Genomic DNA, 124,319 nt, shown 5'->3' on the forward strand with positions numbered 1-124,319 from the left:
TGAACTGGCTCAAGCAGCTCTCCTGACAATTGATGAGGATTTTTAGGCTGCTTAATTTTTTTTTTTTATTAATGTTATGATAGATTACAACCTTGTGAGATTTCAGTTGTACATTTTTGTTAGTCATGTTGTGGGTACACCACTTCCCCCTCCGTACCCTCCCCCCACCCCCCCTTTTCCCTGGTAACCACCGATCAGATCTCCTTCTCAATATACTAATTTCCACCTATGAGTGGAGTCATATAGAGTTCGTCTTTCTCTGACTGACTTATTTCGCTTAACATAATGCCCTCGAGGTCCATCCACGTTGTTGTGAATGGGCCAATTTCGTCTTTTTTTTTGGCTGAGTAGTATTCCATTGTGTATATATACCACATCTTCTTTATCCAATCATCAGTTTCTGGGCATGTAGGCTGGTTCTATGTCTTGGCTATTGTAAATAATGCTGCGATGAACATAGGGGTGCAACGGACTCTTGAGATATCTGATATCAGGTTCTTAGGATAGATACCCAGTAATGGGATGGCTGGGTCATAGGGTACTTATATTTTTAACTTTTTGAGAAATCTCCATACTGTTTTCCATAGTGGCTGTACCAGTTTGCATTCCCACCAACAGTGTATGAGGGTTCCTCTTTCTCCACAACCTCTCCAACATTTGTCGTTCTTGGTTTTGGATGTTTTTGCCAATCTAACGGGGGTAAGGTGATATCTTAGTGTAGTTTTGATTTGCATTTCCCTGATGATTAGCGATGATGAACATCTTTTCATGTGTCTATTGGCCATATTCATATCTTCTTTTGAGAAATGTCTGTTCATGTCCTCTGCCCATTTTTTGATCGGGTTGTTTGTTTTTTTGTTGTTAAGCAGTGTGAGTTCTTTGTATATTATGGAGATTAACCCTTTGTCGGATAAGTGGCTTGTAAATATTTTTTCCCAATTAGTGAGCTGTTTTTTTGTTTCAATTCTGTTTTCCCTTGCCTTGAAGAAGCTCTTTAGTCTGATGAAGTCCCATTTGTTTATTCTTTCTATTGTTTCCCTCAACTGAGGAGTTACAGTGTCCGAAAAGATTCTTTTGAAACTGATGTCAAAGAGTGTACTGCCTATATTCTCTTCCAAAAGACTTATTGTCTCAGGCCTAATCTTTAGGTCTTTGATCCATTTTGAGTTTATTTTGGTGTGTGGTGAAAAAGAATGGTCAATTTTCAATCTTTTGCATGTGGCTGTCCAGTTTTCCCAGCACCATTTGTTGAAGAGACTTTCTTTTCTCCATTGTAGGCCCTCTGCTCCTTTGTCGAAGATTAGCTGTCCATAGATGTGTGGTTTTATCTCTGGGCTTTCAATTCTGTTCCATTGATCTGTGGACCTGTTTTTGTACCAGTACCATGCTGTTTTGATCACTGTAGCTTTGTAGTATGTTTTGAAATCGGGGATTGTGATTCCGCCGGCTTTGTTTTTCTTGCTCAGGATTGCTTTAGCAATTCGCGGTCTTTTGTTCCCCCATATGAATTTTAGGATTGTTTGTTCAATTTCTGTGAAGAATGTTCTTGGGATTCTGATTGGGATAGCATTGAATCTGTATATTGCTTTAGGTAGTATGGACATTTTAACTATGTTTATTCTTCCAATCCATGTGCAAGGAATGTTTTTCCATCTCTTTATGTCATCGCCTATTTCTTTCAAGAAAGTCTTGTAGTTTTCATTGTATAGATCCTTCACTTCCTTGGTTAAGTTTATCCCAAGGTATTTTATTCTTTTCGTTGCGATTGTGAATGGGATAGAGTTCTTGAGTTCTTTTTCTGTTAGTTTATTGTTAGTGTATAGAAATGCTACTGATTTATGCACGTTAATTTTATACCCTGCTACTTTGCTGTAGTTGTTGATTATTTCTAATAGTTTTTCTGTGGATTCTTTGGGGTTTTCTATGTATAGGATCATGTCGTCTGCAAACAACGAGAGTTTTACTTCTTCGTTACCTATTTGGATTCCTTTTATTTCTTTTTCCTGCCGAATTGCTCTGGCCAGCACCTCCAGTACTATGTTGAATAGGAGTGGTGAAAGTGGGCACCCTTGTCTTGTTCCTGTCCTCAGAGGGATGGCTTTCAGCTTTTGTCCATTGAGTATGATGTTGGCTGTGGGTCTATCATATATGGCCTTTATTATGTTGAGGTACTTTCCTTCTATACCCATTTTACTGAGGGTTTTTATCATAAATGGGTGTTGGATCTTGTCGAATGCTTTCTCTGCGTCTATTGAGATGATCATGTGGTTTTTGTTTTTCATTTTGTTGATGTAGTGTATCACGTTGATTGACTTGTGGATGTTGAACCATCCCTGTGTCCCTGGTATAAATCCCACTTGATCATGGAGTATAATCTTTTTGATGTATTGCTGTAATCGGTTTGCCAAAATTTTGTTGAGGATTTTTGCATCTATGTTCATCAGTGATATCGGCCTGTAGTTCTCCTTCTTTGTGTTGTCCTTGTCAGGTTTGGGGATCAGAGTGATGTTGGCTTCATAGAATGTGTTAGGGAGTTCTCCATCTTTCTCAATTTTCTGGAACAGTTTGAGGAGAATAGGTATTAAGTCTTCTTTGAATGTTTGGTAGAATTCTCCAGAGAAGCCATCTGGTCCTGGACTCTTGTTTTTGGGGAGGTTTTTGATTACCGTTTCTATTTCCTTACTTGTGATTGGTCTATTCAGATTCTCCATTTCTTCCTGATTCAGTTTGGGGAGATTGTAGGAGTCTAGGAATTTGTCCATTTCTTCCAGGTTGTTCAATTTGTTGGCATATAGGTTTTCATAGTATTCTCTTATGATCTCTTGTATTTCATTGGTATCTGTTGTGATTTCTCCTCTGTCATTCCTGATTTTATTAATTTGCGATTTCTCTCTTCTTTTCTTGGTGAGTCTGGCTAGGGGTTTGTCAATTTTGTTAATTCTTTCGAAGAACCAACTCTTTGTTTCATTGATCCTTTCTATTGTCTTTTTTGTTTCAATATCGTTTATTTCTGCTCTTATTTTTAGTATTTCCCTCCTTCTACTGACTCTGGGCTTTGTTTGTTCTTCTTTTTCTAGTTCTGTTAGGTGTCGTTTGAGGTTGCTTACGTGAGCTTTTTCTTGTTTAGTGAGGTGAGCCTGTATTGCAATGAATTTCCCTCTTAGGACTGCTTTTGCTGCATCCCAAATGATTTGGTATGTCGTGTTCTCATTTTCATTTGTCTCCAGATAATATTTGATTTCTTCTTTAATTTCTTCAATGATCCATTGTTTGTTGAGAAGCGTGTTGTTTAGTCTCCACATTTTTGCACCTTTCTCTGCTTTTTTCTTGTAGTTGATTTCTAGTTTAATAGCGTTATGATCAGAAAAGATGCTTGATATTATTTCAGCTCTCTTGTATTTATTGATGTTTGCTTTGGTTCCCAAAATATGGTCAATCCTTGAGAATGTTCCATGTGCACTTGAGAAGAATGTGTAACCTGCTGTTTTTGGATGAAGTGTTCTATATATATCTATTAAGTCCATCTGGTCTAATTTTTCATTTAATTCTATTATTTCCTTGTTGATTTTCTGTCTGGATGTTCTGTCCATTGGTGTTAATGGTGTGTTGAGGTCCCCTACTATTATTGTATTGTTGTTGATGTCTTCTTTTAGTTCTATTAAGAGTTGCTTTACAAATTTTGGTGCTCCTGTGTTGGGTGCGTATATATTTATAAGTGTTATGTCTTCTTGGTGGAGAGTCCCTTTTATCATTATATACTGTCCCTCTTTATCTTTCTTTATCTGTTTTGCTTTGAAATCTACCTTGTCTGATATTAGTATAGCGACACCTGCTTTCTTTTGTTCATTATTAGCTTGGAGTATTGTTCTCCATCCCTTGACTCTGAGTCTGTGTTTGTCTTTGGGGCTGAGGTGTGTTTCCTGGAGGCAGCATATTGTTGGATCTTGTTCTTTGATCCATCCTGCCACTCTGTGTCTTTTGATTGGGGAGTTCAATCCATTTACATTTAGAGTGATTATTGAGACGTGGGGGCCTACCTCTCCCATTTTGTGTCTTGTTTTCCGGTTTTCTTCAGTTTCCTTTGTTTCTCGTCCCATGGTTTAATCTGTTCTGATGTAGAGCTGCTACTCTCTGTTGTTGTCCTTCTACTTATCTCCTCTGCTCTTGGTTTTGTAGCCCCTTTCCTTTTTTGGATTTTTCAGGAATGAGGGTTTTCCTGAGGATTTCCTGAAGAGGAGGTTTTGTGGCAATGAACTCCCTTAATTTTTGTTTATCTGGTAAAGTTTTTATTTCTCCATTGTATTTGAAGGATATTTTTGCTGGGTAGAGAATTCTCGGCTGTAGATTTTTGTCCTTCAGATTTTTGAATATATCATTCCACTCTCTTCTAGCCTGTAAAGTTTCTGCTGAGAAATCTGCTGATAGCCTGATGGGGGTTCCTTTGTAGGTTAGTTTCTTTTGCCTGGCTGTCCTTAATATTTTCTCCTTGTCGTTGACTTTTGCTAGCTTCACTACTATATGCCGTGGAGTTGGTCTTCTTGCATTGATAAAGTTTGGAGATCTATTGGCTTCTGTCACCTGAAGATCCATCTCCCTCACCAGATTTGGGAAGTTCTCAGCCATTATTTCTTTGAATAGGTTTTCTGCCCCTTTCTCCTTCTCTTCTCCCTCTGGTATACCTATAATCCTTACATTGCATCTCCTAATTGTGTCTGATAATTCTCGGAGAGTTTCTTCATTTCTTTTAAGTCTTGCTTCTCTCTCCTCCTCTGCCTGCAACAATTCTATATTGCCATCTTCCAAATTGCTAATTCTTTCCTCCATATTATCGGCCCTACTGTTCAGAGCATCTAGATTTTTCTTAATCTCCTCTATTGTGTTCTTCATTTCCAATATTTCTGTTTGGTTCTTCTTTATCGTATCAAACTCTTTTGTGACATAGCTCCTGAACTCGTTGAGTTGTCGGTCAGAGTTCTCTCTTAACTCATTGAGAATCTTAATGATGGCTGTTTTGAAGTCATCATCATTTAGGTTATATATCTCATTTTCTTTGGGATTGTTTTCTGTGTATTTGTTACTTTCTTTCTGTTCTGGAGATTTAATGTATTTTTTCATATTGCTTGATGTTGTTGATTTGTGCCTCCGCATGGAGATAGAGTTTAGTTGCTCCTTTCACTTGTTTCAGCTGCTGCGGTGGGGGGAGCAGCTGTTTATACTTCACCAACCAGGAACCCTGTCCGTAGTTGCTAACTGGGCCTGGGCCCCTCTTCGTAGCCACAGTGGCCCTTTGGATTCCCTCCTCTGCTGTGGGGGCCGTCACAGGGGGGCTTCAGGCTGCAGGTGCCTACTGTTGCAGCCCACCTAGATGTGCTCTCTCCTTGGGGTCTGCAACGGTGTTATGGGCTTTTCCAGCGGCCAGGGGTGGGATCACTTATATTTGTCGCTCCGTTGCTGTCGGCACCCACCAAATCTCACTTGTCCTCTATGGGTCGCAGGAGAGCTATTGGCATCTTCTACAGTCTGTGGTTAGTACACCTAGCTATGCTGCTTTTGCCCTGGGGTCTTCCAGCCTTGTGGCTGGCGGCTGGGTGCCTTCTACTGGTGCTGTGCAGAGGCTTTCCCTAAGGCTGCTGTGAGCCTGTAGGGTTTCCCCCTAGGCTACTAAGCTGGGTCTCTGGAACTCTCTCCAGCCCCAGTCCTCTCCGAGATCTCCGGCAATCCCTAGTCCCACGGGGCGGGCAACGGCAGCTGGGGGTCGCCCCACCCTCAGGGCTTCTCTCCGGGCCTCTGCCTGGAGCCCTGAATGCTGGGCGTGGCCCCTCTGCTAATGGCAGACAGAGAGTTTTGTCTGCTGCCTGGCGGAACTCCGGCTCTTCCCCTCTGGGTCGCAGAACCGGCCTTTGAAAGTTCCCCCCGCCCCGGTCCTCTCCGAGATCTCTGGCAATCCCTAGCCCCACGGGGCGGGCAACGGCAGCTGGGGGTCACCCCGCCCTCTGGGATTCTCTCCGGGCCTCTCCCGGAGCCGTGAATGCTCAGCGTGGCCCCTCTGCTAACGGCAGACAGAGTTTTGTCTGCTGCCCGGGCGGAGCTCCGGCGCTTCCCCTCTGGGTCGCAGAACCAGCCTTTGAAAGTTCCCCCAGCCCCGGTCCTCTCCGAGATCTCCGGCAATCCCTAGTCCCACGGGGCAGGCAACGGCAGCAGGGAGACCTCCGTGCCCTCTGTGTCTCTCTCTGGGACCCTCCGGGCGCCCCGAGCACCAGGCTGGGTCTCCCCGCCAATGGCGGGGAGAGACTCTCCCCGCGGGCTCAGGTGTGCAACTCCAAAGTTTCCCTCTGCGTTTAGGAGTAATTGCGGGGGGTTTAGGTAGGGTTCTGGTCACCTGTTTCCACCGTCGCTCCTCTGTTGTGTTCTCGCTCCTGCCCTAGATGTGTGTAGATCCTCTGGGGGCGTCTGTTGGAAGAAAGCCGCTTGCGGGTACTAGGCTGCCCGTCGGGGTCGGAGAGTTTTCACCTATTTCCACATCCTCCCGGAGGAAAGTCCATCCGCCTTCCGATGTATAGTCGCGTGGGTGTCTCAGACGTCCTGAGATGCTGTCTGGATATCCTTTGTCAAGCGATAAGTGTCCAAATAATTGTAGACTCGAAGGGCGAGAGACAAAGAGGACTACTCACGCCGCCATCTTGGATCTTCTTCTAAATGCTAGGCTGCTTAATTTTAAAATGGCTTATGATGAGGATTTTTAGGCTGGTTAGTTTTAAAACTACAGATGAGATTCAGGCTCCAAGGAGTGGAATTTGTTTGCCCCTTTGTTGGGAAACATTTACATTTCTAAGGGAAACCTCTATCTGTGAAGATGCCTCCCTCTCTGTGCCAGGAAGAAGGGGGAATGGTCTTATCTCTAGAAGCTCTTAATGGGGAAGGCAAGAACTTAAGTTGGTTGCTGTCTGGCAATCTCATGTAACTGGTTTAGGGTAGTGGCGTCTAACCTTTCTAACCTTTACTTAATCCGATTTGATTCTTGTCTAAAAGTCATGGGATCACCCAATGACCAGACCCCACCCGCACTGATACCATTTTAACTTTTTTCATGTTCTTTCCTTTGTCTTGCAAAGAGATGAATCATATACCTATGCCTTATAAAATTAGCCCTAACCCTCAACTCGGGGCAGCAGCAGGAGCTCTGACTGCCCATGGGTCCTGTCCCCACGCACCAGCTCTGCCTGCCCATGGGTCCTGTCCCCATGCCAGGGGGGGCAGCAGCAGCGGCTCTGTCTGCCCATGGGCTCTGTCCCCATGCCAGCGGGGGCAGCAGAAGTGGCGGCAGCAGAAACTCTGACTGCCCATGGGTCCTGTCCCCATGCTATTCTACTCTCTAAATAAAAGAGCACTACTGCCAGATCTTGAGAGTCTAAGAAATCTTTCTTTCGACTCCTCAGCTCACCGACCCCGCATCAACAATAGCACGTGTACAGGCTCCTTTTGGGGCCTAGACCAGCTTGATTGGGGGAGCACGAGGCTCCGTCCTACGTGCCTTTGCCTGGAGCCCTAAGAGCCGGCTTCGGTTCTGCTTTCTTTTGCTCCGTCAGGCAAATGAACCTGTTGTGCAAGTGTGCTGGGAGGGGGAAAGCCAAGTGTGTGTGGGGGCCTGGAATTGGCCACCCCAAGATATATCTCTTTGGCTAGATGATTATTTGAGGCTGGTTCCTTTGCAGACAGGAAAGCAACTGAAAAGTAGAATTTACTTACCCTTTTGTAAGAGACATTTACATTGTAAAGGAACTCTCCATCTGTAAAGATATCTCCCTCTCTACCAGGAAGAAGGGCAGATGACCTTATCTCTAGAAACTCTTAATCAATGGGGAAGGCAAGGACTTAAATCTGCATTTGTTTATTGTGCTTGTCTGGTAACTTCCTGTAACTGACTCCCCCACCCCCAATATCCTCCTTTGTCTTTTAGCTGGATATGATGTTTGTGGTGGTGGTTTCGGCTATTTTGGCAAATTGCTTGGCTTGCCTGAGCCTCTCCCATCTATATATTGACAAATAAAAATGGCAAGCAATGGGATGTGTTGGAGGACATGAGGAAGCCATTTCGTGTAAAACTAATTCGGCCTGAGTTTGCTTTTTTCCAAAAGGGCCTGACCGAGGCCATTCAGCACACATTGTATATCTGCTTTAAAACATTTACTATGGCAAGAACAAAGGCCCTTGAGATAAAGGTGCAACTTCCCTCCTCCTCCCAACGTTGGCATTTCCTTAAGGGTTAAGCATCTTTCCTTAGGCTAGGAACCGATTGCTGTGCTCACCTGTGACCACTCAGCTTGAGACAATAGACTTGCCTCCTGCTACGCCCTCTGAGATAGCAGACCCACTACGTGCTGTGTCCATCAAGCAATCTTGTGACTATTGTGGGAGGGACATTTCAATCATATGTGAAACATCCTGTTTGGGGGGATATAACCACTTGTGCACCCCACTTCTTTTGTGCCCTTTCTTCCTTTGGGAAGAAAGGCCCCAGGCCATGGTCCTCATAAAGCTTTGTTTAAGTTTCTCCTGCTATTCTGTCTCATGTGAATTTAATTCATTCTCCAGCCAGACGAACCCAGAAAAGGTAGAGGAAATGTCTTCCTCCCCTACATGTGCTTCACAGGAAAGAAGTTCTTGGTTTTGAGACACGTGTTACCTGTCAGCCTGTAGAGAAGATTTCGGCGACAGAGGAGAAGGTTAGGGGCTCTCTGGATCTCAAGGTAGGCTGAAGTCAGCCTAGTCCTGCACCCCCCTTGGACTCACTGACTGTGTTGCGGTCTCCATTGTGACTGAGAGCAGACCAACGAGGCCTGTTTCCTAGGGCTGAGTAACTCAAGTTGTGCCACATTTCTCGTGAATGGAAAATTGGCTGCGGCCGCACCTCCACGCCCGGTCCCCTCCTCTGTTTGATTTGGCGACATGAAGGTAAGTTTGAGGAAAAAGAGGTTGTTTCCGCCCGGTTTCCAACCGGGGACCTTTCGCGTGTGAGGTGAACGTGATAACCACTACACTACAGAACCGAGGGGTGTTGGAGAACGTAACAACATATCCATGAAAACCTTAGGTCTTGCCACAATCATTCTAGACGCCCACTGTTTTGAACTGGAAAGTACCAGCGACCCCTCAGGCAAGGAGACTGTGGCTCCGGAGAGGCCCTGGCTCAGGGTTCCGCGCCTACCCCCGAAGCCAGGGCCCTGGGACCCCACAGTGTGACTTCGGGGTCCCGCATCACACGCAGGATTTCCACTCCCAGGACTAGGTGCCCCTGTGCAGGAGTCGCCCCCGCTGATCGCAGCTCCCGGAAGCTGCAGGAGCCGGCGGGTGGGGCGCGTCTGAGCCCCGGGCGCCTGCCGCCGCCCAGGAGTCCGGACTTCGCTCCTCGGAGGCTGTGGACTCGCGCTTCCGAGACGTTTTTCACGGCCCGGTGGTCAGCGTTTTTGGCTCGTGACAAATGACCAGTGCTTCGAATTCACCTGGGAACCCTAGGACCCGCCCTCCCCTCTGCTCCGATGCGCCGGACCTGCGCGCTCTTTCCTCGCAAGCCCTTTCGCCTTAGCGCTTCTCTGGTGTCCTCTCGGCAAAAGAGGGTCTCCTTGGTATCCTCTGGGCAAAAGGGGTCCCTCCGGTTCCTGCTGCTGTCGCTTATTATATTCGACTCATTTTAAATCCAATACTTTAATGATGCCTGTAGTTTTAGCCAGTGCCGCAGCAAAGAGGGCTACGTGGAACATTTGGCTGTTTTAAAATATCGAACATCCAACACAGGCTGAGCCACCTTTCCCGGCCTGTATCAAATTCGTTTGAATACCAGGCCGAGTATAAATCCGTGGAGGACCACGCAGATTTCACGATTCTTCAATTTCTCCCTCATCGGTCTTTAGATTCTTTTTGGAGGACAGTTTTGTTTTACCTTATACAATACCTGAAATTCCTTTTATTTGCCTTTTGTAATTTTCCTGTTCAACAGGTCATGAGTGTCAATTTTAACCTAGGACAAAGAGGTAAAGGTGGTTTGCACAGAAAGCCAGTGTAGGTGTTTTTACATTTACCTCACAGCAAATGGCCAAGAGGCAGAAAGAGTTTCTTCTTGCTGAAAGACTTTAATGTTGTTTCTTTCTCTCTCTCTTGCTTCTGTTAGAAGTAAAGCTTTAAAAGTCTGGGGAAGAACGTGCCATTTTCTCCAGCAGTCGCTTTTCTTAGTGCAGTGGTTACCACGTTTCCTTTACACTGGAAATTCCAGTGTTCCCACCCTGAGGAAGGCACAGGCAGCATGCTCGGTGGACACCAAGCCCTCCTGCAGTGCTCTGCCTTTTTCTGCTTTGGCTCAAAATGCAGTCAAGGATGCAACTGGACTGCATCATCCTCACCAGCATTCGAGGGCTGAGTTCCAAAAAGAGACGGACTTCAACGTAGCTTTAGATCTGGAAATTTAATGAGATTCCCTCTCCCCCCACCTTCATTCCCTCTATATCTATTTTTCTCCTTCCACACCCAGCCAGAGGAGAGGATTCACCATCTTTCTGTTGCATCCAGACCCTTTTCGGTCTCACCTCGACAGGACAAAGAGGCAGGAGCTAGAAGGGCAGTTGGCACCGGAGAACCACAAACACACACCCGAGCCATGCTGGGTTACTGCAAACCAAATAAAGCACTCCCTGGAGCTTCTCTGCAGGCTGAGAGTGAAGGGGTCCACGTTCCAGACCAGGCCAGAGGAGCTGGGCTGAGGGCGGGCCCTGCCCCTGGCCCTAGAGGACATACTCAGAAGAGAGATAGAGCCCAACAAAAAGCTCAAGGGCGGCCCAACCCCTTGATCCCAAGACTAAGGGCAGGGAACCAAGGTTGGAGCGTTAAAGTAATCTCCCCACCTTTATCAAGGGAGTCCTTTGCCCAAATTCAGAGTCACGAAATGGAGGGATTGTGTAGGCAAAAGTCCACATTTGACAGAGAAGAAAAGACGAATTCCTAACTAATTGAATGTGAAGTTGGAGAAAACACCATTTCAGAGAAAATTCTTGGCCTCAGCTTACGCAAGGATGGAGTTGCCCATCAACTAAGGTGGAAAAACTCCAGGTGCAGCAGGTTGTAGGTGGAAGATCCAGAATCCAGTTCAGGACAGTCTTGAAAGAGTTTTCCACCTACACTCGTCTCTGTTCCTGCACCCGCTTGAGTCCTTTACGATGTTGGAGATTCCGGGGTCTCCCCCTGGGCACCTCCCCTCTCAACTCCTCCGGGCAGCCTCGTCCACTCTCAGGCCCGGCAACCTTCTCTCTACATGGTGCCAGCTCGCAAAGGCGCATCTCCAGGGCAGTTCCGAGGTGCCGCTGGGATGAGGCAACGCGCTCCTGGACTGGCGGACCTGGGGCCCTCGCAGCCTCGTCACTGTCCCGCAGAGCATTCGGCCTTCTGTGTGGGGCTCCTCTTTTGGAGAAAGGGAAAGAACGGTCTTCAGGTGCGATTCCTTGCAGGAGTGTGCAGCACCCAGAACAACACGCAGTTGTGAGATACCAACAGCTCAGTGCAAGGGGTGCTACTGTCCCTTAAAAACCTGACACTTATGCTTCCCTGCTGGTCTAGTGGCTAGAATTCGGAGCTTTCACCATTGCGACCCAGGTTCGAATTCTGGTCAGGGAAACTCTTTTCCGCTTTGCAGGAATCTCAGGAATCTTCCTCTTTGTCCCCCAAGGTCCAGATTAAGAAGAGTCTGCACGGAATTCCTACACGTCAGTGAAACCTGGCCTTTAGGGTCCAAGGCATCTCCCAGGCTGGGAGAGGTGAGGTGTGACCAGCAGCCTGGGCAGTGACTTGCCTGCACTTCTTCTGCCTTCATCTCAGAAACCTAACATCTCACTTTCAGAGTTGAACTGAAGAGAACCTGAAACTTGAGTACCAATTATTTCTTAAAAAAAAAAACTTTGAAAGGTACAAAATAGTTGTGAGAATAGTAACATCGTATTTCTTCACCTAAACGCACTAGTTAACAATTTCCCACATTTGCTTTCTCACTCTCTCTCCATATATATGATTTGCGACATCCTTTGAGAGTAATTGCAGACATCTCAAGATCATTAGTGCACCTCTGTTGCCCCTTTCCTTTGGCAATGTCCCTTAAAACCAGCTGGAGGACTTTTCCTCCAAGGACAGGGGAGGCCTTTGTCCTCTGGAGGAGACTCCTCTTGCCCTTTCAGGAACTTGGAACCTGTTTCCTTCAGGCTGTAGAGAAGCTTCAGGCATAGTTTTTTTCGCTCTCCCCTTCTCCACCACAGTGCAGGCCAGGCCCGCCCTCTGCTTGTAGGAACAGATAAGTTGTCATCGCCCCCCCACCTCCCCGCGCCCGCTGCCCTCTGGACTCCTCCTGTTTGCTTTGTCAAGTAGTGGGGTCTTGGGTGAATCTGAGCTCTAGAACTGCCCACCTCCTCAAGAAGACCCTTCAGGGATACACAGATGCCCCCTTCCCTCCTGCCTGGCTCTCTGTGACTAGCAGGGGTCTTAAAGCGTTCCGATTTGATAAAAAGGTGAAGAATCCTTGCCTGTGGTGGGAGGATAAGAGGAGCAGGTGGGAAAGGCTTCAAAGGGAAGAGGAAATTTCTTAAGCGCTTTCCAGAATTGTCTGCATCTGGCTGTCAGGTAGGTGGCTACCCTGTGATAAGGCCACCCTCTGCTAGTCTTGTCTTGTCCTGACCTTGACCTGGTCCTGGGTCCAGTCTGAGTTCAAGAAGACAGAGGCATCCTGATTTGTGGTACACATTCAATTTGCCTCCCCCCAAATTGAGCTTCTATTTCCAGGATCCTAGAGGAGTCCAAGGATGCTATGATGGTTTTTTTCTTGCACTTCCACAAAACCCCTTGAGAAAAAGGATACATGAAGGTCTTTCATAAAAGCAGTTTCTGCCTGCTGAAGGGGTTCAGAACAGGCCTCCCCAAGATATGCCGCTTTGGCATGTGGAATATTTTGAGCTGAAGGCAATCAAGACTCTGCAGGTTCAAGAGAAATTTTTACTTTTCCCTTGAAGAATTTAAATTGAGGGTCTTGCCCACTATGAGTTATTATCAGAAATAAGTTTTTATGACCTATCTCTATGGCAGGACAAACCTTGAGTTAGTGGACATTTGCTCTTCTTATTGTCACATGTCCTGAATCCTCCTCCTCCACTCTGAAGCTTCAGGCCCCTCTCCCATTCCTTAACTCAACACGACATATTTACCTCATTTTACCTTTTTGTCTCTAAACCTCTTATGTATGTGGCATCTCTAACCCTTTCATGTATGTGGTTCCTGCACATATGCAATTAAATTTGACTTTCTCTTATTAATCTGTCTCATGTCAATTTAATTCATAGACCAGCCAGAAGAAACTAGAAGGGTAGAGAAAAATTTCTTCCTCCCCCACAGTTGGCATAGCTGGGAGGAGGTACTTCCTCAGCTGGACTCTGCTCTCTCTGAGGCTGCTGCAACTGAGAGATCCTGGGACATCTGACAAGCACCGGCAGAAGGTAAGAGTTCTTGCCCTATCAGTCTCCCAGATCTCTGGCTACTGCAGGGCTTATTGGAAACCAGAGTGGTTTGAGAGTCTTTTTTTCTCTTTCTTAGATTTAGATTAACACAAGAAAATATGTTAAACTAGTCTCTTGGGCAAAAAGCAACTCTGGTAAAGATTTAGGACAAGTACTCTTGTTTTCTGATGATCTCCTTCCTCCCAGAGATGGTCATTGTTTTCCTTTGTCTCTACCAGCTGGAGGATGCATATGCCAAGTAGGTTGTGGATCCCAGCTTAGGGAATCTCACCCTCTTCTGTTCAAAAGTGGGGGAAGCACATGATTCCCTGTGTTTTGGAATGGCTGTTTAAAAACAGGGCCCCTCATTTACCTTTACTTTCTTAGGCCAACTCTAGGAGTGAACTTTTTGGATCTTGGGAGGGCTGCATCCTTTGCATTCTCCTTTGGGGACAACTTTTGCATCCATGGTTAAGTCATAAAAAGGCTTATTGGTTTGAGTTGCTATTAAGATCCTAACTTGTCAATGGACAGAATCCTTTGAGCTGGACAAACTTCTAAATTGGAAAGAAATTTTAGGGAGCTCTCACATTGGTATAACAGTTGACCATTAAGGCAAAAATTAGAACAAAAATCAAAGTCCACTCAGACGCCTTCCTATTTGCCTTCAGACATTTGCAGATATTGTAAAAAATCAGGACATTGGAAATACAATTGTCTGGCACTTAAGAACAAAAGGAAAAAAAGATACATATATAACAGTTAGACTCAAGGACTCCGTAGCATAATAGAAAATCAGACTTAAAACAAAAATCTAACGTAAAATCCTCTTCTTAAAATCTGGCCCCATCTGCCTGCTTTAGTTTCGCTTTTCCCACAAGATTTGCAGAGAGCACTGCAACCTAATCTCTAAGAGTATACAGGTTACTCTCGTAAATGCAGAAAGCCAGAAAATGAATTCAACAGTGGCACTAGGACAGGCAATAAAGCTTACTTTGCTGGGCTCTATAATCAGGCTCTGCCAACTTCAAGCCTTCCTGTGCGATATCCTTTGCAGATTTATCCTAGAACCCCGTCCAGGGAATTTATGTTCCCTGGACAACAGCCCTTTTGCTTCCCCTCAATGGTCATCTGTAACGCCTGGTCAAGAGAAAAAAAGTTCATGTTTTCCTTTCCTTGTCAAAGCCAGACCCATTTGTTATTGATTGTTTCTCTCCCAGGGATAGCTATTGCCTTCTTGCTTGTCTCAATTTGTGTCCTAAGGTCTTGGCTTGGCTTTCTGCCTGCCTGGGACATGCAGGCTGTCAGTTATTTCTTTTGGCTATCTTTGGGAGTGACTGTGGATCTTGGGAAGGTAGTAACATTTGAGGATGCTCTTGAATCCGTGGAGTTGTTTAATACTGCCAGAAATATTTACTGTTTGTCCCTGCTGAAAACTGGCGAGATTTTTAGAAGAAGTATTTTAGTAGCTCTGTGCTCAAAAATTGGCCCAGTTGGAAGCTGATATTCAGAGCCTGATAGGAATTTTTTATAGGGCTTCTTACCTAAGTTAAAATAAAACTATGTACTTAGAGGGAAAGAAGCAAATTAGGAATAATAGAGTTGGACAGGTAGACCAACCTCTGATGTCATTTAAGTTACAACCCAATTTCTATGGAATTGAGAGCAACTGTTCTTATTTTACAAGTCTTTGCAAAACTGGAAATTCAGCTCTAGAAGCAGTTCAGATTCCACCCATTCCCTTTCATCAATCCCCAAAATCCCCCCTATTTATCTCAAAAGACTTATAACCTCTCAGGGCTAGACCATCCCCAATTCCTAAGACTGAAGGGAGGAAAAAAAAGGAAAAAAGAGTCAAACAGCTATAGAAGCACCCTTGCCCAAAATCCGGCATCTTAAGTATCTTCTCCACAAAAATTAGTAGAAAAACGTTTTAGCCATCTAAGCAGGTCAACTTAATTTATTCCATCTGCCAGAAACAAAATTTGGATCCAACTGTTCTTTCATAACATGTGAGCTTTGTGTTACTGTACCTGACTCATGGCAGTAATTTTTAAATAATAGCTATGAGGTCTCTATGTATGTGTGTCTGTATATATGTATGTTATAAATGTGTGATATTTTTCTACCTCCAGATGATATTATCAAATCTAGTTTATAGAGAGCTCTGTTTAATTACCTTAAAAACAAACAAGCCCTATATAAATTTAGTATACTCTCAAAAATATAACTGAAATGAACTCAAATGAATTTCAGGATCATGTGATCTAGAAAAATATTCAGTATTAAAGCTAATTTAAGCTTGTTGGTTTAATTAAAATAGTTATGTCTTCAGAGTTATCAGCATTCGATGTAATGCAGACATGCAACTTTTATTCTACTTGAGTTATTAGTCAAATAAGTTTATGTTATCTCTGCTTCAAAATTTGTCAGCAATAATAATAATAATAATAACTTAAAATGATAGCTAACTGCCTTAATGTCTGATAAAATTTTCATGAATAATCTAAGTATGATTATTAAGAACAAGTGAATTATATAGATGTTGAAGAAATAAGAATTTTTAGGTGCAATTATTATATTTTATGGTGTGGGTACTTAAAAATTAGCTTCTAAAATCTTTTTGGTAACTTGAAACCTTAGAATTTTGCTAACTTAAGTTAAATGATGAGAATTCATTGCATGTCTAGATCATTTCCAAATAAGATAAAATACTGAAACATTAATTGCTAAATAAGTTTGTTTACTTACTTTTGACATCTTATTACAGCAAGACTGAAAGATAAATTTGTGTCTGTTAGTAAACACATCTTGTGATTTATTGAAAAATTGTACCATAAAGAAGCATATGTTTCTAGAAATCATGAAATGAATTCACAAATTGCTGATCTGAAAAATGCTGGTATGGCAGACAGTTCACAATTGCTTACTTCTTAGTTTTTAATGGAAATTAAAGTTTGTGAGGGTCAAAAATTCTAATTAATATATGTAATTAAAACTACTAAAATAACAAGGGAAAAATCTTAGTACAAAATATCTGTTTTCAATTAAAAAAATAGAAAGAGAGCATAGGACAAAATCTGAGTGTAAAAAAACATAAGTTACAGAAGGTTTATGGAAAAGAACCCTGAGGAAAGAGTTGTATGCATAGTCAAGCTGGCCATGATTGGAATGAATTTAATGAAATAACTGAGTTTTAATATCAAAGGTAAGCTGGTTCAAAATTAGAATTTGTTTGTCTCTCTATTAAAAGAACAATGTTTCCTTGGGCTTTTAGTCTACTCTTGATAAAGAGATTATGAAACATTTTTTTCTTTACCTTCAAGTAGTCTACCTAAAAGCCAGGGATTTTACATTTTATCAAAATGATTTCCTGTATTGTTTTTATCAGGTCCTTAATTGCAAGAGGTAAGGTTGTTCTTACAACTATTTAAATTTCTGTATTTACCTGAAAGTCTTTGTTATCATGGCTAAATGAGTAACTGCGTATTGTTGCGCAATGACCCTATGATCCTGTTAGACCAAGTATTTTAAAACCTTTTTTATATTTCTGACAAAATTCCCAAAGTCAGATTCTAAATGAAGTCTTTTTGGCCCAGAAATAACTTTGAGGTTTTCCAGAGGGCCCTTGGAACACTTCAAAAGGTTTGTTTTCTTTCCTTATAAAAAGAGAGATGTTAAACTAATCAGGCTTATTTGGTATGTTAAATCACATGTGAAGCATTGTCAAATAAATGATGATAAACCTTCTTAGGTTATATTGTATGGGTGAATATTATTAATAAAGTATTCTATAAATTATGTGAAATTCCTAGAAATCTGATATGTCCTGGTATAATGTTATCAGTCATAATTCTCGTTATCATCTTAAAATGTTGTATGTCATGGAGATAACCAAGTTTCTTTGTCAATTGCATTATAATGTTAAGTTTTTTGTAATGTATAGACAGTTATTGTCTTACTCTGATACTTTTGCAGAAATGCTTCTTCAAGACAGGGCTTTTTTGACATGTATAGGTTTCTGATAACTTTCAGATCATACCACTGAACTGGGTAAGAAATTACAGAACTCTAATGGAAAAACAGCTTCATAAAACTGCTAACAAAAGATTAAGATCAACAAGAATTTATTACATAGGACTGAATGAACTAATAAATATGATTATAATTTTATGACTTTTTGTCTGAACTCTTACTGTTTTTTTACCCTTTGTTTTCCAGAAATAAGGAATTTTTTTTCTCCTAAACTAACTATGACTATGATAGTTGGTAAACTATACCTTTGTAAGAAGAACTGAAACATTTATCTTTTTCTCCCTACCTGATCTCTCCAGAATTCAGAAATTTAGTGAGTATTCTTATTTTCATGGCAATATAGTTATTTTCATAAGTTCGATAAGAATCTGTTCTCTTTGTAGCAGGACACAATTGGAAACTGGTTCCATTACCAAGGCTTTGACTGGAATGTCATATTTGAGAGAGAATGTACATAGACACAGGTGTGACCAGACAGCTTTAAGGAACCAAAGTTGACTTTATGGAGCCAATAAAGCCTCTTGAAAATATCTTGCTTATAGTGTTCCCAGCAGCCTTACCAGGTGAGTAACGAAGGTTGCTTCCTGGCAGGTAGGTGCAGGAACCTTAGGATACCTTGGAACCTTGAGAAGAGAAGAAGTCACCCAAATCTATAGATATTGCAGATGAGTCTGATGGCAAGTCCTTGGCTTGGTTTCCTGGCCTTGAGAGATTTTTAAAAGTTCAGTCTGGAGATTCCTTATGAAAGTTTCCAGTAAAGCAGATTTAAATGAGCCTATATGATTAATCACTAGTCTTGTTGCACTTATGAAAATAACAGGCCAAGTTTCTTAAAACTAGATTTATTTTACAAACAAATTAGCTTTACTGCAATTATCTTTGATAGAAATGAAAGTGATTTTAGAGAGAAAAATTATGTTTCAATAGAAACTATAATACGGCTTTGTGGATATTAGATCCTAGTTCTGTTCATTGTCTTTGAGGTTTTGTTTTCCATCTGCAAACTGGACTGGATCCTGAATTCTTCTAGTTTCCTCCAATACTTGGCTATAACCCTCCAAACTAATATATCCATTTTTCTCCCACCTTTTGACTTGGAATCATTGAAAACTAAAACTGCCCTTTTCCCTGAAGCCCTGAAAACTGAAGCTGAACAACTTGATATAAATTTCAGTGAAATTGCTACAGTGGCTTATATATGGATAATCTTTATACCTTTTGCTGTATGGGCCACTCAGGAAGATCATCAGGGACATTCAAACTGCAACCTAGGAAAATCTGTCAGATTGCTACTACCTGCCCTCACTCCATCTGAAAATGCTTCAAGCCAGATATCTAGAAATCTCTTCAACTGACTGCCTTCAGACTCAGAAACTGGGATTACAGTCTGCTCCAGTCATTAACCATTGTCTTTCTTTTGTTTCCATAGAAATGCCTCTTATTAAATACCTGATTGGTTGCACCATAGGTTTAACTCTTGGAACCCACCTGCATCATTCCTCCTGAAGTTGAACACTACTGTTTAATTGGATTAACCTATTCTCTAAACTGAGAGACTGGTTCAATGAGATGGAGAAATCTCCCAACCCAACTTCTGGAATGTGAAACTTCACATGAAGTTTCAAAGGCAGAACTGAAGAGATTCAAAACAGGATACCCCAAGATGGGCCACTTTGACATGTGCTTAACCTTGCATATGCACATAAACAAACAACCTGATACCTTTTTCAGGAAACATGCCTCTTAACTAGATTTTCCTTTCAATTTAAAGAGAAAGGAGAGGGATCAAAGAAGAGCCCTAGAATGTAAAACTAGTGACCCTTCAAAGATCAAATAAGTCCAGGTCCATCTTTCACAGATTAGTGTTTCTAGACAGCTGAGAGAATAGCCAAGGACAAGCAACCATTTGATGAGAAAGCAGAGTTTGGTGGAAGAGAGAGGAATGGCTCCAATCTGGAAAGAGCCAACAGTCATTAGAGTCTTATAGGTCACCTTTGTGAGGACAAGGAAGAAGGCTTCACAGAAGTCTGGCATTCTTCTGAAGAGGTTCAGGAGAGAAGGGAATCATCAGTGAAAGCAAAGGAATTAGAGAGCTGCATGACTCTACCAATTTTAACCCTGGGATCCGTATTCTCTAAAGGGATTTTATGTCTCACTACGCTGTAGGAACATTCTAAGAATATTGTGAAAAACCTCAGCTATTATATTTTAAGCCATTTCTTTCATCTATCACCCTTTGAATTACTCATCAGAGGATGATTTTCCTTAGTTTCTTATGGCAGGATAAAAGACAACCTGCAAACAGATAAAAATGTTCATATATGTTTCCATTCCTATTTAGAGAATTGTTGTGGCCAGTAAGGCATAACACTTCTTTATTGAAATATGCCTAAAGAAAACACTTTAATTCCATATTTTTCAAGGTATGTCCTCAATTTGTGGGTGGCTTAGAAAATAGATTTAGTATGGATATTATGAAAGTGCATTGCATATAGTAAGGGTAAGTATAATTTTGCAAAACTTTTAACTATATATATGTATCTATGAACTGCACCACAATGTGATATGTGTTTATTATTGTGAGTTGTGGTCAAGAAAGTTTAAGCAACATGACTCTAGAGGGAGGTTATCTGTGTGAGAAATACAATTGACGTGACACTTCCATCTGCTGCTTTTCCATTGATCCTTGTTCCAGGCTCCATAAACAACACAGACAGGAGGAGAATGCAAATTGCATCAATGGCCTGATTTAGGGACAGTTTGTAGCTGGTTTAGCTGCAGTGCTAGGCAATTCACATTCCTGGCTGTTTATTAAAATCCCTTGTGGAGAATTTTAAAATCTCTTTGCCAAGCCTCATCTCAGATAAAATAAATCAGAATTTCTTTTTTTTTTTTTTGAGGAAGATTAGCCCTGAGCTAACATCCATCACCAATCCTCCTGTTTTTGCTGAGGAAGATTGGCCCTGAGCTAACATCCATGCTCACCTTCCTCTACTTTATATGTAGGACACCTCCCACAGCATGGCTTCTAAGCGGTCCTGGATGTGCCCCCAGGATCCGAACCTGTGACCCTCGGGCTGCTGAAATGGATCACATGAGCTTAACTGCTACACCACCAGGCCAGCACCCAGAATTTCTAATGATAAGTTTTGGTATCCATTTTTAAAGCTCATCAGGTGAATTGTAAGGTCTGCCAAAATTGAGAATCGCTGTCTGAAATTCCCTAAACTCACCTTTTCCTTGGCTTCGCCCTCTGTTGTTCCCACTACAGCACAAAGATGATGCTCTCTCTTCTGAAAGCAAATCATTCTGTCCCTCCGGGCCATGGCTGTCTTAATAATGATTGTTTTACTTTCCTGCATCTCTATACATTTTTATAAAACTGGCCCATGGACTCCCTTTATCCAAAGCTAAATCACAGCTAGTTCCCTGATTTTTCATGCCCTTAAGTTCAAGTGAGTTGCATTTTGCCATATTCAAAACTTGACATAACAAAGGAAAAGTAAAATAGATGACAATGGAAGGATGAGCAGAGCAGTGAGGAGAGAATGAGGGGAGACTGATGGAGGTGGAGATGGAAAGTGGAAAGATATAAATAGGAATATGAGTAAATTGTGGTGTGTTCATATAATGAAACAGTACTCAACAATAAAAAGGAATTAATGACTGATGCATGCAACAACATGGATGAATCTCAAAAGTGTTATGAAGAGCTAAAGAAGCCAGACACAAAGCAGTAGATACTTTATGGCTCCGTGTATATATATGTGGTGGGTATGGAGTAGGCTCTGTAATGCTGGCTGGTAGACTGGTCTTAAATAGCATGTGACCTGGTCACTGTAATGGTAAAACTAACTAGAATTGCAGTCTGTTCCCAAATTGGACATGGTACGTGTTTTCCAAAGCAATTTTTTCTCATTCATTCTTTTGTTGTTTTTTGTTGCCTCTGTTTCTCTTCTCTCCCTGCATACACAATTACCCATTTCACAGGCAGTTCAGATACACACGAGACAGCTTTCTCCCTGTCATTGCACCCTCTGACCTCAAGGTCACTAAACCTCTAGTAGCCCAGGCGGAGTGTTGGAAGCCCACTTCTTCCTTTTTCCATTCTCTTGGCACTCACATTGGTTGATAATGAACCTCTTGAGGCTATCCTCTTGCATGCTGGTCTTCAGTTGTCCATGGTTCTTTGAGGGGACTCTCCTGTGTCTAAACTTTTCCCTGAAGCCTTAGACTTAAGGTCTTTGTTAACTCTCCCTGAAGAAGGGGGTCGGGCTCTCTTTCAGGGGTAAGGAGACCTAAGGTACCAGATGCCGTATGTCTTAAAACTCTGCCCTCTGCATCTGTTTCTGTACTGACTTCCCTCCAGCGCACCCTCTACAGTCCTCCAAGTAAAAACAGCTTCTGATGAGGCCATCAGATGCAGCTACTGAGCCCCTGGAAGACCCATGATGATTTGTACAGGTCTACAAATCTGGTGCTGAGAAGAAATCTAACTCTAGGTCAGGACTGACATTCTTTTCTTTTTTTGAAGAAGAAGATTAGCCCTGAGCTAACTACTGTCAATCCTTCTCTAGGAATGACATTCTTAACTCTGACCAATGGTTCTCATTTAGGCCTAGATACTGGGGCTCTTGCTTTCTGCTATAGCACTTTTGAATCAGATGTACATGTTGGGGATTGCGGTTGTCCCAGGTCCAGTTTACTAGAAGCAGACCCTGACACAAGGATTTACAAGCAAATGATTTATTAAGACACTACTTCCATGAGAAACTGAGTAGAGTGAGAGAAGCAGGAGAGTGAAGGGGAAGAAACCAAGAAAGGATATGTTCAAGAAGAGTCTTATTGATAGTAGGTTGGTGAGATGCTCTGGAATTTGTTGTGCCTCAGAGTTGTCCCAGTCCCAGGCCAGGCGACTGTCTCTCACTTCCTCCCACCCTGCTCCTTTAAGCTTTCCATTGACTGCACAAAGTTCTCAAGTCCAAGGTCCTTATATTTTGGAAGGGTTCCCCCTTTGCACTTCAACAAGTTGTACCTTGTGCTTCAACCATGCTAAATAAATTATAGTGCTAATGTGGAATATATTTGCCCACCTAGAGAACTCTGCAGCTTTCACACTCAGCCCCTTGTTTCTGAAATATTTCCAGTTTTTCCTGAGAAGAAATGACCACATCTGCCTTTGTGCCCTCACTCTACCCTAGACAATTTTTATCACTATGCCTATAGTACTTCCTTGGTTTGTTTTGTTTTTTTAAAGATTGGCACCTAGGCTAACAACTGTTACCAATCTGTTTTTTTTTTAAGGATTGACATCTGGGCTAACAACTGTTGCCAATCTTTTTTTTTTTTCTGCTTTATCTCCCCAACGCACCCCCCCCCCCCCCCCGTACACAGTTGTATATCTTAGTTGCAGGTCCTTCTAGTTGTGGGATGTGGGACGCCACCTCAACGTGGCCTGACGAGTGGTGCCATGTCCGCACCCAGGATCTGAACCCTGGGCCGCCGCAGTGGAGTGCGCGAACTTAACCACTCGGCCATGGAGCCAGCCCCAGTACTTCCTTGTTTTTTAAATTCATGTGTTTCCACTGCTGTGGGAACTCCTTGAAGGCAGAGGCCATCCCTTACTCATCCATAAAACTTCAGTAGCTCACCCAGTCCAGCACTAAGGGCCTGATCTCACTCATCCCTGACGTCGTTTAAGATTGTTCAGGGTATTGGTGACTGCCTTCCTTATCCCACCTAGGTTTAGAAATTGCATGGCTGCCAAACCTCTAAAAATTCCCATATATGTGATTCATAAGGATGAAATGCCTTCATTTCTTTCTAATTTAATGTTTTGCTCTTCTCTCTGAAGGTCCCTTGCTCATGAGTGTGTGCCAGGTGACTATAAGCAAATAAAGTGTGATCAACACAGTGCATTGTATGCTTATGGACTTAATAAATATGCTACTAATGGTAACAGTGCACAGACTCCCCTGCGGCCATGAGGCAGGGTGAAGAGAGAGGACAACTATCAGGACAGTTACATCTGGAACAAAGCAGAGGTCAAAATGCACACAGCAAATAGAGATGGAAGATGCTGGCAGAATGACAGCTATGTTGTTCTGGATTCTCCAAGAAGCAAATGCTGAGTAGGATTAAATGTGAAAGGACTTTATTAGGGGAAATATTTGTGTGAAAGGAAATCGAAGGGTACTTAAGAAGGATGGAAAAGCCTTCAGGCCATGAAGTAATCTGATCTTGAGTAAAGAAGAGAGGGAGAGAAGGTTGGTGGAAGCGTCCAAGACTGCCTGCCATGAAGTCTAAATTCATCAAAACCATCATGCAGTCAGAGAGCCAAAGTCAGCCGACAAGGAGTCTTGTATCTCCCAGGAATGGGTCTGCCTCACCAGCCCCATTGTGCTCAGCTATTGGCAGGGAGCAGTCCATGGGGGGTGTGGCCTCAGAGATGGATTTTAAAGCATAGCAGCTGGGGCTGTCAGTCAATTAGGCTTCATGTACAGGAAGGTCTGCAAGGCAAATTTTCATGCCCAGCAAAGCAGCCAAATCCAGAATAGATGTAAGTACACACAAAAGTATTAGCAAATGGCAAGTATGCAGAATAGAGAAAAGAACAATAGTAGAATGGTTGCTTCTCCTTTCAGTTCTGTGAAAGTTACTGTACCTCCAAATTCGTTTACTGTACCTTCAATTTGAGCTATAAGTGGTAATAAAAAATAAATGGACCCAAGAGCCACAGATGTGATTACCTTTGTGCCCTGGTCTGATCTCATGAGAAAAGCCATCTAGCATCTTGATTAAAACTATCCTTTTTCTGATAAGTATGACATAGTTTCTTCCTCAAGCCTTCATGGTAGGTGAGCATGCACAACAGTGACACAGACAGACCGCTGGCTCATATTGTGAACGGCAAGGAAAGAAGAAAGACTGGATAGAGGGAAGACGTAACCAAACACTACTATATTAGAAAAACTGAAGCTAAACATATAAGGAGATTGGGTTGCTGAAGGCAGTATCCACATTCCTTTTGAAGACAGGAGAGATTAGATAGAGAAGGAATGCTGAGAGAATAAGAGACCGGCTAAGAATGCCCTCCCTAGAAAGCAAGGAAGATTGAGTCCAGAGGGATTGGAGAATGCAAAAAAACTGATGCATATCAAATGGATAATAATGCTTGTGAAAACACTTTGTACATTTTAAAGCACCCCAAAACACATGAGGTAGATCTTAAGTATAATAAATAGGCACTGCCCTTACTAATTGGGTGCTTTTTATGTTGCTTGGCACTTCGTAAACTATCTCAATGCTTTAAACAACCATATGAGGTAGATTCTATTATTACAGTGTTAGAGATAAGGAATTTGAGACTAGCTTAAATACCTGAGAGCCTACATTGTTTGCCTAAAGCAAAAAACAAAAAAGTAGTGGCAAAGCAGAACCTATTGCAGATGGTGGGGACAAGCAGCGGTAAGAAATACAGTAAAGACCCATGATACCTTATTGGAATCTTTGGGGCCAGATGTTTTTAAGATGTCAGAATTTCTTATTCTTTTAGGAAAGCAATATAGAGCACAACCTTTATTCACATAACCCATCCAGTGAGGACTGGGATTGCGTCCCATAATTAAATACATTGGGGTCTATAAATGTAGGCACCACTTGTCTTGCACTAGTCGCTTCCAGCTCATGAAATGGGGGCCATTTCGTTTGTAGTCTTTATCTAGAACAGATATTTCTCTGGAAATACAAGTTCTCCTGTTGCTTCTTCTTCCAGTTCTGTGAAAGTTACTGTCATTCTTTTCTCTACCTTCAGTTTGAGCTCTTGAAGTTGGGATTAAGAGAATAGCAGAAACTCCTCAGGAATTCCATCCCTTGGAGCGTTCTGATGAGCCCAGGTTAAGAAGGGGATAAAGGAGGGGGGAATTTGGCTTCTCAACTTTGGAGCTGTCAGCTGGAAGGTGAGCCCAGTCACATTCACAACGACAATGATTACTTGTGGTATCTGAGGTGGAGCAGTCCACTAGGGCCATATAATGGCCCCTGGGGTGACCTGCACTTGTGTGGGTTCAGTAAAATAAGAATGGTACCTGAATTCCAGGGAATTGAGCTGAGTAACCAGACATCAGGGGATGTGCCAGGTGTATTTGTGAGAGGTTGGAGGGGGTTGCAGGGAACTGTTTAGGTGGTGTGGGCACCTTTGTGGTAACCTACTGATAAAGGTACCATCCAGTGAAGACAAGCACATAAAAACTATGCAATGAAACTATTTAAAAGATCAAGCCATGAATATCAATCAGAGAGTCTTAGAACCCCACACTTAGATTGTGCCTAAGGTACCTAGTTCAGCAAGTTCTCCTTTCAGGGATTCCTTCTAAGACATTCCTCACAAGGAAACATTTGCTCTGGTTTTGAACACTTCCAAGGACAGACAGCCCTTTCCAAAATGAGGCATGCTACTTTTGTCATTGGACAGTTCCAGTTGGTAGAAATCGCTCTCTTCATTAAGTCCACTTAGGCCTTCATGTCACTTTCACCCATTGGTGTTCAATCTGCCCTCTCAATCCATATACAAAGTTTAATTTCAATTCCACATGTCAGCCATTCCAATATTTGGTGATATTGTATTAATATATAGTCTTTTCTTCTCAGGTAACTTTTTTTCATAAAATATTCCTTCTTTATCCTCTGAAAACTCTAGTATGTCTCTTAGGAAAAAAGTTGGCATTTTTGGGGATCAGAATTAGCCCCCCCCCCCAAAATGTGCCTCTTTGGCTTGATTATTTTTAAGAACAAAAGACTCTGAAAGAAACATTGACCTCCCCCACAATTGTCTGAAATAACTTAAAATAGAAGGGCCTGTTCCAGGAAGGAACTAATACCATAAGATAACTGTAATGCAACGTAAAATGTGTCTCTCAGGTCACAATGTCTATAGTTGGCCCATTTGCTTTTCCATTTCTATGTGAATTGCTTTTTTTCCCTTTTGAAGCCCCAAACCACTACTCCCAACATCCTCCTTTGTCTAGCTGAAGATGATATTTACGGTGGCAGCTTTGGCCATTCTGGTGAGTTGTCCAGTTTTCCTGGGTTTCTCCCATGTATACATTTTATAAAGCTTTGTTTGATTTTTCTCCTGTTACTCTGTCTCATGTCATTTTAATTCTTACGCCAGCCAGAAGGACCTAGAGAGGGTAGAGGATTTGTCTTCCTCCTCACAGCATCCAGAAGTTCTCTTAAAACCAAGTTATGGCATGACCAATGCAGGTCACATAGGACTAATTTTTATCCTTGGCTCAGCTCTCTGGGCAATTCCTCTGACCTGCTAATTTGTTAATGTGGCTTAACTTGCTCTTGGTGAACCCATTCTGGTTATCAGTTCCCATCTTGTCTATGTGCTCACATAACATCTAATACCAACCCATTCTTATTAGCAAAAGATCAAAATAAAATGTATTCTTCTATAGGTATGAAAATATGTTATTTTAATCATTTTGAAAATTTGACAGTTGCTGTTTTCCAGGCTTGAGGCAACTCTGTGATCTGCACGAATTTGAGAAGCAGATTCTGTCATTCTCTTGGATGGAGTTCACCTGGATCTGGCAAATGGTCTTCACTTAAAACATTCAGATTTTATCCTACTATCTTTTCGCACATGATAGTTTTTCTTTTCTTTCCAAGCATGTAATGGGGGTCAAGGATTACCACTGCCCCACTCTCAATACCTCTAATCTTCCACCAGTGGTGGTCTTTCTAGTCTAGTCTTCGGTAGCTAATAGAGAAAACTCATTTTTCCTTTAACCTTTTCTACGAATTTCAGGTCATTCTGGGTTTTATTCTTTCTTGCACAAATTTTACTCTTTATAGGCGTTCAATAAATATATGTAAACAATAATTTTTAAATAGTAATTTATTAAATTGATCCACTTAATTAAAGGTAATGTCTGATGCCTCCAAGTTTATACCCAAGAATGCTGTTGAATAGGGCTGGAAAAGTTCTGGAGAACATTCCTCTTGACTCTCCAGGCATCATGTCACAAGATGTTCTGACCAGAGCCAGAAGAGTGACTCTGAGTGTATGAATGAGGAGTTGCAAGGGAGACATCCGGAGCTGACTGCACAGTGCCTAGGGAGGGAAAGAAAAAGCTGCAATGAAGTCTGGAGGGACTTAGGGAACTCTCTTCACTGATTGCTCCAAATAGAAACTGACATTCCCTCTCTTCCTTATTCACACTCAGCTGGAAGTAGGAAAGGCATGGAGAAAGACACCCAGCTAGTATCCAGTTATAGCCAGTGACTCTCTGGCTATCTGTAAAAATGGGGCGAGGGACTTATACAGGAAATGTGGATTTTCCAGAGCTATTTACTCCAGAGCTTAGAGCGATTTACTCTTAGAGTCTAGGGATGTGTAGGTGGAACCTCTTAAGAAACAGCCTTATCTAGATTGAGAATAACCATTATAATTTTGGGCCATCTGGGTTTGGGAAATTTTGTACTCTCCACTCTCTTCTTTTTGCTTCTGCAACTGGGTATTGCTGTGAAAAGGAGGGATATGGCAGTGATCAAGTTTGGGTTTTGCCCTCTGTGAGACTGAAATTCAAGTTTGCTTCCCTGAAGGCCCTTCTCTTGTTGTAGAGCTTAGGTATGGTCTCTCATTCTCACAGAAGCCAGAGGTGGATACTGTCACAGGAAATAAAAACAACCTAGACAAGTCACACCTTTGGGTAACAGATGCTTTCAAAGATATACTTTCCTGCATCCACCAAAGTTTCAGCCCCAGCCAAGCAGAAAACCTGGGGGTCTCCTGCACTAGGACCACAGTATGATGTAGCTGAGTCACACCACGATGGGCCACACACTCATGTGCAATGGCTGCAGTTGTGGAACAGGGTCCTTCCCACTAATTGGCTGCTGCTGTGATGTTGTGGGGCCCTGGTTGCCATTCTTCTGAGCTTGACAAGGGTGAAGGGATGTGGAAGTGCTGGTCTCCAAGTCAGAGCATCCAGGTGAAAAGTGTGGGAATATGGGCCATTCACATAGAGGACATGGCAGGTGGTATCCAGGGCATGTAGTAGTGGCATGCAGGCAGGATGTGGTCCTCTCTCTGCTGAAATGGGCACCATGGAAGTCCTGGTTCTATCACTTGCCAGTCAGGCCACAAGCCCAGGGGCAGCACCAGGTAGTATAGAGAGTTACAAGAATAGGCAACATGTCAGACAGCCCTGAGAATGAGACCTAGCCCTGCCTGGAGCAAGTCACTCAGTGTCTTCATTTATAAAGTGGGAAAATTAGTGCCTGCCCTGCTTCCCCATCTGGGATGATTGTGAGGAAGCGTGGAGTAGTTAACATCAATGTGCTTTATAGCTGTGAAACTATGTGCCTTTTTGAGACTGTCCAGATGTGGACAGAACCATGAGGTTTTGGCCTTTCCTACTTTTTCCTTGGTCAGCATTGCTGAGCACATGTTCTAGCCTCTCCCGCAGGCGGTCATTGATGCAGACAGACTCCTCCAGGCGCTGGCGCAGGTTGTGGATCTCAACAAGATTCTTCTCCAGCAGGTCGGCCCCTGTTGCGTTCCACCAAGACATGAGAGAGGTGGGAGATGGGGAAGGCTGATCACTCATAGGCAGGTGTGGGGCCTGCCCAGGGCCTCTCTGCTAGATCCCTGCCCACCTCTATACTTCTGTCAACTTCCTCCTCTTACCTGGGCACCCAGGAAGCACCAGGCAACTTTAAGAGCTCCTGGGCTTTCAATTACAAGACTGCCTTCAACAAGGAAACTCCACAGGGCTTCCTCTCAGATAGAGGCCAAGTACATCTGGCAGAGATGGACACTGGGCTGAAGAGCAACAGTGAGAAACTGCTAAAGGCCTCTAGGTAGGACTGGAGTAACAGTGAGAAAGTTTGTCTGTCTCCTTTGGTAGCAATCCAGAGGCCCTCCTTCTCTACCTCACGCCTCTCCTACCTGACGATCTATGGCTGAACAACCTTTAACATCCATCCACTAACAGAAAGGCTAAGGTAAATGCATATGAAATTAGATCAGGCTGTGAATAATGAGTGAAACTGAATGTTTTCCTTTAACTACTTTTGGTGAAGAGTGACAAGGAAGAGCCTGGGGAGGTGTCAGGATCTGAAGGAGGAATAGGAGAGAAGAGAACATCTCCAAGGAAAAAAAAGATGTGCAAAAGGAAGTTGAAAGGGACCAAGAATAGGCTTCATCCACCAGGACACCCTGCTAGGTTTTTCTCTGAGAATTTCAAATGTCTTATTGTTACACTATCTGGGCCCTAGAAACTGAGCTGCTTCAAGCCATTCCTCTACATGACTGCATCCCTAGCCACTGGGTGCCAGGATGCCTGGCTCCGCACCCAATAGCAAAGTTTGAGAGGCAGGATTGGCTTAGAGTTGTATACAAATGGTGTGTGTGTGTGTGTGTGTATGTGTGTGTGTGTAGGAATAGTCTTCTATCTTGAAATAGCTCTTGACCTAAGGAAGACCTTCCCATGAAGTCTGAGCTTGGAATTCTACAACAGTCTAAATCTACGCATAAGAAGGTCGTAGCACAGAGAAAAGGGAGCACATGAATGTGAGGCAACTTACGCTCCCTGTAGGGTGCTTCTAAATGTCCCTGACTTCCTTTATTCTCCTTCCCAGAGTGAGTCCCTAGGTAGGAGGATGGGAGAGACACTTAGAAAGGACCAGCACTGAGCTGGAATCTCCTTCTCTGGCTGATATATGAGATACTGCCCCTTCATCTCCTCACCCACTTCTGTGAGCCAGGATCTAACAGAGGAATGAAAAATCCTCTGGCCGGGAAAAGAATGTGCCATTCCTGTCAGTGGGCTCTATTTCACCAACTGCTCCATTGTGTTTTACCAGAGGGCTTGGAGTTGGGCCGGTACAAAGAAGAGAAGGAGGATAGGTTCCCTGATGCATTCATTTTCTGAGGCCTCATCTCGTCCCATGAGCTGCTGCTACCATGGTGCCCACAGTCTGGTGTCCTGCTCGGCTGTGTGGTGCCACTCAGAGGAGGATAGAAGGGCTGGGCACATCTGGCTTCTGAATGGTTGCTGGGCAATGAAGCTGAATCAGCAGGAGTGGCTGGGCTGACATCTGTCCAGAAAGGAACGTGAATGAGAAACAATTGAGGAAGTCAGAAATGAAGTGTTTTAAAGATAATTATACTGGGCTGAATAGTGTCCTCCTGTGGAGCTTCAGAACGTGACCTTATTTGAAAATAGGGTCTCTGCAGATGTAATTAGTTAAGATGAGATGATATTGGACTAAGGTAGGCCTAAATCCAATATGATTGATGCCCTTATAAGAAGAGGAGAGGAGACACAGAGATAAAGAAACACACAGGGGAGAAGACCATGTGACAACAGAGGCAGAGACTGGAGTGATGCATCTACAAGCCAAGGAATGCTCCTAGCAACCCCAAGAAGCTAGGAAGAGGCAAGGGAAAGAGACCATGGCCCTGCTGACACCTTGCTTTCAGACGTCTAGCTGCTAGAACTGTGGGAGAATAAATTTCTGTTGTTTTAAAACACACAGTTTGTGATAATTTGTTATAGAAGCCTTAGAAAACTAATAATGTAATCCATGGGATGAAGACTAAGGCAGATGTCAGCAACTCTAAGCCTATTGTTGAATATCATTTAGATTAAAACTCATTTCCCCAGTACTATAAATTTCTCCCCAAGTTTACTGGCATTCCCTGGCCTGTGACATTAAGAAGTTGTGGTTAAATGTAGTATCTGAGGGTCACAGTGTACACACAGGAAAAGCACAGGGCCCCTCATCCTAGCTCCCTCTATCATTCCCAATGCTGTAATGATCCCAGGGAGGTACTTCACAAATGTCTCCTCCAATAGCAGGACTCATTGCCAATCTTGGAAGTCACGAGAGTAAGGAACTGAAGCACTTTGCTGGTATGTGAACAGGTGATCTACTCATCTGTTAATTATCACTATTATCGACAGCCTTGGAACCCCCTATGGCCTTGGTTGAAAGGAAGCTGATTTTTTGGGGTGGGAATAAAGGAGGTTTAAAAGGGGAGGGGAATCTCATTTTGATTGAGTTCGTACTTTAAGTCAGGTGTTGTGCTAAAGCCTGAACGGTCTATGCCCTTGCTAGTAACATAGCAGCTAATGCTTCAAGAGATTGTTCTACATTGGGGTTGTTGGAAGAGGAAGCGAAAATGGCCTCCACTTCTGGCCAACGTGCAGAGAACCTAGACAGGGTGGCTCACTTCTGGTGGCTCCTGCTCCTGCCTGAGCTCACTCTGCATGCCTACCGAGGCTGAGGGAGTCTCTGAGGAGGGAAAACATGATTTGGATCAAACACAGAATGTCTCACAAGACTGTAAAAGTAATAAATATGTATAGCTCAGATTGTCTGGCTCCAGTACAAAGAATGACTCGGGAATTTCTGCATGGGGAATTACAGAACCAAAAAATTACATGCTATCTTGTAGCTCAATGATGCTCTGAGAACACGGCTGTGTCTTTTGCTGTCTCCCTTTGAGAGAAAAACCCCGCTGGGTGGCAGGGCCATAATTCAAAGAAAAGTTTAAGAGTCTGCTCCGTTTCAGGGATTATTATCAAGGGCCACAGAGTAGACAAGTTTCTCCCCTGAGCAGATAAAAGTAAGGTCCTTGTTTCCCTTCAACCAAGCCAAGTTCCTCTGGGGAATTGTACACTTAGGGGGCCGACCCCGTGGCCAAGTGATTAAGTTTGCGTGCTCTGTTTTGGCGGCCCAGGGTTTCGCTGGTTCAGATCCTGGGCGTGGACATGGCACTGCTCATCAGGCCATGCTGAGGCGGCATCCCACATGCCACAACTAGAAGGACCCACAACTAAAATATACAACTATATACTGGGGGGATTTGGGAAGAAAAAGCAGAAAAAAAAAAAAGGATTGGCAACAGTTGTTAGCTCAGGTGCCAATCTTTAAAAAAAAAAAAAGGAATTGTACGCTTAAATCACTACCCAGTAGGTCTCTCCTTCCCCAGTTTACATAATATCAGATGCAATTAGCATCACTGTGAAATAAAAAGACAAATTATATTAAGCCTTTAGTATAACAGCTGACAAAGTAGGAACTCAGTCAAAATGTGATTCCCCTTTCAAGCCTCCTTTATCCACGTCCCAGAAAATCAGCTTAGTCTCAACCAAGGCCATAGGAGGTTCCAAGTTTGTCAGTAACAGTGATCATCATTTTCATGTCCCAGTCTCCCCCTACACAACACAGGAAACATGCCCTACACCGCACATGGGAAGCAACAGAGAACAGCCTCCTGTGAGGGGAATGTAGCCCCACAGTGAAGCTGCCACACCAGCCACACTATTTGTTAACTGCCCTAGAAACTTTGGCCTATAAAGCAAAGAAGGAGCAGTGATAAGTCATTGCCCCCTGAGAGGATAATGATTTTAGATGGGAAAAAGAAGGGCTCAGCCGCCTTCAGAAAAAACAGAGGTGGCCAAAAATAAGGCTGATTCTTTCTGGGAGTGTCACTGCAGAAGCCACGTCTCAAGTGTGGCCATTCCTACAAGTGAAGGCAGGAAGTACAGGTGAGGAGAAGGTGTCTTTGCCCTTCTCCTGCTGTCTCTCAGGGCAGCGCTGAGGTGGAACCAAGTGCCTCTGGGCAACTGAGAGCAAGGATGTACATAAAACTCCCACTGGCCCCTTGGAAGAGGTCATGGATGTATCAAGGGCAGCTCATCCATTTATAAATTCTTAGGTGGAAATGCAGCGTGTGTAGGGTCTTGTCTTATTTGCAGAGGCTACTCCTTTGGGCTGGGCGTAGAGGCAGAAAGAGTGGAATGGGGAAAACACTGGTTCCAGAAGCCTAGCAAGAAAGGTATGCAAAGGGGTGACTCCCCTGCTTGGTCCCTGACTACTCAGGCTGCAGTGTGGTGGACACTCTAAGCTTTAGAGTCAGGCAGGCTGGCAGTGAATGTTACCCTAAGCTGGGCTGTCTTCAGTAAGTTCCCTGACTTTGCTGAGCCTCGGTGTCCTCGGGTAAAATCGGGACACCACCACCTATTTGAGAGGATTGCTGTGTTGATTAAATGAAGCAACATATGTATAGTAGCCAATAATGTGAGCATAACATGTACTCAATAAGAGTGAATTTCCTGTTGTTCCTTGGCTACTATAATCCTGGAGGAAACATTATGCTGCTTTGCTCCAATGGCTCATTCATTGCCTAAAATAGTCAATTCAGAAAAAAAAATTCAGCTATAGCCAGAGACTAAGGATAGTTTCTTGGTGTTGTCCACACCAGGATTTGACTCATACAGTTACCTAGAAATTCAAATGCTTTTCTCAGGAGGGAAATTAAAGAGAAAGCCGAGCAAGAGAAAATGAGAGTTTCATTTCAAACTTACTCTCCTCCTACTATCTCCATCAAGGCTACCCAAGGGCCCTTCTTGGGGAATTCTGGGGACGGGCATGCTGGTGATGGATTCAGCCTGAACTGAGACATGTCCCAATTACTGATGGTTTAGAGGATATTACAGCCAAATTATTAGAATGATGGATGGGATCTATAAATCCCCAAATGATAAATAATATTTAGTGGTGAATAGGAAATTGGAACCGTGGCTGTTTACCCCAAAGATTACAAGATCAGAGGCCCAATGTTAGTGAAGCTCATGTCCATGGTCTGAAAGATGACAGGGTTGTGTTGCAGTGATAAGCGGGCATTTGCTCCCTCCCCTTCCTAACGCATGACTTCCTCCTCTCAAGTCCAACACCATGGTCTGGTGGCTGATGGTGTGTGGGACTAGGAATGGAGAAAAGCTACCTGACAGACACCTTTGGGACCTGTGCTTGGCACAGAGTCCTAGACCTGTGCTTAACCAAGTACATCACAGTGGATCTGCAGGATCCAGCTGCAAAGATGCCTCCTCTTGATCTAGACAGAAGAGCAAGCACCTAGAAACTATAGGCTATCTGGGTACTCACTGGCCACATCCACCTCAGGGCGCACTTCCTGCTTAGCAAGCAGAGCGGAGGTACTGCTGCTGGAGCCATGGACGGCCGTCTCAGCGAGGCTGCTGGAGCGGATCTGGGACCGAGTCTGAGGCTGGGCATCCTGCTTGGTCTCTTGGACTTTCGTCACTTTACCCATCTTATGCATCTCTCTTAAGATACTGGTGGGGTAAGAAAGACAGAAGGAAAAATAAAGGTCACCTAAATGCCACAGCTGTATTGATCCAGGAGCTCACAAGAGAGGCCTCAGAAGTCAAGGAGAGCATTCCTTCAGAGAAGAAGCCAAACAATTCATTTCTGTTAGTGGGTACAGAGTCGGTGGCAAGGGAGAACAACAGTTGTCCAGTGCCTTGGCCACAAACATCCTGAGGAACAAACAAGACCCATTGGGCCCTTTAAATAACGCTCACGGCTCCTTCATAAGATACCCAGAGGCCCATAAGAGTTCAACATGCTCTCTGAACATAATCTATTAAATAGTATTTGCAGTGGCCCATTTAAAACTTCTTCCTGAGGCAATGTAGGCTCCCAGGTGTCTTGTAGTTTCTGGACCTCCTTCCCTAAGTATAGTCATACAGTATAAATATTTTATTTTTGCAAGGAAAATTTGTAGCTATTTAACATCTGCCAGCACCTCTTGGGTCATCCTTGAGGAAACCAGATACAATCTCACTCTGATCATTAAAGATCTAGAGGAAATCAAAGTGATCTCTGAGGGCACAGGAGACTCCTAAAGCCAGATATTTAGGTTAGAGCAGCTCTGTATTACTAAACTCACGAGTTAATATAAGAATGGGAACCAAAAGAATAACAAATTAAAAAAAAATAGGAAACAAGACCACTTTTTCACTAAGGATATATAATGGTTTGATGGTACAATCATTTTTTTTTTTATGGGGTGTGAGAACTCCTGTTCCTTTGATCTTCTGGCCCTTGCTTCTGGATCCTTCACCAGATTATATTTTTCTGAAAAGTTGAGGTTACCTGAGGGTCCGCAGCGTCTGTCCTGATTGATTCTTCTTACTTATACAGTCATCTGAAAACCAAATTCAAAAAAGGGCTAGTCATGGGGCCAGTCCAGTGGCACAGCAGTTGAGTTTGGGTGCCCACTTCAGCAGCCAGGTTCGCCGGTTGGATCCTGGGCCTGGAAATGCACAATGCTTATCAAGCCATGTGGTGGCAGGTGTCCCACTTACAAAGTAGAGGAAGACGGGCATGAATGTTAGCTAAGGACCAGTCTTCCTCAGCAAAAAGAGGAGGATTGGCAGCAGATATTGGCTCAGGGTTAATTTTGCTCCAAAAAAAAAGGACCAGTCAAAATTTAAGCAGGTCTCATTTCCCAAATTACAAGCAAACATTGAGTTCTCTCTGGGATCAGAGACATGAACACTTGATGCTCAAGTCCAGGATACTCTGAATTTTCTCAAGAGACCTGGGGTTGAGTCTTTAGAGAACTTGCCTGGCAGGCTTTCCTGAGCCACCATGAAGATCATCCCTACTTGCTCTGCCCTGAGTTGGAGTAAAAAAGCTAAAAATGTCTTTTTCCGCAGATCACGGGACACTTCTCCAGCTGCCCTCTGGACCACTCTAGCCACAGTCTCCAAGTCTCTCCACGAGGCTGGTCCCCAGTCCTACATCTGTGTGTCCCATCACAACTTTTATGCAGAACCTACTCTTGTCTCTGTAGATGTGACAGACATCCCTGTCCCACCTTTTCATCTTCCATCAGGAGCCTGCACAGTGGCCTTAAGCTTGCTCTTACTGTGTCCCCTGAGGTGCTCTAGGAATGTTCTCTGTAAAAGGCTCCTGAAATAACTAATGTTCCCACCATTAGGTACTAGTAAGGATAGTGCCTAAACCCTGCTTAAATCAGCATGATTCTTTTATCCTTTTTCTTTTTTTCAGAGGAAGATTTGCCCTGAGCTAACATCTGTTGGCAATATTCCTCTTTTTGCTTGAGGAAGATTCACTCTGAGCTAACATCTGTGCCAATCTTCCTCTATTTTGTATGTGGGTCACCACCAGAGCATGGCAGATGAGTGGTGTAGGTCAGCACCCAGGAACGCAACCCACGAACCATAGCTGCCAAAGCGGAGTGTGCCAAACTTAATGACAGGTCACGGAGCCAGTCACCACTTTTCTCATTTTTTTGAAGTGCACTGATTAATATTACTTATCTGATCGTTAGAACAATCATGCAACCTTCAGGGGTTGGTTTTATTTGACCTACATTTTTAAGTGAGGAAACAGAAATCAAAAGAAATGTGAACCTGTCCAGAGCTAGTAATGAACACATACAGGCTAGAGTAAAAGTCTTCGGATTCCTAGTTTAGAGCTCTTTTCACAACAACCAGCTGCCCCTATTCCACTTCTCTTTCTGCCAATTAGTTTCAGATAAATGCTGTCGCCCCCAGCGATGCTTCCTACCCAAGCAGCCATATTCCATGAGAGATGGAGGAGCTGATGATCATCACGCATCCCCAACCCTGTGTGCTTCTCCTTGTTGCTCCTCATCTTCCAGTCCTGTCTCTGCCATGGCCCCAAGATGGTGATTACAAAGAAGGACACCAGATTGAAAAGTCACTTATGACTAGCTGTGGGCTTGTGTGAGCCTAGGTTCTTGGGAGGGACTGAAGGTCTTCCTGAGCCCTGGGGCCAGCTTACCCACGCTGAATTTGCTGGCGAGGCTCTCTGCCAGCTGGCTTCCCTTGGCCAGCTGCTCACGGAAGTGCTGCTCCATGTAGTGGTCAATTTTATTGCTGCTGAGGAGCTCCTCAAAGGTCTTCACTGTGTTCTTGACATGCTGGATGAGACCGGAAGAGACAGCTCTCCCAATCTTCATCTGCTCCCGCAGATGGGTCAACTCTCGAGCCTGATCCTGGATCAAGGAATAATATCTCCTAAAGTGGGGAAGAAACAGTAAGGGTGGAAAGGCAGGACTGGTAGCTATAGTGCTTCAGCAGAAGGTACTTTGAGGATTTCACCAAAGAGCCCCCACACTGTGTTCTAGCATGTGTTTAATGACCTGAATGTGGTAAAGGGAATGAAGGAGGAAAAAGCCTTCCTCTGTGTGGAAGATCGCTTCGAAGACTGTCTTTCCCCCTAACCCATAATTCTGAAAACAGAACCAGGCTTTCTTCTCTAGTGCTGCTTTAAAATCTGCTCATGGTCCCTCTCTTAAGCTTATAATCCATTTCAATACAGTAAACAAAACCAGCTGTTAATTGGAAAGTTGAAAGAGAAATCATCATGTGAGAGAAGAGACCACTTGTTCTAGGCAACAGGATTTTTCTCTCACAAGGATGGACCTATCCATCTCTTTTCTATAGATAGCCAAGGCTCACTTGGCAAATCATCTTCAAGCTCCTTTAATTTAACCACTGTATACTATTACTTCTGTATCCTCTAGTGTAACTAACCAGCACAGTGTTTGCCTATAGGGGCTCAAAAGAATGATCTGAAAAATCTGAACTAATTTAGAATCCCATGATATCCTAGCCAACATAACTACCATTTGTTATAGAGAACAGTGGAAGAGAAGGTTTTAGTTCATCTTGTAGGAAGAAGGAGAGAGGCAAAGCAGTTAGGCCTATGTAGCAGGAATCAGCTGGCCTGGATTTTAGCCCCAGTGCACTCTACCCTCCCATTGCAAACTTGAGAAGTCACTTTATTACTTTGTGCCTCAGTTTCTTCATCTACCAAATAAAAGTAAAATACGTACTTTCCCTTTTTAGAAATGTGGTCATGATTGAAATTTATTTTAAATGTTGGGATGAGTATAGCAAAGCCTGTAAAGCTTTTAATTTATCAGAAAGAAGACAGATTATCATTCGTTACTTTGATAATGGTGAACTTATAAGACCAACTCGACATCCTCTGTGTTTCTGCAAGTGTACCTGAGCAATGGCTCCTGCTTCCACCAGTTTCTCTTGGAGACCATGGCAGTGTTGTCGGTATTGTGCCAGCAGGGGGCACAGGTGTCAGTTGTTTTCTGAAAAGCTGAAATTTGCCTGAGACCCAGAGTCATCTGTCTGGAACAGGTAATCCAGGCGTAGGAAGGAGCCAGAATGGGGATGCGGGCAGGCCATCTCTCAGGTAGTATAAAATCCCTTATGAACATTTTAAACCACCTTGTGCTTTATTCACATTTCTGTCCAACATTTCTCATGTCATTAGACAGCTACTGGTAACTTGACTAAGAGCTCTTTCAGAGCTGGGAATGTTTTATTCTTCTTATGTACACAGCCAAACACAGAGGAGGCTCTCAGTAAACATTTCTTCAATAATGGAAAAGAGAAGGGCTTACAAACCTCTACTCATCTCTCACTGTGTTCCTCTCCTGTGTCCTGTCCTCTGTCTTCTCAGGGATCCTATGCATTTTCTTTTTTTTCTTTTGAGGAAGATTAGCCCTGAGCTAACATCTGCTGCCAATCCTCCTCTTTTTGTTGAGGAAGACTGGTCCTGAGCTAACATCCATGCCCATCTTCCTCTGCTTTATATGTGGGATGCCTACCGCAGCATGGCTTGACAAGTGGTGCCATGTCCACACCCAGGATCTGAACCGGCGAACCCCGGGCTGCCGGGGCAGAACGTGGGAACTTAACCGCTGCGCCACTGGGCTGCCCCCTATGCATTCTCCATTGACACAGAAAACCCTTTCCCCTAAGAAGGCCCCTGGATTCACTTGTGGGGAGCTCCATGAAATGGGAATGTCCCCAGAAATTGATCTCAATGAGTGACTCCTTCTTAAGAAGAAATGGCCTTGCCCTACACTCTTTTCATCTGGGCTTCCAAAACACCCAGAAGTTAGACCATTCTGTTGCAGCTGTCTATTCATATACTTTCCTTCTCTACCAGTTTGAGTTCGTCCACGGAAAAGATCAGATCATATTGAGTCCAGGTGCCTAACATACTATCTAGAAAATGATACATTCAATAAATATTTATATTAAGTATAAAAGCCTTTCTCAAATGTAATATAAGTACAGAAAAGTGTTATTATTACTGTTGCTTCAGATGCATCAGGATTTAAGCACACTGCAATATCCCAGAAATTCTACTTTGATTCAATATTTAGATGATTTACTTCACTGTCCTCATCTAGAGAGAACGCAAAGTTTGATTCAAAATATCCATTAGGCCTCTCAAGATAAACTTCAGTTTTCACAAGAAAAAGTACATTACCTATGTCACAGTTTACCTGCAAAAAGAATCTTTCTGTCCCCAGAAACAATTAGTACCACCCCAAATTACCCCAACCTACAACTAAGACACAACTTAGAGGCTTCCTCAGACTTGCATGATATTGCTGACCCTGGGTCCCTAATTTTTTCTTATCAGCTTCTCCACCCTATGAACTGACTAAAGATAAGACTCAAGAACCTCCTCTTTGGGAAACTAAATATATGGAAGACTTTACCAAAATTAAACGGGCTTTACAAAATCCTCCTGCATTAGGACTCCCTGACTATACTAAACCTTTTACATTATTTGTTCAGGAATGTAATACTCAGGTTTTGGGAGTGTAATCAAGCCTATTATAGCTTTCAATTGGATCCAGTCACCAGGGCATACCTAAATTGTTTAAAGGTAGTAGCTGCAGCCACTAAAATTGTAATATCCTCCTTGAAACTTGTTCAGGGAAAAGAATTAAATTTACAGGTTCCTCATGCTATGGAAAATTTGCTGAACACTGAGCATATACACTATTTCTCAGCTAGTAGGCTAACCTCTTATAAGACTACTCCTGTCTCCTAATCTGAGCATTCTTCACCTCAACTCTTTAAACCCTGCTACCCTCCCCACCCTTACCTGATGAAAGAGAGATTCATAACTGTGTTGAATTGGTCTTCCAAAATCTAACTCCTAGATTAGATTTACAAGAAACCCTCTCAGCCAATTCAGTTTAGTACTCTATGTTGATGACTCCTATGCCAAAAATTCTGAAGGAAGATATCAAGCCGGAGATGCTGTCACTACTCAACGTGAATTATTAGAAAGAGGAGTCATTCTTCAATTTAATTCAGCCTAACCTGCAGTGTTTTCCCTCATTTGAACCTGTGAATTGGCAAAAGAAAAAACTACAAATATTTACACCAATAGCAGGTATGGCTTCAGAGTCGTCCACGACTTTGGCATGCTCTGGAAACAGAAATTTTCAACATCAAGTGGTACACCTATAAAAATGGACCTCAGGTTGCTGACCTCCTCTCTGCACCATTATTACACTCCCAAATTGCTACCATAAAAACTGAGGCTCATATCCACCGATCAGACAGACCCTGTATAGAAAGGAAATGTGATGACTTACTTTCCTGCTAAGGTTACTACTCAAGAAATTCCTAACGTACAAAACTTTGTAATTTAAATGAACTCCATAAAAAAGCCAAGGGATGGATACCCAACCTTTTTGTAAAGCCCCATTTTCCTGAATTCCCAAACCTACAGTTCACCATAGATCCAAATCAGATTACTTAATGCAGTTTGTGCAACAGACAAAAAGATGTATCTGATGCTGAAAAACAAAAGTGGCACCAAGAAGGATGCAAATTTAACATAAAAAGAGGACTTTGGGAGGGCCCAAACAGCTACCTGGTGCTTCCTGATTCCCTCAAATTATCACTTTTGTAAGCACTTCATGTGACTACCCAGCGTGGAATTGACAAAATAACTCCAATTATGAAAAAAATATTAGTGAGGTGATTGTTCTAAATTAGCACAACAGGCTTATGATCAATGTTTAACCTGTCAATCACATAACCTGGGTAAAGTAACTCGAGGGGCTGCTCACCCACCAACACCAGAACATTTTCAGATGAACATTTACAATTTGACTTTTTCAACTGTCTCCTTCTATGGGCTATCAATATGTACTGGTAATGATACATCTATTTTCTAGACGGGTAGAAGCTTCACCATGTTGAAAAGCTGATGCCACCACTGTAGCAAAGACATTATTAGAAAATGTTTGTCCATTGTGGAGAATCACAAATGAAATTTCAAGTGATAGAAGGACTCACTTTACTGGACAGGTTATAAAACAACTAAACAAGGTTATTCAAACATTATGGCACTATCATTGTCCCTATCATCCTCAGTCCTCATACCAATGGTATTCTAAAATTAAAATTGGCAGAATTAATGGAAACCACAGGAATACTCTGGCCTAAAGTACTAGGCCTGATGACAATAAGGTCAATATCTTCTGGGAAACATAAATTAACACCTTATGAAACCATCACTGGGCAACTCATACCCTTGATGATACAATCCCATGTACATCCTGCCTTTGTAAATTCTAATATGACCCAATACTGTAAAGCACTAATGTAATATTCAAAAGCTTATATTCAGTTGGTCAAGGAGACTTTCAGAGACTGTACACCCAAAGGAAACTTTGTACCCCATTCACTGGCACCTGGAGCGGGTGTTCTAGAAGAGACATCAACAAAAAACAGCACTTGAGCCTTGATGGAAAGGGCTCAATTATGTCCTTTTAATTTCTCACACAGCAGTTAAATTATAGGATACTGAACCTTGGGTCCATGTCTGTCAATAAAGAGAGACCCCTCTATCTTCCAGGAAAGACATTTTAAGGAAAAAAACTACAGACCAATATCATAAACACAGAAGCAAAAATCTTCAGCAATATATCAGCAAGTTGAATCCAACAATGTACAAAAAGAATTATGCAAAACACCAAGTGAGATATATTTCAGGTATGCAAACCTAGTGTCAACATTTAAAAATCAATTGATATAATTCATCGTATCAACAGGCTAATGAAGACAAATCACATAATCATATCCATGGATGCAGAAAAAGCATTTGACAAACTTCAACACTCATTCATGATTAAAAGAAACAACTTTTGGCAAACTAGGAAGAGAGGGAAACTTTCTCTACTTGATAAAGAATATCTTCAAAAAACACACAGGTAACATCATACTCAATGGTAAGAAACTAGAAGCTTTTTGACTCAGATCAGAGACTAGGTAAGGATCTCCCCTCTCACTACTCCTTTTCAATATCATATTGGAAGTCCTGACTAATGCAATAAGGCAAGAAAAGAAAATAAAAGGTTTACAGATGGGAAAGGAAGAAATAAAACTGTCTTTGCAAATGACAAATTGTCTATGTAGAAAGTCTGAAAGGATAGACAAAAGAACTCTTGGAACTAATAAGTGATTATAGCAAGGTTGCAGAATACAAGGTTAACACACAAAAGTCAGCTGCTTTACTATATACCAGCAATGAACAAGTGGAATTTGAAATTGAAGACAGTACCATTTACATTAGCATCCCCCAAAATGACATATTTAGGTATAAATCTAACAAAATATGTACAAGAGCTATATGAGGAAAACTACTAAACTCTGATGAAGAAAATCAAAGAACTAAATAAATGGGGCGATATTCCATGTTTACGAACAGGAAGACTCAATATTGTCAAGATATCAGTTCTTTCCAACTTCATCCAAAGATTCAAAGCAATCTCAATCAAAATCCCAGCAAGTTATTTTGTGGATATCGACAAACTGATTCTAAGGTTTACATGGAAAGGCAAAAGAACCAGAATAGTCAACACAATATTGAAGGAGAAGGACAAAATCAGAGGACTTACACTACTGACTTCAAGACTTACTATAAAGCTATAGTAATCAACAAAGTGTGGTATTGATGAAAGAATAGATAAATCAATGGAACAGAATAAAAAGCCCAGAAACAGACCCATAAAAATACAGTCAACTGATCTTTGACAAAGGAGTAAAGGCAATACAATGGAGAAAAAGTAGTCTTTTTAACAAATGGTGCTGGACAACTGGGTATCCACATAAAAAAATGAATCTAGACACAGACCTTACACCCTTCTCAAAAATTAACTCAAAATAGATTGTAGACCTAAATGTAAAATACAAAATTATAATAAAACTCCTAGAAGATAACACAGCAGAAAATCTAGATGATCTTGAGTTTGGTGATGACTCTAGATACAATACCAAAGGCATGACCCGTAAAATAAATAATTCATAATCTGGACTTGATTAAAATTAAAAACCTTTGCTCTGCAAAGGACACAGTCAAGAGAATAAGACATATCACAGACATGGAGAAAATATTTGCAAAAAAATATCTGATAGATAAAGGACTGTTATCCAAAATATACAAGGAACTCTCAAAACTCAACAATAAGAAAATGAACAACCCAATTAAATAATGGGTAAAAGACCTGAACAGCCACCAAAGAAGATATACAGATGGAAAATAAGCATATGAAAAGATGCTCAACATCATATGTCATTATGGAATTGCAAATTAAAACAATAATGAGATATCACTACACATCTATTAGAATGGTAAAAATCCAGAACACTGACAACACCAAATAGTGGCGAGGATATAAAGCAAAAGATACCCTCATTCATTGCTGATGGGAATGCAAAATGCCACAACCACTTTGGAAGACAGTTTTGCAGTTTCTTACAAAACTAAACATACTCTTACCAGATGACCCAGCAATCGCACTCCTTATTGTTTATCCAAATGAGTTGAAAACATATGTCCACATAAAAATCTGCACACAATGTTTTTAGCAGTTTTACTCATATTGTCAAAACTTGGAAGCAAACAAGATGTCCTTCAGTAGGTGAATGGATATATAAACTGTGGTACATCCAGAAAACAGAATATTATTCAATGCTAAAAAGAAATGAGCAATCAAGCTATGAAAAGACATGGAAGAACCTTAAATGCATATTTCTAAGTGAAAGCAGCCAATCTGAAAAAGCTATGTAGTGTATGATTGCAACTATATGTCATCCTGGAAAAAGCAAAACCATGGAGACAGTAAAAAGATAGTGGTTGCCAGGGATTCGAAGGGAGGAAAGAACAAAGAGGCAGAGCACAGAGTATTTTTAGGGCAGTGAATAGTCGTTTTATATGACACTATAATGGTGGATACATGCCATTTTACTGTTGTCAAAACCTATAGAATATACAACATCAAGAATGAACCCTAATGTAACTATGGACTTTGAGTGATAATGATGTGTCAATGTAAGTTCTTCGACTGCAGCAAATGTACCACTCTGGTGTAGGATGCTGATAGTGGGAGAGGAGGCTATGCGCGTGCAGGGACAGGGAGTATATGGGAATTCTTTGTAGTTTCCACTCAATTTTTCTCTGAACTTAAAACTGCTCTAAAAATAAAGTCTATTTTTAGAAAAGGATGATCACAAGAATATAAATTTTTTTAAAATGTATTTGATAAAGTGGCTATAGGCTTTGTGAATTGAGAGCCCAGGATTTTAATATTATTTTTTGCCAAAGGCTACTGTGCAAATTTGATCAAGCGACTACATCTCTGGGCCTGAGTGCTCTCAGTTCTGAAATGAGGAAATTAACTAACTCTAAGGTTAATTTAGCTCTAACATTATTCTCTGGGTCAGTGAAATTTAAGCGGTACATATTGACACTGACCCAGTGGAGCATGAAGCAGAGTTTTAATCACCTCCAAAGCTGTGCCCTAATCACTAAGCAAGTTAGTGATTATTTAGTATTTTGTAACTGGTGCACACAGGTAAATGTATAGTGGATTAACCCCATATTATTTAAGTGCCTTCGAAAGTGATGGGTAAACAGCCGTTAAGGACAGACTGACAAATCTATCCAAAGGCCATTACTTGTCAATTTGGTAAGCTTATTTTAAAAATTGAACTTATCAGAATTGCCATTTCAGAAACCAAGGACATGAGCTTCAGTAGAGAATGGAGTGGAGATGGAAGAGCCTCTGTATAAATCCACCTCCTCAGGCACTGGGATGAGTCAGCATTCACTAGAGAAAAATCTGAGGTAACAGGAGATTCCTATGTGCTCCCATCAGTGCAGAAGAGACACTACTCACACAACTGGAAGCTTTCCGTGAAATCTCAAGCACCCATGATGAGATCATTTATTGAGTGCATACATGCATTATTAATTAGAATAAAGCCAAATTACTCTGAAAATATAAAGCAATTAATAACAAAAATGCTGTAGACCTTTCTCTAAAGAATTTCCAGGAAAGTCTTAAGAGAAAGCCCTACAATTAAGGTACAGAGCCTCATATGCGGACCCTGAAAGCTGCTAGGATAGCAATGACTTAATTCTGACAGTGGAAGGCTCTGAACAAAGAGTCTCTTACCCACTATGGGACACACAGGAGAATTCTGCTTTCTCAGGCTGAGTCTTCTGCTCATTCACTCCTCTCTCAGTAGGTCCCTTCTTGTCTAAGGGCTGATTCATCCCAGTCTTCATTTGAAGCATTTTCTCGTGAAGAATGTTCTTACTGCTTTCTTTAAAAGGAAAGATGGAAAAGAAATGTGTCACGGTCTCGGCAATAGCCAGGCTTTTCTCCACAGCCACCTAGAGGAATCAAAACAAAATTATGGTTTAAAGAAGTTGGATTAGCAAAGAGGATCCCACAGGAGCATAAAAATCACAAAAGCAGGACCTACAAGAAAGTAAAGAATGAAGTCTACAATGTGCTACCCTGAAGAGTTCCTCTGCAGCCATGAGGACCCTGGTGACCCACTGCATTGGAGAAAAGGTGCAGCAACTAGAGGGAGATGCTGCTGTGAGGAGGAAGAAGAGGATTCAGAGGTGTTTTAGAAGAAAAAAACAAGCAAACAACGAAGTGAACAAATTAAAACAAATGGGCTTTAAACTGGGTTAAGGGATAAGTATTTTTGATTCTTACAGTTGAGATAAAGTTCTGTGGGAGTGTCCCCTCAAAAATCCGAAAGCCTTTTTATCACCCACAAGTTTTGAGAGTCATGAAGGCAGAAACAAAGCTTGAGATGCCAGAGCTCAAATCCCAAGTCACTGGGACCTCAACAATAGTGCCATGGGAAGGACTCAGGGTGCCAGGTCTCAAGTTGTAATCATAGAGTTAGAATACGGAGGTAGCTACAGAACCCAAGGAAGCCCTGCTTTCTGATGACCTGCCATACTTAACACAAGGCTCCCTGTTTCTCCATGGGCGCCTCTATCAGAGACCACCTCTCTCGCCAGCCAGTTTTAATATTGGTGTACCCTTTTGTTGATACTACCAACCAATCAATTTCTAAAGAAAAATCTAAGCAACCTTGCTTTTGCCCAGAATACTTCAAAACAATAATATTTTCTGAACACCTTTTAGTTTCTTGAGGATAGTTTCAATAAAAACAATTCTTGTGGCTTTTCCTAAATGAATTTTCTAAAGATTCTAGTGATTCTTATTCTTTTTGAGAACTCTCCAGATTTGACTCTCTATATCATTTCAAGCATAGTGACCAAAAACTGGAGTATATTTTTCTAAGTATGACTATAAATTTGGCATAATGATGTCCTCCTTTTTCATCCCGTAATAAGTAATATACCCCAATTCAATGTTGGATTTCTTTCCCTTGCAGTAGGAAAACATGTAGAGGTTACATTTAACAAAAAGTCAATTTTAACCTTCCAAAGTCCCACCCTCACCCAACTTTGCTCCTTGTAGCAAAAAATAATGTGTTTTTGCTTAGCTTTTTAAAAAATCTCTATAAACATTATACTCTGCCAATATCTGCTTTGAATTTCATTCTGGCTCTACAAGTTACTTTCCACATTGTCAAAGTCTTTAAAACATTTTGTTTATCTCCTTGATTATGAATAACAGATACTTAATGTGATGCTGATTTATAAATCTAATAGATTTGTTTATTCTTTCACTCAGTTCTTGATAGAGTTGCCTGGGCTTCCAAAAAGCCACTGAAAATGGCCCTTGACACAGCCCAGTAAAATCTAGGCCATGGAATGGAGGGGACAGATGGAAAGTGCAAACAATAGTTTTAAGAGACACATCAGCTGAGACTGTGAAGAGAGTCCCAAGCACAACAGGAGTGGGAGGGATCACCTGACCTTGTTTCCCACTTCCTAAGCCTCCATTTCAGTGGTGTGCTGGTAAGTGTTTAACAACAAGTGTTCTCTGGAATAAATCCTGATTTGTAGCATTTGTCTATCTGCATGGAGTAAATAATCTTACCATGGCCCATTTTAAGCTACCAATGAGATATCACCGACTACAGAGTTAGGAAAAGATGCTAAGTAACACACTATGATAAAGTATTTCCACCATAAAAATACAATAGACATACCACCTCACATCCATTAGGATGGCTACTATGAAAAAAAATAACAATACAAAATAGCAAGAGTTGCCAAGGATATGGAGAAATTAGAACTCTTGTGCACTGTTGATGGGAATATAAAATATTGCAGCTGCTATGGAAAACTATATGGCTGATCCCCCCCCGAATAAAAACAGAATTACCATATGATCTATTAATTCTACTTCTGGGTATATACCCCAAAGAATTGAAATCAGGGACTCAGAGATATTTGTACACCCATGTTCACACCAGCATTATTTGCTATAGCCAAAAGAAGGAAGCAACCCAAATGTCCATTAACAGAGGATTGGCTAAACAAAATGTGGTATATATATAAAATAGAATATAATTCAGCCTTTAAAAAGGAAGGAGATTCTAACGCATTACATTATGGATAAACTTTGAAGACATTATGTTAAGTGAAATAAGCCAGTTACAACAAGGCAAATGCTGCATGATTCCACTTATATGAGGTACCTAGAGTAGTCAAATTCACAGGGACAGAAATGAGAATGGTGGTTACCAGGTGCTGGTAGGGGGAGGAACGGGGAGTTATTGTTTAATAAGTACAGAGTTTCAGTTTTGCAAGATGAAAAGAGTTTTGCGGATGGTTGGTAGTGATGGTAGCATAATAATGTGAACATAATTAATGCCACTGAACTATACACTTATAAATGGTTAAGATGGTAAATTTTATGTTATGTATATTTAACCACAATTTAAAAAAATACAATAGACATAACTTCAAGAGCACAGATAGTAGTAAAATGTTATAATTAGGAAGTGATGAGTTTTGAATATGTATTACCTTATTTTTTATATAATTTATTTAATTGTAAGTTAATATACTTTAATTTTTAATAATGGCTGATTCATGTGAATTTAAAAACCAGCTTTGAGAGCTGGTACCAGCTGGCTCTAGCATACCACTGATTGATTCCCACCTGGGGTTTATGAGCCTAAAACTTGGGTGGGATGCCCTGGTTATCTGTTTGTACGGCTCTGCTGTCAGGCTTGGATGGGCTGGCAGTGTCACTTGTTGGTCTGTCCACAGCCATCTCCACACATCCAAGGATTTATAAGATGAAGAAAGGTAGTCTGGAAAAACCAGTTTTGAAAGGTGTCATTGCTGCCTAATCCTCCCCCTGACTTCTTGTAGACTTCATCACAATATTATCACACATCTTGTGTGATGCTGGTTGGACTGTAAACTACCACAACTGCTTTGGAAAACTTTTTGGGAGTTCTTCATAAAGTTAAACATACACCTCTCCTATGACCCAGCAATCTTACTCTATTTATTTCCCAAGAGAAATGAATGTGTATGTCCAAAAAGATTTCTAAAAAATGATTATAGCAGTGTTATTCATACTAGGCAAAAACTGGAAACAATCAAATGTCTATCAACAGGGGAATTGATAAGCTTTTATATACTATGAATTACTACTCAGCATACAAAAGACCAAATGACATATACTCACAACAACATGGATAAATTCCTCCAAACAGTATGCTCAGCAAAAGATGCCTCTGCAAAAGGATGTTTTTGAATATCCAAAACATAGCTATTCTAATGTTACTGTGTGTTACTCATGTATGATTCCAGTTATATGAAGTTCCAAACCAGGCAGAACAGGCAAAACTAAGTCATAGCCAAAGAAATCAGAAGAGTGGTTGTTTCTTTGAGGTAGTTTAACTGGAAATTTACATGATGGAAACTTCCTGAGTTGATGTTCTATAGAACTTGGTCTGGCTGATGGTTATAAAGATGCGTACATTTCTCAAGATTTGTCAAACTGTATACTTTATATATGTGCATTGTGCTGTATGTAAATTATATCATAATAACATACTGTTAGCATAAAAACAAAATTATACTTTTTAAATTGCTGAAAGTACACAAAAAATTGTTTAGCTTTTGGTTTTATTCTGATACACATGTTTACTTTTATGTATTCTGTACAATCTAAACAAAAGACTCATATAAATTAGAACTTTCATACTTCCTAAACAATGCTAGGACATATTAATTCCATTTACCCTCCTCCTGCCTTTTGAGTTATTGTCATTCATTCTATTTCAAAGTATGTTTGTGTCACACAGACATCATTACTCTTGTTTTGGACAGTAATATTTATTTGGTTTCCTCACATATTTAATATCCATTGCTCTTCATTCCTTTCTTCATTTCTATGTTTCTCTTGGGATCACTTAACTTCTGCCTGAAGAACTACCTTCTACATTTCCTTTAGTGAAAGTATACTGCTTATCTGGCAAGGCCTTTATTTCACCTTCACTTTGAAAGATATTTCATCAGGGATTAAATTGTAGATTGAAAATTATAGTACTTTAGCTCTTTAATAATGAATATAAGGTGAATTGTCTTCTTCTGGATGTTTCTATGACTTTTCTGTTTGCCTTTGATTTTCAGCAGTGTTATAATCACGTGTTTAGATGTGATTCTCTAGTTTTTATCCTGTTTAGAGTTGATAGAATTTCTTGTATATTTGGCTTGATCGCCCATCAGTTATTTTTTAATTGGCCATTACATTTTACAAAATTGCTTTCAATCCAATTTACATCTCCCACAATGTGATACTTCAAATACGTGTACATTAGTCCTTTATAACATGACCTATACTATCTTTTTACTCTCCTCTCTGAAGTTCCTTTCCTTCTAGGTCTCTATACTTCAACTAGATATTTTATACTTATTCATTTTTCAATTACTAATTCCCCCTCAACTGGGCCCAAACTGCTATTAAAACCATACATTGCTTTTTAAAATTAGTTATATATTTCAGTTCTAGAATTTCCATTTGATTTTTTAATAGATTTCTAGTCCCTGGTGTAAGTTTCCATCTTGTCATCTGTGTCCTTGAACACCTAAAACATCTATATTTTAGTGTTACTATCTGATAACTCCAACAGCTCAATCATGTTGTCACTCAGTTTCTATTGTTTGCTTTGTCTCTCTTGCTCTTGTTTCTTTGCATGCCTGGAAAATGTGATTGAATGATGGACCTGATGTTTGAAAAACTATGGAGATTTTAGATAATGTCACTGTTGACGAAAATAATCCATAATCAATCCATAAATGAAAATTTGGGAGAGTTTATCTGAGCTAAAATCTGAAGACCATGGCCCGGGGCCTTTCTTCCTGAAGGAAGAAAGGACACCAAAGAAGTGAGGTATAAAGAGTGGTTATATACCCCCATACAGGATGTTTCACATATGATTGAAATGTCCCTCCCACAATAGTCACAAGATTGCCCTGTCGGCACAACACTTGATGGACACAGCAGGTAGTGGGTCTGCTATCTTGGCGGGTGTAGTAGGAGGCAAGTCTATTGTCTCGAGCTGGGTGGTCACAGGTGAGCGCAGCAATCAGTTCCTAGCCTAAGGAAAGATGCTTAATCCCTAAGGGAATGCCAACGTTGGAAGGGGGAGGGAAGTTGCACCTTTATCTCAAGGGCCTTTGTTCTTGCCATAGGGAATATCTAAAGCAGATATACAATGCATGCTCAATGGCAGCGATCAGGCCCTTTTGGAAAGACAAGGTCAGGCCAAATTAGGTTTACACAAAACGGCTTCCTCATATACTCCAATATATCCTATTACTTGCCATTTTTATTTGTCAGTCACCTTTTGGGGGAGATTCTAGAGGGGTAAATCACCTCAATCCATTCATGACTAAACTGATTTGCAGTTTGTTTGCACTCATGGGAAGTCTCCGTCTATATCTGGTTTGCGCACATTCCTAGGCTGTAGATCTATAGGGCTACCATCTGAGAAGCACCTTCTCTTCAGAGGGTCCTGAACTTCAATTCATATCTCTCTCCTTTGCACCATGGTACTGATGAGGATTTTAGGTTGGTTACTTTTAAAACTGCAGATGAGAGGCAGGCTCCGAGGACTGGAATTTTGCTTGCCCTTCTGCGAGACATTTGCGTTTGTGAAGGAAGGGGGGCTGACCTTGTAGGGACCTGAAATTGGCCACCCCAGGATATGTCTCTTTGGCATCAGGATTGTTTGGGGCTGATTGCTTTCGATAAACTGGGACAGGGAAGGAGGCTCTGGGGAATGGAACTTGCCCTTGTTGGGACATATTTACATTTGTAAGGTAAATCTCTATCTGTAGAGGGTGCCTCCCTCTCTGTACCAGGAAGAAGAGGAGATGACCTTGTCCCTAGAAACTCTTAATGGGGAAGGCAAGAACTTAAGTTGGTTGCTGTCTGGCAATCTCAGGTAACTGGTTTAGGGTGGTGGCGTCTAACCTTTCTAACCTTTACTTGATCCGATTTGATTCTTGTCTAAAAGTCATGGGATCACCCAATGACCAGACCCCACCTGCACTGATACCATTTTAACTTTTTTTCATGTTCTTTCTTTTGTCTTGTAAAGAGATGAATCATATACCTATGCCTTAAATTTAGCCCTAACCCACAACTCGGGGCAGCAGCAGGAGCTCTGACTGCCCGTGGGTCCTGTCCCCATGCACCAGCTCTGCCTGCCCATGGGCCCTGTCCCCATGCCAGCGGGGGCAGCAGAAGCGGGGGCAGCAGAAGCGGCAGCAACAGAAGCTCTGACTGCCCATGGGTCCTGTCCCCATGCTACACTATTCTCTAAATAAAAGAGCACTACTGCCAGATCTTAAGAGTCTAAGAAATCTTTCTTTCGACTCCTTGGCTCACCGACCCCGCATCAGTGCCATTGAAAACTGCTCTTCTTTCAGCTGTACCCTGCTTGCCTTCATAGCCTCTTGCCAGCATGTAGCTGAATTTGCAAATGCCTTGAGGGGAAAACCTTTATCAAGTGTTCAGCTCACTTCCCAATGCACTGCAGGATCTTGGCTCCTCACCTCTGAATACCTGTACGGCTCCACAAGTCTTCCTGCCCTCTCTCCACCCTTCTACCCTCCCACTCCCAGCCCAGGCTCCCACAAGATTACTTAATGTGCTGCTGTTTTCTCCAACTCTCAGCAGCTGCCCTCTCCCCAGCTTCTCAGCCTCTTATCCCTTGCCAAGAATTGGAAAATGCCCTGAGGGGAAAAGGCAGAGAATTAGTTTCATTCCAATGAGCTTCTCTCTGGAGCTGGCTCTGTGTGTCCTCGATGCATTGATAACTTTCCAAAGACTTCAAACAGAATTCCTTTAAACCAGATTTTATCTACTTGTCTTCGAGGTGTATGCTAGTTTGCTACAGATACTCCATAATAACTGAAAGAAGAAATCTACAAATTTCAGGTAAATTAAATTTTTCTACTATGATTTCTTAACAACAAAAAAAGAAGGGGTCACCGGTGATGTGGGGTCGGTGAGCCGAGGAGTCGAAAGAAAGATTTCTTGGACTCTCAAGATCTGGCAGTAGTGCTCTTTTATTTAGAGAACAGCGTAGCATGGGGACAGGACCCACGGGCAGTCAGAGCTTCTGCTGCCGCTGCTTCTGCTGCCCCCGCTGGCATGGGGACAGGACCCATGGGCAGGCAGAGCTGGTGCATGGGGACAGGACCCACGGGCAGTCAGAGCTCCTGCTGCTGCCCCAAATTGAGGGTTAGAGCTAAATTTAAGGCATAGGTATATGATTCATCTCTTTACAAGACAAAGGAAAGAACATGAAAAAAAGTTAAAATGGTATCAGTGCAGGTGGGGTCTGGTCATTGGGTGATCCCATGACTTTTAGACAAGAATCAAATTGGATCAAGTAAAGGTTAGAAAGGTTAGACGCCACCACCCTAAACCAGTTACATGAGATTGCCAGACAGGAACCAACTTAAGTTCTTGCCTTCCCCATTAAGAGTTTCTAGGGACAGAGAAAGATGGAGAACTCCCTAACACATTCTATGAAGCCAACATCACTCTGATCCCCAAACCTGACAAGGACAACACAAAGAAGGAGAACTACAGGCCGATATCACTGATGAACATAGATGCAAAAATCCTCAACAAAATTTTGGCAAACCGATTACAGCAATACATCAAAAAGATTATACTCCATGATCAAGTGGGATTTATACCAGGGACACAGGGATGGTTCAACATCCACAAGTCAATCAACGTGATACACTACATCAACAAAATGAAAAACAAAAACCACATGATCATCTCAATAGACGCAGAGAAAGCATTCGACAAGATCCAACACCCATTTATGATAAAAACCCTCAGTAAAATGGGTATAGAAGGAAAGTACCTCAACATAATAAAGGCCATATATGATAGACCCACAGCCAACATCATACTCAATGGACAAAAGCTGAAAGCCATCCCTCTGAGGACAGGAACAAGACAAGGGTGCCCACTTTCACCACTCCTATTCAACATAGTACTGGAGGTGCTGGCCAGAGCAATTCGGCAGGAAAAAGAAATAAAAGGAATCCAAATAGGTAACGAAGAAGTAAAACTCTCGTTGTTTGCAGACGACATGATCCTATACATAGAAAACCCCAAAGAATCCACAGAAAAACTATTAGAAATAATCAACAACTACAGCAAAGTAGCAGGGTATAAAATTAACGTGCATAAATCAGTAGCATTTCTATACACTAACAATAAACTAACAGAAAAAGAACTCAAGAACTCTATCCCATTCACAATCGCAACGAAAAGAATAAAATACCTTGGGATAAACTTAACCAAGGAAGTGAAGGATCTATACAATGAAAACTACAAGACTTTCTTGAAAGAAATAGGCGATGACATAAAGAGATGGAAAAACATTCCTTGCACATGGATTGGAAGAATAAACATAGTTAAAATGTCCATACTACCTAAAGCAATATACAGATTCAATGCTATCCCAATCAGAATCCCAAGAACATTCTTCACAGAAATTGAACAAACAATCCTAAAATTCATATGGGGGAACAAAAGACCGCGAATTGCTAAAGCAATCCTGAGCAAGAAAAACAAAGCCGGCGGAATCACAATCCCCGATTTCAAAACATACTACAAAGCTACAGTGATCAAAACAGCATGGTACTGGTACAAAAACAGGTCCACAGATCAATGGAACAGAATTGAAAGCCCAGAGATAAAACCACACATCTATGGACAGCTAATCTTCGACAAAGGAGCAGAGGGCCTACAATGGAGAAAAGAAAGTCTCTTCAACAAATGGTGCTGGGAAAACTGGACAGCCACATGCAAAAGATTGAAAATTGACCATTCTTTTTCACCACACACCAAAATAAACTCAAAATGGATCAAAGACCTAAAGATTAGGCCTGAGACAATAAGTCTTTTGGAAGAGAATATAGGCAGTACACTCTTTGACATCAGTTTCAAAAGAATCTTTTCGGACACTGTAACTCCTCAGTTGAGGGAAACAATAGAAAGAATAAACAAATGGGACTTCATCAGACTAAAGAGCTTCTTCAAGGCAAGGGAAAACAGAATTGAAACAAAAAAACAGCTCACTAATTGGGAAAAAATATTTACAAGCCACTTATCCGACAAAGGGTTAATCTCCATAATATACAAAGAACTCACACTGCTTAACAACAAAAAAACAAACAACCCGATCAAAAAATGGGCAGAGGACATGAACAGACATTTCTCAAAAGAAGATATGAATATGGCCAATAGACACATGAAAAGATGTTCATCATCGCTAATCATCAGGGAAATGCAAATCAAAACTACACTAAGATATCACCTTACCCCCGTTAGATTGGCAAAAACATCCAAAACCAAGAACGACAAATGTTGGAGAGGTTGTGGAGAAAGAGGAACCCTCATACACTGTTGGTGGGAATGCAAACTGGTACAGCCACTATGGAAAACAGTATGGAGATTTCTCAAAAAGTTAAAAATAGAAATACCCTATGACCCAGCCATCCCATTACTGGGTATCTATCCTAAGAACCTGATATCAGATATCTCAAGAGTCCGTTGCACCCCTATGTTCATCGCAGCATTATTTACAATAGCCAAGACGTAGAACCAGCCTACATGCCCAGAAACTGATGATTGGATAAAGAAGATGTGGTATATATACACAATGGAATACTACTCAGCCAAAAAAAAGACGAAATTGGCCCATTCACAACAACGTGGATGGACCTCGAGGGCATTATGTTAAGCGAAATAAGTCAGTCAGAGAAAGACGAACTCTATATGACTCCACTCATAGGTGGAAATTAGTATATTGAGAAGGAGATCTGATCGGTGGTTACCAGGGAAAAGGGGGGGTGGGGGGAGGGTACGGAGGGGGAAGTGGTGTACCCACAACATGACTAACAAAAATGTACAACTGAAATTTCACAAGCTTGTAATCCATCATAACATTAATAAAAAAAAAAAAAAAAAAAAAGAGTTTCTAGGGACAAGGTCATCTCTCCTCTTCTTCCTGGTACAGAGAGGGAGGCACGTTTTACTGGTAGAGATTTACCTTACAAATGTAAATGTGTCCCAGCAAGAGCAAGTTCCATTCCCCAGAGCCTCCTTCCCTGTCCCAGCCCATCAAAAGCAATCAGCCCCAAACAATCCTGATGCCAAAGAGATATATCCTGGGGTGGCCAATTTCAGGTCCCTGCAAGGTCATCCCCCCTTCCTTCACAAACGCAAATGTAACCAGCCTAAAAATCCTCATCAACCGGTACATACTTGGACTTCTCTTACAGTACTTAGATAAGTCTGATTGGATATTAAAAGGTTTTACTAGAATCCTGTGCAAAAGATTGTCTACCATAAGCTAAACAATCATTACGCCTGTCTGAGGTCCAAAGGTTTGATGAAGCTGGATTTGGTTCCCTACTGTGCTGTCTGCATTTCAGTTAGATCACTATCATACCTTTCAAGTAACCAGTTTTCCAGATGCTGGTCATTAAAACGGGGAGAAGAGGCCAACCAAATCATTTAACTTTCTTAATTTATTCTAGGGAATGTCGAAAGTCAGCAGTGGTAGAGTTAGAAGTGGAAACAAAAGTCTTAATAATAACAGCTTCCTCAGAGCTTTACCATGTGACCAGCATGGTTCCTCAGTGCTTTACCATGTAATAATTTATTTAGTCCACATAACAAACCCTGAGACAGTGTAGGTTATTAACACCCACTGTTGCAGAGGAGAACACTGAGGCACTGACACGCTGAACTAACTTCCCAAGGGTCCCAGCCCGGTGACTGTGAGAGCCAGCACTCAGACCCAGGCAGTGTGCCTGCAAAGCTCTTGCTCTCCGCCATCATGCTCAGTGGTAAATGACAAGACCTCACTAAGATCCCCTCCTTCTTGCTCAACCTCCAAGATTTTGAAGAGAAAAAGAAGATTAAAAGTAAGGCCTACAAAACACTCAGAAGTAATTAATGAAATATAGAAGAAGAGGAGAAAGGGCAAACAAAATCATTTAGTCTTCCCCAGAAACAGCCTCCAGGCTCCAGGAATGATGCAATCACATCTCCCAACCAGAGGTGTTTACGGGCCTTGATTCCTCCTAAAGGTCTGAACAAGGGAGCTCCCTAGAGGGGCTCACAGAAAAAGGTGACAGTGCCTTTTGTGTTCAAAGTATAGAGGGGACAGCTGAACACTCTTGCCTTAGAGCAAAAGGGATTGTTCCTGAAGTGACAAGGGGGAAGGAGGATAGCCCATAAAAATGAGACAAAATCATGTTTTCCAAACTTCATGAAACAGCATAGCACTTTCATATTTGGTCATATCCATGTATGTTTACCATTGGTAACTTAATGTTTTCTTTATATTGATTCACTTTTTCCTTGGAAAAAATTGTTTCTACCATGACTAAAATACCAGAGTAAATAAATCATCATAAGCAGGATGTAAGTAAAAAAATAAAGACAAAGGAAACAGAAATATTATTACAGTAAAATATTAAAATATTTAAAAATACAAGTTATAATATAAAGAGTTGGCATAAAGTGAAATAGACAATTTAATTCTTATAGCAGCAATTCAAAGTATATATTATCTCCACTGTTACAGAAGAGAAAGCTGAAATGCAAGAAATTCAAAACTTAACTGACATGCCAGAGCTTGTACGTGGAATAGCCAAGGTCAAACCAAAGTCTATCGGATGCCAAAGCCCCCAAATTAATGTCTTGTGAGATTTTAAATAGATGTTGAATTACAGTGTCTGACAACATCGTAATGAGCTTTCACAGTTGGAGAGGAAGATGAGAGAACACTTTCCTTCAGTCTCTGGTCAGGACCCTACAGCAGTCTTTGCTGAGGAGGCAGAGGGGGTAGCAATGAAGCCGAGCTCATGAGCTTCCAGAAGCATTTCCTCGAGGTCTGGGCAGTGGCAGCCTTTAGGGTAACCTAGAGCAACTCTGGGGTTGTAGTGATCAATGTGAGAAAACCCTGGTTATGCCCAGTTTACCACTGCCCTGCAGTAGCCAGCTCATGGAATGGTTCTTCTTTACTAGCCAAAGGAAAATACTAAGGCTGTCCTCTTAGCCACGACCCAAGGACCACCCAGAAATCAGTACAGACCCAGGAGCTTCTGGCACTAGGGATGAACTAAATAAACTAAAATTAATTTAATGGTGAGTGAGAAGTCAGAACTTTGAAATAAAAAATCTTACGTGCAACTAACTAAGCTGGAGGAATGAGCTAGATCTGCATTTTCCAGTATGGTGGTCACTAGAAACATGTGGTAACTGAGCGTTTGGAATGTGGCTAGTGTGATTGAGATGCTGAACTTTTAGTTTTATTTAATTTTAACTAATGGAAATAGCCACATGTGGCTAGTGGCTACAGTACAGGACAGCACAGGTTAGAGAATAACCATTATGCCATAAAATCATCTGCTTTATTTCCCTGTAGCAAAAAACAGATTTAATAAGATCCCACATTTAATAACAATTCTGAATGGCTTTCTCCACATGCTTAGACACAGTTGAATGTCAGTTCAGCCCCTGAGGGCCGCCTCTCCTGCTGCCTTTGCCTCCTCATTAGATCCCCACACCTCCACCAAGGGATTGGGAGCCTCAGCCAGTCCTGATCTCACAGATGGGGTCTTGGCCGTCTTGCCTGGTCACAGAGCTCTGCTCAAGTGGTGGCTTCACACCTTCCCTCCCAAGTTTGCTTGCTATCACTGCAGCACTGTGTTGGCCCAAATGTTGTGCACTGAGGAGTTTCTACGTTTTTTGAAGGCATGAGGGCAAGTGAATGAATCCAGGCTCTGGTTGGTGGGAGACCACAAAGAGCTATGCAATCTTTGTGTAAATTAGGTGATATAGGAGTAAGACGGTCATGTCAGCAATTGCAGGCCAGTGGTAGAAATTTTGTCCCAACTCCAGGACACTGGATTTGATTCCCAAGAAGGGTGTTTTACTGAATTTTGCAAAGCTAATTTCTCTATTGCACAGATAAGACTGCAGTCTAAGGAAGTAACAGAAACAATGTCCTTAGAGGACACAGAAGGAAAAAGTTTATTGATGGAACTTGAATGGTAGTGGAGAGGCCTCAACCTTCAACAGGAGCCAAAAGGCAGAGCCCAGGGAAGATGTGGCACATCAGGGACTTCAACTCTACATGCCATTTCCTCTTCATTCCCCAAGTGCCTCCTGAGAGCAAAAGAGAATGCTGGAGCAAAGCAAAAGCACACAGGTCTCCAAGATCCCTCAGAAGCAGGGGGTGAGGCCACAAGAAGAAGAAAGCAGAAGCAAAGAGGTTTAAACACAGAGAGAATTACAATGGGTTTGTTAATTATACACTGACTGGGAACTGGCTTTATTTAAAGACTAAGATATACCTGTCTTCCTATGGTTCAAGAGAATGGTTAGAGAATAACCATTATGCCATAAAATCATCTGCTTTATTTCCCTGTAGCAATAAACAGATTTTCCATGGAAGTGTGTCAAACTCAGACTATATTTTCAAACTGGCTATGATGTATATACAGAGGTTAATATGAAAATTATATTTAAATATTAGTAGTAAATAAGGGACTTTGAATGAGTTATCTCACACAAGTTTATCCATAAAAAAAGAGACAGTTGTTACAATGTTGTCAAATAAGTAGAAAGCCAAAAATATGAGGACACCGAAAATATCACAATAAATAGCTTGAACCTCCTTTGTGTTTGGGGAGGTTATTAATTATTGATTCAATTATTTAATAGTTATATGTCTATTCAGATTCTCTATTTCTCCTTATGTGAGTGTTGGTAGATTGCGTCTTTTAAGGAATTGGTCCATTTCACCTAAGTTATCAATTTTGTGGGCATAGAGTTTTTCATAATCTTCTTTTAGTCCCCTTTTAATGTTCATGGGATCAGAAGTGATGACCTTTTTCAGGCAATTTGTGCCTTCTCTCTTTTTTTTATTAGATAGCCTGTTTAGAGGTTTATCAATTTTATCTTCTCAAAGAGGCAACTTTTGGTTTTATTGCTTTTCTCTACTGTTTTCCTGTTTTCAATGTCATTGATTTCTGCTCGATTTTTATTATTTCTTTTCTTCTACTCACCTAGGGTTTAATTGGCTCTTCTTTTTCTAGTTTCCTAAGATGAACCTACTTTGCATCCTAGCCTAGGCTTAACCAGGAGAATAAATTTAATTAGTTTGGCAAACCTTAGCTAATCAAGTAGCATTTTAATTACTTTTATTCACTTATAACAAATGGAAAGTACACTAAGGGTACAGTTAAAAGACTTTACTAATGTAAATCACCACCCAGACTAAGGTGTAGCACATTTCCAGACTACAGAAAGTTTCCTCATGCCTCTTGCCAGGCAACACTCCACAGAGTTAGTCTTTTTTTTAAAGTTCTATCACCATATGTTAGTTTGCTTGTTCTTTGCTTTCACATAAATGGAATCAGAAAGTATATACTCTGGGGCTGTTGGTGCGGGGGGATAATCTGACTTTTATCAGTCATAACTATACTATGACGTTTATCCATTTTTTTTCATATAGTTCTTTATTGTGTGTATTCCATCATATGAATATATCACAATATATTTATTCTGCTGTTGTTGGACATTTGAGTTCTTTCCAGATTAGAGTCATTTTGAATAAAGCTATTATGAATATTTTTACACACCTTTTGGTAAACGTATGCACACATTTCTCTAGGACAGTGTTCTCCAATAGAAATATAATGCTAGCCACAAATGTAATTTTACATTTTCTAGTAGCCACATCAAAAAGTAGAAAGAAACAAGTAAAATAGTTTTAGTAATATATTTTATTTAGTTTGATATATCCAAAATATTATCATTTCAACATGTGGCACTAGTCACATTTCAAGTGCTCAGTAGCCATATGTGGCTAGTGATTATCATGTTAGACAACATAGTTCTAGGGTATTTAGTTAAAACTGCAATTCTTGGGTCACAGCATATATATATTATTTATGTAATGTAATATGTTTTGGTGGTTGCTGGGTAAAAAGCAAATATCCCATGAAAATCACTGTGGAACAGGAACTTGAGGATGGCACTTTGAGAAGGTTTGAGAAGTTGTTCAGTGCCCAACAGTTACGTTCATCCCATTAGTGAGTAATTGGGGCTATTTATGAATGAAATAAAATACTGCTTTTCTTTCAATTTATATGTGTTATGTTTTCAAATGGCTACTTAAGTTGTTAGAACATAAATACTTATTAAGTTGTTTAAAAGTAGCTACTTAATAACTGGAACTGCTAGGTATTTATTTTGGCCTAGGGGCATTGTGAAAACTTTCTGTTATACTAAGAGTGCCATGAACCAAGAAAGTATGGGAATCTCTGCTTTATAATGTGTTTCTTATGCAAAGCACGCAGTTGAGTTGTTGTTGCTGTTTTCAATCAAGCCTGAATATCTCTGCCTATTACATGTGCTACTTAGTCCATGTACATTTAATGTAATTGTTGATTTGGGTTTAAGCATACCACATTTACATTTGGTTTATATTTTCCCATCTGTTCCTCATTTTTCTGATTCTCATTTTCTGCCTTTTATGGGGTGAATCAAGTAGTTTTTGTATCCTACTTTATCTCTTCTATTGGCTTTTTAATAGTTTTTCTAGAGATTAAAATATGCATCTTAATTTATCACAGTCTGGTTTCAAAAATGTTTTAGTACTTAATTATAATGTAAGAAGCTTAAAACAGTATAAATCTTTTTAGCCCTTTCATCACTTGTTGCTCTTATTGTCACATATTTTATTTTTATATATGTTATGCTCCCAAAACATTGTTATTATATGATACAGCATAATATTATACAGGTTATATTCATATTTTTACTTTAAATAGTTCTTTTCTTACATTCATGCATAATAGGAAAGTTACTTGTATTTACCAACATATTTATACTTACCAGTGCTCTTCATTTCATTCGTTAAATCCAGGCTTACATGTGGTGTCATTTCTTTCAACCTAAAGAACTTCTTTAAGCATTTCAAGTAGTACAGATCTGCTGGAAATAAGTTTTTCTGCCTGAAAATATCTTTATTTCATCTTTACTTTCGGAACTTATTAATGCCAGATACAGAATTCTAAATTAATAGTTTTCTCTCTTTCAGCTATTTATGAAGGACATTCATCTAGGTTCATTCATTTCTGATAAGAATTCAGCCATCATTCTTATCTTTGTCCTCTGTATGTAATGCATCTTTTCTTTGGCTGCTTTTAAGATTTTTCTCTTTATCACTGATTTTTAGCAGTTTCATTATGATATGTGTAAGTATAATTTTCTTTATTTTTATCCTGCTTGGGATTCCCTGAGTTTTTTGGATCTATTGATTGATATTTTTCATCTATTTTCAAAATTTTTTGGCTGTTATCTGTTTAAATATTTCTTCTGTCTTATTCTACTTTTTTCTCCTTCTGGAATTCCAATTACACACTTATCAGATCGTTTTATATTGCTCCATAGATTTTAGATACTCTATTCTGTTTTCTCTTTATTCCCTTTATTGTTGTGATTCTGTTGGATAATTGCTATTAGCTCATCTTCAAGTTGACCATTCTATATTTTGTAGTGCATAGTCTTTTGTTAATGTCATTAAATATAGTTTTGATTTCTGATATTATTTGTTGTATTTATATTTCCATTTTGTTATTTTTTATGGTTTTTCATTTCTCTGTTGAAATGCTCCACCTTATCCCATGTATTGTCTACTTTCTTGTTTACTAGGTCATTTAACACATTTCTTATATTTATTTTCAAGTCCTTATCTCATAGTCCAGCATCTAGGTCACCTGCAGGCTATCTCTATTGATTTTTTTTCTCTTGATTATATCACTTTTTTTGCTTCATTGTGCCTCTTGTAACTTTTTAATATATACCAGATACTGTGTAAGACAGAACAGTAGAGACAGAAGTATATTTACTCTCAGGTATGGACACACCCATTTTCCTATCAGGCCTCTAATGTGGAAGGCTGAGTTAATCTAATGTCTTGAGCTGGATTGGTTTTGTCTAATTAATTAGATTCAGTTTTCCACTGGCTTCAAATGTTTAGGAATAGGATCAGAACTTGATTTTTTCAGCAAGGTTTGGGATCTGAGAACTGAAGAGAATCCGGACATTTAAAAAAATGTATTTCAGTCCAGCAACAGGCTTTTCTGAATCTTGGGAGATACATTTCTCTTTTACAGCCTGGGTTTTAGCTTTTTGGCTCATAGCAGACTTCTCTTTGCTCTTTAATTCTTCAGTTTGCTGACATTTTTCTGCACTCTGCTCACTTCAAACTGCCGCTCTCCTGCTAGTCTTTAGAGGACCCAGAGTATGTGAATGTAAACTCACACTTTCATTTAAAAAGTTAATCATGAGCATTATAAATGTGTGTGGACATATTTGTATGTTATGTGTGTATACATAATAATAGATAGCATTAAAATAATTCAGAGACAATTATCAGTACATAATTCACTCTCACACATGAGGGAGAACCGTTGATCTTCAAACAAAGCCCTCCTCCAAAAGTTACATTAAAACAAAATAGGTGAAAGGGGAGAAAACACAAATAGGTAATGATGGAGCGCTCTCTCTCTCTCTCCTTCGTTCTTTTTTTTCATAAGCTGATTTTCTGGAATCTCTAAAGGCCAGTCAGAGCAGTCTGCTCTGGGAGCAAGTTTACTGTTAGTGATTTGGGGGTTTTCTGGATAGCATTGAAAGTTTAGCTAAAAACTGTACGTGACAAATTATCTCTGTAAGGGTCCATCTACTAGAACCTCCATATTAGTTAAACCAGGTTTGTAACATTTTCCTCTCCAGAATTTTTAACCTGCCAGCATTTGGTCAAAATTCTGTTTCTAATGGAGTCAATTTGACCATGAAAGCCTCGGTCTCTTTTTGATACACAGTTATTGACTGGATGTTGCCACAGGATAATGGTTCTGTACCAACATTTAATCACATGAATATTAGAGGAAGAAGGCCAAAAAAAAAAAAAGTATGAGTATAATCACAAATATCATAAGTGTGACATTGTGATTGATAATAAGAAATATATATTTAGTCTTCATTCCCATTTCTGGCACAGAGCCTCCTAAAACCCTTGGAATTTCCTAAGTGTTGAGTGTAATAAAGGCACCTTTTGTTACTTTTGGAAAGCACTTAAGGAGGGGGGCTGATTGCTAGTAGAGCTAACTGTGTGATTAGAGGGTTGGAACTTTCAGTCCTACCCCTAACCTCTGGGGAAGAGAGAAGGACCGGGGATGGAGTTCAATCAGCAATAGCCAATGATTCAATTAACTGTGCCTATGTGATGAAGCCTCTAGAAAAACCCGAAAGAGTGGGCTTCAGAGAGCTTCCACGCTGGAGAACCAGAACACTTCCATGTGCCACGGTGCTGAGCCTCTAAGCTCCATGAAAACAAAACCTCCTTTGTTCAGGACCTTGCCCTATGTATCTCTTCATCTGGCTGTTGATTTGTATCATTTAATATCTTCTGTAATAAATCAGTAATCTAATGAGTAAATGGGTTTTCCCAAGCCCTGTGAGTCTTCTAGCAAATTAACGGAATCCCAGGAGGGTGTCATGGGAACCTCTGATTTGTAGCCAGTTGATCAGACGTACAGGTAACAACCTGGGCTTGCAATCGCCATCTGAAAAGGGTGGGGACAGGGGTGGGATGGGGGGAGTCTTGTAGGAAATCCTTAACCTATGGATTCTGATGTTACTTCCGGGTAGTGTCAGAATTGAGTTGAATTCTTGGACACCCAACTGGTGTCACAAGGAATTGCTTGGTCTGAGGAAAACCCTCCACACATTTGGTGACCACAAGTGTCAGAAGTGAAGTGTTTTGTGTGAGTAGAAAGGAGATTCACAGAGAAGCAGCATACAGTAGGGAAGAGCTGGGTTTTTCCCTACACAGGTGGAAAGCTGATGTTTTCCCTATCTAATAAATTTGGAATCCGCTTCATACCCAATATTGTAGTCAGGCTAGGCCTGAAGAGGAAAATAGAGCTCAAAATCAGTTTGATCAATGTTGGCTAACAAGGCGAAATTCTTAATTGATCAATTTTTTAAGTCTTTACTTCAAAAAGATAAAATAGCTTTTGTATAGATGGTTGGTAAATAGCAAAGGGCAATTTCACTTCCATGGATTATCCTAGGTAACACATTAGTGCTAATCTGTGGAGTATGTAAAGCTTGAGCTGTTTTATTTATTTGAACCAAAGCCAGTGATAAGGTATGGATCACATGTTCTAGTTTAAGAACAATGAATCAGAGTAGAAATTCTCACACGTGACAAACCAGTGAAATTCAGAATCATTACAAACTGGTGAAAATTAGCATGTTAGGTTCTTAATAACATATGAGTTGCTGCTTTTTTTTTTTTTTCCAGTAGTTAGAATGGCCAGATGACCATGGTGCAGGTAGCATTTTGATTTGGTGAGCATGGGAAAGTCATTTGACTACTCAAAAAGAATTATTTCAGAGATACACGTAGAAAAGGCACAGAATAATTATTTATTAAAACTGAAAAAAGCCAAATACTCTCTGAACATTATAAGCATAAATACTAAAATTTCTCTTTTCTTCCCAGGAATACTTAATTTCCCTTATTTTCAATTCATATAAGTGATTATTAGTATGTGTGAACCAATCTGGGCAGTACCTCCTTTGAATTTTTAGAGATCTAATTTGTCTATATCCTCCAGATTTGTTTCCTTAGAAAACAGTTTATATTTATACAATGGACAAATCTCCTAACGTTACTGGGCATTCTAAAAGAACTAATTGTGGAAAGTAACATCATTTAAAATGGAAGAGAAGCAACGGTATTTATTAAAATGCTTATCAGTGAGGAAATAATTAAGCACCATTAGGTGTTTGCAGAAGACTCATTGCTGAAAATCTGAGTAATTCTGTGATACCCTTTCAGCTCAGCAGGACTTTCTCAGGACACATTCCTTGCACTACAGTCACTGAATTTTATCCATTAAAAAAAATTCATTTTAAAAGGATTTTTGTCTTTTTTAATAAAAGGATGAACTGGCTTACAGTTCTGGAAATTATTAAATCTTGGTTTATATAATTGTCAGAAGCCCTTATTTTATTGACTTAATTGCCTTATTCTAATATCTTTTCTCTCCTTTCTTTAGCCTGATTTAAACAGTTGTGAAGTTATTCTATCATTTGGAAACTTCAGTATACTAAGAAAGCAGATTACTGAATAACAGAAATCCAGTTTTCTTTCTGTTCTAATATCTCCTTTATGTAGAGCGATTTATTAAGGTCAAGTGTTCTTAAGGGAAGAATCATTGTATAGTGAGATTATTCATATTACTGACAGTCCACCTTTACAGATATTGACACAATGGGCCCATAGAATTTTATCTAGTATTAGATAAGATGTCAACAACTTCTCAACACTGCAGACTCAAATATTAGGAAATACCAAAAACCTCAGGACAAATAACCAATCAAAAAAGACTCACAGACTAGATTAGCTGTCATCTACCACCTAACAGAGAATGGATCCCAGTGAACCACCACCCAACAGAGATCATCTCCAGATGTTCATTTCATAAAATCAAAACCAGAATTCCACATCGATACCACTGATGGGAGAAGGTAATTGACAATGCACAAATGAGAGAGAAGACTTATCCAAGAATTACACTTAGTGTGTAAAAGCCAAAGAGCTCAACTTCTGCTCCTGAGATTCAACAGAAGAACTAAGGGGATGTGAGCCAATAGCTCTAAGAGTCCAGGTCTGCACAAGGTGCCTGTCAGATGCAGGATTCTACTGGCTACAATGATGCGTCTCAGGTATGCGAATTTTATGTGGAAATAGCCCTAAAACACTGCCAAAGAATAATATAGAGTCAGTGTGATGGTTAATTTTATATGTCAACTTGGTTAGGCCACAGTATGCAGACATTTGGTCAAATATTCTTCTAGATGTTTCCATGAATGTATTTTTAGATGAAATTAACATGTAAATCAGTAGACTGTGAGTAAAGCAGCTTGCCCTCCCTAAAGTATATGGGCTTCATCCAATCCATTGAAGGCCTTAATAAAAAAAGACTGACCTTCCTAAAGAAGAGGAAATTTTGTCAGCAGACCAACCTTGGACTGAAACTGTACCTCTTCTGTGGGTCTCCAGCCTGCCATCCTACCCTGCGATGGCAAAGCCTCCACAACCATGTGAGCCAGTTCCTTAAAATAAATCTCTGTCTCTCTCACTATATCTATCTATCTATCATCTATCTATCTATCTATAATTGCCAAGGGTGAATTAGCATGTTGTCTGTATTAGTTCTATATTGATTCTGTTTCTCTGGAGAACCCTGATTAATATAGACAACATACTAATTCACCCTTGCCATTTATAGAGAAAGGGGAGGAGGAACAAATGTCTGGGACTAGTGAGTTTTTTCTTCCTCTGGGTAAGTTGCTCGGCACAGAGCTATTAAAGAGGCCACTCTGGTCAGTCTTCTCTGGACCTAGTTGACTAGCGCACCACAGAAATCAATTACAGTAATACAAAATATCTTGGAAGTTTAGCTGAGGAGCAAATGCAGAGATATCCTACTGCTTAATGCCCACCTTGTCATCTGTTGTACCTCCCACCTCTTAGTTAAGTCAAGGCGACAATACTCTCCTTATTGGAATATCATAGATAGATGTATAGAAAGTTTGTTGTGCTAGCAAGAGTATAAGGAAAAGGATTCTCTGAGTTAGAAAAATAAATTGAACTATAAATTGGTACCACTTCCACGGAAGGCAAATTTACAGGGTCATCACTTAAATTAAAAAACATATGTTTTATAAAACATACAGTATATGTTTTTATAAAAAACAAAACATATACTGTAACCACTATGATAGAGCAATTACAATTATCCTATAGAAATACTTGTACAAGTGGCAAAAGATATATGTACAAGGATGATGACTTCAGCATTATTTGTAAATAAAATCATAGAACCAACTTACTCTAAAAAAAAAAAAAAACATGTAAAGGGTTCAACAGTGGTACAAACAAAGGAAGAAATGCCTTCATCAAAAATAATGCAGAGGATAATGATTATTATGATTCTATCGATAACTTTATTGATTGAGCAATTACTAACTCCAGGCATATCCTGCAGGTAGGTACTCTTATACAGACGAAAAAAAATTGAGGCACACACAGTTTACTATTAACCCAAAGAAGAGAAACACGATTCCTAGATCCCGTGCTCTTGAACACAGACTACATTTGTTCTCTCTTGTTCTTTTGTCGCTAAGAACTTACCAGTCCCCCAGTATTTCTTCTGGAAGGACGTGGGAGCACGACAAATGGAGGGGCCATTACATGTAAAATGTCCACCCCCATCCCTGGGTGGGCTTGAACCACCAACCTTTCGGTTAACAGCCGAACGCGCTAACCGATTGCGCCACAGAGACACCACACAGAGGTTTACTTTCTATCGTAATATTGACTGATCTTTCGCTAAACTAGAGTGGATACCAGCAGCCTTCTGTTAAATGATTGGGCAGGCTCCAAAGACTCAGAAAACAAGAGAGATTAGAGCGACAAATCAAGTTGCTCGTCACATTTGAAACCGGTGCGTTGGGTGATTCTGAAACTAGGGCACCAAAACGGCCTCGCCCCGCCTTGCCTCTCACCAGCTTCAGAAGCCAGCGCGGCCAGAGACGGTCTGCGACCCCTCTAGCTTGAGCCGAAGGGGCGCAAGGGAAGCTGAACGCCCAGAGCACTGAATTAGAAGTTGTTGAATTAATGCATTTGAGAGTCTGAACATACAAACAGACAATGGCTAGACCGTATAGAAAAACAGCACTCTGATTCGCAACCAGCACCCACCTGCTCAGGTAACCAACTCTTTGTCCATAGTTAACTACCCAAGAAGCCAGCCCGCTATAAGTCACATTTTTAGGAAGTCAGGCCGTTATCTCTAGTAACAATCCAGGAAGCTAAACAATAACTTTTGGAACAATTTGCTAAAAATGGCAGGACTAGATTAATAACTGACAGCTTCCCTAATTTTTGTCCCCATTGCAACTTAGGACCAACCAGAGAAAGCCAGATATGCACCCCCAACCAGTCATACAGGATGCTGGGCTTCTGATTAGCCCACCTCCAGCTTCCCCATCAACAGCCTCCAATCAGGGCACTCCTGAAGCCTTCCCTTTTTTCCACTATAAGGCTTTCCCACTCCTCCGTCTGCCTTTGTCTCTGCTAAAATCGGCGCTGCTTTTCTCATTCGGTTGGTCTTCGTTTCTTTATTGTCACCTTTAAGCTTTTAGTCCTTTGAAGAACTCTGAAAGCGGAAATAGAAGAAAAGGTTTTCAAAAGGGTAAGTTCTTTTTCAAAAGGCTTTATTTTGGTCAATTGTTTTCAAAGCCTGCAACGTCTCACCGGCTGGGCAACTGAGGAGCTACAGCGCCGCTGGAGCACCACGCACTCAACTGAAGTGCCTTCCGTCTTCAGTGGGGTCCACAGAGTCAGGGAGCGAAAGGGATACGGTCGGGGTCAAAAGGGAACCTTGAAGAGGAGGGAAAGAAGCAGGGGAGGCGAGGGCGAGGACGAGACCTCCCACGAAGCTTGTGCAGAGGCACAAGCCGGATCCTGAGAGGTGAGAATTGTTTTTAACGTGTATCAGAATGGGAAGGGAGAAATGGAACAGGACCTGAAAGAGAGAAAAACGCAAGAACCCGTAGTTCAAGAACAAAGCAGGAAAATACTGTGGCTGGTTTCACATCAAAAATATTAAAGGGCACATAGGAGCTGCCGGAAGATCTATGGCACGCTGTGATCCTATAGTGGTTAGTACTCTTGTGTTGTGGCCCCAGCAACCTTGGTTGAAATCTGAGTCAGCGTCTGGCATCTTACTCGACGAGATTTGGTGCATGTTTTAGTATCTCTTTTAATCCCCCTACCGGTTGCACCCCTTATATGTGGCCTGGCAGCAGCGCTCACCTAGGCTCTCCAGCACCCTGTGGTCAGGAAGAGGGAAGGAAAACTGAAAGTGCACTAATCTAGATGCTGGTTTTTAGAAAGCTCTGCCGGGCCCTATATCTAAGCATGCGCAGAACTATCCCAAAAGGTTAAGCACCATGCCTGTAGCTTCCACTAATGTAACCGGTGTGGTGGTAAACATTTTTCTGGTTGATATTTTAAATGTCAGTGGGGCCTTTTTAGACGCTATGACAACGAGCTTTTTATGAGTTTGCATTCAACATGATATTTTACAATAAAATCTAAATAATATAAAATCTAATAAATATAATAAAACAAACTCAATGCCATCCTCCGCCTCCCCCACCCAATTTTCATGCTAATAGTACATTCTTGAAGTATAATTCACAGAGTAAAATGCACACACCTTAAGCACACAGCCCAATGAATTTTGACAAATATAATGGTCACCTAGATCGTTATAGAAAATTTCCATCAGCCCAGAAACATCAGTAGAGCCCTTTCCAGTCAATTCCCGCCTACCTTCCCTTCGCTTAAGCAAACCATTTGGATTTCTTTTTTGTTGTTACTGTTGTTTTGAAAGGATTTTATTTACATTTAGCAACAAGTAGACAAGTAACTGTGCTAACTGAGAATCAAGATTTTGAGCCCAAGAGAAAAGAAAAAATTACAAGGCCAAAAACAAGCATAATCACTCTTGGTTTTAAATGGACACTTCATCTATGTAAAATAAATAAACTCAGTTAAAATCTATTTTACCACTGTAAACTGAGTTGGTTTAGAAGCAGTATCACCAAAAGCTCAATGAGTCTCCACAGTGTCTGGGTTTTGGCCTCTAACACCATTCCACACAAAATGAACCAAATGTCAGTGGGGCCTTTTTAGACGCTATGACAACGAGCTTTTTATACTTAAGGAAGTATACTACTTACAGGAATGGCGCAGGGGAATTACAAGGTGAGCATGAGAAAGCTGGGACCAGAAAGCAATGATTCATTAACCAACTATTAGGATCTTTTTGAAAACACATAGCTGGCTTGAAGGAATTCCCACTGACATGAGCGGTGATAATTTGAGCATGAAAAAGAACAGTGATTTTCATGCAGGGGTCAGTAAACAACGGCCTCCTGGCCAAACCCAGCCCACAGTCTGTTTTTGTAAATAATGTTTTATTGGAACACAGCCATGCTTATTCATGTATGTATTCATGTACAGAGTTGAACAGCTATAACATTTGGCATGCAAAGCCTAAAATATTTACTTTCTGGCATCTTACAGAAAAGTTTGCTGACCCCAGTCTAGTAGATTGAAAGACTGAATTAAGGAATACTGGAGTCCATAAATGATACTCAAAGAGATGAAGTCATTTGTATGCTGAAGTATTTAGGTTCAATGATCATGACGTCTGTAACTTACCTTAAAATGGTTCAACGAAAACATGTAATTAAATAGATATAAACCATTCTGATTTCTATCTCCATAGATCAGTATTGACTTTCTGGAAATTCACATAAATGAACGTCATTTTTTGTGTGTCTGGCTTTTTTTTCATACAACATAATGTTTTTGAGATGCATCTATGTTGTTAAGTGTATTATTTTGGTGTTATTGATGAGTGTTATTCCTGTGTGTGACCATAATGCCACTGAAGAATAACTGGGTTATTTCTAGTTTGGGCAATTGTGAACAAAGCTGCTATGAATATACTTGCACAATTCTTTTTGTAGACATGTGCATTCATTTTTCTTGAGTGTACACTTTGTAGTGGAATTGCTGGGTCATGGAGTAGATGTAAACTGAACTTTATTAGAAACTGCCAAACAGTTTTCCAGAATGGCTGCTCGGTTTTACATTTTCAATGTCAACAAGATATAGTTGCTCCACATACTTGCCAGTATTTGGTGTTCTCTGTCTTTAAAATTTCCTTTATTCTTGTGGTGGATAAAAGTAGCTCATCGTGGTTTTAATTTGTGTTTCCCTAATAAGTAATGATATTGTGCATCTTTTCTTATGTCTTTTGCCCATTTTGACATTTTCTTTTGTAAAGAAAGCCTATTCCAGTATTTTGCTCATTTTTATATGGCTTGGCTTTTATTGTTGATTTCTAAAAGTTCTCTATATATTCAATATTTGAGTCATTTTCAGATAAGAATATTGCAAATAAACATTGGGGTGCACAGGACTTTTGGGATTGCTGACTTCAGGCTCTTTGGATAAATACCCAGTAGTGGGATGGCTGGATCGTATGGTAGTTCTATTTTTAGTTTTTTGAGGAGTCTCCATACTGTTTTCCATAGTGGCTGCACCAGTTTGCATTCCCACCAGCAGTGTATGAGGGTTCCTTTTTCTCCACAACCTCTCCAACATTTGTTGCTATTAGTTTTAGAGATTTTTGTCATTCTAACGGGTGTAAGGTGATATCTTAGTGTAGTTTTCATTTGCATTTCCCTGATGATCAGCGATGATGAGCATCTTTTCATGTGCCTATTGGCCATCAGTATATCTTCTTTGGAGAAATGTCTGTTCATGTCTCCAGCCCATTTTTTGATTGGGTTGTTTGATGTTTTGTGATTGAGTTGCGAGAGTTCTTTATATATTAAGGATATTAAGCCTTTGTCAGATATATGACTTGCAAATATTTTTTCCCAGTTAGTGGGTTGTTTTTTTGTTTCAATCCTGTTTTCATTTGCCTTGAAGAAGCTCTTTAATCTGATGAAGTCCCATTTGTTTATTCTTTCTATTGTTTCCCTTCTCTGAGAAGGCATGGTGTCCGAAAAGATCCTTTTAATACTGATGTCAAAGAGTGTACTGCCTACGTTTTCTTCCAGAAGCCTTATGGTTTCAGGTCTCACCTTTAGGTCTTTAATCCATTTTGAGTTTATTTTGGTGAATGGTGAAAAAGAATGGTCAATTTTCATTCTTTTCCATGTGGCTTTCCAGTTTTCCCAGCACCATTTGTTGAAAAGACTTTCTTTTCTCCATTGTATGCCCTCAGCTCCTTTGTCAAAGATAAGCTGTCCATAGATGTGTGGTTTTATTTCTGGGCTTTCAATTTTGTTCCATTGATCTGTGCACCTGTTTTTGTACCAGTACCATGCTGTTTTGATTACTGTAGCTTTGTAGTATGTTTTGAAGTCAGGGATTATGATGCCTCCCGTTTTGTTCTTTTTTTCCCAGGATTGCTTTAGCAATTCGGGGTCTTTTGTTGCCCCATATGAATTTTAGGATTCTTTGTTCTAATTCTGTGAAGAATGTCATCAACAGACGAATGGATAAAGAAGATGTGGTACATATATACAATGGAATACTACTCAGCTGCAAAACAGAACAAAATCATTCCATTTGCAATAACATGGATGGACCTTGAGAGAATTATGTTAAGTGAAATAAGCCAGCAAGAGAAAGATAATCTGTGTATGACTCCACTCACATGAGGAATTTAAAACTATGGACCAAGAACAGTTTAGTGGATACCAGGGGAAAGGTGGGGTGGGGGGTGGGCACAAAGGGTGAAGTGGTGCACCTACAACATGACTGACAAACATTAATGTACAATTGAAATTTCACAAGATTGTAACCTATCAATAACTCAATAAAAAAAAAAAAGAGGAAGACTGGCAACAGAGGTTAGATCAGGGCCAATCTTCCTCATCAAAAAAAAAAAAAAAAGAAGGAGGAGAAGAAGTTCTGATACATGTTACAACATGAATGAAGCTTGAAAAACTTACGCTAAGTGAATAAGCCAGACCTGACAAAAGGCCACATACCGTATGATTCGATTTATATGAAATATCCAGAACAGGCAAATCTATAGAGCCAGAAAGTAGAATAAAGGTTACCAGAGACTGGGGGGAGAAGGAAATGGGAGGTTAGTGTTTAAACGGGTACAGAGCTTCTGTTTGGGATGATGAGAAAGTTCTGGAAATGGATAATAATGATGGTTGCACAACACTGTGTACTTAATGCCACTAAATTGTACACATATACTTAAAATCATAAATTTATGTTTATTTACCAAAATATTTTAAATTGCCCAAAACTAAAACTAACACTTAGGCAACCGTGGGATTTTTATATTTTGTGGAGGTTATATTATTAAACAATACATACTTTTTTTGCAGTGTCTAAAAAAACAAAACAAAAAAAAAAGAATATTGCAAATATCTTCTCCCAGTCTGTGACTTGCCTTTTCACTTTCTTATGGTAATTTTTGATGAGCAGAAGTTTTTAATTTTGATGAAATCTAATTTCTTTATTTTTTCTTTTATTGTTAAGGCATCTTACTCTAAGACGTCTCTCCAACCTCAAGATTGTGGATATATTTTCCTACGTTTTCTTCTAGAAGCTTTAATGTTTCCATTTTCAGCTTTTAAATCTATGATTCAGCTCCTGACCTCAGCACAATAGTTAACCCCTATAGAATCCATGGCTTGCAGACCACCAACACAGCCTTCCAGAAATTTTTATAAACTTTGACGTAAAAACATTCACAATAGTTTCCTGCCCTGCTTTTTGATGACTACAGATCCTTGTGCTTCCATCTCTCATTCCTTTTTGTTTTGCCTTCTCTCCTCTTCTCACCCCTACAGCTGAGAAAACCAGAAACACCTATAACTGAGAAGAAGAAAGACCTGGTCAGTCTGTGCTCAAATGCACAGGATCTGGTTTATAAATCTGGTTCAGCCCTCGTGTGGCCTTGGACAAGTAACTTAAACCTTATGTGCCTCAATTCTTTCTTCTGTAAAATGGGGCTAATAAGAGTAGTCTACTTCATTCTGTTGTTGTTAGCTGTGCCTGAATTTAGTGGCTACTTGATCAATAATGTTATAATCAGTTGAACCATCACCTTCATTGTCATCATCCTATTTATTTTTGAAAATCACTGTGCTGATATTTTGCACCTTAAACTAGTTTTGCCTCTTCTAGCAATTCTTGTAAATGGAATCATGCAGTATGCACGCTGTTGTTCTGCATGATGTCCTGAGTTTTATTCATATTGTTAAGTATATCAAAAGTTCATTCCTTTTCATCACTGAGTAGTATTCCATTGCATGGATATACCACAATTTGTTTCCTAGTGTCCTGATAATGGATATTTTGGGTTGTTTCTAGTTTGGGCTATTGTGAATAAAAATGCTATGAACATTCTTGTTACAATTTTTTTATATGGACTTATGTTTTCAGTTCTCTTGGAAGAATATCTAGGTGAAGAATATCTGAGGACAAAGGGATGTTTATGTAAATTGATGTTTAAATGTATAAGAAACTATTGAACCAAAGTGGTTACAACATTTTACATTCCCACCAAAAATGCAAGAGAATTCTGGTTGTTCCACATCTTTACTAAGATTTGGTGTTTTCAGACTTTATAATTTTAGTCATGCTATTGGGTGGAGTGGTTTTAATGTAACCAACACAATTTTAATATCTATTTCCCTGACAACAAGTGATATTGAGCACTCTTTTATGTACTTACTGGCCATTAGTATATCTTCCTCTCTGAAGTGTCTGTTTCAGCTTTTGCCCATTTTTAAAAAACGGGTGTTTCAGTTTTTAATATTGAATTGCAGGAGTTCATTATACATTCTGGAGACAGGATCTTTGTCAGATACGTTTTGTGAATATTTTCTCCCAGTCTGCGACTTGCCCTTTCACTTACTTAATGATATCTTTTGGTGAGAAGACATTTTTAATATTGTTAAAACTAATTTATCATTTTTCTTTTTTAGTTATTTCTTTCTGCATCATATTTAGGAAATCTTTGCTTACCACCACGTCATAAAGATATTTTCATGCATTTTATTCTAAAATTTTATAGTTTTAGTTTGTATGGTTTCATCTATGATCCAACTCAAATTAGCTTTTGTTATATTATGAGGTAGGGATTGCAGTTTTTTTTACTACGTAGACATCCAGTTGTTCTAGCATGATTTGTTGAAGTCATCCTCCTTTCCCTACTCCTTCAGCAATTCCTTAATTGCTTTAGTGCCTTTTTTGAGAATAATTTGACCATATAAAGTGGGTCTGTTTTAGGTGTCTCAACTCAGTTCCATTTGTCTACACATGTATCCTTTTGCTACTCCCCCAGTCTCTTGTTCACAGTAATAAACAGCTTAAGAGTAAGTCTTAAAGTCTTCCAGGTTCGACTTTTTTCACACAGCTCAGTAAATTTTGAAATGTGTACATACCGAAGGAGCCACGACACAAATCAAAAAACGCTGTCATTTAATCCCTCTCATTTCATTGTCAGACACATGTCATCACATCTCATGGTTGACCTCTTAGCCAAAGATCCTCTATTTCAACTTTTGGGGAAATTAAATCTCCAGTTATCTTCAGAGCTGGTTGAGAGAGAAAATGTCTGCAACACTCAACAATGAATCTAGATTTTCCTTGGGAAAAAAGTTCATGTTCCAGGTCTTTGGCTATAGAAAAATTTTCTTTTCTATTACTTATGACTGTGAATACGATGTTTGATTTTCAATTTTCCATTCTTTATAAGGAGACAGAGTCTCGTGGAGGGCCCCTAACTTACTGGGTTGATTGTTGAGGGTGGGGTTGCAAATTGGAGGCTGAAGAAGAACTGTATGGAAAAGATGCTGAGGAGATGGGAGGAAAGGTGTAGGGTAGATTTTAGGGTCTTGCAGCGATTGTCAGATTTTGTAAAAGGAGGAGTTATATGTTTCCTATCCAAGAAAGAAAACCTTTGGTGGAAACAACTAATATTTAAAGGCCATTTTATGAGGTTTTGTCATTTTTACATCATCTTTCTTTCTGAGTTTTGCAAAAATAGGCATAAGGCGGACTTCATGTGTTTGTTATACAACTTTTGGAATGTGTATTTAAATTAAAAACTATTAAAATTAAAATATTCATCATGAACATCCTAGATTCATCCTAAGTTCCACCAACAGTGCTCTTAAAATAAAATGGGCCCAACCTAAGGGTCAAATCTACCTGGTTGAAGTGCCGCTCCTGGGTGTGTGTCATTCTTACCAGTAGGTGCCTTCTCTAGTGTAGTGGTTTTCATATTTCCTCCACACCTGAAGGTCCTCTTTCAAAACTCATCAGAAACCGTCTCCTTTGCTCAAAGCTTTTAAAGTAATCTTAGTTCAAGTAAGTGCGGTAAAAATGAACATCGGTTGCATCCTTAGAACCCATAAAAAGCCTAGAGAGAGATGTTTAAGTGCTGCCCAACGGGGAGGAAGAGGAGTTGCTTACTGACTGGTAATCAGGTTAAGTTTGTGTGCTTTGGCTGCAAGTGGAGAAGGGAATTCGACTCACCTTCACCAGCGACGGGAGGACCGGGTCCCAGACGACGCCGACTTGATCTTCATAGTACTTTCAGATGAGGAAATCTCACAGGATTTCTTCCTTTCCCTTTGCTCTGTTTCTACGTCTCCCTTTCTGTCTCTTCAAGATCGTTTTTTGATCCTTACTGGACAGGACTTGGGGAAGCCGACCTTCTCCTACCGCTCTCTCCCTGCCTGCGCGTGCTCGCCGCTCAATCTAACGCGGACGTTACTGCCGGCGGCTGAGAACCGGGAGGCGGAGCACAGCGGTGCCGGAACCCACAAACGCGCCGTCGGCGCCCGCGCACCCCGCGAGCTCGGCTCAAACTGCATCAACGCCTCTCGACGCTTCTGTGCAGGCGCCGCTGGAGGCGTGTGTGGGGCTCCTGACCCGGCGAGAGGGGCCGCGCTGAGGGGGCTTCGCCACTGGCCCTGGAGGACAGGACCGGAAGAGGCTGATGTTGACGGGCAGAGCCAAAGGAAGTCTCAACGGCGGCCCAACCCCAGGATCCCGAGATTAAAGGTCTCAAACCCTAAAGTCTTAACGGACGAGGGTTGGGAGTTGACTCGATCTCCACGCCTTTATCAGGAGATTCGTTTGCCAAGATCAGAGACTAAGAAAGAGAAAAGATTGTGTGGACTAAAGTCCGCAATTAACCAGAGAGGAAACACGATTTTGTGCCAAATTGGACGTGCGGTGTGAGAGAAAGGCCGGCGTCAAGTCTTTTGGCCTGAGCCTGCCATCAACTGAGGTGGGAAAACTGCAGGTGCAGCAGGTTGTAAGGGAAAGATCCAGAATGCAGTTCTGGCGTCCCTCAGCCTTCCTGGAAAGAGTTTTCCATCCATGCCGTCTCGGTTCCCGCATCCCTGAGGGTCCTTTATGATGTTGGGGATCCCAGAGTCTCACCCTGGGCACCTTCCCTCCCGCCCTCTCCTGGCAACTTTGTCCACTCCCCGGCTCCGCCGACCTTCTCTCCACACGTGGGCGCTTCACAGAGGCGCGTCTCCAGGGCAGGTCAGAGGAGCCGCCGGCAAGAGGAAACTGGCTGTGGGACTGGGACTGGCGGACCTGGGGGCCTCGCGGGCGCATCAGTGTCCCGGCACGGGGCTGGATGCGTCCTGTGCGGGCTCGCCTTTTGGAGAAAGCAGGGAGGAGATGGCCTTCAGGAACAATTCCTTAAAAGGGCAGGCGACACTGGAAAGGATAGACCCACGGATTTTTCTAGAGGTCAGTGCAAGTGTAGCTCTTCTCAGAAGGACTGAAAAAGAAAAAGAAAGTGCTATCGCAGTTCCCTGGTGGTCTAGTGGCTAGGATTCGGCGCTTTCACCGCCGCGGCCCGGGTTCGATTCCCGGTCAGGGAAGGAGGACTTCTCTTGCTGTTGGGTTCATTTTCTTTCCTATTTACTGAGTTGGCACTTTCTAACTGCTTATGGTTCAGGTTTTTTCCAAGACTGATGGGGAAATGGGGTGAGCTATTTATCGAGGATACCTTCCAGAAAGTGGAACTGCTAGGTACAACGAAGTGTGAATTTAAAACTCCCGTATATACCGCCCACCAACGTGTAACTTTTAGACATAATCTTAAACTTTATTTACAATCAGCCTATCTCTTCAAAGTCAATTTATCCGTAGACTTTGTCTACAAGAGACAAATAAACTGCAAGAACTGCCCAGTATTTCAGCAAACTTGAATTCAAGACTCTTTCTCTGTTCTCTTCTGTATTGGTGTTTACTCTTTTCTTTCAGGTAAGATTAGTCGCAATAAACTGGGCCTTTTTGCTTGCAGTGGTCTGTCTTGTTCTAAATTTTGTGGATATGGAGCCCTTGCTCAGATAGTTTCATAGGAACGCTTGACCTTTAGGAATTTCGGAAACGCGGTACACAGGAGGGTCCCCAAATCCGTCTTTAGAAGTATTGGCAAACATAAATAAGTACCAGAAATAAAGGTAATAGCTTCTGGAGACCTCAGACTAGTTGGAACCAGAGCAGATTTTTAACAACCAGAGAGGAGTTGTCTTCATCATTTAATTTTCATTTTGACAGTCACTTTATCTATTTGGATGTGGACAGTAGTGGAGGGAAAATTCCTTATTAGATCATTAATTTTTCTGTATTTTTATTTCTCTAAAGAAAATTTAATGATAATTAAAAGTTAATAATAAAATAAGAAATTATAATAACAATAATAAATTTAATAAGAAAATATCACATCTTACATTATTCACATTGATATAGTTGGTTTATGCTGTCATGTGTTTGCCCACTGTATAACATTATCTGATGAATTATCTTCAACTGTGTAGTAATACATACCATTTTATAAATATTTTACATATGTAAACATATAGTGCAACTATTTATAATTCAAAAAAGGGAAATATAATGGAAGGATGTTGGTGATCTCTTAGATACTGTAGCCCTGAAATTAATTGAATTTATGCCATGTTCTCACATACTTTAAAAGACTATGCTTTAATATTAAAATGGCATTCCCTGGCCAGTTGTGTTGCCCATTTCCTGGCTCTGCATGATACGCAGGAGGAGTGACAATGGGAAGAAAACGGCCTTTTGAAGGACTTACCTAACATCTGTCTCTCTTATCATTACTTGGAATGACATCAGAAGATCAAGAGGAAATACTCGTGTAGAGAAGGGAAATTCTCTGCTTTCCCTCATCCCTAACCCTTAATATCCAACGGAGGAGCAAAAACTCTTCTCATTCTTCACAAACCAGGACAGACATTGAGCTTCTTTTCCTAATGGTTGAGCTTCCTTTTCCAGTGGTTGAGGACACCATCTATTAGAATATCATGCAAAAGGGTGTGGCTACTCCTTTCCCTTTTCTGCCTGAGCATCAAAACTGTCAACCTGGCTGGTGTCAAGGGGAGCTTCCAACCCTGCATCCCCACTCCATCTGCCTTCTTGCCCTCTCCTTTCCTAGGACTTGCATCATAAGATTCATTTAAGAAAATTTGTTTTGTGCTTAGAAGCAAAAGCCTCTAAGACCCTAACCTGAGCCTTATGCTCTGGTCCAGTTTACTGGAATTCTCTCTAGTGTTGTACAAGCCCTACCTATAACAAATTATGATTATATACACTTTTCTTTGTGTACATATCTCCCTCAGGAAGCTCCACATCCACCAAGGAACCTAGGTTATCGGCAGAATGAGATTTCAGAATTCTTTGCTCCTCTGGCCAAACACCACCAGTTAGTGCTCTAATCTACCATTTTTGAAGTTACACTCACCATATTTTATATACTGTTTATTTTGAAGAGTTGAGTTTGGTGGCCATGCAGATTGTTACTTTAATGCTATTTCTGCATTTTTCAAATTTTAACCAACATGTAGCTTTCTCATCAAAAAGTATGGAGGTCAGAAGACAGTGGAACAACAATTTTTACTGTAAAACAAACTGGCCAAACTTTGGCAAGAGTTAAAAGCCTAGCATGCAGTAGTGGCTTCTGTACTAGAAATATAGAGTTCTTCACTTTCTGGGAAAAGCTGTTTGTTTTTTATTTTTTCCTTTCAGCTGCCAGAGAGATTGAGCATTTGCAGAGGGATTTATCCACATAGTTCCAAGAAACTTTATTTGGCAAGCAAGCTACTGAATTTGCTGTGGTTTATCAGTCAGTCCTGCTAGCAGAGGTCTGATAACACTGCAGTCAGAGCTGTTGAGATGAAAATCTTTGACTTGCCACCCAACACGATCTTACTTATACAGTGAAAGATGGGACATAGAAGGTACAGGCACTCACGCTAAATTTTGACCCATCCACTGGTAGCAAACGTCAGGGGAGTTTGTCCCATTAGCACTTTTTTACATGTGACAGTACTCTGAACAGAAGACTCCCCTCTACCACTTTAAGAGAATTCATGGTATAAGCATGTAACTCATTAATTTCAATTACACATTGTCACAACTGTACATTGAATTGGCTCAGAAGCCTCACTCATAACTTTGACGTTGTTTTCTCTTTACTGCAAGTTTTACGCAAACTCTGTCAGTTGAATTCACACTCTCTTTTACAGGAACACAGACCAAGGAGTTTAACACTTGCACTTGACGAGTTACAACAGCAGCCAGGGGACCATTTTATCTCCTTGACTGGGAGCTCAGGGTGTGCAGAGGTGGAACCAGCCTGTGAAGTCAATTGGAACAGTGGGAAGGCCTCTCATTACCTGGGCCAGGATGAGGGGAAGAGAGGGATCAGGGGGGCATGGAGGGAGAAGCCCCACAACAGTAAGCACAGCTCTTCAATTGCTTTCAGTTTTAAGAGGCCACCTACTCAGTTTCAACAAAGTTTTAGCAACAACTAAAACACCATTTACGTGGCTGTTTTCGATCCTTCCTTGTCACTACTCAGCCTCCAAATGTTCATTAACTTGTGGGACAGTTGGAGGACCCTTACTCCCCCCCACACACATAGCCACCACTTAGGCAAGAAGACCTTGGAGAGCCTTCTCGTACTCCCTAACGTAGCCCACACAGTCCCTTCTGTATTTTCTCCAAGAGGGTATTGTGACCTTACTGGCCCCACGTTGGACACCAAACCTGTCAAGCAGTCTAGCAGTCCCTAGGCAATAGTATAGTGGCAGCTGCTAGGTGCGCTTGTCACATTTCTGTAGACTTGACCAATAAGGAGACAATCTCAAATGAATTGAGGTGGTTTATTGCTTACACACACAGCATAAACAGGTGTAGCACATTGTCAGCTCCACACATCCATAATCCCACGGCCTGACACCACACTGGAGGGATCAGAAGACAAGAAGATACAAGTGGTGGCTTGCTCTGTTGTGAAGGAGCTAATTTCATATTGCAGCTAAGCAGTTTTATAGTTTGTAGTTGCACCCTGGGGGTGGGGGTGGAGGGAAGGTAGAAATTTCCCTGTCTCCCCGGAACCAGGGAGGCAGGTGACAAACTGCCTAGTGGCAGCCTGCTCTAAGACAGGGAACCTCCCACAAGACATCAGTGAGAAATAGCCTTCTGATAGCGCCTCACAAGATTGTCTATCTTTCCGTGTTCCAGAAGGGCATTCGGCCAAGACTTGGGTCAGACTACAGTTGAGCCTGGCCTATGTGGCCTACATGGAGAAGTATAATGTCATCAGAGTGTCATAGCGGAGCCATTCCCCTGTACCTTGACCCTTGAAAAGGAGCTTGGCTGGATATATCTTCAATTGGCACTTTCTTGATATAAATTTCTTGAAACTGCTCCTCCCTTGTTGCCTTGCTTTGTATGTTAATGCTCATCTAATTCTATTGCTTTTGTAACTTATTTGATAGTTTTGCCTGGAGAAACTGAGGATATTTTCTTTATCTGTAAAGTCCAATAATTTTACTATGATATTTTCTTGAAGTTGGTCATCTGGGGTCAATTCTCCCTGATATCTGATGAGCCCTTTCAGTGTGCCTCATCCCTTAAGTAACCTATTGTTTTCCTTTTTATAAATCAAGTCTTCTAGATTGTTCTCTCTAAAACCTGATTCCTGTTTAGAGAAAAATCTTAAAAAACAAGAAATTAGGCATTACATTACAATTTTTATTCAACAAATACAGAGATTCCCAAATAAGTTAAAACAAAATAGTAAAACAACCCTGATGATTTCAACACAGTATTGCGAGCAAAGAACTTAAAAAGAAATCACTATCAGTTTATAAACAAAGTGTAGAAAGACATAATATGTCAGAATAAGGAAACCTTTGAACATGAATAAATTTATTATGAAAAGGAGACATATAGCTAGTTTGAATATAGGTTTAAAAAACAAATTTTAAGCTATTATTAGATGAAAAAATTTTTGGAAGAAAATTAATGACCCATTGTCTCTAACCCGTTAACACCCGTTACTCTAAACTTGGCATCTTTCTGAGAAGCTTCCTAATGTGTCATGCGATGTAAAGAAAACCGGATAAACCGTCCCTAGATTCTGTAGCTCGTTTTCCTTTTAAAAAAAAATATTACTTTCAGGCTCACACCTCTTGACCCACATTGCCAGGTACACGGAATCCCCGGAACACCGATGGGCCCACTGTGGGGACAGGCGGAGGCGCGGTGGCTGACGATGTTAATAAACTCGGTTCACGGCGTCTGGTGTACAGACGCCAGGGGCCTCCAGCCACCTCTGTGCGATGCCCCCTCTCCGCAGCTCCTGTCCTGTCCACACGGGTTCCTCCCCACACGCCTCCCCCGCCACTGGGGTGACTGCCGGGCCCCGCGACTGTTCTCCTTCCAGGATCTTCATCTGTTGATCCTCGCTCCATAGTGATACGTGGCCCGGCGATCAACCCACGGTCCAGCCTGCGAATCAGTGACCTGATGGCTCTTTGGGTTCCTAAGATCTTCCAGGAGAAAGGCTGAAAGTTAACAGTGGTCTTAAGTCCAAATATTCTAAATCACGGAGCCACCAGAAACACTGCCACTTTCAAAGACAGACTCGTGAAGTGGTTGCTGAGTCCAAGCACTGCCTGGTCTCTGATTATGAGATTGGTTTCTGAAAGTCTTAGGTTCCAGCTACAGCCCCACCACTTTGGTTGGCATTGCCCACAGTTTACAGCCGCAGCAACCAAAATCCCTAAACGACCGCACTTTGCTTGTGCAGTATATTTTGCGCAGTAGAAATACAAAAAGCACCAAAGGAATGGACGCGAGCAAACCAGCGTGCATTGGCCGGGAATCGAACCCGGGTCTCCCGCGTGGGAGGCGAGAATTCTACCATTGAACCACCAATGCCTGCATTCCTTTGTCTGCAGGAGGAGTCATTAGAGTACTCAGGAAGCCTTAGCAACACCTCCAAAACAGATTCCAAAGACATCCAAACCAAAGGTTTTTACAGGAAAGTTATACTAACAAAACTATAAATATCAAAATATCTGATTTGTCTGGTCAAACTCTTAACTCTGAAAAATACTTTCCAACTGCATAACAGACTTCGATAGAAAAACACCAGAAAATCATTTAGGTTCCTTGTTTCTGTTCCTAAATCTGCAATTTTCAGCCTCACATTGTTGTTTTAGTGGTTCTGAGAAGGTAACCTACCTTGTAGATTAGGTAAGTAAAGTTCTCATCCAAGGAGGAAGTAAGAATCAGAACCAGAATTAGTATTAAAAGAAAGAGGGGAGAAAAGAACAGAATCAAGATAGAGATAAGGAAGAAATAAATTTTGGTCTATGGAGTTAGTCCTTTGTAGCTTTTCTGGTAAAAGAGTAATGATCAGTCTTGTAGTCATTATAATAATTTTATATGTCTTCTTTTTAAGATGTGTAAAACATTGGAATGGATATATGATCTGAAAAGATCAATATTAAGTTTCCAATCAGTGCTTAATAGTTTGGAATAATCCAATTTCCTAATTAATAAGCTTCAATTTATTAGCTGTATGAGGAGTAGACTATTTTAAAGAAATATTGATCATTGAAATAATAACATTGTGGTCTTTTGGTGAAGTTCAAATAGTGGAGAGAGTTCTTTCCTCAATTTTCTCTGGAGAAATTAGACTGAAGAGATGAACCTGGACAGCTGCCCCACATGTTGGCTCTGGGAGTCATTATGACTTTTTGAAAGACAGGAGCTGTGACATGCAGTCATGCTTCTCCTGCTGAGAAGTCAAGCTAGTTCCAGGCTGAGTCATAAACTTGAGCTCTACAGGGAAAACGGCCATCACTTTGACTCTGAAGAGCTTTGGCTCTATCTGCCCCTCTACCCAACACCGAAGACACACGCCAGATCTGGCCAACGGGCTTTCAATTACCACCTATATCAACCAGATCTGTATTGATTCCCACATCTCCTTCTAAACTATAAACCTGAACTTCCAATTCACAACTCTTAATTCACAAGTTAATGCCTCATACACATCTCAGAGTTACAAATGCTAAAACTCAATGCACCAGTGAGTTCCCTGTCAGCATCATACACCACTCTCCTACCTCAACACTCTAAGATCAGACCCAGACACAGCATCCCCAAAACACTGTCCTGTGTTTCAGTTGATCACTAAAATAGCACTCAAATCTGTTCCTACCCCCGGCTCGTACATTTACCCTCGCCACTGTCCATCCAAACCATATCTTGCTATTCCTTTTGGATAAACGCTCTCAGCCTCCCAGCACAGAAATTTATATCCAGTATAATTAATAAATAGTGCTTAAATTTGTTGGACTCTTTACAGACCCACTGCCACTTCATCACTACCTTCTTCCATCCATCACCTCTTACCTCCATTAATAAGCAGATCAAAAACTGGCCTCCCGACCGCCAAGTCTAGTCTACTCCAATCCATTTGCCACACTGCACTCTGACTCTGGTGTAAATCTGGACACACCTGTAGCCTAAATGCACATCAACCAACACACTAGCTAAACAATGGCAATCCTCCCCCAATCCGCCCCCCCCCCCTTGGTCACTGGAGCCCTGGAAACCATGGGAGGTGCTGGGAAAAGAATTGCAGTGGATCAACCCCTGGAGCTAGTGTGTTCTGGACTTGTGTTGGCTTTGAAACATATGTACATATCAGAGAAGCACAAGTCTCTGGCAGGGATTGGAAATTAGGAAGCAAGGACAAAAAGAAGTCACTGTGCTGGTGCACCTGGCCTTTGGACTTCTCAATTTCACCAAGTCAGGTCCCTAGCACCTGGGGTAAAGGCCACCAAAAGGCCTCTGTAGGAAGTTCCCTAGAGGAAACATTCTGAAACTTGATTTTATAAGAATTCTTAGTAGTCAAGCTTCAGAGATGTCCTAGAAGCACAGAGGTCTCCATACAGGGACAATTTTGGATTCCTCAGCTGAGAATTTATATCCTTTAGAAGGAGCTAGATCCCACCTGCAGTTCTCTTCCATCCTAGACCAAGCTCCAGAAACAGTAGGCTGCTTAGTATAGCTGGGATCTGTGTGGTCATTGAGTCCAGGTACGGACAGGTGGCTCCATTTCTGTGAGGAAGCCACTAGATGAAGTCCTAGGGCCTGCTCTGGGTTGTGGGAGAAGCAACTTCACGAAGTATTGGATGTGTTATGAGCTATGAAGAATACCTTAAACTAAGAATATAGTGCTTCAGTTTCAAGCATCTTTTCTCCCACCTGAGCAACCAAAGTTTGATTGCAGGCCAATATATATATAGCTGTTTTTCTTCTTTTTTCTCCATCACAGTAACTTCATTTGCTACCTCTACTTGAGTCTTTATTGCAAAGGCAAGTCTGCTCCATGCAATGATTCAACGGTTGAGGACAAAGATGCAGTCATTTGAGGAAAGACAGGAAAAAGATAAAATGGGGCAATGTTTTGGAAACAAAAATTATTAAAGAATGTTTCTACACAGTGACTTGGCAGCCTTGGGACTGGGACAGGCCTATTACCATGAAGGATTGGTGCTTGGCATGAGGTGCACAACCATTCCTCTGAGTGCAGCTTCCAAGGCAAGAAGTAAGTTCTGGTGTGTTGCTGGGACATGTAACATTTGGAACTAATATTCTTGCCACACTCATGTGCATAACCTCTGATACCATGACATTACCTACCAGCAAATCAGAGTCCTAGAATATGAAGAATAAGTTTATATTCTGCCACTTCATCACTACCTTCTTCCATCTATTTATATTCTATATAGAAATTCCCTGGTGAATCCTAGGTGTGTGTTTCTCTCTTTGGAAATTAGTTTAGGAAAAAGGTCAGAAGATTTCCCTCCCTTGTCATGCCTATATTCTTCTGATTTTCTAATGTCAAGATGCATGTAAATGTACCCCTAGGAGGAGATTTGAGGAGCATAGAGAAAGTCTCGCCCTCTCCCTTAGGTTGCCATTCCATGAAATTTTCTTGAACTTCCTGTATATTACATTGGTCCAGAAAGATGAGGAATCTGGCCAATAAAGAAATTTCTCTCTTCAGGTCACTGCACAGGTCATTACAACATCACAAATGGTCAAAATCATACATTAAGTTAACTCTAGGAACCTAGTATTCGAGAAGTCAACTGTTCATTTTGAATACTAGTTATTTACCTCTTCTAACAGCCTACCAGACAAGTAACTTTACAATTAGAGGGGTATTTAGAACTTCTGGCTTAGGTGGGCATAGCAATTGCAGAATAAAAGCTGTTCAGGATGAGAGAGAAACGTGTGGGAGAAGTGCTAGGAAGTGCTAATGCCAATCAGCTGTAATTGTCCACCGCTCACTTAACAGCTGAACTCCCTAACTGACCGACCGCATGGCCGCTCTTCACAAATGAGACTACAGCAAGGGCATATGTGGACAGCCCACATGCCAAAGCAGAGAGCATGTCCACCTTCTCTCTACTCTCTCCAAATCTGCCAGCTCCAGAAGGCTGAGAGTGTAAGACCTCTGCTTCTCTGGTACAAGCACAGGAAACACAGTAATTTAGGCCATTCTCATGCAAGAAGGACAGGGAAATGGTCATCACCAGTCTTGGTGTTCTGAAGAGAGAAAATTAAGGGCAGGGGGTGGGACACAATGTCTGAGGTTTGGTGGGGTGGTGGAAGACTGTTCTGGTCCGAATATCTTCTTCTGTTGCTCAGTGATAAGGGAAGCTTAGCTCGCGTCAGAGGAGCCACAGAAATGAGCTCTCCACACACTGTGGGAGGCAGAGACAAAAGAGCAGCAGAAAGCTGGGCAGAGCGGGCAGGGAGTGTGGCACCAACATTCACCCATCCCCATGCCAAAGGCACTGTCATCCTGGGTTCTTTCCTACAGTCTCCCCTGACGCCAGGCAGTTAATAACCTAGGATTCACCTAGGGAAGAAGTTGGCTGACCTCAGGGCAGGCTGTGGTGTGGGAATCATCCTAAATTATAACATGACAATAATTACTTATACACAAGTTTGAAAGATAAGATATCTTTAAATATTTATTAGTTTATTATTCCTTTATATTTGGAGAGTGAAGAAGAAAATATCAAAGCTCTTTGTCTAATAAAATGGCTCATGGAGATTAATTTATATGTCACTACCCATGATAACCATTTAGCAAAAAAGGCATTTAGAAATGAATGGTTATATTTCACAAGAGAAATATTCTGAAGTCATGTTTTTTGCCATAAAGTCTATTCATGTAGCTGACTTTTGGATAATGTTTTCAATAAAGCTCCTTTTGTCTCCTTTTGTTTTCAACCTTTTTCGTCGCTTTATGGTTTTGATATGTCTCTTGAATACAGCATGTAGTTAATTTTTAAATCTAGTCTAGCAATATTTATTTTTTACTGAATAATTTGGTCTACTTACACTTAATTGCCAATATAATTAATTTTTAATCTATCATCTTTATTTTTTTCTATTTGTCCTGCTTGTTCTATGTTTCTATTTCTCTCATTTTTGCTTGGTTTTTTTGGATTGGTTATCTTTTAAGCTATTATAACATTATACTTTTTATTGTTTTATATACTTTGCTTCAAATTTTTCTTGCATATTTTTAATAGTATTTCACTTTGCTTCTATTCTTTTAGTGGTTAATTTTAAAATTACATCTTAATCTTTAATTTATCAAGCATAGTAGTAATTATTACTCTTACCCTCATCCTGGACAGTATAAAAAACTTGGAATACTTTTGTTCCATTTAGTCTCACTCTGTGTATATGCTGTTTTCATTTATTATAGTTCAAACCGTTTTTAAACCCCAGAAGACTATTTATATATTTTTATATTGTCAATGTTAATTTAGATTTATCCATGTATTTACTACTCTCTTTCTCTTTTTTTCTTTCTTTGTCTGGCTTTCCATGTGGAATCATTTTCCCTCTGCCTGGGAAGCATTGTTTAGAAATGTCTTTTGAGTTGGTCTGCTGGTGAAGAACTGTTTCAGTTTTTTTTTTTAATGAAAGTATCTTTACCTTTCCTTAATTAATAAAGGCTATTTTTATTAAATCTAGAAGTATAGAAGTCTGCTATGCTTCTTTGAGTGTGATGCTTTTTGAATGTAAACTCTCTTTTTTCTCTGGATGCTGTTTGCAATTTTTGTCTTTGTTTTTGATTTTCTGCAGTTTTTCTATGATGTCTCTAGCACTGATGTTCATTTATTTGCCTTGTATGGGATTGCTTGGCCCTCTTGAATTGTTGATTTGTGTCTTTCATGTTGTCCGGAAAATTGTCAAACATTACTTCTTCAAATATTGCCTTTACCCTGTTTCTTCTCTCTTCTACTTCTGAGTCTCTAAAAGTAAGGTAGAACTTCTCATTCTATTTGCTGTTTTTTAATTGTTTGTGTGTCTAACACTACATTTTTTCTCCTTGTTCTACATTTTGAATTTCTCTTCTTCCTCATCTTCCCCTATACTAATTCTTTCTTCAGCTGTGACTGCTCTCCTGTTAACTCTTCCACTGAGTTCTTAGTTATTTTTATCTCATTTCAGAATTTTTTTCCACCAAGTAAAGAAAATGTTTCCAGGAAGAGGAAAGGATTAACTGTCCAATGTTATTTATAGATAAGATTAAATGAGGGTAAGAATTGACCATTGGGTTTAGCAAAATTAGTCATTGGTGACCTTGACAAGGGTAGTTACAGGGGATGATGGAGATAAAGGCATGATCGTAATGGGTTCTAGAAGAGAGACTGAATAAGCAAATGGACAATGGCCAGACCACATATAAAAATAGAATTCTGATCTACAATCTGCAGCAACTAGCCTGGGAAACCAACCCAATAACTATGCTAACCAGCCTAGAAAGTCAACCTACTGCCTGTAAGTCAGAGTTGTAGAAAGTCTAAAGCATTATCTCAAGCAAACAGGAAGCCAAACAATAACCTCTGTAATGATCAACGCAAAATGGCCAGGACTTGGTTAATAAGTAACAGTTTCCCTAATTTTTGTCCCTGCTTCCAACTTAGGATCAACTAGAGAAAGCAAAATATGCACACTCCTAACCTATATAATTATGTAGGACACCTTGCTTCTCGTTAGCTCTAATTCCCCATGCCGACAGCCTCCAATCACTGCACACCTAAAACCTTCCCTTTTTTCCATAAAGCTTTCCCACTCTTCTGCCTGCCTTTCAGTTTCTACTAAATCCAAGTGATAGCGCCTGGCTGCTTTGCTATAACAAGTTCTGAATAAATGGACTTTGCTCATTCTCATTTCGATGGGTTCATCATTTTAGAATTTTTGCTTGACTCATCTCTAAATCTGTTCTATCACTTTTTATAGTTCCCATTTTGTGGCAAAATATTAAAAAAAAAAAACCCGCAATGAAACAACAAAGCTTTCCCCTTCTGCATGATAATTTGACCTTTAATTAACCTTCCAGCTCTATTTTCCTGAAACCTTCTAAGGGTGAAATATCACTATATTAATAAGCCACATCGTATGATAAAAAATGATTCCTGATCGATAGGCTACAGCTGGACTTGGGAAAGTAATAGGTATCTGGCGAGAAGCCATACTTTGAGCTTCCCTGAATGCAGTGACTCTTGTAACTTGCATAAACCTTGCATGGACATTGGAAACTGTGCTATAAAGTTTTTGCAAGAGATATTGGCTCCTCAGAGACTTGTAGTTTCTAAGCCAGGGTGGCTGCAATCTGTCTTGTTCCCTCATACCTCACGCTTCAGCTGTCCTGGAGTGGAGAGTGAGGGGCAGAGAACCAAGAGAATATCTCTGGGGTGACAGTGCAGACTGCTACATAGACTACTGCAAGGACCACTCCCACAGCAGAACAATGCCTGCGGCTGCCCTCCTAACAGCTTTGGTTCTTATTCTGTATCTTTCTGAGTAGACTGGTGCCGTGTGTGGCCTATGAGGGTCTTGCAATCCTGAATGTTTAGTTGAAGCTAAGAAAACTCCCTAGTGAGCAACATTCTTCCAAATTTTTTTTTAAAATTTTTATTGAGATATAATTGACGTACAACATTATATTAGTTTCAGGTGTACGACATAATGATTTGATATTCGTATATGTTGCAAAATGATCACCACAATAGGTCTAGTTAACATCAGTCAACATACATAGTTACAGAAGTTTTTTCTCTTATGATGAGAACTTTTTTTCTTTTTTTTTGGAAGATTAGCCCTGAGCTAACATCTGCTCCCAATTCTCCTGTTTTTGCTGAGGAAGACTGACCCTGAGCTAACATCCGTGCCCATCGTCCTCTACTTTATATGGGGGACGCCTATCACAGCATGGCTTGCCAAGTGGTGCCATGTCTGCACCCGGGATCGGAACCTACAAACCCCAGGCGGCCAAAGCAGAATGTGTGCACTTAAGCGCTGCGCCACCAGGCCAGCGCCTGATGAGAACTTTTAAGATTTACTGTCTTAGCAACTTCCAAATACACAATACAGTATTCAACTATGGTCGCCATGCTGTGCATTACATCCCCATTACTTATTTATTTCACAACTGGAAGTTTGTACCTTTTGACTCCTTTCACCCATTTTGCAACACCCCCCTAACCTCTGGCAACCACCAATCTGTTCTCTATAACTACAAGTTTGTTTTAGATTCCACATATAAGTGAGATCATATGGTATTTGTCTTTCTATGTCTGACTTGTTTTACTTAGCACGATGCCCTCAAGGTCTATCCATGTTGCCGCAAATGTCAAGATTTCATTCTTTTTTATGGCTGAATAATATTCCTCTGTGTGTGTGTGTGTGTGTGTGTGTGTGTGTGTGTGTGTGTGTGTGTATACAAGGTTGTTTCCATAGCTTGGCTATTGTAAATAATGCTGCAATGACATGAGGGTGTGTATATTTTTTGAAGTTAAGTGTTTTCAAAATTTTCATTTGTTTCATGAACAACGTAGACATGATTATTTTACAATGTTTCTGATAACTCTGACATCTCTAATATTTTTAGGGTCAGTTTCTGTTGCCTGCTGTGTCTGATGGTTCTCATTCATGGAGTCTAGTTCTTTTGTGTTCGTTATCTTTGAGTATATGCTACACGTTGTATTTGAAAAAATCAGTTTAGGAATAATCTGAGACCTACAACGAAGGCTTTCCTGCCAGGCGGCTGGGAGCACTCTCAGTCTATAATTGCCTTAAACCAAGTAAAAACTTAACTGTATTACACAGGGGATGTTTCATTCTAGTTCACCTTCATCCTAAGATTATAGCCGTTTGGGGTCCTAGCCTTGTGTAGGAATGCTCTTCTGGTAGATTTCCCAAACTGTGCAGAGCCTGGTCTTTTATTTCTTCCCCATTCACCACAGGAGGCTGTCATACCTAATTTGCAGGATCAGGAAATGCTCTTAGCAAAAATGTAGTCTCTGCGCTTGCTTATGTCTCTGGGTTCCAGTTTTTCCTTTACTTTAGACTTAGTAATTCTTCATTGTCTAACCATCACCTTAATGCATTTAAGAATATGTTTTCTTATCCACCCTTTTTTTTTCTTATCCACCCTTGGTTTGTTTTCAGAAGGAATATTAACATAACTAACCTAGCCACTATTATCATCATCAACTTTTAAAATATACTAAATGCCTCAAAAAATAAAGTCATATTTTAATGCTATGGCTCTGACATAAGCTAAGTTGCTGACACCACAAGATGGAGTATAAATCACAGTCCCACCACTGTAAAAACTGTCAGGCCACTACAAATACAAATTTTATTACAGAAAACTACTACAGAATTTTCTTTCCCCTTTTTTTCCTAACTAGGTCCAGCTACCAGTCTATTCTGGGCCATGAAATCAAAGGCTGCAGTCTCAAAATCTAACACTTTTTCCTTTTGATCCCTAAATGGCAATCCTATACATGCTCAGACTTTCCTTTGGAAAAGATAACAGTCACGTTATTTAAAATTCAACATTTATTATTTTATTGTGTAGTTAGAAGAGTCTAGTAGACAGACGTATATATGAATATTGGCCAGAAATTGAGCTAACTTTTGACAAGTGGGAATCAAGAATACTACCACAGAACCATCAATGCCAAAAATGTCTATCAGCCTCAGCTTTACCTATTTGAACAAGATGGCGTAGCCTAGTTTTACCCCAACTGAGAGCATACTGTTTGGCATTTTCCAGTGTCCTTGAAATTTTCAACTACCCACCAGAGGACAGGTCACATGGAACTAAGGAACAAAGAGCTCCAGGTTCCATCAAGTGCCTTCAAGTGACAGGAGTAGAGATTTAAACAAACAGAAGCTGGGTAAGCACAGGAAGGTGGCTCTGCTGTCGCAGTCCTCTACAGCAAAAAGTAAAGGGTTTACTTAGGATTTTAAGAAAGTGATAGAGAAATTCTCCACCAGTCTTTATCCTAGAGATGTTTTTGGTGGTTGTGACCCTACTGGGCAATAACCCTGCGATCCTTTCTAGCTGTGAGGATATCCTAGACTGGAAGGAGCCCAGAAACCTAATTTCTGGCACTCCTGGCCATCACAAAGCCCATACAACAGGTCTATGCATTGTCTAACGTTGAATCTGGAAACGGTCATTACCATTGTTTCCTATTTGAAGGGTCATCTCATTTCCTGCTTCAAAAGGAGATCCATAAATTACAGCTTAGGACCACATTCTCAATTTTTAGGTGGAAAATGGTCTCCAGAGACATCAGACACAATAAAATACTTCCTCAGATGACAGGGAAGTATACGATTGCAAGTCAGGAAAGGAGGAATGTTCTTTTAGGAGGTACAGAAATTGAAAGAGCAATTGAAATTATGCCAACCACCCTTCATGGCCTATATAGACGGAAATTCTTGCCTTACTCAACCAGTCGATAAACAGATCCTCTAGCAAACGAGTTACCAAGGTGAAAAATAAACTTTAGTCTGGCTCAGTTCTCTTCTGACCCACATGCTCTTGAAATTTTGAAAACATTTCACTTTTTCTTTCTTTTTGTGTTTCAGTGCAGATAATTTCTTTTGATCTATCTCAAGTTAATTTTTCAGGTCAACATTTGTTGAATATTGACAATTTCATATGGTTCAATGTAATATATTAACCTAATGGGCAAAATTCAAATTTGCTTGTATGTTGCTAAATACAATTTTTTTAAAGGCTTTGCCAATTTGCTGCTTTTGACAGTGTATAAAAGTATGCATTTTCTTTCATTCTTTTCAACTTGATATTATGTATAATTTTTACAAACCTGAGGAAGAGGTTATGGGAACTCCTGATTAATAGCTGGTTATTCAGAAACACAGGGGACAACCAACTGGACTTGCAACTGCCATCTGAAGTGGGGGCAGTTTTGTGGGACAGAGCCCTTAATCTGTGGGGTCTGTGCTAGCTCTGGGCAGTTAGTACCAGAATTGCTTAATGTCAGGGGAAAACTCCCCACACATTTGATGTCAGAAGTGTTATGAGTAGAGAAAATAAGTTTTTTCTTTTAAGGTATATAAAAGAGAAACCACCTTTAAACTCACTTAGCTTGGGGAAGTGAGAGTAGTGAGAGTACCACACATCTGATATGGGAAATGGCTTTTCCCCATGTGAATCTTCTGAACTGAACCAATTGCCATTTATTTGAGGTAGGATCACAATATTCCTAATCAAAGGAGGCAGAATAGTGATATGATCCCAGGAAGTCCTTGCACTCCCCTCTATTACTCTAATCTTGTCTGTTTTGTTTGGTGTCATAGACCATAATTTTTGAGACTATAGAGACAGGACTGAAGACCAGGCCATGGTGGGGACAGCAATGTTTCTAAGGGCAAGACAACCAAGACTTGGATCTAGAAGTGAGTAGTGGAATGGCAAAGAATATGGTTGTGACTTGGGAACCCCCTCAATCCTCCCTGGGTTAGTATTTGTCATCCTCTTATTTATGCTGCTACTAAGGGACTCTAGTCAAGCCTTTGTGACTCAGCAGTGGGCATAAACATAGCTATCTTCCTTCCTTCCAAGATAGTGTTCAAGAGAAAACTTTGATACAAACCATGCATTACAGTGATAGTATGACGTCTTCATGGAGTCAAGTAAGAAGAAGGCAGGCCAGGGAGCCAGGAGTGGTTAAGTTCCCGGCCTCTGCTTTGGCGGCCCAGGGTTTCCCTGGTTTGGATCCTGGGCGCAGACATGGCACCGCTCATCAGGCCACAGTGAGGCGGCATCCCATATGCCACAACTAGAAGGACCCACAACTAAAAAGATATACAACTATATACTGGGGGGATTTGGGGAGAAAAAAGCAGGAAAAAAAAAAGATTGGCAACAGTTAGCTCAGGTGCCAATCTTTAAAAAAAAAAAGAAGAAGAAGAAGAAGAAGGCAGGCCAGAGGATCCAGTCTGGAATTCTAACTCTGTCTTGAACAAGGTCTTTATTGAATTCTACCCTAATATCTTAAATTATAGTTGTAAAGAGAAATGTCTCCCTTTGTCTATTTTGACCACATGAAGACTGTGCTTACCCTCTGAAAAGTCAAAAGATAAGACAACATCTACTACCCTTAGCAAGTGCTAATAGGCCACCTTGAAGGTGTAAATGCTTTGTTGCTTGACTGTCACCACACCTGTACTGAATAGAACTAATTTTCCCCAGAAAGGACCTGGCTTTGACCAAATCCTGGCCCCCTCCCCTTCCACATGATAAAGCTGCTAATTATCTGAGAAAAGATTCCTGAGTTACAGTGTAGCAGGAAGCATACTCAGGGTCAATTAGCCATAATTCTGTTTCTGTTCAAATTCATAATTATTATATCACTGCTGCACAAAATCAGACTTGGAGCTAGTTTGTGTCTCATTGCACCATTTATTAACTTTTTGACCATGAGCAAGTTACTGGACCTCTGTTAGCTTTGTCATGCACAAAACTGCGATAATAGTAAGATCAACCAACTAAAATGTTGGAGTGTTCCCAGCCTTGTTTAGATGGATGAATCTACTTAAATTTCTGTTACTTTGCCTTTCCAATAAGTTTTGTTTTTATTTCTTGCTAAGAATCAGTGTAGAGGCTATTGGAAGAAGAGAAACTAAGTTGTTGTGGCAAGAACAAGCTAGACTATGAGTAAAAGTCAACCTTACCTACATAGACTAGATAAAACCCTAAGAAACAAAGCCATTGTGCAGACATTTTCAAGGATTAAGACCACTGTATGTGCTTCTTCTGATCCCCAAGAGTACAAGATTTCCATTCAAATAACTTTCTTCCATGACAAAATATTGCTGAGTCTGTCAGTTCTCATCTACCCACCCCTAGTAGTTCTGTGAGCTGAGAGCTTTTCAAAGTTCAGAAAATCTGGTCTAAACTCCACAAACCTTGATCACAGAGTGTGGGTTACTTATTGTCTGGACTGTGTGCTGGAGGAAGTGTAGGCAGGAGGACTAGCTGAGTCAGCTAGAAGTTTCTTCTAGCTGAAACAGTATTGCATTGGAAAATGTGCTTCAAACTGTCGATTTGACTTCTAGTGACATTTCCTTACCACTACTCCAATCTGCCTCCTCTCAGAGTTTATTACAAGGGAAATATAACCACCATTACTCATCATTAATCCTTCAGAATATTGAGGGACAGAACTGTATTACCAATAGTAAAGTTCTTAGAAATTCTGGGTTATGTAGTCACAAAGGAGGTCATTTCTTTTGCATATATGTCCAATGTTGAAAGGATTGAGAGTACGCAGATAGTCAGCATCTTCATAGATAGGTATGCCATAAGTTGAGTAGTTTGAGGGGAAGGGTGATAGACTAGAATTTTTTCAGAAAACATTCTATACGTTAGGATTCCATGGCTATGAACTTTTGGTAATATTCTGTTGCCACTGCCTAGAGCATGAAATTGGTGAAAGGATTCTTCTCTAGTGATTTCATTCTGGGGATTATCTTTACAATTTCTTATATAAAACGTGCAAGATACACTTTTAGGAGAATCACCAAAGAATAGAAATAGTATATAAAAATTCCAAACCATAAGAAGAGGGAAATGGAAAAAGAAAAATAGCAAATAAAGGAAAAACCTTTTAAAAGTCAAGGAAATTTAAAATACTCCTCAATAACCAATAATTGAAACACCATGAGTCCAAATTAATGGGATGTGGCTAAAAGCATAATTAGAATAAAAAAGAAACTCTTATATTCTTATATTAGAAGTGAAGAAATGTTAAATTAACCTAAGCATGAGACTTAATGTTAGAAAAAGGACAGAACAAATCCAACAAAAAGAGGAGAAGGAAGATAAAAGAAATAAGAGCAGAAATAATTGAAATAGAAAAACAAAGATAGAATAAATAGAATCGACAAAGTCTAAAGTTAGTTCTTTGAAAAGACCAACAACATCAACAAACTTCTGGTGAAATTGTGATGAATATAAAGCAGAAATTTTAAGTACAAAACATTGACAAGTCAAATCCATCAATATCTAAAACTGCATGATAAACGATGATGAAATCAGATTTACTCAGGAATTTAAGAGTTTTTTAACAGCAGAAAAATCTATAAACATAATTAGACACATTAACAAATTTAAGGAGGAATATTATATTATCATCTCAATTCGCAGAGAAAAAGCACTTGATAAAATTTAACAACGTTTTATGATTTAGCAAACTAAGAAATAAAGCATGATTTTCCTGAAAAAATTTATCTACCAAAATCCTACAGAAAATACTCATATATGGATTGGAAAGAAATAAAGAAAGCTCTATAACACTTGCAGATAATATAAATTTCTATGAAAAAACACAAAAGAATCTGAAAATAAATAATCTGAAAAAAATTTTAAAGACTTTAGTAAAGTATCTGAATATGAAAGCATCGCTCCCTAAATCAACTGAATTTCCATTATACCATAAACAAACATTTAGAAAGTATAAATTTCAAACTACCATTTGAATTAGCAAAAATATACACACTCACACACACACACACACACACACACACACACACACACCCCTAAGAAGAAATCCCACAAGATCTGTGCAAAATCTATATAGAGAAAACTGTGCAACTTATGGAAAATTATTGAGGAACACCAAAGACTTGAGTAGATATACCAAATCCATGGTTTGGAAGACTCAAAGTTGTAAAGATACAAATCCTTGCCAAATTAATTTACCTATTCAATATAATTCTGATCTAAATACAAAAAATATTAAGAAATCTGACAGATTCAATATGTACATGAATGGGCAACAACACAAGAATAACTATGACACCACTGAAGATGGATAAGTTAGGGAGACATGCACTATCATATGTCAAGATGTATTATAAAGCCATATTATTAAGACAATATGGTATTGGCGCAGGGATAAGAAAACTGCAAATGAAACAGCATAGACTCTAGGAAGAGAACCACATATATATGAAAACTTGTTTTGTGATAGAATTGTCAGTTCATTTCGAAGAGGGAATGATTTAAGTTTTTAAATGGTGCTGGGACAATTGGTTATACATGTGGAAAAAAAGAAATTGGATACCTGCCTCACACCACATACAGACATAATTTACAGATAGATTTAAGACTTAACTGTAAAAGGTAAACTTTCAAACTTTTAGAAGAAAATACTTTGGAATAGGTAAGGACTTCAGAAACAAGAATATACTAACCATAAAATGAAATATTGATAAATTTACATTAAAATTAAGAGCTTTTGTATGTGCAAACACAACATAAAGAAAGTGAAAAGACAAGTCACAAATCACAAAAAAATAACTGCAACACATGTAACCCCCCAGCCAGATTGAATCTTAAAGCTTCTACAAATCATTAAGAAAAAGATAAAAATGCACAAAATGAGCAAAATAAAAGAAACAAACAGATTTCATTAAGGAAACTACACAAATGATGAATAAACATATGAAAAAGTGTTCAACGTCATTAGTAATCAGGGCAATGCAAATGAATACTACAATAGAGTGCTAGTTTATAACCATAAAGTTGGGAAGAGAGATTAAGAAGTCTTACTACAATATCAAGTATTAGCAAGGACATTAGCAAAATAGAAATCCTTATATCCTGCTGATGGCAGTTTAAACTAGTATAGCCACTGAGAAACTAACTTGGCATCATCTTACAAAATAAAAAATTCACAGACCTGTAATATCTTTGTTTTTGACAGATATTTTCACTGAGCATAGAATTCTAGGTTGACAGATTGTTTTCCTTCAGTTCTTTAAAGATATTGCTACATTATCTTCTCACTTGCGTTGTTTCCAATGAAAAATCAGATGTCATCCTTATCTTCATTCCTCTGTCTCTATGTAACATATCTTTTTTCTCTGGCTGCTTTTGAGATTTTTTTTTCTTTTTACCATTAATTTTGAGTAATTTGGTTATTATGTCTTTATGTTGTTTTCTTCATGGCTTGTGTGTGTGTGGATGCTTTGTGGTTTGTTGAGATTCTTGGATCTATGAATTTATAGTTTTCACCAAGTTTGGAAAATTTTTGGCCATTATTTCTTCAAATATATTTTCTGTCCACCCCCCCTTTTCAGGAACTCCAATTACTGAAAGTTTGGTCTCTGATCTTGATGCCAATCCAAATAACAACAACAGAGTCTTGGGTGAAAAAGGAAAGACTTTACTTTGCCGGGCAGCAGGAGAAAAGCACAGGCCAGTGCCCCAAAACTGCTTGGTCCATGTTAAGAAACAAGTAGGGGTTTTTATTTGGGATTTTAGGTAGGGGATGGGGGCCATGGACTTCTTGGTCAGCATTTTCCCATCAGCCTGTGTCTGGGCTGCTTCCAGAGGAGGAGACAAAGGATTTCTCAGATGAGTGTCCTTGGCTGTTTATCTCCATGGTGGAAGGTAGACTGTGATGTCAGGAAGCCAAGGAGTTGGGCCTGGGAAGCTTTGGTTTCTTGATATTCTCTGGACCTTAGTTTCTCTGTAAAAGAACTTCAATGTCCTGCGATTAGCCACAACTTTAGTGGGAGCCCAGTGTGAGGTCATCTGGACTTTAACAATTTGTATCTTCTATTTGGCTCTATAGCTCAGGGAGTCAGAGGTTAAAGAAACAATCATTTACATATGAGCGTAACTGAAGAACCAGGGAACTGGGAATCAGTGCTTTTAGCTTTAACCCATATATGCTGGGTTCACTGTAGGGGAACCAATATCAGGGCTGATATTAACTAAAAGCTGGTAACAATATTAAGCCATTAACACACCTCACTGATCCTCTTTATCTTCTTTTCATTCTTTGTTTCATTTTGGATAGGTTCTATTGTTATAATGTCTTCATATTCACTAATCTTTTCTTCTGCAATGTCTAATCTGCTCTTAATCCCATCCAGTGTATCAGTTTTCATCTCTAGAAGTTGAATTTTGATCTTGTGATATCTTCCACCTCTCAACTTTACTGAGGTAAGACCCTTCTGAGTATTCTATCACATACCTCATGAATTACGATGTTTTCCTTTCCGACTGTTGGGAACTGGCGCTATTTCCAGCCCTGTGTGAGCACTGAGGGCTACTCCATCTAATCCTTTCAAGTTCTTTCCCAGGTCTGAGGTAGTTTTCTCCCACAAATAACTGGTCCCTATTCCGCTGAATGCTTGAGGGGAATCCCCTGTACCTGGAGACTTTTGTCTCTGTGCAGCTTTCTCCTTTGCAGTTTTTTGGCCTGTGAACTCTAGCCAGCTTGGTCTCTCCAGGCTCTCAGCTCCATCTTCTCAACTCAGAGATTCCACTGGGGTTTGCCTGAATCGCCCATCCCTGCACTACAGCCTGGAGACCCTCTCAATGCAGTGAGCTGGGGCAATCACAGGCTCATCTCTTTTCTTTCCCATCCCTCAGGGATGACCGTGCTTTGTCGCCTGATGGCCACTGCTTTGAAAAACGTTGTTTAATATATTTTGTTCATTTTTGTTTTTATTTCAGGTGAGAGGATAAATCCAATCTTTGCTACTCCATCTTGGCCAGAAATCTCATATGTTATTAATAATATTTTAGTTCTTCATTTGAGTGCTGGTTTCGTAAGTATTCATTTGCTTATTATGTATCAAAGCCATATACACATATATATTACACATTCTGTCATTTGTATAAAATATTGCATAACATTTTTTAAGTTCTGAAAAGAAATAAAGATTTTTTTCTCCCCCTAGGTGGAACAAGGGCAAAAAAAGGAGGAAGAGTTTGTGGCCAACCTCCTACCTCCCTACCTTCCTAAACCCTCTATCCATTCTAGTCACCAACCCCCATCTTGACCAACTTCCTCCTGCTCTTGTCACGATGACTGTGAAGGTGTTTTCCTGACACGCCAAGATGGTCGAGGGAAGATGGTGCTAGCTTGGGAAACATGGAAGATCAGGAGCTTTCACATGCTATGATCCAACAGACCATTGTGGCCTCCCCTGTTTATAGTACTAGATGAAGGCCTTTCAGGATAGTGCTGACTTACACATCAGACTGCCAAATATTGGGGGAGGAGTTCATGTGAAGAGTTTCTCTGTTTCAGATGATACCTATTTTTAGAATATAAGCTACTCAAATGTTTTAACACTTTCCCCCTCCCCCTCTGGCCTTTTCAGTTCGGCCAGAACCCCTTGCTGCTGTGACGCAGGAACAAAATCAAAATGCAGTGATTTGCTATCTTGAGGATGATGGAAAATTTATGCAAAAGCAGACAGACTGAGATTTATAATGGTTTGATTAGTAAAAAACTTATGAACGTACCTCAAGGGCGCCCAGGACAATTAGACCAAGGACTTAATGAATATATTCATGATGACAAAAAAAAAAAGTGCGATTAAGGGAAGAGGAAATGGACAAAATCATTCCACATTGAAACAATCCATAAAAGACAAATTATAACACCACCAAAAATTAACTGAAAAGACTAGATGATACAAAGTCAAAAATGAGGATTAAATTTTTTTTAAGTTGATGAAATCACCTTGAGGGATGCAGGAACCAGAGAAAGATTTGATAGATGAAGCAGTAAGAATAAGAATAAAAAATCAATTGAATTTCTAATGGAAACTAGAAATTGAACCAATGTGGAACTTTTTACAGTGAATGATAGTTGAAGAAAAACATCAGGTAAAGTTTATCTGAATCTCCTGAAAAACACTTCCTGCATTAGCAAGTATATAAGGTAATATATTTCATCTGTTCAAGAGATGTTACAACAGCATACAAAACACGTTGTTAACTCGTGTTGTAGACAATTATATACAATTATTTACCTAAAATTTAGTTGATATATTTCAGTAGTTCCTAAAATACATGATTGTTAAGGGAAAATATTACCAACTGCTTTTTACTCGTAAAGAGTGCAAAAGTAAAATAAATTTTGGGTCATTTCTTTGTGAGATTTAAATTATCCTACCTTTTAAAAAGTATATCAAGTAATTGTTCACAAATCATTTTTTATTGTAGAGAGGAGAACAATTTTAATTAAAATAGGCAAATAATACTTTGCATCTACCTTTGAGAAAAGTGTATTTGTGAAGTGATTTTAAAAGCATGAAGCCAATGAGTAAGATGGTATTATAAAATATCACCAGTGTATGGAAATATAAATGCCACGTATAGATGTAAATTCTCCTAACGGTTCTTGTGAGCATCATCATTTTCATTAGCCACTAAATACTGGAGACTACCCTGCCTTAGTTACAATGTTTGCTCCATTATCTCCTAGTTCTTTTTACTGGATTCAGACCTACATCAGGGGGTGTTTCCTTAACATTTGGAAACTACAGATGCTTATTAGAAAAAAAGTTTTTCATCCTTCTACGTCATGGATCTCTTTCATTCCTCTTCCACAACACTACTCATTCCCCCATGTTTTCCTGGTCAATGAAACACATTCACTCATTTTTCAAAGAAGCAGCTATTTTATTACAAATTAGAAATTGTAAGGGATGTGGTGGGTACTGTTATGCTCTATTGCTGAGAGTGTAGAGGAGATCAAACTGCCTGGTTTCGAATCCTGTTTCTACTTTTTACAACCTTGCACAAGATACCAAATTCCTCTTTGACTAGTTCCGTCATTTGTAAAATGGAAATAACAATAGTGTCTACCCATAGTTTATTGTGAGAAAATACATATCAAGCATACTTGCCTGGTACATAATAAACGCTGTACGAATATATGCAATGATGATGATAGTGATAACAGACAATCTGACAGCATCTATCCAAAGAAGAAATGTCCATTTCCTGTGACTGAGTAATGCTGGTTCTAGGAATGTGTTCTACAGAAATAATAAGTCAAGTATTTAAAGATGGGTACAAGACTATTCATTCCTGCTCACAACAGTGAAACCTTAGAAATAGCCTGCATGTCTCTAAAGAAATGTTGGTGAAATAAATTATGGTACATCCATACAATGAAAATTTTGAAGACAAAACAGTGTAATAGTTATGAATATAGGCTTTGACTGTAAACTTCAATGAGCTAAGGCTTCTCCCATCTCTCTCAGAATATCCTGAGTTCTTCCTAGACCTTTCTTCCTTGCTTTTCAATTGTATCAACCAGTTATTGCTCTATAGTAGTTTCAAAATGTTAGTGGCATACAATAGTAAGCATCTATTTCTCACTTGAAGTTTGCAGGGCAGCTGGAGCAGCTCTGCTTTGGGCTGCAATGGCCAGGACAGCTCTGCCTCACAATATAGCTGGCTAGCTAAAGCATGTTCTTGTCATGACAATAACAGAAGCACAAGAGGGTGAGAGATAATATGTAAAGATTGCTAAAGTCTAGGTTCAGAATTAGCACAATGGTGTTTCCACCCACATTTCATTGGCCAATGAAAGTCACATGGATGAGTCAAAGCCAAGGGTCAAGGAAGTACCCTCAGCCTCTCATGAGGCTGTGGAAATAGTGTAGTTTCAGGGAGGGATGAGAAATTGGGGCCAGTAATTCAGTCTACAACATTATTCGTCGCCATTTTTAATTCTCAATCAGTGTGAGATTGCTACCTAAGTCCTTTTGCACTCATTGGACTCATCCTAGTTTCTGTTTAGTTTTCTTTCTCTCTTAACAGAATACCTAAAAATCTCTCTATATCTTTACAACTCTGCCTCAGGTTCCAGCTCACTTTAGTGGCGGAGAGCTTCCCACCTGTACTCTGAAACTCCCTTCTTCGGGATATTTCTGCTCATATATATATATATGCTATTTTTCATCTCTACAGCATTTACATTAATCATTTGATTTCCCTGGATTTAGCCAAAATAAACATCCCAAATTCATAATGTCTTTCAGAGACATGGCTCTTTTTTTAAACTGAAATGAGAAATGGATCCTGCATGTGTTCCCAGAGGAAGAGAGGCTGGTTTGTATTAGGGGAATTCTTGCAGATTAGTAACCCTTCAGATGCCTCCTACAGGCTGCTATAGAATAATCTGGACTCAAATGATCAAGTTTTGGAGGCAGTAGCCAGGTTTTGAACCAATTTTTAAAATGGAGATTTGCCATATTCTAGCCCCAAGAAACAGAATTGGTAGAGGGAGGATATAGTCAGGATAGAATGCCAGTAAAACTTTAACCCCTTCCTTGGTTTCTTAGAGTTTCATAAACCCAAAACCCAGAGTTTCGAACTGGGAGAGATGGGCCGAGAAGTATGAGAATGGGGAGAGCTTGCTCCGAGAATTAAGGATATATTTCCCAGAAAAGGAACATAATGAAAGCAGTCAGAGGTGACAATTTCCTTCCTCTTTTCTAATCTTGGCTCCAGGGCCCTCGGCAGAACCTCTTCCATGTCTTGCATGTTACAGATTTCACTGCTCCCATCAGCTTGGAGATAACATGTGGCTCTTGACAGCTCTGCTCCTTTGGGGTAAGTTGGGCTTTGAGGGGGTAGCTAGAAGGGTACAGGCTCTGGTTCTGGGAACTCAGGATTTTTTGTCTTCCTTTAGTGTACCAGGCTAGAGCTCATGAGTATGGAGACAACTGCATCTGTGCTTCATGGTTTATAGGTGCTTATTATATCAAAAGGATGGGAAGGGAGACTCTGAGTAACATTAAGCCTACAGCACCATGTCAAAATAAAACCTTGTCAACAACCAGCCATGGGCTCTTCAGTACCGCTGTACCTGATTTGGGGAAAGTGGGTAGAGAGAAACTCAGGAGACCTAAGCCGGCCTGCAGAAGACAGAGTCTACATTAATCCTGTCTCCCCAGTTCTCCCTTCCTTGTCGTCTCCCCCTGACCAACTGATGTCTATTCTCTGGTCTCTTACAGTTCCAGTTGGTGGGCAAGTGGGTGAGTAATGTCTAACTCAACTTCTCTTCCTTTGCCACGTTCCTGCTTCCAAAGGCTGGGTCCCCTTATCGTGAAGAAGAAAGCATAGGGAGAGAATAGAAAGGAGAAAGATTTACAAATTTTGTCAGATCTCCTATATTGAGTATAATTTTGATAAAATCCTGGTTTTTAAGGTTTCTCTCTAAGATTTTTCTGAATCAGTCCCAACCTCTGAACTAAATGCCTAAATCTATATAAAATAGCAGGAAAGGGCCAGAATTGCAAAAATGCAGAGGTAGCTCTGCTGGGTTTGCCAACGTCCCTCCAGAAAGTCCCCTTTAGAAGAAAGCTCAGTACATTTTTGTTCCTCAGAGAGAATCCAGCAGGTAAGCGAAGGATTCAAAGTGAGGAATTTGAACCTCGATTTCCACTGCAGATGCTAAGTAAGGCCTGATATTAACCCTAAGAGACAGTATAGCACAGAGGATAAGAAAATCGGCTCCAAGCAGCTTGCCCTAGTTTGAAACCCTGCTTCCTTGCTGACCAGCAATGAACCTAAATTAGTCATTTGTTTCTCGGGAACCCAAAATCTCCAACGCACAGATGCAGATTTAATGATATGAACAGAGCTCTCTGTAATAGGGTCTGGACACTCTTAACGGCTGGCTTTTGTAGGTTTCCACTCACCGATTTTTCAATTTAATCTAAATATACATTTTTGCCCTTGTGCTATCCACAAAACTTTACCAATTGCTCAGACTTCCCTTTTATTCCACTTGTTCTTTTTGTTTTACTTCCAAAGCAGACCCCACAAAGGCAGTGATCACCTTGCAGCCTCCCTGGGTTAGTGTATTCCAGGAGGAAAATGTAACCTTATGGTGTGAGGGACCCCGTCTGCCTGAGGACAGCTCTACACGGTGGTTTCTCAACGGCACAACCATTCAGACCTTGACCCCCAGATACAGAATCACTGCTGCCACTGTCAGTGACAGTGGTGAATACAGGTGCCAGACAGGTCTCTCAGTGCCAAGTGACCCTATACAGCTGGAAATCCATAGAGGTAAGTATGGCATGGAGCAGGAGGGCTGGAAATCACGAGGCCTTCCTTTGTGTTTTCTCCTTCCTGGATGCCAGAGGTGTGTGTGTTGATTTACCTGAGTATGAGTCTCAGCTCTATGTGCCTACCAGGTGAAATTAAGTCAAGATGCTCAAAACATCACGTTAGGGTGTTTGAACTGTGCCCCAACAGCACCTCAACTGGGGCAGCTGTATGTAGGGTATCTAGAGTAAAACTCAGACCCTAACATTTTGTTATTCAAAATTATGTAGTTTTGTTGAAAAACGTATGCTTGCACATAGTAAGTAATAATTCAGACAAATGTACAATGATGAACAATGAAATCTTCCTCCCACTCAAAACTCTAGTCCCACAGTCACCTTCCACAGGAAAAAAACTGTTTATATATAAACTTTTTTAAAAAGTGGCTGTAGAATACTCTATATACTGTCTCACATCTTAGTTTTACGACTTGTAATATCTTGGAGATCTGTTTATATCAACAGAGATCTACCTCATACTTTCAAATGGATGTGCTATCATTGATGTAACCATTCTCCCCCTTAGTAAACTTCTAGTGTGCTTCCGTTCTTTCGCTTTTAGGAACAATGCTGCAATAACATCTTTATACATATAGCATGAGGTACGTTTCGTGGTATATCTGTAAGATAATATTCTGGGCATAGAATTACTATGAGACTTTAGGTCTTAAGCCATGATAAACAGAAGCAGGAAAAAAAACCCCACCATCTACTTAAATCTGTAAGTAGTTTCGATTTGTCAAGAGATGGAAACTGCAACACTTTTTAGGGGAAAATGTTTCAATACCCAGGACAAACCATTCAAATGGATTATTTAGTTATTCAAAAGCAATAAGCTAAAACTTCTTTGTAACTGATAATGCAAAAGTTAATCCATGCTGGAGGCAGGATTAGATTTATGCAGACTGGGAGATTAATGCTTTTGAAGGAAATGGTTTTTCCTAAGGAAATGTTGAGAATGTCAGAGAAAATGCTAGGTGTTGTTCATGTGTCTCTTAGGACTCCAGGAATCAGTTCCTAGGCTGGAGAGGTCAAGGGAGCTGACAGAACTGTTACAATAAGAGACTTTGTGTAGTTGGAGCAAAAGCAGAAGTGTTTCATGGTTCAAGTGAAAAAAACGAACTAGGACCGGAAAGAGGCCATTTTCTTTGCCTCTGCCTAGACTCTCGAACTCCCAGCATTGGTGACTTATTGAGAATAATATCTTTTACATTATTTTTTACATTGTTACATATTATATTAGTACATTATATATCTTTTTGTTATATTTTAATGTGAATTTTTATTAAGGTATAACATACAACAAACCTTAAATGTACACCTCAGTGAATTTTCACAAAGTAAACAGCCGCCAGATCAAGAAATAGAACACTTCCACAATCACAGAAACTCCTTCTTGCCCATTTCTAGTCACAGTCCCCCAAGACAGACATCTAACACTATAGCATTTTACCCATGTTTTAACTTCATGTAAACGGACGCAGTATGGTACACTTTGTACTCTTTTCTGTTTGGCTTTTCTCATGCTGATTGTGAGATTCTTACATATTGTGAAGTTGCAGTTCATTTGCTCTCATTACTGTATAATTTTCCATATTTATCTGTTCTATTGATGGACTCTTGGGCTGTTTCCAGTTTGGGCATCTTAGAAATAGTACTGCTGTGGATATTTTTTGTACTTCTCATTTAGTGCGCTTACGGACACAATTCTGTTGGAATATGGCTAGGAGTGGCATTGCAGGATCACAAAATATGCATATGTTCAGGTTTAGTTTTCCAAAGTGCTTACACCAAATTACATTCCCACCAGCAGAGTGTGAGAGTTCTGATTTCTCCTCATCCTCATCAATACTAGGTATTTCCAGTTTTTTTCATTTTAGTCATTCCGGTGCATGTGCAATAGTATCACATTATGGTTTTAATATGCACTTCCGTGACAACTAGTGATATTGAGCATTTTTCACATGTTTATTACCTTTTGGATATTCTCTTTTGTAAAATGCCTGTCGGGGTTTTTTGCTAATTTTTTTTTATTGTTGTCTGCCTTTTCTTTGTTGACTTGTAGGAGTTCTTTATACATTCTGGATATGAGTCTTTTGGGAAGTGTTGCAAATATCTTCCACTTTGTGGCTCGCCTTTTTGCTATCTCTGCGTTTTTTTGTTTTTTCAGTGGACAAAAGTTCTTAATTTTACTACAGTACACTACATCAAGTTTTTCGGTTAGTGCTGTCTATACCCTATTTTAAAAATGTTTTGCCAAGGTTAGTCAGTAGTGGAGGATTTAATTCAGTTACACTAATTCTCAGTCACTTTAATTAAATCTATGTATGCTGAGACCAAGAAAATACAGCTGATTTGTGGACCGAAGTCCTAATCTGGAGTAGAATGAGTGTCCCCATTCTACTCCAAGGTGATGAAGATGGGGAGAATGGTTTTTGAGTAGGAAATTAGTGATGTCGGCTACAAGCTGCATCCCACAAGTTTTAATATGTAATATTCCCATTATCTCTTAAAGCTAGATATTTTTAATTTCCATTATAATTTTTTTTACTCATTAATTATTTAGAAGTGTTTTTGGAGGTTGGCTTTTTATTATTGATTTGTAATTTTATGGCATTTTGGTCAGAATTTGTATTAAATATGATATGAGTTCCTTGGTATTTGTTGAAAATTGCTTTGTGGCCTAGTATGTGCTTAGTTCTTATAAATGTTACATGGTGTTTGGAAAGTATATGAATTTTCTCTTTCTAAGGTACAGCATTCTATATAAATCCCCAAATCAAGTCTGTTAATTGTGTCATTCAATTATGTTGTATCATTACTAGTATTTTGGACAGTTTCTGTTGGAGGTATGTTAAAATGTGTGGATGTATAAAGCAAAGGTGTCTGTGTGTTTGGGCAGTCCAGTCTTTGAGCACCTCTTGGTTGGGAACAGGAATAAGGGAGGAAAAAGTGTTCATTATATTTAGAAGCTCAATGGCAGCATCCAAGACTATAAAGATCATACAGCACTGGAATGCCTGCCTTCCGTTCTTAGATAAGCTCTGGAGGGGGAAAAAGCACTGCTGTCTCTTCTACTCTTTTGTCCTTTAAGAACTTCATCCTTCTTTAGCCAAACCAACTGCTCCAGAGAAAGAAAAAGTGAAGGAGGCATTTTTGGTTACGTGTAGAGGTGTACATCAAAAGGGAGGGCCCATTTGACTTGGAGCTTGTTTTTACCAGCTGTATCACTGATGTGCACATATGTGAGTGTTTCTATCAACTTAGTAGCATATATCCATCTGGATACGGTTGCCACTCTGTGTGTTTGTCTTAGTATGTGTGATCCCATTAACAAATTTGTCAGGAGTTAGAATGTATTAGTTTCCTGTTGCTGTGTAACAAATTGCCACAAATTTAGCAGCTTAAAACAACAGATGTTTATTATCTTTCCATGAGTTAAGAGCCCCAGCACAGGTTTGTTGGGTGCTCTGTCAAGGTCTTACAAAGCAGCAATCAACGTATTGACTGGGCTGTGTACCTTCCTGCAGCCCTTCCAAGCTCATGTAGTCAGTGGCAGAATTTTGCTCCTCATGGTTGTAGGACTGAGGTCCCCACCTTCTTGCAGGCTGTTAGCTTGGAGCCAATCTCAGCTCCTAGATGCCCCTTGCCAAATGGCCATCACAGGCCCTCTCACAACATGGCAGCTTGCTTCCTTAAGGCCAGCAGGAGACTCTCAGTCTGGTCTGCTAAGACAGAATCTTGTATAATGTAACATAATCATGAGAGTGACATCCCATCACCTTTGTCATATTTTGTTGGCTAGAAGCTAGTCATAAGTTCCACCTACACTCAAGGGGATTATACAAGAGTGTGGCTCATTGGGGTCATCTTAGAATTCTGTCTACCACATGGAGTAAACTGTTTTTCTCCCAAGCAACTTCTGCTATCTGGAAAGGGAAGACAAGAAAAGGCTGTGTACACAGTTGCTGGTAAAGATTACTTTTCTTCCCAGCAAAGCTAAAGATATTTGAGGAATGGGAGACAGGCCTCCTATTCAGCAGAGCTCTGAGGTTGGGATGTTGCAAGGAGAAAAAGATAGGAAAGGCGCTGGGCCCAGCTTTGGCCTCCTTGTACCTCTACCACTGTCTACGTGTATTTGGGCCCATGTTTTTCAGATTGGCTACTACTCCAGATCTCTAACAGAGTTTTCATCGAAGGGGATCCTCTGGCCTTGAGGTGTCATGGATGGAAGAATAAGCTGGTGTACAATATAGTTTTCTACCAAAATGGCAAAGCCTTTAAGTTTTCTCCGCAGGATTCTGAATTCACCATTCTGACAACCAACCTGAGTCACAATGGCATCTATCACTGCTCAGGCATGGGATGGCATCGCTACACATCAGCAGGAGTATCTATCACTATAAAAGGTATGGTATCTGAATAGTCATAGAGCTGTTGTTGTGAGGACCAGACGAACCATCATAAATCATTGCTTCAATTTGCAAGTAAAGAAACGGAGGCCTTACTGAAGGCCACACAATGACCACCGGCTGGGCCAGGACCAGAACTGAGGTCTTCTGGGTCCCAGTCCATTGCCCTTTCCAGTATACCATCAATAATCACAGGAGCTAATGTCAAGGCCAGGACATAGTGAGCATCCATTTCATCAATTTCATTTTAGTTGCATGGAATAGAGACTCCCTCAAGGTCGGTAGGAGAGATATTAGAAAATAACCCAATGGAATCTCATAAAAGCTCCATAGAAACAGAAGCCAGGAAGACATTACGACTTGGTTATATGTACTTTCCATCTATCTCTCAGGGAAAACGTGGCCTCTCTGGTTCCACCTCTCTCTGAGCATCAGCTAATTAAGCAGCTTCCTTTGTTCCAGTTTGCACGTGGCCCTTGTTGCGACTCTTTCGTGGCCTTTCATCTTAGTACTCACAACTACTAGCAACTTTTTTCTGACTGAAAAATAGTTCATTTCCATGGGAAATAAATTATTGTCCCAGATTGTTTTTTGAGGCGGGAACACAGTCATGAGTCACTGACCTGGCTAGTGTGTGGGCCAGTGTCCACTCTTAGACAACTATTACTAAAAGGGCATGGTAATACAATAAATAACATGGCTATTCAGGGAAGTATGGACTGTGTACAGGTACTCTCCCCAGTAGGATGTGAGCAAGCTGGCAACTATCTCTATGAGGAAACCCCAAGAATGCCTCTCTGCTAGAAGTGGGAAAAAATGTATGTTGTGGATGCATTCTCTAAGAGCAGGTTTCCTGAAGGGAGAGGGGATATATCCTCTGTAAAAGAACCTTGACACTGAGGCAGCCAACCCTGTCCGTGTCAACTTTTTCTTTAGAGCTATTTCCAGCCCCAGTGCTGAGAGCCTCCTTGTCATTCCCGCTCCTAGAGGGGAATCTGGTCAACCTGAGTTGTGAAACCAAGTTGCTCCTACAGAGGCCTGATTTGCAGCTTTACTTCTCCTTCTACGTGGGCAGCAAGACCCTGATGAGCAGGAACACATCCTCTGAATACCAGAGACTAACTGCTAAAAGAGAAGATTCTGGGCTATACTGGTGTGAGGCTACCACAGAAGATGGAAATGTCATCAAGCGCAGCTCTGAGTTGGAGCTTCAAGTGCTTGGTGAGTGAGCATGATGGGAATTGACTGGCACAAGAGAGGATGCTCTGTTTTCTCCTATCAGACTGAGATCTGTTCAAGGGGATTTCGTGGCCCGCCTAGGAAAAAACCATCAACAGGCCTTTCCGCTCTTCATTCAGAACTTCACTATTCTCCTCATAAACTTCATTAAATTTGCTTTCCTTTCTTTTTCTTTCATTTCTTTTCCTTTCTTTCCTCCATTTATTTCCCTCTTTTTGTCCTTCCTTCCTTCTTTTCTTTTCTTCTCTTCTTTATTTTCTATTTTTTCCAGTCTCTCTCTACCCACCGCCTTCCTCCTTCCTTACCTCCCTCCTTCTCTCCCTCTTTCTCACCAACAATCTAATCAACAATATATTGAATTCCTCCTATCTACTGTCACAGGTATGGGGATACAAAGACCCTGGGGTGCAGTTCTTACTTCAAGGAGCTCCCGTTGTAGATTGGTGAGACAGAGATTTTGTGGGTTGCACATAAGTACTTGTCCAAGTGTCTATATCTGGCTGAGGTGGAAGTATTGTAAGCTCCAGAAAAAAAAAAACTGTTTAGGAAAAAAGCTTATCTTTAACCCAGATTTATTTCAAGCATTAAATGGCATAGAAATAGCAGTTGTCTGAGACTAAGGAGTAAGGCCGCTGACAGGGCCCTGACAGTTAGGCTCTTATGAGGAGCCTGCCCCCAGTCCGTACACTATAGCCCAGCTAGACCTACCTCCAGCTCCTTCCTGCCCCCTGAAATTACCAGTGTCTCCACTGGGAGCTGGCATATCAGGTCCCAGCCAACCTCCTCTTCCAAATATAACTCAAACACATCCTTCCGGCTTCTAAAAAGCATTTCTTCTCTTTGTCATTTTCTGTTTCAGGCCTCCAGTCACCAACTTCTGTCTGGTTTCATGTCCTTTTCTATCTGGCAGTGGGAGTAATATTTTTGGTGGACACTATTTTCTGTACAATAATACATAAGGAACTTCAAAGACAGAAAAAGTGGAATTTAGAAATCTCTTTGGGCTCTGGTCATGAGAAGAAGGTAACTTCCTACCTTCAAAAAGAAATACAGTCAGAAGAAGAGCTGAAATGTCAGCAATAAGAAGAACAGCTGCAGGAAAGGACACTCCAGAAGAAGCCCCAGTGGGGAAAGAAGAAGGCCCCGGAGGGAAAGAAGAAGCGGCAGCTTAGTGGGTGCCCAGGCATCTAGCCAGTCCCTCCCCCTTCCTCTCTGGGTAAGCACTGGGGCACAAACATCCACAAGTTGAAAGACACTAGAACTGTGAGTCCCATGTCATCTAACTCTTAAATAAAGCAAATAAATGAGCTGACTTCACTGAAGACAAACTTGGAAATTTGGTAAGCAAGGGTGATTTGAAGTGAGACTTACTCTAAAGAAATCTTTAAAAACTTCGAAGTCGAGTCTAACCTAATTATCCTATTAGGTAGTTTGAGTAATATATTTTGGGGGACAGGGTTAAAAGATAAGTGTATGCATATGTGTAAGAAATTAAGACAGAGAAAGAGAGAGAGAATGGGAGGGAGTACGAGGAGACAGAGAAAGAGAAAGAGAGGCTATGAGGCAGACAAGAGGGAATAGTGTAGACCAAAAAGAAGGAAATATCACTTACAAATGAATTCTGAGAGACCATGAGAATGAGAGGACTCACACCTTAGCGGTGCTCAGGAGGGTTACCTCACGGCTTTTCTCTTTTTTTTTTTTTTTAAAGATTTTTAATTTTTTCCTTTTTCTCCCCAAAGCCCCCCGGTACATAGTTGTGTATTCTTCGTTGTGGGTTCTTTTAGTTGTGGCATGTGGGACGCTGCCTCAGCGTGGTCTGATGAGCAGTGCCATGTCCGCGCCCAGGATTTGAACCAACGAAACACTGGGCCGCCTGCAGCGGAGCGCGCGAACTTAACCACTCGGCCACGGGGCCAGCCCCCACGGCTTTTCTCTTTTAATACACGTGCAGGGAACACATCCATGCATCTTACAGAGATACAAGGGAGTAACTCACGATGAGAAATTTTTTTTCTCATTTTTGCCCTTTCATTTGAGGCTTTCTCATAACATTTCTGTGTGCAGAGACACCAGGGGTCCTGCTTGTCTGTCCCTGTCCCTTGCCCTATAGGAAGGCGGAATGTAACTACTGCTTTCCTTGATAAATCAAACCCAGATCTCTGAGCACAGCACAGCAAGGAGAAGTTTCAAGTAGGGAGGAGCAGTGATATCATAAAGCCGCAGCTCTTACCTCCAGAGGTTTACTTTACCTTTCTGATTTTCTGAATGATTACTAACTAGCTTCAAGATACGCTACTGTCCCCCTTGGGCTCTACTTTGGAAACAAAATATTTTTCTGCTACTCTATAACACAGCTGAGATAAAACTGAAATAGGTGAATAAGACTTTACTAAAGCTTAGAAAAAACAAAAAGGGGTATACACTAACCTAGCAACATGATTCTAGATTATTTGGCTTAAAAAATGCAGCTTATCTTCCAAACAAGGATGCATCCCTGCCTAGCCTCTGTCCTGGCTCCACATGGCAGGGCTCACCTTTAGTACCCACCACCTACAAGCACCCTCAAGCAACTTGGAACTTGAAGTAGATGGAAGAGCACCTTAGCCCGCTGCTTCCCTAGTCTGCGGACAGTGAGAATGTTCTTCTCCCCTTCACCTTCAAAAAAAAGTACAACAATTATCATCTTAATAGAAGTGCAATAACTCCAACATTTGTATTAAAGGAAATCACCATATATAATAGCAGGAGTTTCATTGCTTGCACATAATGTTTGGTCTTATGGACTGGGGAAACAGGGAAATGAGAATTGCAGGGGACGAATCCCACAGGAAAGAGGCCCAAAGCCCCTCTGTGGAAGGACTGCCTGTAGAAGACTCTAGCCTGAGGAATGGGGAATTGAAGCAGGAAGTGGCATTCCCACTCAGAGGAGAAAGCTCTGCCTACCCTCACAGGGTGGACAGAATTTCAGGGAAAGTGCTCCCTGGGGACAAAAGGTGGGGGCAGACATGGACGTGGGCAGACATGGACGTAGGCAGAGCACTGAGGTGAAGCTGGAATGGAACCAGTCATTGCTGAAGCATCACAAAGTGCTTCCTCCTTCCCCACTCTCTTCTTTTGTGCTTTCTCTCCAGATTTTTCCATGCGTATATCTTTGTCATAATTTTTTCTCATAAGTACGTTAATGCTTAAATAATTGAGTTGACTAAATCAATTTCATAATTGAGTAAGTTGTACTTCAGTCTACCCTGATTTCTGGCTTACAGCTTGCCAGGAATAGGTTCTTGGGTCCCCCAAATTAAGGCCTACCTGCTTATCACTCTAGCTTTGGTGCTGGGTCTGGTCAAGGCCTGGTAACACCTCATACTTCTCCTGGCAGGTGCTCAGCCTCCAATTTCCCTACAGGGGTTGGATGCCTCTCTGGCACTTGCCCCTATCTATCTAAGAGCTCACTCCTCTTCATTTTTATCCCATCCTCTCCTGGAAACACAAACAGAAATCACTGGATCCCACTGGGGAGAGAGGCCCAAAGGACCCCGGATCCCTTCCTTGCTCACCATCCTCCATTCTTGGGGAAAACCTGTATGTGTAGGCAGAGGGTGGGTGTGGTTAATAACTCCATTTGGGGACCAGAAAACCATGGGAAGGAACATGAAATGTTCTCTAGGTCTTCTCTAGAGACAAATTAACAGGCACCTATAGGGAAACTTTACCTCATAGTCTCAGTCTTTGAATTACTAAATCTATTTTGTTTCAGACATAGGGATAAATGCACTGATTCATTTGATTCCTCATGCCAGTTTTTCAGTTTGTAGGGAGGGACACCTGCTGAAAAGAGTCAGAGAGATGGTTGCTCAGCCCAACCTTTGGAGCAGGACTTTTGGCGTTATCACTGGGAAAAAGCCATTCTGTTTCTTGTGGTTTGTGTGCCACCATTGGCCAGTCCCACACCCCCTCTGCATACTCCAGAGGTCATCTGAAGGCACTTCTCCAAAATGCCGCTGATTCTTGAAGGCTGCTCTGCTATGCAAACTGGCATTCGGGGAAAGCTCAGAGTGCCAAAGAGTTAAAGACCCAGAATGGATTCTCTACTAATGAGGGATGGAAGCTAGCAGATAAATATGCCCCACTTCATCATCCCTCGATGGAACTGTGGTGTCTCAGAGGGCCCCCTGTGGGAGTGAGCCCCAGTTCCCTCAGTGGCAACCTGTCCATCAGTGCCTCCTTTACTGAGTTTCCTCCCTTCTTTGCCTCATTTCTCCACTCCCATCACTGCGATTCCTGAGATTACCTCCCAAATAAGCTATTTGCATCCAAATCTTGGTCTCAGGGTCCTCTTTTTGGGGAACCTAAACTAAGACAGCTTGGTTGTTTTAACTGAGCCAAATCAGGGATACCAATGACTGGTTTTTAAGTCATCTTTTGTCTGTTGCTTTCATGTAACGTCCACTTTTATGCCCTAAGTATCAGTCTTGTCTGGTAAAAAAATGAGACAAATGGGTGGTCATCTTTAGCTAGTGAATTCCTGCTCATTCTTTAAATATCTCTTCTTTCAAACTTTTCTGAACCTCCCAGGAAGGACTTATCTCTCCCTTTTCATTGTCCCAGTATCCCTTTGCTCTGCATACTAGTATAACAACCTTTAAATCAGATTCTGTAGCCTGCTATACCAGGTACTTTAATATATAATTACATTCTATTCTTATTCTGCATTTACTTCCAAAATCTCTTCAACTTAAGCTACCCCCATCAGTTCTTTAACTAAATCTAGTACTACTGCCCCCAAAAGTGTTCTGACCTGAAGAGAAAAATAAATGAATAGGTCTGCATCTATATGCTTCCATAAATATTTCATCCAAAATGCTTCCTCAGGAACAAGGACCAAAGAGACAAAACAGAAAGTACAAGTTACTGAAACCTGTCCTGGCTCTCCGAGCAGCTGGAAGGGTTGGGGAGGCTAAGCCTCCTTCTGGGCAGTGGGGATCTTCCCAGATGGGTGAGAAGTGCAAGACCAGCAGAAATCAAACCATCTCATGCTCAGACCCACCATGGCTCTCCATGGCGTGTGCTCTCCCTCACTACAGGGAGCAATAAGCCCAACCTATTCAACCACAGATGTGCTCCTGCTGGTCTTTGACTAGAGGTGCATTGACAGTAGCTAAAAAGAAAGTTTTAAAATTTTGACCAGAAACTGAAGTGAATATAATTAATTATGTTTCAGTTTTCATAATTACTAGCACTTTCATGGCCTGCCTTCCCATGATTGTGTTTGGCCTCTTGAGTAAATACGGATGACTTCAAGTTCATATGTACAATAGCTAGGAGTAAGTGACTTTTACACATGACTGGTATAAACTGCTCTCTGATGTTTGGGGTACAAATATGGTGACTCTTTTATTTTCCAAATTAAAACAATCAGCTCAAGCCCTTAATACAAGATTGGCAGGAAGTAAAGAATCATCATCTTGGCGCTTCTTCCCTCCTCTTGGTTCATCAAAGAATTCTTGGTAATTATGCGTTCAAAAGAATTTTAAACTCATTTCCACACTCAAGAGGAAGAGTCCTGGTATCTAATCCGACAAGTCATGATTTCTGCTATTGTTTCCTCATGATCTGTGCACAGACGTCTCGCTCACCCAGATTCTGGCACTGGATAGCACAGTTATATGAAAGAAAGAGACTACAAAGATGACTCCATGTCTTGCTACCACAATCAGCTTAGGATGCTGTTCTTGGTGCCCAGTGTTTTCAGTACCTCTCTTAGTCATTCCCTAAGGTGCTAGCTGCCCCAAGAGTGTCATAAGCATCAACCACTAGTGGATATGGTACCTATGCCTGCTCTTTCCCCAGGAAACTACATGGGGTAGCTGTTGGAACACTTACCTGGTAGCAGCTTTTACTTACTGGAGGATACGAGAAATCTGTTTTACCAATCCCCTTTAGAAAATAAATTAAAAACCAAGTTAAAGCTCCAGATCATGTACAACAGAGTTGTTTGACCATCATTTTGTCCATTAATAATAACTTAATGCATGTTACACGTTCAAGATGGATAATCAGATGTATCTTGTTAAACAAACCCAACTGGTATTTTCCATTCATAAGAACAAAAGTTCCAATAATATTACTTAAATCTTTCAAAACTTAATATTTAAACAAAAATATCCATAATCTTAACATCATCAGCACAAATCAAGCTCTTATATGTTTTCAACACAATGCTCTTTTTAGAATAGCTGAGAACATTTCTCGAACATTTAACATTAAGTTGTCTACTTTTAGTACTTTTTTTGTTTTGGAATATATGGTCAAATCCAAAATGCACAAAAAGATATACAGTTAAAAATCTCCTTCCCTCCCAGACTCCTAGCCCTCTGTCTTAGTCCATTTGGGCTGCTATAACAGAAGACCATATAAATAACAGAAATTTGTTTCTCACAGTTCTGGAGGCTGGGAAGTCCAAGGTCAAGACACTCACTGATTTGGTGTCTGGTGAGAGCCCGCTTCCTGGTTCATAGGTGGCTATCTTCTTTCTATGTCCTCACATGCAGAAGGGGTAAAGGACTTTTCTGAGGTCTCTTTTATAAAGGCACTAATCCCACTCATGAGGACTCTACCCTCATGATCTAACCACCTCCCAAAGGCCCCACTTCCTAATACCATCACTTTGGGGATTATATTCCAAAATCTGGATTCTGAGGGGACACAAACATTCAGTCTACAGCACCTTCTCATGTCCTTTCCAAAAGATAATTAATATTGGCTGTTTTCTGTCATCTCAGAGATTTTTATGCTTTTATAGGCAAATAGAGACATCCTTCCCTCCCTCTCCCTTTGTACACAAATGGTAGCATAATATACATGCCACTGCACCTTGTCTTTTTCAAAGAATATATCAGGAGATAAAAGCAAAGAGCTTCTACTATTTTTAGCTAAAAATATGTGGCTGCATGTACCACAATTTTCTTAAGCAAAGCCTGATTGAAGAACAATAATATTAATTTTCCTATAGATAAAAGGAGCTTCATTTTGAAAAAGTTAAAAAAAAAAAAAATAGGGAGGGAGGTTTCTTCTACAACAGACGTAGGGTTGACAGATCAAGGGCCCAGAGCCTTCCTGTTAATTTAAATGAAACAGTATTCTCCTAAATTATTTGTTAAATACTCTAGCAGTCACTGGCTTTTGTTTTTCTATCGTGCCTAAAAGAGAGAAGAATAAAATGATCTAATTCTGATTTGACTCACATAATTTACAGGAATTTACATTGAGAACTCAAATGTTATTTTTGGCATTATTCCCAAGGCAACAAATTATCTATTAAGACAATAAATTGGAATTTCGTGTTTCTCTTTAAAGGTTATTTTCTGTGATAAACACAGAGATCCACTGCCCCCTATCCCAAGACAAGACTTGCTGCCAGCTGCAGGGAGTGTGGTTAGCAGGCAGTCTCTAGCTAACATGTCCGGCAGGGCCTGCCGCAGCTACAGAGAGCAGCCTCACCCAAGTGCCCCTCCCAAGGCAGCCCACATGTGGTGCCTGAGCAAAGCAGGGGTACAAGGCATTTCAGCCAGATGTGGGATGCTCTGACATACAACCTCATTCCAGAGAACCCCACTGGGTTGGCTAAGGTTTTGTTGGACCTGAGTTGCAATTCAACTTCTACTGCCCAGTCATGCTTCCTTCCCTTCCCCATCCCTTTCCGATTCTTTCTCTTCATAGATGATGATCCCTAATAAAAATCTTGCACCCTAAACTCCACCTCAGTGTCTGTTTCCTGAAACCCCAATATGCAATTCTTTATACTCTGAGTGGTCTGAGAAAGCAGGTGGTAAGATAGGGTTTTAGAGATGAAAAATTCACCCCGCCTGACATTGAGGACCCCAGCACAGATAGTAGATGGAGCACAGAAAACCCTTGGCACAAAGTGGCAGTTCAGTTGCTAAAACTGACAGTGGTGATGAATTGGGAATTGGAGGAAATGCAATAGTAGTTGCAATGTATCAGTTGTTGGAAGCCTCTGGAGAAAATAGTAGACGTAAGGTTAATGGAATTGGATGACTATAGCAAAGCACCATTGATGCTCTGCAGAAAGATAATGAACAGCTGAGGGTAACAAGCAGGTGAAAACCAGAGGACCTCTTTGGCTGTCTACGAAGAAGCTCTCATCTCCTGGAAAGTGGAATGCCAAAGAAACACCAGGACTGAGGCCAGGTGTAAGTCCAAGGGGGAAACTTCAAAGGTCTCTGGTCAAGGCCCTGGTTGGGAGAACCTGGGACCCTGATACATGAGACCTCTTGGCAGATGCCTCCAAAAATTTTGACCCTGCCCCCCGCAACGGTCCTAACCCTTTTGAGCCTGAAAAAGTGGCCCACACTGCTCTAGTAAGAGCCAGCACTCCCCCAGCTAGAATAAAATGCAGAGACTTCTCTCCAACAAGGCAACAGATGCCCCCCTCAGGATCTGTCCCCATCTCTCCCCCTAGCCACTAAGGCTACATAAAGGGTTAAGTCACAGAATAATGCAGCTGGAGCCCAAGAGAAAAAGAAAGAGCTACAAAGCCCAGCCTCTATTTACCCGCAGAAGCCTGGAGAAATGCAGGGGACTGGATTCTAAGGGTACTTCACCAAGGGGACCAGGACATAAAATTGGATAGGAAAAAGTTTATTGACTTGGGAGCTCTCTCCTAAGTTACGGTGTTTAACACCATCACAAAGACCCCAGGAGTCCATGCTAACTCATTACTAGGACAGCACCTAGAAGTTTGCAAAAAGTTATGGCCCATGCTGAGAGAAGTTGAAATGTCAGTTTGGTAAGGGAAAATAGTGAAGGAAGAGATTAAATGGCTTAAGAAAGTGGGCATGCTGGACTGGGTATACTTTTTATGGCCAGAGATCTACCTGATGATTATGTTCCATGGAAGAGCCCAAAGGAAACACCATTTACCAAGGCAATATGGAACATCTGGTGAGCAGGATATAAGAAATCTCTTAAAAGTTCAGTAGAGGCTCTCCTACGAACTCCTATGGGCAGTGCTGAGGGTAGGAGAGAAAGTCATGGAATCTGGCTCACTGATAGCAATGGAGATGATAAGACTCCAAAACAATAAAGACCAGGTGGTAGTGCCTAACAACCAGAAACCAGAGAACCACCGTTATTGTAATGACCAACAAGGTCAGAGTGGCATCTGAGAAAGCCTGACCTACAGAGAGTTAAAGAAATGATTAATAGGGCATGGTATCCCTATAAGCCCAATATCCCTATAAGCCCCTGTTGATTGGCACTTCACAAGGATATCACTGAGTTTCTACCAACAGAAGAAATCAAGACCGAACAACCGGGAGGCTGAGGTCAGTTTTCATATCCAGAACCCATTAATTGAAGAGATGTCCGGATCCCCAGGATAAAAGACCCTGCAACAGCATGGCAAGTATAAAAAGTCATTTACTCATGTAACGCTGCACTGGAGAAAGAGAAATGCCCAAACATTTTGTGAACTACTGAACCCAGACTTTGAGCTGACAATGATACCTGGAGAACCAATGTATCATCACGGACTTCTTCTTGTTAGAGTGGAGGCATTCTTCTTGTTAGAGTGGAGGCATATAGAGTCCAGGCAATAAATAGAGTCCTGGCCAAGGTCTAGCTTACAGTAGGTCTCCCCAGTGGTCATTTCCCTGGTCCCTGAATGTATAATTGGGATTGACATACTTGGTAGTTGATACAGTTACCACACTGGGTCCTTGATCTGTGGGATAAGAGCCATCACAGGAGGGAAGGCCAAGTGGAAGCTTCTGAAACTACCCCCCAACCCCAAACAAGAGAGCGAATCAAAACCAATACTGTATACTGAGGTTGATGACAGAGATTAATGACATCCCTAAAGATCTAAAGCAGCATTGTCCAATAGAACTTTCTGCAATGATAGAAATATCTTGTATCTGAGCCATCCAATACAGTAGCCACAGCCACATGTGGTTATTGAGCACTTGAAATATGGCTAGTATGACTAACTGAATTTTTTATTTTATTTAATTAATTTTAATTCAAATACCTCATGAGACTATTGGCCACAACACTGGACAGTGCAAATCTAAAACACTGGAAGTGGTCCCCATAATGCCTTTATTTAATTAAACAGCCTGGTCCCTGCATAAGCTAGATGGATCCTGGAGATGACTGCAAGCTCAACTACATAGCAGCCACAAGCATAAGCTGCCAGGCCAGACATGGTAGCTTTACTAGAGCAAATTAATATGGCCTCAGGTACACGGTATGTCACCAACAATCTGGTGGATTTTTTTTTTATCTGAATCACAGCTTACATTCACATGGAACAGACAATATACAATATAAAGTTTTGCCCCAGAGCTAAGCTAACTTTTCCTCACCTTTGTCAAAACATAGTCCAAAGAGACTTGGACCATCTGGGTGTCCTGCAGAACTTCCTACTAGTCCATTACATTGACGGCATCATGTTAATCAGGCCAGAGGAGCAAGAAGCGGCTGACACACTGGAGGACTTGGTGCATCAGAGGGTGAGAGAGAGACTCTGTACAAACTCAGGGGCTTGCCACATACGTGAATTATTTATGGGTCAGGTAGTCAGGGACATGACAGGACCTCACTTCAAAGTAAAAACAATATTACTGCATCCTGTACCTCCTACCACAAAGAAATCACAACACCTGGTGCGCCTTTTCAGGTTCTAGAAGCAGAGTATTTCATGCCAAAGGATCTTTCTTTGGCCCGTATACCAGATGATGTTGAAAGGCTGCCAGCTTTTAATAGAACCGGGACAGGAAAGGACTTTGCACTGGGTCAAAGCTGGCATGCAAGAAGCCCTACCATCTGAGCAATGTAATACAGCAAACCCTGGAGCACTGGAAATATCAGTGGTGGAGAAAAATACTGTGAAGAAGTTGCGCTAAGCCGCATCTGGGGAATCACAATGCAAGCTCCTGTGATTCTGGAGCGAGGCTATGCCATGTGCAGCAGAGAACATATGCTTTTTGCAAAACAACTCTTGGTGCTACTGGGCCCTGGTAGAGACACAGTACTTTTTTTTATCACTAAGTGACAATGAAGACAGAACTGCCCATCATGAGCTGAGTACAGTCAGGTCTAACAAGTCACAAGGTCAGTGTGGCCCAGCAATAGTTTATCATAAGCAGTATTTTTGGGATCAAACAAAACAAGAGGTCACAGGCAAGTTGTATGAGCAGATAGTCCAGCAATTCATGGAACCTACCAGCACCTTCAGCTGCATGGGGATCTCTTATGACCAGCTGAAGAGGGAGAAAAAGTTTGAGATGGAAAAATTGTGAGGTTACAAATTGAACACTGACAGCAATTCAAAAGAGGCCTTTAAAGATAGTGGTGAGGAAAATCATCCCAAAGGGCAGGGTTTCAAGAGGCGAACCTAGTGACCCATTTTGTGTTTACAGAGAAATCACCCAAGGTTAGAATACATACAGACTCATGGGCAGCAGCAAATGCCCTGACTGAATGACCTAGGAGCTTGGGAGGAAGAAACACTGGAATGTTAAGGACAAGGAAGTCTGTAGTAGAAGCACGTAGGTGGACATTTGGGAGTGGGCATAAAGTGGCAAGATTTTTGCATCACATGTTAACCAGACATCATGCCCCAAAGAAGAGGCACTAAGTATAACGGGAACATCAACAGAGTAATGACAATGGCAGAGATAGGGACCACACGTGGACCCCCCACTAACCAAGGCTGATCTAGCTACTGACTCCACTAAAGGTTCAAGCTGCTAGCAACAGAGACCAACAGTGAGACTCCCATGTGATACTATACCTTGAGGATACCAACTGGCCACTTGCTATCAAGTTGACTCCACTGGGCCGCTTCCATCCTGGAAGGCTCATCAGTTTTTTCTCACAGGAATTGAGTATTCCAGATATGGGTTTGCCTTTCCTGCCCACAAGGCCTCAGACAGCACCACTACTCAGGGGCTTATGGAGTGCCTGATCCTGTCACGGAATCCTACTCCACACAGTATCCAACCAGGCCACCAACTTCACGTTGAAGAAAGTGCAAGAGTAGGCCCTGACCTCAGGACCCACTAGTCACATCACAGTCTGCCCCACTCAGAAGATGCCAGCCTAGTATAGAGTTGGACAGTCTTCTGAAGGAACAACTGGAAGGTACAACTGAGGTGCCATTCTCCAGGATGCCACATATGCACTGTGTCTCC

General features: G+C 40.8%; 2 protein-coding genes and 3 non-coding genes across 9 annotated transcripts; 2 read left to right on the top strand and 3 right to left on the bottom strand.

Annotated features, from left to right (window-relative positions):
- Window positions 1-27,450: 27,450 nt before the first annotated feature.
- On the bottom strand, window positions 27,451-79,340 carry LOC106824780 (myomegalin). The gene is made up of 8 exons (XM_014831275.3): window positions 77,327-79,340; window positions 45,733-45,883; window positions 37,215-37,450; window positions 35,535-35,586; window positions 34,524-34,711; window positions 30,429-30,665; window positions 28,984-29,115; window positions 27,451-27,675 (listed from the first exon to the last, which is right to left on the bottom strand). Exons 2-8 carry the CDS (start codon window positions 45,852-45,854, stop codon window positions 27,584-27,586), a joined length of 1,059 nt encoding a protein of 352 aa, XP_014686761.1. The 5' UTR covers window positions 45,855-45,883; window positions 77,327-79,340; the 3' UTR covers window positions 27,451-27,583.
- On the bottom strand, window positions 68,435-68,508 carry TRNAN-GUU (transfer RNA asparagine (anticodon GUU)). Its single transcript has one exon. It is a non-coding gene; the product is annotated as a tRNA-Asn (tRNA).
- Window positions 78,625-78,696, top strand: TRNAE-UUC (transfer RNA glutamic acid (anticodon UUC)). Its single transcript has one exon. It is a non-coding gene; the product is annotated as a tRNA-Glu (tRNA).
- A 4,659-nt stretch (window positions 79,341-83,999) lies between the features above and the next one.
- TRNAG-CCC (transfer RNA glycine (anticodon CCC)) lies at window positions 84,000-84,070 on the bottom strand. The gene has a single exon. It is a non-coding gene; the product is annotated as a tRNA-Gly (tRNA).
- A 20,322-nt stretch (window positions 84,071-104,392) lies between these two features.
- LOC106848287 (high affinity immunoglobulin gamma Fc receptor I) lies at window positions 104,393-115,064 on the top strand. Of its 5 annotated transcripts, none has more exons than XM_070497434.1 (7): window positions 104,393-104,444; window positions 104,847-104,948; window positions 105,353-105,373; window positions 106,155-106,412; window positions 110,608-110,859; window positions 111,850-112,083; window positions 112,961-115,062. In XM_070497434.1, the coding sequence occupies exons 1-7, from the start codon at window positions 104,408-104,410 to the stop codon at window positions 113,182-113,184; spliced, it is 1,128 nt and encodes a 375-aa protein (XP_070353535.1). In that variant the 5' UTR covers window positions 104,393-104,407; the 3' UTR covers window positions 113,185-115,062. The 5 variants fall into 5 exon arrangements, with proteins under 5 accessions (XP_070353535.1, XP_070353536.1, XP_070353533.1 ...); XM_070497435.1 differs by having other exon boundaries at window positions 106,158-106,412; window positions 112,961-115,048; XM_070497432.1 differs by having other exon boundaries at window positions 111,799-112,083; window positions 112,961-114,858.
- The last annotated feature ends 9,255 nt before the right edge of the window (window positions 115,065-124,319 follow it).

This window comes from Equus asinus, chromosome 25 (genome assembly GCF_041296235.1).
Source record: "Equus asinus isolate D_3611 breed Donkey chromosome 25, EquAss-T2T_v2, whole genome shotgun sequence".
Taxonomy (NCBI): domain Eukaryota; kingdom Metazoa; phylum Chordata; class Mammalia; order Perissodactyla; family Equidae; genus Equus; species Equus asinus.

Bases quoted from the DNA above. Each gene is read 5' to 3' on its own strand.
- LOC106848287 (XM_070497432.1), top strand. From the start codon at position 104,408: ATGGATCCTGCATGTGTTCCCAGAGGAAGAGAGGCTG. The intron at 104,445-104,846 runs GTTTGTATTAGG...TCTTGGCTCCAG, and splicing joins TCCCAGAGGAAGAGAGGCTG to GGCCCTCGGCAGAACCTCTT. The intron at 112,084-112,960 runs GTGAGTGAGCAT...TTTCTGTTTCAG, and splicing joins GTTGGAGCTTCAAGTGCTTG to GCCTCCAGTCACCAACTTCT.
- LOC106824780 (XM_014831275.3), bottom strand. From the start codon at position 45,854: ATGCTTCAAATGAAGACTGGGATGAATCAGCCCTTAGACAAGAAGGGA. The intron at 37,451-45,732 runs GTAAGAGACTCT...TCCCCACTTTAG, and splicing joins TCCTGTGTGTCCCATAGTGG to GAGATATTATTCCTTGATCC. The intron at 29,116-30,428 runs GTAAAACACAAT...GGAACGCAACAG, and splicing joins GCCCAACTCCAAGCCCTCTG to GGGCCGACCTGCTGGAGAAG.